The 142610-nt window shown below is 49.6% G+C and overlaps 3 protein-coding genes across 3 annotated transcripts; 1 reads left to right on the top strand and 2 right to left on the bottom strand.

The window, feature by feature from the left end:
* Nucleotides 1-17455: 17455 nt before the first annotated feature.
* Nucleotides 17456-74694, bottom strand: LOC117867826 (ATPase family AAA domain-containing protein 3-like). Its single transcript, XM_034753150.1, has 16 exons — nucleotides 74426-74694; nucleotides 73132-73208; nucleotides 72252-72353; nucleotides 71093-71152; nucleotides 70555-70624; nucleotides 67893-68058; nucleotides 67001-67070; nucleotides 53758-53913; nucleotides 53548-53604; nucleotides 52407-52532; nucleotides 47445-47569; nucleotides 44571-44622; nucleotides 43470-43540; nucleotides 39556-39723; nucleotides 37548-37656; nucleotides 17456-17878 (listed from the first exon to the last, which is right to left on the bottom strand). Exons 1-16 carry the CDS (start codon nucleotides 74637-74639, stop codon nucleotides 17699-17701), a joined length of 1803 nt encoding a protein of 600 aa, XP_034609041.1. The 5' UTR covers nucleotides 74640-74694; the 3' UTR covers nucleotides 17456-17698.
* A 244-nt stretch (nucleotides 74695-74938) lies between these two features.
* LOC117867827 lies at nucleotides 74939-82931 on the top strand. The gene is made up of 5 exons (XM_034753151.1): nucleotides 74939-75110; nucleotides 77113-77246; nucleotides 78330-79203; nucleotides 81372-81545; nucleotides 82747-82931. The coding sequence occupies exons 1-5, from the start codon at nucleotides 75064-75066 to the stop codon at nucleotides 82910-82912; spliced, it is 1395 nt and encodes a 464-aa protein (XP_034609042.1). The 5' UTR covers nucleotides 74939-75063; the 3' UTR covers nucleotides 82913-82931.
* A 5866-nt stretch (nucleotides 82932-88797) lies between these two features.
* Nucleotides 88798-115690, bottom strand: VWA1 (von Willebrand factor A domain containing 1). Its single transcript, XM_034753207.1, has 6 exons — nucleotides 115218-115690; nucleotides 104206-104769; nucleotides 95401-95679; nucleotides 94123-94395; nucleotides 92746-93015; nucleotides 88798-91095 (listed from the first exon to the last, which is right to left on the bottom strand). The coding sequence occupies exons 1-6, from the start codon at nucleotides 115288-115290 to the stop codon at nucleotides 91055-91057; spliced, it is 1500 nt and encodes a 499-aa protein (XP_034609098.1). The 5' UTR covers nucleotides 115291-115690; the 3' UTR covers nucleotides 88798-91054.
* Nucleotides 115691-142610: the final 26920 nt, after the last annotated feature.

The following is a 142610-nucleotide window of genomic DNA, read 5'->3' on the forward strand; positions in this document are numbered from 1 at the left end:
CTTTTCTTACTTCTTTCTTTAGGCTTAAGAGGAGACCCAAAGGCAGGTCTTTGTTCCTGACAAGCCAATCGGCTCCTTTTGTTTAGTTCCCCCTCCGACCGCATCATCACCCTCCCGTCAGGTTTGGTGTCTGCTGAGCGTGGAGGCTTACAGGTTAGGAAGAAGTGGCAGGCAATGGGTTTAATGGTATGGAGGTCAATGGAGCCGCACCAGGGCGATAGGGTGGCTCACTGGTTAGAGCACTCAGGAGAGCAGGGTTTTATTTTCAGCTCTACCGCAGTCCTGCTGGGTGACCTCGGGCAAATCACGTCACTGCCCCGTGCCTCAGTTTCCCCATCTGTGAAATGGGGGTGATGATACTGACCTTTATAAAGTGCTTTGAGCTCTACTGCGGCACAGCACTAGGGGAATTAGATATAATATTAGGGAGGGTTTTGACACCTTAGTTCTACGCACAAGTCTTCACTACAGAAGGAAAAGAAATGCCTGAAGTATCTGCTAAGAAACCAAAACGGGGATTTGGGTCTGGGCTGAGCACCAGCACAAGACCCGTAGCTCATGGGCATCACCGTTTTCCCAGTCACACTGGCCCACGGGGGGGGTGGGGGGGGGAAGGGTGTGATCTCATTCCCTTACAGTAGAATAGCAGGGGCCCAGTCCAGCTGAGATCAAAGCCCCATTGTGTCAGGTGCTGTACAAACACTTAGTAAGCAACGGTTCTCCCCCCAATGGGCTCATAGCCCAAATGGTGGCAAAAGAGGCAGAGGGAAGTGACTTGCCCCAGCAGCTCAAGGGCAGAGCTGGGATATTGAGCCCAGTTGAGTACTCTATCCACTAGGCAACGCTGCCTCTGCATTAGCTGATTTTTTTTGGGGGGGGGGGGGATGTTGGGGAGGCTTTCAGGATGGGAGCTTGACGATGGTGGGAGTCAGGAGCATTCTGTAACAGCTGCTTTAAAACCTTTTGTACACTGGGGAAATTATGCAACTATTTCATAGACATGTAGGGCTGGAAGCGCCCGAGAGCAGACATCCAGTCCAGCCTCCCACGCTCAGGCAGCTCAACTAAACCTAGAGCCTCCCTGACATGTTTGTCTAATGACAACGCTGGGGCCTCCACACCCGCCTTTGCAGAGCTTCATTGCCGTTAGCGTTAGAAAGCTTTTCCTGCTATCTGACCTCAATCCCACTTGCTGCAGATTCCGTCCATTATATCTTGTCCTACGTTTAGTGGACATGAGCTCAAAGGTGCATAGTCCTCCTTATGACAGCCCTTAACTTATTTGAAGACCATTATCAGGTCCCTCCTCAGTCCTCTTTTCCCGGACAAAGCATGCCCCAGTTGTTTAACCTTTCCTCCTAAGTCAGGTTTTCTAACCCCTTTGTCCACCTCTTTCTTAAAGCATGGCACCCAAAACTAGACCGTCTGAAACCAGCGGAGGCCTCAGCAGTACCCCCCTAGATCTGCCGTGTCTTACACACAACCCTCCTGTTCATTCATGCTAGTGCCAGTGGACGCCGGAGGCTATGTCTACACTGCAAAAACAAAGTTGTGTTCTAACTTAGGTTAAAGTTACAGTGAAGACACAGCCACTGGGGTGAGCAGCTTGAGTTACACTGGAGGTGGCAAACCAGCGTTAAAAGCCAACGTGCCGTGTCTTCACTGCTATTTTAACCCCGAGTTAAGAGCACACTTTTTTGCAGTGTAGACATCCCCTCAGTGCAGCTGGGTAAGCTCTCAGCTAACCCTGCTTACAGTGGCTCTCATTAACCTGGGATGTCAAAGGCCAGTGGCCGCCTGTCACAGCTTAAGTCTCGCTGAAAGTCAATGGGACTTAGGCACTTTTGAAAATTGTGCACATTCAGGACAGGTCTTGATGCTGCAGATGCTGCTGTTCTGAGGCAGGGCTCTGAAATGTAGGCAAGCTATTGGAAAACGCTGGGGCTGCAAAGCATGCATGCATGTGGTGGCGTTTTTGTGTTTCAATACCTAGTGCAGGAGCAGGGAGTGCAAAAAAGGTCGGGCCGTTGGACTTTTAATAGGTGATTCTGAGCTGTCAGTTCACTGCGGTCTGGAGGAGTTTCATGGTAAGATTCCAGTCGTGTTGATGTGTCTGTCTGTGGGTAAAAGCGTGTGTTAATCTCTGCCTGGGCTGGTGTATGAATATGCATTCCCATTTGTATCCCATGCTATTTTTTCCATACTACCCTCTAGTCTATGGCCATCTTTATTTTTAACTGTGGTCGCTCATTTTGTTCCCTTCTTCAAGCAGAGCACTGTGATTTTATGCTAAGGAATGATGCAGGCACCGTGAGTGATTAGTGTCACCCCAAAGGCCTCAATCCTGTGAGGTGCTGAGTACCCTTCGTTCACAATGACTGAGGCAGCAAAGTCTCTTCCAGCATCAAGGCGGTTGTAATAATGCTCCACTATGGGGACACTGTAGCAAAACTTGAAGTAATACTTCCCCCAATTTTTAGTCCCTCTCTACCTGTTTTCTACACTCAAAAACAATTTTGCACACATCAAATAGAGAAGTAGGCTCAGCATAGGTTGGTATTTCCCGAGAGACAGAGAGAGATTACACTCTTACGGATTTAATCCTGGAATAATCTCTCTTGCGATCTGAAAAGCAATAATGCCTAATTTTCTTTTTAATGCGCTTGCATAAATGAATGTCATCTGCATTTTGTATTCTCCTGGAAGTTGGGCTCGGAGCTGCGCTGTTTCTGCGCTAAGTGAAGGGGCGGGTGAGCAGCTCCTACTGAAAGTTTCAGCAAGCTTTATGGGGCAGGGCGGGGGGAGCACACTGTGATTTTTTTTGGGGGGGTGGGGTGGGGGGGGGAAGTCAACGAGTGAATGTATTTCAGCCAAGCCTTCCCTTTCGATAATGTTTGTATCATAGGTGATCGATTTAGCCGCCTGAAACCAAGCCCGTCCTTTGCTGTTTGTCAGTAAAATAGTTTTTTGCATGTTTTGCATCTGACTGGTTCTTTCCAAACTTTTGCAGAACAGGAATCTTTTTAAAAGGAAGCAGCTTATTCCAAACACAGGGAGGCGGCTTCTTGTCAATATCACTCCCTTGCCCACAGGGGTGGATAGGGGATATTGACAAGGTGGCGCTGAGCTATCACGGTGGTGGTGGGCATCAGTACAAAACCCCTCAGTGTCTCTGTTATGTCTTTCTCCAGCATTATCTGTCGAGGGGTAGAGACCAAACCTCTTCCATTGTTCAATATGCTAACAGCATCCTCTGCTAATACTCATACCCTGGCCTTAGAGTGAGTGTCTAATTATATACATATATTACCACACACCCACAAAGCAACGGCGTCCTCCTTGCTGACAGAGGATTTATAATGGTTTCCATAAAACCATTCCATTTCACACACTCAGATATGAGCGGTCAGCCCCATCCCAGTGATCAGGGTCAGTTAGAAATGAACACTAGCTAGATTCACCATTGTTATAGATCTCCAGAGAACACTCTACAGACCAGCTCTCTTTGAGGGCCGGAGGTTTAAGCACAGGACTAAGAAATAGGATGTTATAAGGTCTAGTCTACCTCTGCGGGGGGCACTCCTTGATGGAGCTGCTGGGCCTAAGATTTTGAAAGGAAGTTTGGAGTGCAAGTGGCACTGAAAATTTCAGCCTCTCTGCCTCCGCTTCCTCCTCTGACAAATAGATCTGATTCTCCTCTCACTTATTCCAATGTAAATTGATTAGTGTTACTCTTGAGTTACCGGTGTGTGAGCAGAACCAGGCCCTCATTTGGATTAGGCTTACCATATTTCAACAATCAAAAAAGAGGATGGGAGAAGCCCTGCCATAGCCCCGCCCTTGCCCCTTCCACTCCCTCCCCGCCCCCCTCAGAACTCCCAACCCCCCCCCCTTGTCCCCTGACTGCCCCCTCCTGGGACCCCTGCCCCTAACTACCCCCCAGGACTCCACCCCCTACCTAAGCCTCCCTGCTCCTTGTCCCCTGATTGCCCCCTCCTGAGACCCTCCCCCCATCCTAACTTACCCCCTAGGACCTTACACCCTACCTGTCCCCTGACTGCCCCAACCCTTATCCACACACCACCCCCCCCAGACCCCAGGGAGTCCCACGCCCCATCCACCCACTCCCCACCCCCTGACAGCTCCTCCCCCCAAGAACTCCCGACCCATCTAAACCCCTCTGTCCCCTGACTGCCCCCTCCTGAGACCCCCCCACCCTAACTGCCGCCCTAGGACTCTACCCCATACCTGTACCCTGACTGCCCAAAACCTTACACCCCCAGCCCCCCCCCGAACTCCCGAACCAGCCAACCCTGCTCCCTGTCTCTTGACTGCCCCCTCCAGAACCTCCCTGCCCCGTCTCCGACCCCCTGGCCCCCTTACCGTGCCGCTCAGAACAGAGTGCTGCAGAGCGGCACGCTGGGCAGCGGGGGAGGGGGCAGCGGGGGCAGGGGCAGGAGCTCCAGTCTGCCGGAGGCCTGATGCGAACGGCCGGCAGGCGATCTGAGAATGCAGGGGGGGGGAGGGAGGGAGAGAGAGTAGGGGAGTGATCTCAAGCTGCAGGGGAGAGGAAGGGCTCTGGCTGCCAGAGCCCCGTGCGAGTGGCACGATCCGGCCGGCTGCCCTGTCAGCCGTGCGTGCTCTGCATGGGGGGGGGGGGGGGGGAAATCCAGACATTTACAAATTCCCCCGGCCGCTATTTTTAACTCAAAAAAGCCGGACATGTCCGGCAGAATCCGGACGAATGGTAACCCTAATTTGGATTCATTAACCCATGCTTATTAAGTGCTTTGACCATGAGACGGACTAGGTGTTACTCGCCTCCTGCCTTGGAGATTTTCTCCTGTACCTGGCTTTGCTTGGAACAACTTGGAGCATGCAAGTCACATTGAACAATTCTTCCGGGTCTTTTCCCCCAGGGAGGAGATGTTGGGGCATGATTTGTTATACATGCTTCGGCAGGCACCTCGGGGGCACAGACTCCTCTGCCTCAGATGAGACCAAATGTGAAATCAAAGAGTGGGGAAAAAAACCCAACCCGTGCAGCGAAGAAATTCAGAGCCTCCAGGTCTAGCAGAGAAACATGGGGGGAAAACCACACACAAGCAGCAGAATGAAGGCTGGTTTTGCTGGCACTGAAATTGACTAATAGCAGCTGGCACCTTCCGTAAAGGTCACATTGGAGGTTAGGAAGAATATGGGAAGATTTTTCCAGCTAGTTCTTCATGGAGGAGAGGTGCATTGAAAGAGGAACAAGGGATAAGTCTGAGCTAAGTGGGCGTTGGCACCCATTGCAGCATGTAAAATTAGCCTGTAAGTCTCCCCTCTCCCCCCCATGATGGAAGGGGACCGTTTCGCTTCATAGCGACACTGCATCCTCTGAGCCCATCACCAGCTCCTTAGGAGACAATGCTTCTGGTTATTGGCATGCAGCATTAAAGACCAGGGAGTTATGGGGAAGGAGGGAGAAAATGAGCACTCGTCCCTTTGCCCCTGCAAAGGCCCATGGTTGCGGGCAGATGGCCATATGTATGCACAGCAGTGTGCAAAAATCACGCTTCAGGCCCTTCCACCCAGCACAGCTGCCCCTGAGCTCCGAGCAACATGCTGAGCTGAGGAAAGTTTGGGCCGTTCCTCCCGCAAACGCCCTTTGCCCGTGGGGTTGGCAGGCCTGGAAGTGCAAGACCCTGTGCAGCCTTATGTTGGGCACATGCACCTTTGGGGTAGACAGGTACAGGGGGGTTGCACTCGTTGATGCTGCTTTTGGGCTGCACTGAAAACAAATAAAGACATGCCAGGGCTAACCCCCTAGCAGCACTGCTCAGAGCCCTGGGATTCTGCAGCGGCACTATTGCAGGGCTCCAACTGCAAGAGGAATGTCAATCTACCACCTGGCCGATAGTAGCAAGCAGAATGCACATTCTGCAAGGAATCAGTGTTTAACCCGGGCTGTTTCACTGCTCTGAAGCACGGGGATAGTTCACTCTCTCTGTATGCTGTACAGAGCCCTTGTACCTCCGCTGTTGGCTCTGATCTCTTGGACTCCCTTATTAGCAAGCTGCCATGGAGCAAGACATGCTGCAAGTAGCAGAGATGCCCATTTCCGTATGGATCCGGGCTATGCCACGAACGATCACAGAGGTTAATTGGACATTTATATGGACAACAAGCATATCCAATGACGAGAAATAAGGATTAAGACTAGAGCTTTGGAAGGTTTATACACTCTACAGCATGAGCTGACCTCCAACAGATGGGGATGGGGAGAAATTTTTCCCTAGGGGATGGTTATTCCATGACAGCCTTCTGCAGTGTTTCTTACACCTCTTTCAGAAACAGCTGGGCCTAAGTATTGTCATGGACAGGACATTTCCCCCCCCCCTCCCCCGCTGCTGTTAACGAGCAGGAAGTGAATTGTTATTCGTATGGCGCTGTTGGGGTTACTAGGCTAGGGTTACCATATTTTGTGCCTCCAAATGGAGGACACTCCACAGGGTCCCGGCCCCGCCCACGCCCCCCACCCCAACTCCGCCCCTTCCCCAAAGTCTCCGCCCCCTCCCCTGCTTCCCACGAACATTTGATTCGCAGGAAGCCTGAAGCAAGTAAGGGGGGTGTGGGGGGAGGAGGCGCGGCCCAGGCTGGCCCCCCCGGCGGCTCCAGCCTGGGTCGGCTCGTACCCTGGGGTGCCAGCCCCGGCCGACCACCCCCGGCCTGCCCAGCACTGCCGGGTCCCCGGCCGAGCACCCCCGGCCCGCCCAGCACCGCCGGCCCCGCGCACCCCCCGGCCGCCCGGCACCGCCGGCCCCGGGCCAGCCCCCGGCCCCCAGCGGCGCCAGATTTTCCCGGACATGTTCGGCTTTTTGGGCTTTCCCCCCAGGACGGGGATTTGAGTCCCAAAAAGCCGGACCCTATACTAGGCCTGCCTGAGCCAGAGTTCTTCCATGTTTAAACTCTGTCCTTCCATGTTTAACTCTGATCGACCTCAACAACCAAGGACAGGAATTGGAATGTGTAAATAGCTAGTTAGCAATTACGACCTTGTTCATACCAGGTACCAAACAAGAATGATGAGGTTTGCATGTTTCTAGCTGGGGAAGGGGTAATAAACTAAGGGTAAAAAGAACCAAACAACAGTTTAGGGAGAAGTTACTAACAAGCTAGATTTATAGCCCTAGAATGATTTAATTCTTTAATGTATAAACATGCCTTCGGTAGAGAGGGGAGGGGGTGTAGAGGGGAGGTGGTAGGAAGGGGGAGAGAGGGGGGGCTTAGTTGTAAAATGTATAAAGAAGAGAGAAACTGTTTTTGCTGGTGTGCTTGATTTGAGACTTGCCTGTCTCCTTGCACCATTTTGAGATCTCAAATAAACTTTGATTGTTTCTCCACCCCGGTATGTTTATTGGCGCGAAGCACTCCGGGCAATGAACCCCACTGTTGCTGTCCTCAGGCCACTGTGCCGGCAACAGCGCTAGCACCTATGAGTCCCAGGCCCCGTTGTGCTAGGAGCTGTACAACTGGGCTGATTTCTAATACCTAGGCACAGCAACGTGAAAGTCAAGACCAAGGCTGGTTGATGCTTTGCAGACAGGTATCCCGAGAGAGGAGGGAACCCTGCCTCCAGCTAACAAGCGGCAGACCTACATGCCTAATGAAATCAAGGCAAGAGGCGTGCAGAGAGCTGCCCAATCAATAAACAAGCCCTTGGACATGGTTTTGCTATGAGACGGCCAAGACAGCCCCATGAGGAATGTCTAATGCATGAGCAGCCCCTCCTCGCCGTCCAGCTGCAAAGGATGGAACGGAGCAGAGATGCTGCAGTGGAAGGTGCTGTATGCGCCCTGGCCTAAGGGCCTGGAAGAGACGTGGTCTTTGGCCTCACAAGCCCAGGCTGGCTCCGCGCTAGGGGTCACAGCCACATGCCTCGCCTGCTTTGCTGCTCCCTTTCACTGGGAAGTTAGGCTGCGGTTCAACTGCAAATACCTTCTTAAAATAGGACCCCCCATGCTGGTCCCCTAGCTGTTATCCCCCGGGCGGTCCCTCCGCACAGTTAGCTGGGGAGGATTTAACAACATTGAATAAACCCAGATGGGTTCCCAGGCAATGCTGGGTCCCCACCCTGCAGCACTGCCCAGTTGCTTCTGGGGCTCACGCCCCAAACCCACAACAGCCCCGACTCCGGGGAAATCCAAACCCAGCCCCCTGAGGCGCAGAGCCTGGAGCCAGAAGGCTGCTACTTAGCCACAGAACAGGGCCAGCCCAGGCCGTAGCAGAGCAAGCCGCCCAGGAGGCCACGGCTCAGGTCCCAGCATTAGAAGAGAACCACAGAAGTGTAGGGACCTCGCTAGTCCCGCCCCAGTGCAGCTGACTTAGGTATTATCTAGCCCACCCTGACAGGTGTTTGTCCAGCCTGTTTTGAAAAACCTTAACCTTAAATACCTTTAAACAATGATGGAAATTCCACAACCCCCCTCAGTCATTTGTTCCAGTGCTTAACTCCCTCCTGTTAGACGTGTTTCCTAATGTCTAACCGAACCGCCCATGCTGGATAGAGAAGTGGATGGTTCAGTCGCTTTAGCCCCATGCAGTTCCTGGCGCCTCTGCTGATTGGTTCATTTCAATGACAGTTGGACAGATAATTCGTCCACAAAGGCACGAAAAATCTCTTGGCACAACTCATCCTTATGTGGACTTAACACCCCCGCCCCCTTAGCGAGGGTGCTGTTCCCTGGTTTATATTAGAATGGGGCAAACAAACATTTTTTTTGGTGGGAAAGGAATTTTTCCAAAAAACTGGAAAATTTTCACAAAAAAGTCCACTTCAGGGTTCTCATAGAAAACCCCCCAACCTGAAAATGTTCAGGTATTTGAAACTTTTTTTTTTTTTTTTTTAAAGTGTCAAAAACCTGAACAATTTCTACCACAAATGTTGATACAAACAAAAACATTTTTGTTTGCTTTGAACTCGTTTCTGTGAGGGGAGAGATGTCATATTTCCTGACCAGCTCAAGTTCATACCTCTTGGAGGTGTCTCTGTCCCTAAAAAAGCTTATGATTGGGGGCGGGCTGATGTTAGAACCAGGCCACATGGCTCCCGATTCTGCACCCGGAGTGATGGATCTTTTATCCCGGTGCATTATATTCAAAAGCAAAACGCTAGACCGGCTGGCGGAAGGGAATAGATAGATGACCAAATTATAAATCTGTCTCGCAGATCTGATGCTATTATGCATGGGAGACGGTTCAGACAGCAGCAGCAATGGCAGCGAGTGATTGATCGCTCACGGATCCATCTGGCCCCAGATTCGCTCTCTGATAGAAAATATCGTTTTAACAAAGCACCATTAGCTCATAACTCATGCTATTTCATGGATGGGAGATAACCTTAGCTAGGAAATGCCATCCCATCCCTGCCCAGAGCATTACAAATTGCCAGGCAGGTGTCACCTCTCCAGGGGGCATCGCTTATTCACCGAATTGACAGCTAACTAAACTTAATTACAAGGCAGTTTAAGGCTGGGGAAGTTGTCAAAGACTCTGCATTTAAATCTTTGATGAGCTCAGCGGCTGAAAGCAGGCCGGCACCCCCTTTTTCCCTTTGCAGGCTGGACTGATTAACAACTGTGTGGTGGCAACTGGCAGGGCTATTCAGCAAGCAGCAGGGCGTGAAATCACATCTCCTGGAGGCAGGGAGCCGAGCGCATGGTTAAAAGAGGAGGAATGTCTTCTAAAGGCCGTTAGCAACACGTTCAGGTTTTAATCTACTTTCCTGGAGAGGCCAGCTTCAGCATTTTGCTGGCTGGTGAAATCTGATGTGATGCTCTGTGAAAGAGGAAGGGGGGAGAGAGGAGAGTCACACCCCCCACGGGGAGCTCAAACCCATGACCCTGAGATTAACTGCATGCTGGACCAACTGCACTAGCAAGGCACTAAGGGGAAAAAAGAACCCTTCATCTTTGCATTAACCCCAAGAAGAGGGGCAATTTCTGAGATGTGCTGGGTTCTGATGGCATAACAACCGAAATCCCCAGACAGGATTTCCACCACTTCAATAACCACCACCCACAAAACTCTCTAGAGCATGCCCACACCTGCATCATCTTCCTAGACACCACAATCAGCTTCACCAATGGAACTGTACAGCCACACATCACCGCCCCCGATCCAGTAACCACCCAACACACCAAAAATTCTGCTATCTGAGTGCCTGGCTGTAGCTATCACAGAATATGTCCCAGGGGAAAGTCCAGGATACACACACACTTAAAACTGCCTTCACCAAACAAGGACACTCCGCTCAAGAAGTAGATTGCATCATGGAACGGGCCACCCAGATACCCAGAAAGAACCTGCTTCAACAGGGAAAAAACCCACTGACCACACACCCCCTCGTTGTCACCTGCCACCCCACACTGGAATCCCTATGAGGTATCAAACAATTAAAACCCATACTTGATGGGGACCATAACCCCCAATCCTTGCCATGCTGATCGTCAGAAGCAAACTCCTCACAGACCAGGACAACTCAAAGCACCAGCAGACCATGCCAGGACAACAGATGCAAAACCTGCAGACATATCTTCACAGCTATGATGATCAATACCCCCTAAAACGCATCTTTCAAGATCCAGAGGTCCTACACGTGCCTATCACAATGTGGCGTACCTCATCCAGTTCATCAAGTGCCCCAACAAGAACTAGGTGGGTGAAACCAGACAATCGCTGCGCTCTTGAATGAGCTCGCATAGAAAAATGATAAAAGACAAAGGCACCCTGTCATTGGGTGGTGAACACTTTTCACAAAACGATCACTCCACAGCTGACCTCTCAGCCCTCATCCTCAGTGGAAACCTGCACAGCACCTTCAAAAGACGAGCCTGGAAGCTTAAATTCATAACTTTGCTAGATGTCTACACATCCAGCACAGCTGCAGTGTGTCTGGTAGATGCTCTAAAACCACCTCTGCGAGCGGCAGTAGTTGTGTCGATAGGAGAAGCTCTCCAGCGCTTATGTCAGTGTGATCTGTGTTGCTCAGGGGGTTCTTTATTCACCCACCTCCCTGAATGACAAAGTGTGCCGATGTAGTCGTAGCCTAACAGTCATGGACTCAGTGGAGACACTGGCTTAAGTCTCATTACAACAATCTGTAATCCACTAACCTTTCTTTGTCCTATGACAACAGGGGTGTTAATTGCCCATTTATAGTGTCTTGCAACATGCATTAACTCCTTGTGCTTAACAATCTGTTCCACCTTGTATTTAGCTGTGCTGCTCAGAGTACCTTTCCCACACCTGATGAAGAGCTGAGAAAACTTGCCTCTCTCACCAACAGAAGTTGGGCCAATAACAGATATTGTTATCACACACACCTTGTGTGTCTCATATCCTGGGACCAACATGGCTACCCAGCGTGACCAGATGTCCCAATTTTATAGGGACAGTCCCGATTTTTGGGTCTTTTTCTTATATAGGCTATTACCTCCCACCCCTGGTCCCGATTTTTCAAATTTGCTGTCTGGTCATCAGATGGCTACAGCAACATTGCAAACCACTTTCTTTAAAGTCAGGATTTCTCTTTAATTGGGTGAGGCTGAAAAGTCACCAAGCCACTAGCTAATTCAGACTATTTGATGCTGTATTTGCTCTCCACATAACGAGGGCTGGGAGGGATGGAAGTGGACAAGAGAGACCAAGTGCGATGCTCCAGAGATTTCAGACGTCAGGAGCAGCTGGCTAATAAGGCGTGAAAAGCACAGATGTGCACAGCTACAACGAAGCCAACAGCTGCTTGGCGAGATTTCGCCGGTAAGGTTCTGGAGCTAGGAATTTTGCAGGAGGGTAAGAGATGTGCAGGGTACAAGCCCGCCCCTCGATTGTACTGATTTCCAGTTCTTCAGCGTAAGCCATTGATGTGAACACCTAGAACACAAATGTATGGTTAGAGCAGGGGTCAGGACTGGAGAGTTCTAGTCCCAGTCTGGGAGTGGCAGTGCTTCCTAATCCTTTAAGCAAGGGACCGTGGCTACGTGTTCACTGCAGTGTTTTTACATCACCATCACTAACTCCAGCTATCTGTCTCGATGTAAAATCCTGGTGGAGATGAACCCCTGTCTTTTTCACCCCATCTAGCTAGTCAAGGGCAACTCTAGGTGGGTGGTATAAAGTTGACCTCAAATAGCTACATGGAGATAAAAACCACCTGTGCCTTGTCTCCATTGGGCCTCTACATCCAGATAGCTGGTTCCATGCAAAACACACACCTTCAGCGTAGTGAAAACACAGTCCCCCAGGACTCCTGGGTTCTATTCAGGGTTCATGGCCTGACCGGAAGTCACCCAGCTTTACTGTTTGCAAAGTGATTTCAGACAGAGGTGAAAAATCCCTTCATTAGTGAAGGGCAAATAACAGTAATTCCCCCCCCCCCATCACCATCAAAGGAAATAGAGGGCTACTATCACCATCCTCTCTTCGGTTTAACTTGAAAAGCTTGACCCCTGCGCGCCCTCACCCTTCACACACACAAAGCCAGGCGCAGTGTCGTGCAGAAGGCAGAGAGCCACCAACAACGTAGTCAAATTTCACATTGTTTTATTAAAACAAAAACCAATGGTTATAACTTGCTAAAAGTTCCGCCCCCCCTTCCCCCTTTTCTTGGAAGTTCAATTTCCAGTTAAATTATTTGGGCAATTACAAAAGTAATGATCATAAGACCTAAAAGTTAGACACAGAGCCTGGACAGTCACACTTAACTCACCGGAACACATGCAGAGAAGCCATCAGATCAGTGGCACCGTATCGTGTGTGAGTACATACAGTGATTGCACCAATAGAGACCACTGCTTACCACCCAGAGACCCTGTCGTGATTCAGGAAGCAACAGGTTACTCTCCAGGGCATGGAACCTTCCTCATTCATGTGGAAATTCTGTGCAGCAGAACTCCAAGGGAAAGCTAAGGGCACCTCCAATTAATAGCTATCATTTAAAGGCAGTTTCTAAATCCACTGATTTGGCATCAAAGGAAAAAAAAAAAAAAAAAGAGTGCAAAGCCTAACCCAAACTGGCTGTCAGCACCATCCATCAGGTGGGCTAGGAATGCCACGAACCCTCCAATTCCCCACCACACCATCATACTGCCTTTAACTGGCCTCCACCCCCAGCCCTGCAAGGGGGGAAAATGGAACGGGGGGATGACCAGCAAGGAGGGAAAATGGAACGGTCACCAGAGCTGAAGGCGGCCAGTGGGAGGCGTCGTAGGACGCACGGACCCAGCGGTTGCGGTGCTGGTTCACATGGTTTAAGTGGTGTTCTCTCTCTATTTACTGGGGTCAGCAGAAGACAGGAAAGGAAGGATAGAAAGGGATGAACAGACGGATGGAGAACACAGGAGGAAATGGAACATTTCTTTCTGTCTAGTAACTGTGGGCTCCATAAAAAGAAGAACAGGAGTACTTGTGGCACCTTAGAGACTAACAAATTTATTAGAGCATAAGCTTTACAGCCCACTTCTTCGGATGTGCATCCAAAGAAGTGGGCTGTAGTCCACGAAAGCTTATGCTCTAATAAATTTGTTAGTCTCTAAGGTGCCACAAGTACTCCTGTTCTTTTTGCGGATACAGACTAACACGGCTGTTACTCTGAAACCTGTGGGCTCCATGTACATCATACCAGGACAAACCAGAGAAATACCCAGCGGTGTTCTTGCTCTTCTTTCTTACAGCTCGTAGAAGAAAAATGTGATTGGGGAGTGATGACCCATGTTCATTTCCAGGGATTGCAAAGCAAGTGGGCTCAGTTTACAAGTGAACAGGATGATCCCCCAACGCCGTCCAAGCTGCCAGTGCTGTGACACCAGCTGGGATCAGCGAGCCAAGCAGTGGTTGTTTACGTCAGTTATCAATAACCAAGCGTCGAACGTTAAGACAATTCCATTGACGCATGAGGCAGAGTGGGGTCCAGACTGTTGGGCGCTGCCAGGCTGACAGAGCTAAGAAGAGCAAAGACTGGGTGTGGCATCAGGGGAGACAGGTAAATACTTGGTGCTTTTCCAGCAGATCTCAAAGCCCATTCTGAGATGGGGGTGAGGACCATTCCCCTCCCTCCGCTCCTTTCACCAACAGGGAGACCAGAGACGTGCTCAGCACCCAGGATGAAAGGGCACATGAACCTTGCCCAAGATCACTAAGCAAGTCAGAACCCAGGTCATTCCCCACCAGCCTCATGCTCAATCCAATGGTCCCTACCACTTGGACTCATGGGGGGCAGATATATCGCGTAAGAAGGTGCCACAATTAGCACCCCCTTTCTGACCTCAGGCATCATCTCTATTCCTTGGGCAGCTCAGCTCGCCACCCTGATGTTCTTTGCCCGCCCTACACCAGGAGCTGGGCCCTGCAGTTCACCTGGGGACCACCACTGCCAGCCCTCAACTGCAGGGCACGCAATAAAACTGGCCCCATGCAGAGGCAACAGCGGCTGCCCCCTTTGTGGGTAAATACACCGTTCTCAGGGCTAGCACTGCACGAAGAAGAGATCTTCAGCTTCCCTGGATGCCCAACGCTGACAAAAGCCACGCACCCACCGGTCTTTGACACCAAGATCTAATCACGGGGACCCCGCCTGAGATGCAGGTGAGGACACCTGTAAGTGTGCACACAGCACAATACAGTAAAAACAACAAGGAGTCCGGTGGCACCTTAAAGACTAACAGATTTATTTGGGCATAAGCTTTCATGGAGACTCCATGCATCTGCAGAAATGGGTTTTTTACCCACGAAAGCTTATGCCCAAATAAATCTGTTAGTCTTTAAGGTGCCACCGAACTCCTTGTTTTTGTGGATACAGACTAACACGGCTACCCCGATACACAATACAGTAAGGCATCGACTCCTCCCTTCCCCCCACCCCAGCTGAAGTGTCACCTCCCTTCCAAAGGCAGCGATGAGAATGGATGGCTGGCCAGCACTGACACACCCAGATGCCCTACACACCCTAATGTCCCTCCCTTCCAGCCAGCTCTCAGGGCACAGCAGCACCTGCCCCACAAGCCCATTGTGCTGGGAGTTGGACAGCAGCCTTGCAACAGGTGGTTTTCAGCCCGGAGGCCTTGCTGCCCGGGGGAGATCCAGGGAAGCAGCCTGCAGACGCTGCTGAAAAGCATGTCAGTGCTTAGCAATACATCCCGGGAAAAATGCTGCAAAGCCAGCTGGATAACTGCCCTGCCCTTAGCAAGAGGAGCCATGCACTGCTTTGCAGTACCCTGCAGCTGGACACCAGCCACTGAGAGAAGCTGCACCAACCTCACACCAGCACATTTCTGAAGCTGGATTTTTCCCAGGCAGCCAGATTCTCTCTCGCCCAACCCAGTATCCACAGACGCTGGTGGGGCTTCCAGCAGCTGTAGCGAGAGAGGACGATGGCACGACCGGCGGATTTGCAGCCACGAGGGCTGGTGCCTTCGTGGTGCCCCGCGAAGCTGCTTGTTTCAAGTCACCGGGAGGCTAGTCCCGCCAGTCTCTGCACAGTCACTACGACTGCTCCCAGCCCTTGTCAGCACGCATTTCTCAAAGCTGCAAGCCAGCTCCCAGCGAAGGGGACAAAGACGAGCACGCTGTCAGTTCCTGTCAGGGGACAGCGCCTCAGCAAGGTACTCAGGGCACAGGATTAGCTCAGGCACATGCATCTGTGGGGTGCAGGCACAGAGGGGATCTTGGAAAGCGAAGCTGCACGGGAACCCGGAGTTCAAACCCAGTTCAGCTCAAAACCAGAGGCTGTTTCTGACCTGCCTGCAGACTCACAAGCAGCTTCAATGTCACCAATCCAGGGAGGCTGGGCTCCAGGCTCCTGCCACAGACATGCCTGTCAAGCGCTCAGCAGGCCAGGAGTGGTTCAATGGCATCTCCCATTGCTCCCACCCATGATAAAACAGCATCTGAGCTGCCACGCCGTTTACCCACTGACAGGTGCTAGCCGGCCGGCTCTGGAGACTGATATCCCCACGGCACGGAGAGCGGCCAGGCCAGTTAACCCCGATGGAGAGCAAGCCTGCCCCAAGGAGGCCTGCCGTAGGGCACGAGGAGTTCTGTTGAGGGCCAGGTCAATCCTTTGCCAGTGGGGCTGGTGCTTTTTCTGCCGTGGCCACCTGTTTACTAGGACCCACCTGCTCGGAGACTCAATGGAGGGCAGAATTACATGGAAACAAAATCCACGTCAAAGCCTTCACTGCTCCCTAACCGAACAGGGCAGCAAGAGGCTGAATGGACACAGCATCTCCCAGGAACGTGCGCTCCGGCAGCAGGGAACCAGTCAGTCCCTTAGCACTGGCTGTCACCTGCGAGAGGCACTATCATTTTAGCACAGGGTCACCGTACTGTGTCCCCCCATAGGCCACATCGGCCACTTGCTCTGAGTCCAAGGGCTGCCTCTAAGATCGCTGCTATGGGGAATGCAGGTGCCAGCTGATCTACTCGATCCAAGCAGCCATGTGAACTCCAAGGCAAGGCCCAGGCAGGTTTATTCTATGGTGCCCTGTGTGAAGGGAGGAATTTTGTTCTACACAGCTCTCTGCTACTGGGGGATTGTGTGGGGTTTGCCCCGGCTGATCTCACACCAGGTGAGACACTCCCTGCGCAGGGACGCTGCACCCATGCCATAAGTGTTAAAACTCAGCCACACGATGGGTCCTGCCCGGGGAGAGCACAATGTCCTGCTGCCCTCCGGGCGGCTCGGGGCAAGCCTGGCGCTGTCGCAGCAGCGTTTGGTGTGCAGAAGGGACACACTGTGGGGAGATTCGGCCATGGCAGAAGCACGTAGCTGCTGTGCCGTGCTGCTGCCAGCAATGCTCTGGGACAGGCAGCAGCCCCGCAGCTGTTTCCAGCCACCAGGCGGGCCAGCCGGCGAGACACTTGGAGAGGTGCCCATGTGGAACGGGAGGAGGGAAGCCGCCAGCACCAGTGATTTCCTCGGTTATTCGTGCTTAGTGTGAGGGAGGGAGGCCCCAGCTTTCCACCAGGGAAGGGAGAATCACTCAACAAGGGATTTGTTTTACCTGCAAACACCATAACCCCGGCATAGGCCCGTCCGTCACCCCAGCACCCAGCAGGGCATGCAGCCAAACCGCAGCATTCACAGGAGCTTTCCTCCCGGAGACACGGCCTAGCCACCAATGGGAGCCTGCACTGACCCCTCCCAGCTCCACCCACAGCCCAGGCAGCGGGATGGGGAGCCTGGGGTGCCTTTGCACCAGGGGATGCCAGGGGCAAGACGTGAATGAGCCGGAGCTGAGGGATCCACACTGCCGGGGAACAGCCAGCAGGGTGTGCCTCAGCCAGAGGGCACGGCGATTCCCGGGTGCCCACACGGCCTGGCTGCTGGCTTTCACAAGGGGTCCAATGGCAGACAGAGGGGGTTGACTTCGGTGCTCTCAGGAGAAAGGCCACAGACTAGCAGCAAGGCAATGGCTTTGTGGCAAGGGGGCTCCTTTAATGTGGCGGCTTCTTCAGCCTGCTTTAAAAGACACATTTATTTCTGGTGTTCCCTAAAAGTATAAAATTGAGAGGGCAGGGCCTGGGCAGTTCCCATCTCTGCATGGCTGGCACCACTGGGTGCCCATCTCCAGCACATGATTCCACCAACACGGCCGGCCAACCGACCCTCCGACGTCATTCCCCACTGCCCTCCCCCCGCACACCAGTCTGCAGCTTCTCAAACAGCCGGCTCCACGGGGAGAGGCAGCCGTTGGCTCTTGCCAGCCTCCTTGCTCGGGTCTGTGCCCTCCGCTTTCAGCCACTCCATCTTCTGCTTGTGCTGCTGCACCGCGTCGGCCACGCGGGCGTCGATCATGGCCTCGGTCAGGACGCCGCCCTCGGACGCATAGGCTGCAGCCTGCAGTGGGGAAGAGAAAGCCAGGTGGTTAGAAACGGGAGGCCCTGGCCTCCTCCCTCCTGACAATACTCAGCACTTTGGTTCCTGAGCACCCTGGTACTGGGCCTCGTCTATCCTACTAGCCACCTGCGCAACTGCCCCAGGGCAAACCGGCAAAGCTGCTATGGGCACGGCTTCCTGAAACCAGGGTAAGATTCACTGGGGCTAAAAGCAGTTTTGTCTGCCTGACGTAGAGGTTTGCACTGGGATAGCTGGACTTGGGGGGCAGAAAACAGGGCAAATCCCCATCCTGCACAAGGCTGTGGCTAATTTCAGTTTTTTCACCTTCGAACGATCAGAGGCAGCAAGTCTGGTCTCGCCTGGATTTGCAAGAGGGTCAGCGAGCTGCCCTGGAGCTCTCAGCCCTCACTTGAAGGGCTGGCATCACGTGCAGAGAGATCTTCCTTCCCGTTCGACAGGCGTTTGAATTAAATCGGGGTTAACATCAGACATACCTTCCCCCTCTTTGCCTCCACCATTGGAGCAGCCTCACTAAAAATCCCTTTCATTGCTCGGGTTTCCCTTGCTTCATCCTGTAACCCTAATAGTTCTCCAGTTATCCACAGGGCAGACAAGCCCATCACTTCTCATGTAGTGAACAGTAACAGCAACACATTGTAGCTTTTTGGTGGTAAAAGAGAAAAAACAACTCTTCCAGGGCTGCTCTCCACGTCATAAAGCAGCAGAGAAAAAAAGACAGACAATATTTCACTCGCAAATGCCACCTTTTATTTTTAAAAAGTGTATCCACTGCAAATCATTGCAAAGGGAAAAAAAATATTAAAGCACTCCTCTTTTGGGGGAGGGGACGCTAACTACACACACAGCCTCTTACAAAATGCTACAGATGCAAAAAAACTGAGACACATAAAAGACTAGCACAAAATGTAAGCCTGGTTATAAACCCATATTGATCTCCCCACTCCAGTGAGGAACAGAGGTCTCCATTCAGCTTGTGCCTCAGAACTGAGAGAGAAATTATCACATGGCAACAGCCAGGCTTGTCTATTGCTAATGAAAGGTGCTAGACTGACTGCCCGAGAGACTGAAAACTTGTTTGCCCACGATAAGGTGCGGCATGACCACGCAAGGCCCCCACCCTGGGTTCCCTTAGCAGCTCTACCGTGTGAACTAGGCCAATGGCCACCACTCTGTGCCTCAGCGTCTCCATCTGTAAAATGGGACAAGTCCATGTGCCCCATGGCAGTGTTGGGGGGGGGAGAGGGGGAAATCAATGCTTTGAAGCGCTTTAAGCCCCTCAGCTGGGGGTGTTCCAGCAGTGCTAAGAATTATGGCAGCATTTCAGAAGAGCCAACAGAGGTGTCAGCCTGTCCTGGCCTCATTCCACTGGACAGCTCACCTCAAACGGAAGAACCCCCCTTTTCTACACCCCCCCCCACTAGACTGAACTCCTCCCCTGAGCGTTTTCACCCACGAGCCCGCTTCCTCTGTGGACTCAAGCCGCACACGCTAATTCCTGCCTCCGATTCGTAAAAGCGCGACACGTCATGGCAACGTCCGTCCCGAATACAAATCAGATTGAACAGTTCTGGGCAAGAAGGGCTGGCAGGAGCTTAACTCGCTTCCTAACAGTTAGCAACTTCAAAAGCTACCAGCAGCAGACCGGCCATTTGCCTTGTGTTCTGGCACAACGTCTTGTGTCACTTAGCCACCCCCACCAGGAGTGCTGGGTGGTAAGGACAGACACATGGAGCAGGGAGGACGGCCACACTCTTTCCGCTATGCTACTCAAACTTGAGCGCCTCACCTTTCTGCTAATTGCAATTGTGCCCCAACCTCCACTGCCCCTCTCGTTTGCTCCCTACGCTCCCCTCTCCTGGACCTTGACCCTGCCAAATCCTGACAGTACCCTCCCCTCCCCGTGTGCCAATGGCAGCGACGGTGCTTGGCACGATGCAGGATGGATCCCCTAGCTCATCTCCTCCCTCACGCTGGGAACAGTCCCAGACTCCTTGCCACCTGCCCGCGTCTCCTGCCCCACTTTGTGCAAAGCCAGCCAGCCCTGCGCGCCACCTGCCAGCACTGGTCCCCCGGCAGTCTGGCAGTGGGGCTTCCCCACGGATCCCAGGTGTCTGGCTGAATTACAGGAGAAGCTCTTCAAGGCAGAGGCCGCGTCTTGCATCTATAAAGCACCGGGCACAAGCACCTGGCTCCATAAATCATTAATGAGAGTCTGACACGGAGGCTGCCAGGCAACAAGGTTTGCAGCATTTAAGATCCAGCAGCCTATGAAATGGAACGCAATGGCTTCTAGCTCCCCCCGCTTGTTCTACAGGCAGACAGTAAACGAATCCAAGAGGGAGATGCTGCACAGCACCGTATCAGCAGAGGAAGGGGATGGCTTCACCTGTTCGTGTGATTCACGCCTCCCCATTACAGCAGGATCGGAAACAGTTCTCTCCTAATCACAAGGCACAAGGTTCCCAACTTGGTCCTTGCCCCTCTCTCACCCACCCTCTGCCCCTCTTCTTCCTCAGACAGCTGGCCAGCGAGCAAGTGGAGGAAGGCTTATCTGGCCACAGCAGGGCACTCCACTGGACATGCAGACCGTGTCGGATTCCCAAAGGCTGCATCACCCTTTCGTGTCTCCACCCCGGGAGACACTGGGGTGTAGCCTTGCAAGTTTCTGCACTTGCCCTGGGCAAAGATTTTGTGGCAAGCAAGGTAACAATTGGTCGCCATCACCTTTGCAAAGGTGGGCACGCAGAGTTGAGGCCGGAGCCGGGAAGTCTGCACGACAGCTTCGCTCGGCTGCTGCAGGTCACGCCCGGGGGAAGCCAAGACCCACAGGGGAAGGCAAACCTTGCCAGCGCAAAGAGCAGGCAGTCACAGGGCAGGAGTGTATTGCTTTTTGACGGCAATGGGCATCTGAGCACAGGCTTCTCCTCGCAAAGCCAAGGGGACGTCCCACTCTCATCCCTCCCTAAAGGCACAGACCTGGAAAGGGAAGTGGATTTAAGTGAGGTCAGGACACCCTTCCCTCCCTTCCTCCCTCTGGAGGAGCTGCTTGATCCCTCAGCAGGTGCTGCTTTGCAGCCCAGCTCTCAAGCCCAAGCTGTAACTACTTAAAGCCTCCTTGAGAGCGATTGGTTGGGGCAGGCAAGAGGGCTGACTGCTCACAGGAGGGTGAGGCCTGAGCAGGCCCATGGCAGAGCAGTTCAGCTCGCTCGCTAGTCACCTCTTCAGTCATGTTTTAGTAAGTCCAGAAGGAAGATTCCTGCCCCCCGGGGAGGTGCTGGGGGCTGCCGATCGGAGCAGAGGGCTGGAAATGAGGACTGCTCCATTCTATGGCCGCCGAGTCACTGATGCACCTGAGATAAGCCTGTCCAACCTCTCTGCCTCCCATTTCCCCACCTTGGAGCAGGGGTAAATTCCCAGCTCCCGGAGGTGTTTGTGCACCCTAAGTTAGCGAACAGCATCAAGGCACGTGGTTGAGAAACGCCGCAGGAGGGGAGGAAAGGACAACGTGCCGGGGCTGCCACACGCTTGTCCTCCACATTCAATCCCTTAAACCAGGCAGGGAGGCTTCATGCTGCACAGTGACATTGCAGGTCCCATTCTGCAGCACGCTGGCAAGGCAGCCCTGGCATCGCTTACTGACCAGCCCGTCCCCATGAATGCTCGTTATAAAGTGACGGGAGCCTGGGCGGCCCCTTCTCGCCCAGCACCTGCTGCGGTGAAAAGGCTGGTTTGAACATCCCTTCTTCATGGCTGTGTAGCCCTTCTCGGGATGCTCCCAAAACTGCCTGTTTTCCCCCAGGGCAGCCTGCAGTCGGGAAGATCCGGCATTTTAAAATGGGGTAAGCGCTTCCCTGGGATGTGTGTATGCACCTGTGGTGAATAGACAGGAGGCGTTCGCTTCTTCCCCATCACTGCAGAGCCCATCAATTCCATTGTGAAAGCTTCAGCAATGCTGTGCAGTTCACGCTCTGTTGATTTTCTCAATGACTTTCTATAAATAGAAAGCCCAGGGCCCTAGCTCTCAAGAAAGCAAATGGGGAAGCGGCTATCCCTTCTGGGAGTAGCTTACACTCTAAAAGCAGCCTCATGCTTCATTTATATTCATACTTTGCTCTTCCAGGCGGACATATTTTAACCCATTTTCTCGAAGGCAACTTTGCAAGCTTGAGAACGTGGACCCAGACACGGACCCATTCTGAGGCAAAATTAAATAATTTTGGAGCTTGGTGAGGGAGCACAGCATAAATCCCTTCAGAATTATCTCACCGATTCTCCCAAAGCCCCTCTTCAAGGAGGAGAGAGACTGTCACACTCAGCTGACAAGCTTTGATCTGTACGTCCCGGGTTGTGTTTACCAGAGATGGTGCAGCATAGGACAGCCTGCCCTGTAACAATCTCACCTTGAACACCCTTCAGCTCAAAGCACTTCACAAACATTCATTCTCTGTAAGGCAGGTATTCTGCAGATGAGACGCAGACGGGGTAAGGTCACACAAGTCCATGGCAGAGAAGGGAACAGAATTCAGGAATACTGATGACAGCTCCCCTATTTCTAACTCTTGGGCAACTCTGCCAATGGGACAAAACCAGGATTCCTGGGATTCTCGTACAGCGAGGTTCTGAGAATCTTCCCTAGGTTAGCAGATGGGGGCTGTACCAATGAAAACTCACTTCAGAGCAACAAGAGCAGCCACATATCAATGAGTTTCAATTCAAGATGTACAAGTTGGGAGCTTGGATAGCACTGGAAACATCTTGGAAGAAAAGACGATCAATACTGGAAGTAAATTTAATCTTTTGCCGTATCAGTAAGGGTCAGCTATGGAGAAGGGAAAGCCACCGGGACAAAGGGGAAGTCAGACAGACGATTGTCTGTAAAAGAGGGCCTAAGTCTTAATATGGATTTCTAGCATGCAGACTGTTAGCTGCACATTGAACAGAGGTGTAGTTTTCTAGTGCTAGAGAGTAGACATGCTGACTTTCTGCACCTTAATGTTTATGCATGAAACATAGAACTGGAAGGGACCTTGAGAGGTCATCTAGGCCAGGCCCCTGCACTCATGGCAGGACTAAGTATTATCTAGACCATCCCTGACAGGTGTTTGTCTAACCTGCTCTTAAAAATCTCCAATGTTGGAGATTCCACAACCCCCCCTAGGCAATTTATTCCAGTGCTCAACCACCCTGACAGTTAGGAAGTTTTTCCTAATGTCCAACCTAAACCTCCCTTGCTGCAATTTAAGGCCATTATGTCTTGTCCTATCCTCAGAGATTAAGAACAATTTTTCTCCTTCCTCCTTGTAACAACCTTTTATGTACTTGAAAACTTACGTCCCCTCTCAGTCTTCTCTTCTCCAGACTAAACAAACCCAATTTTTTCAATCTTCCCTCATAGGTCATGTTTTCTAGTCCGTTAATCATTTTTGTGGCTCTTCTCTGGATTTTCTCTAGTTTGTCCACATCTACCCTGAAATGTGGTGTCTGGAACTGGACACAATACTCCAGTTGAGGCCTAATCAGCATCTTAAAACAAATCTTGGCAAACTAAGCCAAACTAAAAATAATTGACCATGACCCACAAGTTGGTTTACATTAGAGGATCAATTTTAAATCCAATTTACAATGGGATTAAAACTGCATTAGCTGTAACATCTATCCCGATCCCAATCCTTATTTAGGCAGGAGGTTAGAATCAGGGGCAATGCTGTTTACACAGTATACGAATACATATTAATGTGAGGTACTGGAGGCTAAGTGACACAGTGGGTTTGTGCACCAGCCTTTCACTTCTGCAAACCCTCATTCACCTTCCTATTGGTACAGGAGCAAACAAAAGTTTGATAATTTTTTATCCTAGTCCCTGGCTGGACGTTCATCCACATCACAGAACCACCACCAGAGTTTGGTATGACTGGTAACCCCCAGACTAGAGGATCATTACTGCAGAGCCTAAGAACCCTAGTGATGGACCACGACGCCAGCAAAGCGGGGGGCAGGGTAGTGGTGGTGTGGTTGCAGGCTGAGATCAAGGTACATCAGCAGAGCTGAGGGGTCCCCGGACCCTGTGGCACTGGACAAAGCAGGAGTCTCGGCAGCTCATGAAGGGATGAGTGCGTGTAGGGATGAAGGAGCGCACACGTATGGAGGAAGAGCGTGGCTTGGTGCAATTTATGGTGCAGTAACACAAACCCTGCATAGCACCCGCCTGCTGTAAGGCAGTAGCTCAAACCCTTCGCTTGTGATCATCTGTTTCACCCAAAGTCAAACGCCTTTTTGACAGCGTTTTAATAGATGTGTTCTCTGCCTGCCTTTCTCCCCGGGATGCTGCTGACTTGGAGGGGTGGGGGAAATCAGAGGGCTGACAGTGCTGTGTCTGGTGTTTCATGGGTGATTTGATCATGTTCAACTGGGTGGAAATCAGAATGGAAATCAGATGCAGCATGGCCCAGGCCCGCTTTGAGGAGGCAGAGGACAGATCTCCTGGAACGCAGCAGCAAGCCTGCCATTTCGCTCCTGCAGCATTCGGTGCTCCTGCCAGACACGACGAGTGGTTTTGTTTGGTTTGAGACACATGTAAGGAGGTTTAATGATTACAGACAGCAAGACTGCAAACGACTGCTGGAGAAAAAGCTAATTAAGAAAATAGATACATGAATCTGAGACAAATTAAGTGACAGGCATGTTGCAATTACGCCTGCTCTTTGGGGATTAGCTTAGAGTCACGTCGAGGGCATAATACAAAATAGGCCAAAACAAAAGACAGATGAAATGATCCCATTGAGCATTTTGCTCCGGCATTCATAACTGACAATTTTTACTGGGGCTTTGTGCTATAATCTTCATTGGAATAGGTCAATTTCACTCCTTTTTTTTTTTAAATTTAATAGTCTTTAGGCATATTAGATTTTGGGATCTGTTGTGATGAGCCCATCTTGAGAAGACTTGGAAGCTTAAATACCTCAAGCCGTAATTGCTTTAAGGCTGCTTCGAGGACTTTTAAGGAGCACCTGGCTCACTGCATCTGCTGTTTACCAGCTTTAAGGCGTAGCTAGGAGTAGAAAACCAGGACTGTAATGATGACACCATCACATTTGCTTTGTTCACAAATTTCCCCTAAGTGTTAGCAGTTAGCACTGTGAACGCAACATTTTTTAGGGGGGGGGGGGGGGGGTGGGGGAACTGAGCCATCAATCGCAACCTCTAAAGAGTCTGGACCCCCACCATAGTGATCGTGGGGATGCATGAAGCCGCTGGCTGCATTCTAGGTATTACACTGTTGCAGTACCAAGGTGCCTCAGACTGGGGGTTAATGTAAGATTATGTTACACGAGTTTCTGGAGTAAAGCTAATCACAGATGACTAAAATAAAGACTTACTGGCGTTCAAAAAGATGCTGATCTTTGGGAGTTATTTTCTGACCATAGCCACATATTTTTTGTTGTTGGTTTTTTTTTTTTTTTTAAAGGTACAGTAGGTTCCGCATCTCCCCCCTTAACCTTGCATATGCAGCACATTTTGTAACAAAGAATTCAGCAATGAAGGGATTAGTATGAGCAACTGTGCAAGGGTATTATGGGCTGCAATGTCACCTAATACTAGAGACCTCTCTAAATGGTCTGGCTTAGCGGTGTTTAATTTCTACCACCTTAGGTTGAACCACAAGGGAAAGGGAAATGCAGTCAAGGAACAGACTGTCCACAAAGGGCAGGCAAGAGACCATTTGGGAGCTGACTTATCTAGATGCAGTGGTTTGGGTTAATTTTATCTGCATGATGGAAACTTGATTACTGTGTCTCAATACAGTACACAAAGCTAAATCCTTCACTTGTGGGAAAGGGCATTATCCCAGCCTCAACTGGCAGTCCACCATAGACTCCTCCTTCAAGGCAGATACAGATCTACTATATTTATACCATCCCAAAACATCAGTTAGGTTTAGAAGACCTTCTTTTAGTTAAAAACCCGCTTAGGGTACAATAAAATAAATAATAAATAATAATAATAATAATAGGTATCGATATAGTGGTTTTCATCCATGGATCTCAAGTGTTTTATCCAAAGACAGGTTAAGCAAAAACAGAAAAAGCTTAAGTAACTTTCCAATGTACATCAATGGCGGAGCCTGAAATAAACACTTTCGTAAGGCACAACCCTCTGCTATGATAAATTGTGGCATGAAAGCCTTTTACACACACACACACACACACACACACACACACACACACACACAGTGAGTTGAAAGCTCCTGAAATCGATGCTCATGGGGAAAACAAACAAACAAAAAAAACGAGCTAGGAATCAAGGAGAGAAAGTTCAGTACAAGAATCCCAGTCCTTGACACAGCTCTGCCAATGCACCATACCCAGACCGCTCTTCTCAAGAGACTTATGTCTGGTCAACTGGGTGGAGATTTCGCGATGTGCACTGGGATGTAACTGAATTAGTGACCCTATCCTTGCCGTGATCGGCATCTTCACCAGAAAGCCTGGGGCTTTAACTCATGCCACCATTTATCCAGAGGACTGTTTGGATCACATTTCTCTAAATGCCATGCAGCGTTTGTACCCGAATAGTTTATATCCTGCTTATTTCTCCTCCCCTTGAATCTCAGCAACCCTCCGATTTTCCAAATGCCTTGTATACTGTGAAATCTGCAGATACGAATTTAAGTGCTGTCATTTTGCATGACTGCTTGTTTTGTTTCAATAGAGCTATTGCTGGGATGTACATTTTACAGAAGTAATTAGGATAATGGCACTAAGGAAATCAAGGTACTGTACCTTCCCTCCCTTGGTATGCTAGTTCAAGATCACTTAAAGAATAAATGATGGACGCAGAGGTCATTCCTGGGAATTAATGAAGGCTGGGAGAGTTGATGGCTTCATGAAAAGCTGAGGGCCATTAACTGCAACCATTCATTACAGAAAATGCCTGGTACCAAGCCGCTTCACCTGCGTTAATAAGGTGGATTTTTTTTTAAAAATCAAGTAAATTAAGAAACCTGTTGCAATGAAAGGTTTGCTGTGTCTCTCCATAACACTATGACTCTCTCCAAGACAGCTCAAAACAAGGGCTCTAAGTCTAGACTTGGGATTTCACTGTAGGTGGGCAGCAGCCCATGTAGCTCCCCTGAGAAAACCAAGTGTGAACAAGGAAACCATTTACTGGGTGAGCGTGCCCTACTTTCAAGCAGAGAGAATGTGGTCTAGTAGATAGAGCACAGGTCTGGGACCCAGAAAACATAGGCTCTATCCCCAGCTCTACCACTGCTGTGACCGTCTCTTCCCATCCTTTGTCTCTTTAGATTGTAAATTCCTCAGGAACTGTCTATGTACAGCACCTAGCGCCATGGGGCTCCAATCTCAGCTAGGCACCACTGTAATATACATAAAAACTCACTGGTTGCTGTCCACCAGTTGCCAAATCCCATGTACAGACAAGACTTCGGGACTGACCTTATTAAGCCTCCTGATCAGGAAAGTAACAGCCATAATCCAAACCACTTAAGATTGCTGGATAGGTATCTGCCCTTTCAAATAATAAGCCAACCACTTCTTGTCATCATAGCCAAGGTCTCAGCTTTCACTGTATTCTGTAACTATGTGAGAGTTGGCACACAACAGGAATGACAAATTTACCCCAGCAAATTGATTTATTGAATCCCAAACAGACAGACAAAAATGAAGTAAGAAGACTGTCAACAGCACTCATGTGCAGTTGCCTCTGAGCCCAAATAATGTGTACAGCAATTCAAGTGGATCAGAAGGTAGCAATGCTATCTGCTGGTTGAAAGGCAGCAGGAACAAGTGGCTCTCAGCAGGGATGAATTGCACATGAACTTTGTAAGTGTCTGTGCAGTTGCTAAAAGGTGGATTCTAAAAGCAATGTGTTGCAGCAGCGTAGAGAAAGTTGACTTTAGACGGTTGCAGCCAGCTTATAGGATTTGGAGTATTAGGATGAATTTTGTATTACCACAGGGCCTAGAAGTCCTAGTCACGGAGCAGGACCCCAATGTGCTAGGTGCTGTACAAATTGTTGTGAACTTGACACTACTGGCTTTCTTCTTTAAAAAGTTATATAACAAAAAACAGTAAAAGTGCTCTCACCAATTACACAGGCAAGACAGGGTAACTATAGCTCTGAACAATGACTACCAGCATAGTGATTGTGTTTATTTTTCCTCGTGTGTGGAAGTAAAGAGGTTTCCTTTCTTTAGATTTGGAGATTAGTGGAGGAATGACTTTTAGTGCTCATGAAGAGGCTGAAATACCTGTCGAGACATCAGTATAACATGAGGCTGTGGAAGTGCCCCCCCCTCCCTTCCAACCAGATGCAATGTTCCAGATACTGCACTGGTGGGTCTCCTAAGCCAGAATGGACACTCGTGCTGAATGATGCCAATTCTGTGTAAGGATTTCTGAAACACGACAGTTCTCCACTATGATAAGACTAGCTGCTTCCTGGCTCATTTGAGTTACATCTCCCAGGTCCAGTGTGGATCTGGTACTGTTCTGCATATGAACAGCTCGCTTTCGCCTTCTTCCTCTACCTGCACAAACCATGCTTCCAGCAGCTGTTCATAGAAGGAACGCTTATTTTGGGTTTACCAGTAGAATCATAGAATATCAGGGTTGGAAGGGACTTTAGGAGGTCATCTAGTCCAACCCCGTGCTCAGGGCAGGACCAATCCCCAATCAGATTTTTGCCCCAGATCCCTAAATGGCCCCCTCAAGGATTGAACTCACAACCCTGGATTTAGCAGGCCAATGCTCAAACCACTGAGCTATCCCTTCCCCCCAAGTAGAAGAGCAAACAGATTTGTCATCTCTTCCCCTAGCACAAACTATTACGGAACGCCCCCCCCACCCCCAATTCCAGTTCAAGCCCTCTCCCTTTTCACTGAACACGCAGTTGGCTTATAAAAGTCTTAATAGCCCAGTGCTGCAGCAGCTTTGCAAAACTGAACTCCCAGGGCAAGAAAGTGTTTGCTAGGTGAATAAAATACCATTCACTTCATTATGCGAAGGGCAGGGAAGCACACTGCGTGCCAGAGTTGCTAGGTTCACGAGACGCTTGCAAGACCGTGGTTCAAGTACATCTGAGTTGAGCGCAGGCAGCCCATCTAAAACAATGACCTTGAATTCACTTGGCTGACAGTGGAGAAGAGAGTGTGAAATTCAACTCGAGGAGCTGATTTACTGCCAAGGGGGCAAGGGAAAAGGAGAAGACTATCTGTGGCTGCTATATTTCAGCCTTTAATCTTGTAAAGGAAGCCTGGCTGAGGCATTGCATAAGGCTTCCTAAGAGCACACTACACAGGACTTCATAAAAAGGCCCTGCAACCCTTTTTAACTGAATGACCAACGATAGTACTGATCACTCATTTTTCGGGGGGAGGGGGGGGAGGGAAAAATTCTTGAGTGATTTAGAAGTTGCTAGGTATGAAGAAAGCTGCTTGGCAGCTAATGAAGTAATCTCAACACCTGGCTTCCACTATCCGATTTATTACTTAGCGCTGTGACTGATCGGAGTTGAAACCAGTCGCCGAGAGCGGGCAGTTGTGGTGATGTGGAAGAAAGTGACGGCGTTCTCAATTACGCCTTTCCCGACATGGCTGGCTGAAGATGATCTGAGGCAATATGCAATAAAGAATGCAAGCCGTGCCGCTCTCCAGCCAACAGTGTTACGTCTGCAAAGCATTTTCAGTCTCTCCACCGCTGACTGGTCCATAACCAGGGCTCTATAAACTCTGCAGCGTGAGGGCCCTGGAACTGGCTGCTCAAATCGACCCCTTGCTGCAGAACTGTGCTTCACAATCTCTGCTTTAGTTTAAAAAAAGCATTTCAAGTCCTTGTGGTTTAGGAAGCCAGCCCTAAAAACCAGCGCAAAACTCTAGATATCTTGAAACAACAGTTTGGGGAGGTGTGAACGGCCCTCTTCATATCAATGGGGCTTTCCTTTTGAAGTCTAATGACGACTTACCATTGCAGAATTATCCAGCTGATGTGCTGGTCCCACAAACCTGGATCAACTCGCATGCCTTTCTGGGTGCCAAAAATCCCAACCTATCTCCTGCTCAGTTGCCAAACCACTTCTAGCTTACTCTCTGCATTGTCAGTACAAAAGTCTCCAGGAAGATCAAAGACTGCAAGTGCAGGGACAGCAAAAAATAAATTGATTTACTATCACAACAGACATGGGATACTGCACTGATAGTATTTATCTTCATACTTAAGGCCTTCAAAATCTCAATACTTCATTCAAACGTAGCTGACACAGGTGCAGCCTGCTGCAGAGTGCTGCAAAACTCAGCGTTCTTGCTACAAAACTTGGGCCTAGTTTGTCATGAAGTACATGAACTGGGCCCTTATCCAAAACTGCCAGCAATCAAGACAAGAGTCAAACTCTTTGGCAGAATAAACCATGTAATTCCACTAACCCTGTCTCTCAAGTAGACCTATTCTGCTAAGCAAGGCAACAAACCAGATTTGATCTGGTTTTGTAATACTCCTCTGATTTTTAAAACCTTCACTGAGTTGTAACATCATTTAGAACCTCACCTCCTCTTTATGGAGAAGAGAGAGCAGGTGACCCAACTGTCAGAAGATAATCTTTTAAAACTCAAAGCTGCACTTTCCAGTGCTAGACAGGGATGTCCAGAAGAGTTGTGTATATGTCAGAAAACTAACTGTACCCAAGTATGATATGGCTCAATTTTTAACCAATGGTTTCTTGTGACAGAACAATTGATCACCAAAGGGAGTTTCTTTGATTTCATTTGGTCTGCTAACAATGTCTGAGTATTCTGAGGAAAACACACACACACTCTCCATGGCTTAAACTCAATCAAAGAAACCACCTTTTGAAGAACATGCCACAAAAGCCAAGAGCTCTTGCCTTGCAATAAGTTCAGTTTAGGTATACAACATTTTGGAGTCTAACAAAGTACACAGACTTTTGATGGAAAGTGTTAAGACACATTTTTAAGTTGACATCACTAACAGTTTAAAATGCATTGGTTTGACCTGTGAATTTCTCGCTAGTCCAATTCATTAATCCGGAAAGAAGCTGTTGCAGGTACAGCCTGAAATTCTTTTTCTAACACCTTGTGAAATTATTGCTGAGGCATGTCAGAAAGTAAAGGCAAAAACCCTGCTGACTTGTCTTTTTGTTCAGGATGTAGAATCAGCCATAAGCTTCCACTGACCTGCCCAGCTATCCCACGTATATGCGTGCTGAGATTGATTTTCAAAACTGGGTGCACAAGTGCCAGCTACAATTACTGCATTTGCCTTCACAAATTGGGTATCTGGGCATGAAGATGGACAGCAGCTGTGCATGTGAATATGCAATTTATACGTACAATTGTAGGAACTGTGAGCGCCGCTCTAAACATGCAATTATGTTCACTTCTGAAAAATCAGGCTCCCCATGTCCACCACTGAGCTCATTAACATGAAGCCATAACACACAGAGTTACACATTCCAGCTAATTTCTACGGAACATGCTGCTGAAAGGAAAGTTAATTCGATGTTTGACTTTTGAGTTGAACTACCAGATGTTTCCTGGTAGCAGCCATAACATACAACAATATCATGGGGAACATGTCTTCTGGAAGCTTCCCACAGTGGAATTGCAGAAGAGCTCTGCTATGGAGAAGATGCTTCATTTGATATTTTAAAAGATTAAGGAGTGGAACAGAGTAAGTAGCATCCCGGACAGAGAGCAGAGTATGTAATTGCTCTGATCGCCACAGAACAAAAGGTAGGGCTTGGGAACATGTAGATTTCTGCAACTGTAGGACCCAGGAGATTGGGAAGGTGATATGGGGACAGAGAGATGAGACACATAAGGCTAACACCATTAAGATTAGTTATGTTTGCATGGATTAATTAGGAGCCAAGCTTTACCACATTTCAAGGAGAAAAAGGGAAACTTTGTACACACTTTATTTCTTCATGGCAATGTGAAATTGTAACAGCAGCCAACTATTGACAAATTAACCTAGTACACCACTGGTTTTCAGCTCCCAAAGTGATCCAATCAGCCAGCTTTGGGAACTCCCTTTTATGGGGGATTTCCAAAGAGAATGGAAAATGACATAGGACCAGTGAAGCTAGAGCTAATAGCTTGTAACAGTCAGCTATGTGCCCAAATCCAGGCGCTGGGGGCAGGTTTGGGAGACAAAATAGCTTAAATTCGAATGGCAGCATCAGGTCGATCAGCAGGCTCCACACTCCAATCTTATTAAGTAAATTGCCAGTTTACTGCAAATTGTTATTCACTCAGTAGAAATGATCACGCAGCCATTTCTGTACAAAGTCATTTTTGGTAATTTGCGATGGAGTGAGTCGATGCTAATGGACTCCCATGTTTACAGGGAGAAGGGTGTTATCCCTTTCAAGTGCAACAACAGCCCCATCTTGCAGCTTTGCTGGTCTCCCCAGCAGCAGGAAGGGGGCAGGTGTGGGATTCTGCAGCACATGGTGCGAGTGTGAGAGGGCTCACCTCTGTGCGAGCAGTACAGGGGACAGGGCAGCGCAGCAGAGATCAAAATGCGAAAACGTAAACCGCTGCCATTGGGAAGGAGAATGCTCCAAGTTATGTCACCCACTAGCTATTCTATAAAAAGAAGAACAGGAGTACTTGTGGCTCTAATAAATTTGTTAGTCTCTAAGGTGCCACAAGTACTCCTGTTCTTTTTGCGGATACAGACTAACACGGCTGCTACTCTGAAACCTAGCTATTCTATAGGTTCTCTTGCGGCCTCCCAAACTCCTGGGCATCTGATCATACCTGAAACCTTTATGTTTGACCCAATGCTCTGTGGTACCCTTTTGTTCACATACAGTACACTCCTCTGAATTTCCATCATTAACACCACAATATAACTTGGGTAGGGGAGTCTAGCAACCCTGTGTAATCCCTACACTCAGTTCTGCTCCTGAGAGCTGTCTGTACGAATTATTTCCAAAGGCGCGAGGCTGAAGAGCTGCATTGAGGGTTAAATAAAAGTCAGCTGGACTGACTGGTGTAACTCCATTGAAGCGATGTAGATTTACATCGGACTGGCTCATTCCGCATCTAGCTTATTTCCTTTTAAAATAAAACCCATAAGACGAAGTTGTGAAGAGGGAAGGAGGTGTTAATTTCAGCTGCTGTTTTGCCAAGCTATTAGAAAAGTAATTTTGAGACATGCGCTTTTGCAGGCAGACTGCCTTAGCTGTGAATTTCAGCAATTCTGAGGTTAGACTATATTCTGAGCCGCGGTTAATATATTGGGAAGAATAAGCTCCTGATATACTACCAGCTTGTGGAGGCAGAGAATTCAGGGAAGATTTCCCAGGAGATGGTCAAAAGTCCATCAGGCTGAGCACAGGTTTGATCTCTGCCTCCAAGCTACAGAGAAGCAGGAAAAGTCAGTATGAGGATTGCTGGATACAGACGAGTAAAAGGACGGAATGAAGGGTTAAGTGAGAGAAGGGATTTATTCCCTGACTCCCAAGATTAGGTTTTATACCCGATTCCTCAAGTAGAATAGTAAATACTTACATCTTATACAGCGTTTTTCCATCAGTAGGTCTCAAAGGACTTCACAATGGAGGTTGGGATCATTATCTCCACTTCACAGATGGCAAAACAGACAGAGAAGTGAAGTGACTTGCCGCAGGGCACCCAGCAGGCCAGTTGCAGAGCGGGGAACAGAACCCAAGTCTTCTGAGCCCCAGTCCTGTGCTCTGGCCACTAGGCCACAAATCCTAAACCTCTAGTGGAACAGTTTAGCCAACAGGACTGCACTGTGCATGAAAGTTAGAGAGGAAGAACCTGGGAGTTACAAGACCTGGGCAGATCACTGTCTCTGTGCCTCAGTCCCCACCCCCATGATGAGCACAATACTTGTCTCATTTGCGCATGCTATTACTCAATTTGTGGCTGCAAATACAGCAATTGTGTACAGATTAGACATGCAATGATACACTCGAAGGCTAAAAATTTGGACTGGAAAGTATAAAAAACCTAAACCTCTCCTTGTAGGTGTTGTTATAAAATTGGGTTGGCCCTATTACAAGAGTGAGCACAGGCTCACAACACCTTTATTGGAAACAGTGACCCTTTGACTAATTTCTCTAACCGAAATTAGAGGATCTCCCCTTGCCGTACAATTAAAATGGTTTTCAAGTCCACCACATTTTATTCCTAAAGAGCTGTCAGCAAACAACTGCTCTTTCAGGTTAATTTCAACGTAAATGCCCTTCAAACTGACAGGAAGATAGATCAGGCGATCGTGAGCTTATCTCAGTATACAACTCAATCAACACACCTCTAGATTCTTCTTACATGGAAAGGAATGCAAATGCCCCACTAGAAAATAAAAATTAACTTTTACTTGTATTCCAGCACTAAAAGAAATAAGGCAATTTTATAACAGCTCAGCGCTTTCATTTTCATCTGTGTCCTGAGACACATGGATAATAAAATGATTTATAGTCTGCTCTAACATCTTTTAAGAATAATTTTGTACCAAGATTTCCCATTAATTTGAAATACCGTTAGAAATTAAATCCCACGTGTTTCATGAAAAACAGACAAATAGTCTATTTGGAAACAATTCAGCTTAAATATTTATTACATTTCCTTTCCTTCTGTTTTAAATATGCAGGAAGGACAGGAATACGTAGGTGTAACTTGTTTTTATTTTCCCTGATGCTTATTCTCAATCCAAAATCATAATCTTTCATTGATTTCCCAATTTGCACACTATGCAATACCAGAAGATTAGGACTTCAGCACAAGAAGATATTCTTACATGAAAGCAGAATCTTTGCTCTTAAGGATGTCTTTAGCAACAGAAAAAAAAATACAGAACATAAAAGCTATATAAATGGCATTATTTCTGGTATATATTAATTTCCACCAGGCCATAAGTGTGCATTTGCTTTAAAGATGCATAAAATGTACCCATAACCCCAGGACCTTACAATCTAAGTGAACAACTATTCACGTGGCATTAGCAGGCAAGAACAGAACATAAGAATGGCCACAGTGGGTCAGATCAAAGGTCCATCTAGCCCAGTATCCTGTCTTCTGACAGCGGACAATGCCAGGTGCCCCAGAGAGAATGAACAGAACAGGGAATCATCAAGTGATCCATCCTCGGTCTCCCATTCCCAGCTTCTGGCAAACAGAGGCTAGGGAAGCCATCTCTGCCCATTGTGGCTAATAGCCACTGATGGACCCTATCCTGCATGAACTTATCTAGTTCTTTTTTGAACTACGTGTAACTTTCAGAGAAGTTGTATAACTCTTCTTTAGTAACTTTAAATCTGTACATGGCATATTGACTATGAAAAGGCCAAACTCTGCTCTCAGGCATAACATTGTAAATCCTGAGTTCTCCACCGAGGTGTAAATCCATCATAACTTCAGTTACTGTGCAGAATTTAGCTAGAGGAGTCTGTTCAATCTTCTACACTTCAGTGTATCTAACCAATCCGGAGGCGTCACAGGCTTCTTATCAACAGTAACAGCCACAGCAATACAGATCGTCAGCAAGAGACCAATGCTACAGAGGAAAATACCCAGTTCCAATCTCTATTCCAGCAGCTCAGTAACATGTATTTACGCAGAAATCAGCAGGTGTGTATTTTGCGTTCTGCTTTGGGGCACCTGCTGTAAAAAAGCAACAGACGGTCTGCTCTGACTTCTTTAATTTACACCCAACAGAAGGTCAGGGGAGCTGCTTATGTGCAACAAGCTCTATGCCACCACCCCGGCATATGCCACTGTGGCTGCTGAAGAATTAAGTTTTAATGAGAAAAGCAATTCTGCAAGGCCTCCTTTCATGACTGCAAAGCGAGAAGAGGGAATCGAGCTGAAGCCAAATCACTGTGGGGTTGTTCTTTTCATCAGCCACAGATGTAATCCATGTCATAGCTCTGATGGAGGGAAAGGGGAGCAGGTAATGTGGCTGGCGTGTGGGCTTTGTGTGGGTCTGTATTCTAAGTGTGTCTCAGGACCAGTTCTGGTTCCAGGCTAAAAAGTGCTCTGAAGAAGGTAAGAGGAGGAGTTTTATTCCAGACTAAATGAACAGGCCACCATAATACAAAGAGGTCTCACCAGAGTACCAAGCAATCTAGCACTAACACATGACATAGTACTTGGGTCTCAAATACCCCTCCTTCCGGAAACACTGATCAAGACTCGACCTTCCAGCCCACATCCACAGGGAGCACCGATGAAAAATGCATCCGCAGTGCCTCACCACAAGACCAAGCGCTCCTACGCATCCTATGGGATGCCATGTCAGGCTCCCAACGTTCCCGCTTGACTGAAGCGGAGAGAAATGTTAGATAACCCTCAGCTGTAAGCTTGGCGCGTGGGAGAGCATAGCCACATCATACGAGACCACTTCAGAGTGCACCATCTTTCTGTCATTACTTTGGGTGGATCCCCAGACCCCATAAGCGGAGCTGACCAGGAAAGCAGTGCTCTGTTGGATGCCAGAAAGCACCCCTGGGGTCTGAGGGAGGGGCCACAATCCACAAAGCACTTCGCTGCCTTTGTGAGCTACAGAAAACAGACAGCAAAGCTACTTTTCACATGTCAAAAATCCAGACACACGCCCAGCCCCTACTACCTGGACCCTCCCACTCCGAGGCCAGAATGTCAGAACAAGCCACCATCACTTGCCCGATAGCTGCTTATGAACTAGGTATTCTCAAATTTTTAACAATGACTTAGAAATCCACTAGCAGAGACCAAAGCTGTCTCCCCAGCACCTGTCTTTCCAATCTGTTCAATATGCTTCTTGTACGACACCCCAGATCCTGGATAACCATCAGCCCTCTGTACAGCATCTCAACGATCTCGTACGTGGGCTCTCAGCTGCCTGGATACCGCAGTATTTGCTTTGCTTTCGGAACAGCTACCAAACATTAGGCGGATAGTTTTCTGACTCTGCCTGCTCTGTCTTGGGTACCTGTTTCCTGACTGCTGTAAGGGGTGTAATTCCAGTGAAGTCTCTGCATCTGCTTCCACCAGGTCTGAATCTGGCCCCTCAATATTTGGCCCATTGGTCATCCCTGACAAACTTCTTCACCCATCTCTATTGAGACCAGTGTCTGGCCAGACCTGCATCTTCGGGCCCTGACTCTGCTCTGTATGGAGGGCCGCCAGGAGATCTGCCCTTTTTTTCCTTGCTTTTGCAAGTGTGAACAAGACTGGGCACTGCTCCTCTCAGCTCATGCATCATTTATCATCATGCTCTGGTAGGCTTCCTTACTGAGCAAGTTTTCTCCAAGTCAGGTATTGATAAACCAATTGCAGGACACCCAGAACACAGCAAGAGGGGTTAAAATGTCACAGGGAAATGCAAAAGCTGACAGGCTGTTGAGGTGGGAATGGCTTATTGTAAGTGTCCCTTCTGCTACTGCTGTGCAGTGTGCTGGGTACTGGCTGACTGATGCCATCCACCCCAGAGCTGGCTGCATTTCAGCCATGCTGTCTGAGTGTAGTTTGTGACGTTCTATGTGAAAGGCAGGATTTGAGATTTCACTAGCGCAAATGTAAAGCTGCCATCAGCTGATTGCTCGAGCATGGACTTGGGTTGAGCCACCCAAGAATGCCAGTCTTCAACTTCTAGCTTACCTGCCACGCCACGGCGAGTTGGGAGATCTCTCGGCCAGACATGCCCTCTGTCAACTTGGCAATCTCAGAACACTTTTTCCCGTAGTCAAACTCGGCCAGCTTTAGACGCCTAAAGGTCAGAAGCACAAGGATTAGTTTCCATGCAGTAACATCAGGAGAAAAATAAAAATAAAAATGGAGGATGGGATTTTGAAAAGTGCTCTTGCGTCCATTTAAGTCAATGGAAACAGAGACAGGCCAGTGCATGAATGCATGCCTGTTGGTGATTGTGTCCCCAAAAAGGGGAGACACTCACTGTCACCGGGATCAGGAATAGCACATGGACTAACATTAGCCACAGCCCTCTGTGGTGGGCTCCCAAAGGCAATGTGAGACTTCTGGCCTGATTTAGACTCCTGCCGAGAATGTTAATTAGGCCACGGGCATCCTGAACTGAGGGAGTGGAGTCCGGCAAAGGGGCCAGGAACTGGCTGAAAATAACGGAGAGGTGGCTGCTGCACTGGTCAACAATCAATACTCGAGCAATTTTATCTCCCAGCAGCAGCTCTATTTTGGAAATTAGGAAACAAAGGCTCAAACTGGCCCCCCCAGTGAACTCTTGATTGTCACAGCTGGTCATCAGCTCTTCTCTCATTAATTAGCGTTTCCCCTCTTGCTGGCAAAATTTCCACTTCTCTTCATGAGGTCTAAGCCAAATGTTCCAGCATTTCATAAGCAATAAGAAAAAAGGGGGATTTGCCGTGAGGCTGAATCTCTAGCCCATTTGTGGGCTGGGCGCCGGAAGGACAAAAGACAGCTCAATACAAAGTGCGCAGAGGACTGGGAATCAAGAGACCTGGGTTCTACCCCCAGCTCTGCCACTGGCATCCTGTGTGATTGACTGTCTCCAAGCCCCAGTTTACCCCAGTCCGTAGCATGCTGACTCCCACCCCCATGACTGGCGTAAGAAGGGCGAAGAGGGGAGATTCTCAGAGGAGCCGCTAGGAATAAGACATTGTGTAACTATGAATCAGACGCTGAACGAGAAGTGTTCTGGAAGCAAGTTATATTCTAGGAGCAATGCGTGCAAACTGCAATATGGGTATTTCACAAGAGGGAGTCTGCGGCTCACTATTCCCCCTGCAACTCTCAGAAGTGGATAAAGACACAAACCCCACAGTTTAATGAATTATAAATGTTTGGCTAGCGAACGAAGACTGGAATCAACTTCTTAAGATAGCAGAGGGCACACTCGAAATAAGTCAATGCCTAGGAAATATTTCTTCTGCCTTCACTTTGCCCCATTTCCCCCTTCTCTAATTATCTCCTGATTGTAGTCACTAACAAGAGATGCTTATTCTGGGAGGAAAATAGGGAGAAGAACTCTGACAGACTGGGATATGCCCCAAGCCCACCAAAACTTGAAGTTACATCTTCTCGGCCTGATTTTAACATGCATTGCACTGTGTGTCACTAAAAGCAAGTGATACTGCCTTAAAATGAACCCAACAGGAGTGAGACTTGGGATGCCAAAGACAAAGTATCAGTTATTATCATAGCACTTATATGTCCTAGTCATGGACCTCATTGTGCAAGGTGCTGTATAAACAAAACAAAACGATGGTCCCTGTCCCAAGGACCTTACAACCTAAGTTTAAGACAAGACACAACAGATGGCTACAGACAGACAGACAGTGGAGTACAAGGAAATGAGGCAATACTGGTCAGCATTTTCCCCAGTGGTGTCTGCACACCAGCAGCCTAATCACGGTCACCAGGGTATGTTACCTGTCGCTTACCCCAATTCTGTTGAAGAGCAGGGGACACTCTCGAATGAGGCAAAGGAAGCCTACTGGTCATTATGCAGCACAAACACTACTGAAGCCCAGAGGAATCCACCTTCAGACCAATAGGCACAATTGGCTGGGAAGAGCGCTTTGGTCTCCAGTGATGATTATCAAGGAAGAGCTTTTCTATGACAAGGACAAAACCTTCAATGACCCCACTGCTCTGAGGATAGGATACTTACTGTTTTCCCTCTGTGGCAGGCTTCAAGACGTGCTTATCAAAATACATCCTCACCAGACGCTCCCGCTCTTGTAACTGCGGTAGGTCAAAGTTCACCATTTCATCGATTCGGTCGTTGATGGCCCAGTCAAACTGCTCGGGCTGGTTGCTTGCTAAAACAAGCATAAACCTGGACGTGAGGAGGGGGAGAGGGGGGAGTAAGGAAGAGACAGGGGGTGAGATCAGTGAGAAAGACACCCATGGATGCAGATCCAATACGATGACTCATGACTGCTATGGCCCAGAGATCTACACACCATACAGAGCCTACGTGCGGTAATCTTTCTTCCTCAAGCTCCCCAAGCCCATCTTCTCCCACTATCTAATGTTCCAGGGAAGGTCTACTTGCAATGCGGAAAGTGGTATTGGCATTGCTACCACAGTGACGGACGCGGGCTGGAAAGAGGCTTGTCGCATCAGTGCAGAAGCAGCTGGCTGGAGCATGAGCCCCCCCCCCCCCCCCGAAAAGACCACCACCAATATCTCCTGTACGAGCCAAAGCAAGAGACAGGCCTAGGTCTGGCAAGGGGACAGATTTCATCACACCTGAAAGCTCTTACCCTCTAGCAGCAGTCTGGTGGCTTAAATGAAAAGCTGGGGGGGCAGCCTCAGTCCAGTTCCTAGTGCGCACATGTCCACCCCACAAAAAGCCCTTGCTGGCCCTTTCAGTGGAAGCCCCAAGGACTGAACAGAGCCATCTTGGCAGTAGGTGCGCCCCCTTGCACGAGGGGAGTGACACTGGGAATGGCACACAAGGGAGGCTTGCATTGCTGGGGCTGCACGCGTTTTGTGGCAGGAGGATTTGGGTCTCTAGGGCTCAGAAGCCAGCAGTTTGCAGGCACACTAATTCCTTTTAAAAGATGGAAACATTTAACAGCAGGGAGACTGCAAGTGGCAGGGAAATTGCTTTTGATTTAAAGCTGGGTAATGCTAGACAGTGTTTCCTTCATTGCGAACATCCTGTGAGAGCCCAGCCTTTCCAGCGCACCTAAGGGAAGCAGGTGTCCAAGAATGGGCAGGCTGACCTGACCTGACCCTCCTCTTGCCCCAGCACACTGGACGCTGCTCCAGCAACCTACCCCGCTCTTGCCCTCTCCCTCCCTTTCAGGTCGCTTCCCAATTTGCATTTTGAAAACGGAGCGGCTGCTTTTTCGCTTTGTGATGATGCGCTCTCCCCATGCCAATTTCGCTTTAGTGCATTAATTGATGCTACTGGCTTAATGGTGCAGCATAATTTGAAATGGGCTTTTTACAGCAGCTATTGGAATATTGACCCTCTTGCCGCTTGTTGAAATCCAGGCCTGCCGGGGGCCATGTTCTTCACATTTATTTGCAAAGATAACGTCTCTGGCCCAAAAGTCGCATTGGCATTCCCCTGAGCCATGGTGGAAGCACAGCTGGGCCTTCCTAGACAAAGGTCTTTCCTTGGCGAGGGGGAAGATTATGTGAGACAGCTCGAGAGAAGGGAGTGGAGGAAGTCGCTTGGAGATGTTAGTAACAGGTACCCAACATTGAGATTTCCCAATACATCCTTTGGGGAAGCTAAGATCGGCTACATAAAACCTAGCACTCATTGAAGGCAGTTCCTGCTAAGTAACAGAACCCCTCAGGGTCCCACTGACACTGGTGTATTTACATGGGCTACTAGAGTTACCTAACAAAATCCCCATATATCGCTGGCAGGGAGGACTTCTCTAAAAAAGCTGCAGTGAGAATCTCTGAAAATTAAGCAGTGCACAAAATCAACAGGAGACGTTTGCTTTCCTAGAATGGTTCACTGCAGGAGTCATGGGCGAATTAAGTACTCATCAAAATGAGGAGCTGGCCATTTGGATTGGAGCATGGGACCAACAAGCACTGGAAGAAGCTTCTCCAGATCTGCCTAATGCACCTCAAAAAGGGAGCTAGAGCAAGGGGTTGGTATGAACCATTCCCCGCCTGCCGCTGGATCGCAGTGTGATTGTGACTCTGACGCCAGGCTTCAGTTTACCCTTGGAATCGTGCAAATAAGGTTTGCAAAGCGCTTCACTCCTTGGGAGGAAAGATAGGAAATAACTTCGATAAATCTTGAGCTGCAACACACTCTATTAATCCTGAGTCCCGGGGCTTCTTCTGGCAGAGCTCCCTTGCTGAGCTCAATTGCTTTGGCAGGGCATAGGGTAAAAGACAGTTCTGTTAAGTGACCTGATAGCTAGATTTTATCAGTTGTCACCCTTTAAATCTTTGCAGGTTTGCTTTAAAACAACATTACACCCACTCAGTATGTGCAGTGTTCATTCTACTGCCATACCTCTGGGAAATCCTGAGGTAGCCCTGGTTAATTCTTATGACTAGTTGTGCTTAAATTCTTTGCGTTGCTAGAGCTTTTCAAAGTGCTTCAGAAAAAGAGGACAAGAATCATTATCCCCATTTACAGCTGGGGAAACCGAGGCACAGGAATTGTCCAAGACCAAAGAGAGCCAGGAACAGAACCCAGCTTTCATGTCTTGTGCTTCAGTGCCCTATGCAGTGGGCCACATTCCCACCCTTCTAAGGCAACTGAAAAGTTTAAGGGTGACCAACGTACATAAACAATAAACTTGGCAGATGATAGCTCCCATCATTGCGAATGAGAGTCCTGGGGGTGCCCCTGGGAGAAAAACTCCAGCTAGTGTCCTGAACCAATCACAGTGTTACCATAACAATGTGCACTTTGTTATCTATGTCCTTCATTACGTTTTAATCACTGGGCATCTGACCTCCCCGCACTCAGAAAGGAGATGGCGATTTTTGACTTGGCTCCTTTATAAAAGGAGAAATTTAATCATCAAGCAGACTTGGCAAAGAACCAAGTAAAAAATTACTTTAAAGGGGGAAAAAAATCATCTTCATGTGACCATGATGATCGCAGGGAAATGATTCCCATTAAGCTAAGCGGTGCTCTCCGGGCAGGAAATGCTGACTACACAGAAACTGGGCACAAGATGAATGACAGCCAAGACAATTCATATGCACATGTATTTGACAAGAACACCAAACAATAATCTGCGTTTGTGGACGTACCTGACAGCCTCTTAGAGAACAGCTCTGGGTTTCCTAAGTGTATTTACAGTGGAGAGTACAAATATACTGAATCCACTAGACAGCTTGCTCAGAAGTGAGAACGGGGCCAGCTTTAGGCACACGAGAGAGATGCTCACCCCTCGGGCACATGGTCAGAGGGGGCACTAGAACAGTGCAAGAGCTGCAGGTCAAACAGGCACCAGGGAGTCCTGTTAAAGGGGTTCAAACACACACCTGAATGCAAGCCTACCACCTTCGTTAGTGACCCGGACGTCCATGAATCCAGATTGGACTGGTTTAGCAGAAATGCTAACTGCCCAAGAAGGGGAAAGTCTGTGCTTCTGCTTCCTTCAAGGCGATCTACAGACCCATATACTGCCCTTACCCATTTCAGTGAAGGCTGCGCAGTGCACCTCAAGTGCTAAAACAGAACCCTAGGTAGTATCTGCATGGATAAGGACTGCTCAGTCTCTTGTACCGTATATTACAACGAGGTCTGTACAGGCTCCCTTCAATCACTTCCTGGGGCAGTCAAAGAGCCTCCAAGTTTGAAAAACTGGAGTCTCCACTGGTGCACTACATTTACAAGCTTCTTTTCTGTCTCCAAGGAAAGAGAAGCAGGTGACCAAATTTTTACGTTATTTTTAAGATGCAGTAAGTCACTCAGTTTGCTCAGCATAGATTTTTGTATCTCTTCATGGAGGAGATCAAAGGTCTAACTTCCAATGACCATCTCAACTTGTATACACTGGCGCCAGGCAATAATGCTAGAGAGCGACTTCTGCCTGCTTTTACTGAACATGAGTTATTGCACTACGGAGACTGGGTTCTTACTTGTTGCTGTGCTGTCCCGTCCTGTGCAGAAATGCATTCAATGTCGCTCTTAGGTCTTCACTGATTTTCTCCTGCAAAGATACATTTCAGAGGAGGGTCACTCACCTGGTGGTCAAGGATGGGCCGCAACCTTTGCAAATATGAATGGTGATTTTTCTGTTATGGTAGTGCTTAGAGGCCCTGCAAGAAATCAGGGCCCCTTATGCTAGGCACTGTACACATACAGTGAGTGCCTGCCCTGAAGAGCTTACAGTCTACCTATTCAAGACAGAGTGGGAAGGGAAAAACACAGATGTGAAGTGACTTGCTCAAGGTTACCAAGCAGACCAGGAATAGAACCCAAGTCTCCTGGCTCCCAATACAGTGCTCTATCCACTGGACCATGCTGCCTTTGGCTGAATAATATGTCAAAGGGAAGCTTTCACTTTCTATCTAGGTACTTGAAAGGAAGGAAATAAAAAGCTGCAATGAGAAAAGGATTCCCTTGCATATGTATTAATATGATTTCTCCAGGGCTGGATGTGAAAACTCTTTAAACAGATCACTTGGATTCTGAGTGCTGGGCCTAGGGGCAAGATGAGATTTGCCTTCAACGCACAGCACGGGGAATTGTTCTTAAACAGGCAAAAAGGAATTTGTGGCTTTTTTTGGCGCAGCTTTGTTAGTGCTATGGAAAACAACTCGGCTCTGACAACAGTCCAAGTCAGCCACTTGCTAGGGTAAAACACACCCGCAGGGGCACAGCAGTGAAATGTGGGACCATGTTTCCGCTGCCTCCTGTCATTTTAATTCCTCATTTTCTCACCTACCACCCAGCCACCTGCAAGCTGTCCAACACACAGCTCACGCTACCCACCTCCCACTGCTCGATGGAGGAAGGAACAAATTCCCAAGTCAATCTTGAGCAATGTTTGCCCCACACAGCTGCAAGAGGGTAATTTCTCCTCTCCAAGTCTCTTAATGATGTAAGCAGTAGGGCACCTGCCAGTTTTAATCATTTTTGCCTGTCGAGGCTAACTAGTCGGGTTAATCGAGAAAGCTGCTGGCTGAGTGACCGACCCCTGCCACACACAGATGGGGATTGCAGGGAAAAGCACTTACTGTTGCCCTCTTCCGTAGGAATGCATCTGCTTCATCTACAAACAGCAAGAGACTGTGAAGGGAAAAAAACAAAACAAGTAGAGACACAGGGAGACAGATACAGCAAGGGAAGAAGGCAAATGATCTAGAGCACCCTAACTGGCTTAGGGCTCCTCTTTCCCCAGACCTAATCATCAGAGGTGTCTAAGCTGAAGCTCCACCAGTGTATATGGGGAGGGGCTGTTGGCAGGGTCCCCTAGCTTTAGAATTTGTCCCCCATTGCTCAGAAATAGTCTGAATTGGAGAACTTTCAGGGCACATTGCAAAGCTTATCTTTTTCTCTCCAGATGTTTGAAAACAGGAGGGTGTGGGGAACAGCTGGTGGGGGTTCGAATCGCATGGTTTAGTGGGAGTGGATAATCCTAAATTGTAAAGCTGCACTTGAGTGATGTTCAAGTAATTAAGTAGGGTAGGTACTCTTTTAGCATCTGTACACTAAGTGAATGCACAGCTCAGGGCACTAGGCAGAAACCCAAGAACACAGCAGGCCCCGGTGACAGTATATTCCATATAAAAATTCCATGGCTACGGCTGCTATTTTACCAATGTGACTTTCGGGTCACAGCCACGGAATAAAAATTTCCCCCACTAACTAGTGGTATTTTCCCCATCCCCCTTCTTTATTAATTTTTTTGAACATACAGCTGGAAATAATGGTTTTATTATTTATTCATTCCTCCAGGTAAAGCCAATGAATAATTCAGAAAAATAAATGCCTTGGTAACCCAAGATTTCTGGTCCCCACAGGAGACGCAGGATAAAGAGAGGAGGCCAATGTATTATGTTCTCATCTATCCAACACAACCGATATTGCTTCCTTTCAAGTGATCCAAGTGCCTTTTTGGAAAAAAACAAAACAAAACCTTTTACCCAACTCCAGCTTCCCCGGAAATCGTCTCAGCTGCTCTTTCCCACCAGAACAGTTTCTTAAGAGTTGCCTCTGCCCCTGTCTCCAAATACTGGCAGCTTAGCGGAGGCAACAGCTAAACTACAACTCTGAAAGGCAACGCATGTCACCTGATGGAAGCTGTTTAAAAGCTTGTGAGAGCTGCTCCAAGAACATGCATGGATACATCTCCGGAACCTTTCCATTTACTATTTCTGGGGTGCAGCCTTGAGGTAGATCAAGTGTGCAAGTTCAAATTCCAGACCAACTAGTGCTATGAAATGTGGTGTTCTGACAGGGAGTCTAGAGGTGGAAACCTCATCTCTCCTCTCCCCTTGACACCCCCGCCCCCTTTCCAGAACAGTAGCTGCCTACTGACAATAGGAAAAATGATCCAAACCTACAGAAAGCAGCCTGAGGTTCCTCCAGCCCTCTCTCAGATGGCCAGTTTTCCAGCACACTGTATGCAGTGGAATAACTTGACATCTATGCCAGTCTATTTTCTTAAAAACTGTCTGCCTTCTGCCTTCCAGCTCCTCAAAATGGAGGCTGCAAACTCTTCCAAAGGAAGTTTATTTTGCAAGCTTTAAATAGCAACTTTTAGGGGCAAATTAAAACATTTTGGTGATGAACGCACCAGAGTATCAATATGGACACTGCAAGAGAATGTCTGTCTGAACCAATAACAGGGCACATAAATCACCCATTAGCCCTCTCCATACATCCTGCAAAGTAGCATAGGAGCAAAACGAGATGGCTCCCAGCCCTCTATTAGATTTTAATATGCCTGGGAGGGGACAAGGGTGCACATAGAAGAGTGGTATCAGCTTCATGCCGTCCTGCAGCTCGCATGAAGCAATTCACATCACCACAAATAGCTTAGCTAGGTGCTCTCTCAAGACTCAAGAGGGGGGATTTAATCTGAATGAAAGAACCACTCCAGAGTGTTTGTTTTAAAGGGGTCTTGAAAAGGCAGAGTGTGTTTGTGCTTTGCTTCTTGATGAATGTCAATGTGTTTGAATGGATTGTTACAAACATCAAGAATAGAATACCCTGGTTTTGCTGGAAGCTCATTGGAGAACTAACCAGACAAGCAGGAGGATCATGACACCACAACAGCCTGAAACCTGAGCAACAGGAAAGGGGGGTTGGGGAGGGGCATTATTAGACAGGCTCTTTAAAACCTGGTCATGTCTCAATTTTTATTAACATTTATTTAAATTCCAACCACTGACGCACTTAGGAGAAAAGCTCTCCGGGCTTTACCACTCCCACCTCTTCAACTGGGAAATGAGAGAGCTGCCATTCCAGTTCTCCGTTCCTCTATGAAAACACCCAGATAGGACCAGGGGAGGCAAGTGCTGACAACCCTGAGAAGTCTCAGGTAAAGAGCAAGCAGAACATTCTTTTTCCATGAGTGGGGGGCCAGGAGGGGAAGAACTTTTTCAGCCCTTTATACATCATTAAGCAGCCGAAGAGGGCACCCCATTGCAGGTCAGTATTAAAAGGTATGATATGGGATGGCTAACGCAATACCTGTTCCATTACAGTTTCTGCCCGGAAGCATCTGTGGGTACATCTCCAGGGCAATCACAGGGTGTGACTGCAGCTCAAGTAGACGTATCTGAGCTAGCTTTAATCTAAACAGCTCAGGTCCTGGAGCAGCACAGGCTAGCCCCATGAGGAATTACCCACGGTCCTGGGCAGGCTTGTACAGTGCTCACTGAAGCTCCTGCTGCCTCAGCTTTACTGGCCTAGGATCCAAGCTAGCTAGATTAAAGCTTGCTCGGGTTTGTCCATTCAAGTTGCAATCACACCTTGTGACTGAAGTACAGACATACCCTATGATTCACAAATGCCTCGTCATTACGTGCTCCCATTCCACTAGGTCCCCCATGCAAGGTAAAGGATCTATGCAAAGCTCAGATGCCAGAGGACCTCCTACTTACCCTCTCTTACTTGTGTTAGCCCAGTCAAAGACTTTGTGCATGGCAGTAACTCCTTCCCGCCCCATGGGGGCAACATCGCCACCTGTCATGATGGCATAATCCATGCCTGAATGCATGGCTAATTTCTGGAAAATAAAGAGGGAAGAGAAAAGAGAGTGTGAGTGGTGATTAAGATGTTCTCATTCACTATTCAAGAGCACAGAGCATGAGGTGGCAAGAGGGTGTTAAATTACTGACATTCTATGGCTTGGGATATGTCAGAGCCTCTCCACCTCATTTGCCCATCTGTAAAATCCTCAGAATACCGCCCCCTCACCTGGTTGAGAGTATTAATGTTGCGAATTACTGTGCTGATGAAAAATGAAAGTACAAGTTGTATTAAACCACGCTCTCAACTCACAGAGGGGCACATTAGCGTATTTTAAGGGGAAGGAAGACTGGATAACCTTGCAGGCAGACTCAGGACATCCAGATTCACAAATTTTAAGGCACAGAAGGGACCACTATAATCCTATGGTCTGACCTCCTTCACAGCACAGGCCAGAGAATTTCACCCAATGATTTCTGCATCAAGTCCATAATTTTTGCTTGAGCTGGAGCACATATCTTAGAAAGACATCTCGTCTTGAGTTAAAGACCGAGTGATGTGGGCTGTTCCAATGGTTACTACCCCTGCCTGTTAAAAATTTACACTTTAATTGTAGCCTGAATGTATCTAGCTTCAGATTCCAAACCGGGGATCATGTTATGCCTTTGTCTGCTAGATTAGAGACATAAAAAATTCTTCTCATTTAAGTATTTACACATCTTGATCAAGTCATTTCTCTCTCTTGGAGAAACTACATAGATTGAGAAACAGAAGAAGCTCAGTTGTAAAGCAGATTTTCCAGAATTCAAATAATTCTCGTAGCTCTTCTGAACCCTTTCCAATTTGACATCCACGTTTTTTAAAAACAGGACACCAGACTCCCTCCCCTTGGGCAAGTCATTTAACCTTTCTGAGCCTCAGTTTCCCACCTTCTGATTACACTCTGTATCCCTTTCTCTCCATTGTTTGTTTCGACTGTAAACTCTGCAGGGCACGGACTGTTTCTTGCCTGTCTGTGCAACAAGATGGGGCCCTAATCTCAACTAGGTCTTTTAGGGATTAGAGTGATACAAACAAGAAGGGACGAAGCTCTGCATTTCTCTATTTGCTGATGGAGTTAAAAACCTGGATTGTTATTGATTATTTAACTTCTCTAGCATTCAGCCTAAATTATGGAACTTTTCCTTCCCTTTTGGAGGCTGTTTTTAAAGCCTGACTCAAGTCCTTGATCTGGTGACTGCCAAGTGAAGGGTTTCATAAAGAAGCCTTTGGAGTGGGCCGGGAATTTCTCCCATAAACCTGAAAGTAAGAAAATCAGCTGTGCTTGTGCAGAATGCCAGCTGATCCTTCAGGTGGGTTTGACAGGACGCAGAGACAATGTTTATGGAGCATGGCTTCATGCCAACTGGAGTTGCTCAGGACGCTGCGTCGTCGCAGGGTGGAATTATAGCACCAGAAGAACCTCCCTTCGTCCCCCCAGCTTTGGAGCATAGACTTTAAAGCCAGAAGGGACCATCCTGATCATCTAAGTCTGACCTCCTGCACATTACAGGCCACAGAACCTCACCCACCCACTCCTGACATAGACCCCTAACCTCTGGCTGTGTTCCCGAAGTCCTCAACTCATGATTTAAAGACAATGACATTAACTCCCAATTTAAACATCCCCCTCCACCTGACTACAGGATGCCAGTGGGGACTTAGCCTGCAACTGTCCGTGTCAGAGCCGTAGAGGGCTTGGTCGAGGGTTCCATCTGCCCCAACACACAGGAACTTTGTCACAATAAACATTTTGCAGGAGGCGTAAGCATGAGTGACCGTCTGTTCCACACACACCTCTGGCCTCAGGTGAGTGTAGGAAAGAAGTAGACAGTAGAGAGCCTCTTCCTCCCCCGCGCCCCGCATCAGGAGGTGGTAGCCAGGAGCAGCTTGATGGAGCCCTGCCGCGGCCAGCAGGTTGGACTGAGAAAAGAACTCACATCGCCAGCGCAGTCCTTGCCACCCAGTTCTGCCGAATCAGCTAAAGGGAAGTTGTCTGAAGGTCAAAGTGAACAAGCCAGTTTGTGCAGCCACAGCTACATACGCCATTAACATCTTCCCATCTCCAGTGAAACATGCTTAGCTGAACAGGACCAATTAATTGCTGGGCGGCAGGAGGCAGGGGAAAAAAAGCTTTGCTTTGTCCATTAAAATCACCCAGCTCCTGCTGCTAAATGTTAAAAGTGTTCTGAATCAGGCTGACAGTGCTGGGAGCTCAGAGCCACATCCCCGGTGTTCACATCCTGCCATCCGGCACAGCTACTTAACAGACTGTTGACCCATAGAGCCCTACACTGCAGGAGGCAGAAAACCCTGTCACGTTGCTCCATGCTGCCATCTTTTAGTGTTCACTGAAGAGCAAGTCCATGTAGCTGCTTTGTTTTCTGTTAAAGCCTATCTGAATGCTAATGCTGCGGGACAAGTCGGTGGTTTTCAGCCTCTATCCTGGTGGATCAGTAGCCACATCACAAAAGCCATCCATGCCACCACAACTGGCCAGTGATGAAATGGGCTATGGAAACAGAAATCCAGTGGCCACTAGAGGCCAAGATTGAAGGAGATCAATGAGGCAGTGTGGGCAAACAGCCACTGCTGCTGATTGGGCTGTATCTGTCCTGTGCAGAGTGGACTTCTGTGTCCAGGGCTAATTAGCTCGCACTTTTCAAGGACAGCCATCTTAACTGACCAGTGCCTTCCACTCTTGTTGGGGAGAATAAGGTGACCAAAATTACAGGACACTGAAACTAGAAGACTCATTTAATACCTTAAGAATTGTATCCTAACAGGGAAAAAACACACACATTTCAGTATTTTAAAAATCACAAAATCTAGATATGATTCCACACGGACACCAGACCTGGTTTGGAGAGCACATTTCTAGAAGGAAAGGAGCAGCCCTGAGAGTTCAGTAGCCTGCAGAATCCTCTGACTGACTTTATTTGGCCACCAGTTTTTTAAGTACTGGAAAGTCCAAGGGGGCACTGAATTCCCAGGGATGGTGTCCCCGAGTACAAGCGGGGCCCGACAGCACACATTGCCATACACACGTGCTCAAAGAAAATATGCAGGAGGGCGTAATGGGGATGTGACCATCAAGATGGGGTGCAGACTTCTCTCCCCACCTCCCATTCACGGGAGCACAGACGCTTGGGATGGCAAGAGACCAACAAGAGCAGGACATATTTCCTTAGAGTAAATCACAAGAAACTGATGCTTTCCTCCCATCAAATTGTTAAATAATGATGCCGGTAGTCTATGTCCCTTTACACTAGAGTCATGTTTGATCTACACTTGTTCTCAGAGGTCAAGTCAGCTGATCCATAATTAGACTTTACACCAATGATGTTCAGATGAGCAGATGAATTCTAATAGTAGCTAGTTTCCTATGGTACTGGCAGCATCTCATTTTGCTATTTAGGAAGGTTTACAAAGCCTGTGCTGCAGCTCCCCCACTCAGTAGCTATCCACCCGTATTTTAGTTGTAGCACGCCTGTGTAAGACCCGAGCGTCAGCTGTGCTCCACACCACCGCCTAGAGACCAAAGAATGAGTAAGTGCATGGGCTCTCTGCACCCAGGGGCTGGTGAATTCTGGCTGGCAGCAGGGTGTAGATTCAGTGCCATACAACATATAGTGTGCCACCACCACTGTTATTCAAGAGAGACAGATGATCCCAACAGGAGTAATGGACTATCTGGTGGTGTAACAGGCTAACGAAAGCACAGCTCCAGCTGCGATAATGCTGCCTCTCCCTGCAACTAAATGTAATGCTTGTGAAAGGTGTTATCTCAGGAATCCTTGAAAGCTTTTGTTTCTACAAACAGCCGTTCAGCAAGGGTGGAGACAGTGCAAGCCATAACGTCTCCTCTTTTCCATCGATATGTCAACTGCAAACCTGAGGGCTAGCCTCGAGAGGCAAGATGCTAATTCAGTCTCCATGACCCATACAATGCTTTTCACAACATGGATGCTCTTAACACAGGAAGAAGTCAATGAAAAAAGGTGGCAAATTCACGACTGAAAAGGAATGACTTTTCCACACCACGACTGGCCTGTGGAACTCATTGCCACAAGAGATCACTGCGCCCAAGAGTACAGCAGGATTCAGGAAGGACTGAATGTTTATATGGATAAGAATATCCTGAATTAGAATACATTAAAAAAAAAAAAGTTTGGAAGGTATCTAAACTTTCCTGCATTGGGTCATAAGCCAACAGCTATCAGGGTTGGGCGAAAGTTTTTTCTGGGGCTTCAGGAGCAAAAGTGAAATCCATTATTTAAGTTAATCGAGGCCTTTCCACCTCTCAGAACTTCTGCGTGAAAGTTGTGTGCTGTTTGTCAGAGTCAAATCCACACTAAATCAGAGGGAAGCACACAGAACAATTCCTACTTATCCAGCCCTCCTGCTCCCTCCCCCTATGAGTTAATAAGCAACAGGATAGCCCCTGCTTATGAGTCAAATATGATTAACAGAGGCGGAAATCAGATACCAGGGCTGGCGTTGGCATTTCACAAGTCATGTCTGCCAAGTGGCACACACAGGCTGTTTCATGCCATCAGCCAATCCAGAGGGAACAGTTTCTCTCTCTAGGCTGAACACTAGAATTCAGGCCACTGGACTGGCTAGCCTGGAGCACAGAGCACAGCGCTATCAGGTAGATGCCCCTTCTTCCTCCCTCAGCGCCCCGGAACCCACTACTCACACACAAACAAACGTCAGGGCTCAGCAAAGCTACAGCAGTTGCTTGCAGCCCAGAGAGGTCTAGTTATAACACTGTAGGGTATTCCTTGAAAATCCACAACAGCTGGGCCGTCAGGATCTTGGCAGGGCCTTACCTTGGCAAAGAGAGTCTTCCCAGTACCAGGCGGGCCGTACATAAGGATATTCCTGTACAAACTTTTGTTGTTTCTTGTATTTCGTGTTGCTATGGCAATGTCTCTCACCCGCTCCTCCAGCTTGGGCTGCAAGAGGAGAAAAGTAAAGTTTGGGAAACAGACAACATATCCGATACCCAGAGCTGGTCTCTGCGTCACACAGTGGTATAGGCAGATGGCTGTCAGTACTGTCTGCAGAGAGCAGGGTTGGAGTCTCAGGTCTGATGAGTTCTTAGCCTGAATTGCTGCAGCTTATTGGCTTGGACTTGAGTAGTTCCTCCTCCTGCTTCAGGATTTATTGTATTTCAAGTTATAATTCCTTCAAATTCAAGCCACAATGAGCAAAGCTTTAGCTAAGAAGAATAATTTTTGGGACCGATAATGGATATGAACATTTCAGAATCTACCCTACTACGGATGCTCTAGGAGCTTATTTTCCATGAATTACCTACAAGAAAGGACGCGAGGGGGAAGGTATGTAACAAGCCAAGTTAGAAGCAAAACTATTGGTAGTAATAAATCTTCCATGTAAGTGGGAGTGAATGAATTTCTTATACATATTCTTACATTCTGAGAAATACAGAGGCAGATATTCCTACAGACACTTTTGTTTTGTGGTAACAGTCTCGAAAAAAAGCCCTTTAATTCACCTGATATTAAAAAATTAAATTCAGAAACAAATGTGCAAAATCAGTCCTGATGAGTGGATTGATAGCCATTCAGATGGTGTTCAAAGTCAAAGGCATATGTTCCTTGGTTCTCTGGCCTAACTGTGGATGTCAGAGCAGTAACAGTTCACAGATTAGAGACGACATGTAGAATTTGGATAGACTATATTGCCCCATTAACATGCTGACTAAGGAGAAAAATCATGCCGACCTATGACTTCCAACTGCTCTGTACAGAGGGATCAAAGTTTAGCAGGGTGTTTAATGTGTTCCATGCTGAACATGGAAGCTTATTACACTCTGGGTGCCCCAAGAGTGCTACATTTCCATATTACTGAACTGTAACAGAATTTAAAATGAAAGCAAGGAGAGAACCTTTGATATTTAGACACCAAGATCCTGGCCGGTTTGAGATAGCAAAAGCCGGTACTCACGCTGAGAACAACTCCTTCAAGAGCATCTTGAGCCTTGCTGGTAAGACGCTTGCCAATCTGAGAAGGAGAAATTCATTAAAAACCAAACACATTATGCAAATATGAGCACTAAGTGTGGGGTTCTCGACATCACACTGCCAGTCCCCTAGAGCAGGACTAGCACAAGCTGTGTCCCAGCTAACAGCGAGCCAAAGGAAAGAAGGCATTTACCTTGATGGGATGCTTGAGTGCCTCCAGCACAGTAATGCGCGAGGTCTCTCTCACCAGGGAGGGCTTGCCCAGACGAGCTTCTATGTACCGCCCTGCAACCCCAGTAGCGTTCTTGGCCGTGTAAATCCCCACTGCCAGCAGGGTCAGACCTGCCACCTGGAGAAGAGGGGAAGATTCTGATCAACTTCCTTTGCAAGGCAATGCTAGAATGACAAACTGGAGTCTCTCCTATTGGCTGGGGACACTCAAGGCTGTATGGAGGGCTTGTCCACCTGCATCCTGGTGGAAGGGTGTTAAAGCACAGATCTATGCATCTCACACTGTAAACGGAACGGTGTTATAATGGAGGTAGATGCAAAATAATCTGTTTTGTTTCCGACTTGGTTAATCAAAATTTTGACAAATGAAACGGAAAATTAAATGCATCCTCAAGCTGCATTAGTTGCTAATTCTGTTTATCTTTGTGTATTCTATGAATGGTAGAGTAATGATCGGATTCATATTTACGTGCTAGTGTACAGAAAGTAAAGTGCACCTCTAATAACTACCAGTATGTGATTGCTCTGTATTAAGAAGGGATTTTTCAGTGGTCCCTCCTTTGAATTAATGGACAGGGCATCCTTGACCATCACAAAATCACCAATTAATAATCTATGTCAAATCTGGCCCCATATGTAGGTTTAACTGAAAAACAAGCAGCCACAAAACCTGAAGACCAACAGAACTGTTTCCATAAAAATGTGCGTGGATGTTCTCTTAGCTCACCGGTAAGGTTTGCACGTACAACAACAGTGTTAGAAACTCACTGTAAACAGAAAAGAAACAGACCTGTCTCTCTCCATTGCCCAACCTAAGAGTGCACTGGGCTGCAAGCTCTTCAGCTAGGGTAAGGGTGCCCCTCATTCGTTCCATGAAGCACCTAACACATTTTGAAAATGTTACAGCCCCAGTTTCAATAATTTAGAATGTTACTTGCAACACAAGAGAATTTTAAATCTAAGCAAGTTCCTTTAAATACTTTAGAAGGATTTCCATAGATGAGAAACTCTGAGCACAGCTGTGAAATCAGAGTAAATCCAAGAATGACCGAGGCTCCAACTGGCAGTAACCTCCCTTGACCAAAGGGGCAGTCGAGACCAGCTTCAAAGCTTGGCTCTTTCACAGAGTGCTTCCTACCGATGGTGGAAAATGTGGTTAAAGGAAACAAAACGAGGTTAAAGATGAGTGAATCTTTGCTAGTGGCAGGAGGGCAGCTTGGTCAGCTGGAAAAAAAATCCTTGATTTGTGTTATTCCTAACAGAGCTCTCAGGAAAGGAAGGGGCTTTCATATTGCAGCACCGTATCCTACGGAGGCCATGGCCCATCGGCGCACCGTACTCTGCTGTCGGTCTTTGATTGGCACTGCTTTGGAGGCAGTTGGAGAGCTGTATGATAGAGGACAGCTCCCAGAAGCTCAGACTGAGCTTCCCAAAAGGCACATTAGAGATCAGGCTCCCCGTTTTCAAGTTAAGAAAAATCCAATGTAAGGAAACCAAAGAGGAAAAGCCCAAGTGCCCCATACCTCCTCGGCTATTTAGCAGCCCCTCAGCTACGCATGGGTCAACACCAGGCTGTTCCCTCATGTGGGCAGGATTACCCAGAGCGGTTGACAGGAGAAAAACCCTGTCAGTGAAGGGAGCGGATATGGCTTGAAATCGCACCAGAAGCAGGTAAGCATGGAACTGCCAAATTCAATGTCACTTTACCACAGCCACAAGTCTGAATCATTGCATGCTGAACTAAGTGAAGGTACAGCTGCAGACTAGGGTTGCCGGGTTAGATCGTGCACCTCTCCCTCATGGCCCCTGTAAAATAATTTTGGGATGGTCACAAAAATCCTTCCCCTTCTTCCATTCCCTTCCTTTCAAAGGTTGAGGGGTTGGGGCATCTTCTTTATCCTTAGATGCAGAGGTACTCTGCTTCTGCATTCAAGCTGCCAGAGTCAAGAGCTGATTATTGGCCTGCTCTGAGTTTGCTATACAAATCTTTAACTCCAGTCTTTACAACGACCAGCAAACTACTGTGCCAAAGCCACACAGCCCTGAGTGATAGAACCCCAAAGGCTCTGCATTTTACCTTTAATCCCAATCCCCTTGGCAACAGTCCAGGGAGGCATGAGGGGGCAAACAGGATGGAGAAGTGGTGCCTGCTTCACCCTCCCCATCTCTGCCAACCAATCCCTCTTCCAACCAACTTGGCTTTATTTGCTCTAAATGAAACCAGCTTTAATTAGGATGAACTGCCCCCACCAGGAAAGCTGCCAGGAAGAAAGCTTCACTCAGTAAGGTGTGTTACCCATAGGCCGTTTAAACACCATCAGCAGCTGCTTTGACAAGCAGCCTGAAAATAAACTTCCTTCAACAGCCATTTTAGTGTCCAACTGAACTCTTAAAACCAATAATTACCACATGAATTGAGTGCAGAGAAAACCCCACTAGTTACTGTGCAGCAAAATGCTTTGAACATGAAAAACGACAAATTCCAAACGCCACAGGCGCCAATGTGGCACAAAGGGGGAGAGAGAGGGGGTCAGGGTTGTGCTGCAGAAAGCTAGTCCTATTTCTAGATTTTAAAGGCTCCTTAAATTACTCACTTATGGACCAGTCTGGGGAAAGTGTCACAGCCCCATGGTGTTCCTGGAGCATTACTGCATGAGGGAACAATGATCTTCCAGCCAACAGAATCCTTAGCTGTTTTAACGAACTATGGTTCTGAGTGTCCTGTATGAGTCTCCTTAAAATGGCCTGACTTTCAGGAAACGCTGAGCATACAGGTTGAAAATCTGGCCCCTTTCAAGTGCGTCAAGTTGGGCACCCAAAATTAAAGCCACTTTTGAAAATCTTGACCCATATACACAAATCACTTCACCCACCACTGAAATGCAGTAACCCTGGGGTGGAACCATATATCAGCGCATAGCAACATGAAACAAAAGTCTAGGAGGGGAGTAGTGTATCCAACCAACACTGCACAGGAATTTCGGGAAGGCAGAAATATCCACCACCATATAACCACAAGACTAATAATTCATCTGTGCTCCTATAATTTCAGGGCTGAACCTTTTCAAACCAAACCTGGTTAAACGAGTATTTCCCTTAGGGGAAGCTTGGCTCCCAGCACTCTAGAGTATGGCAGCATTACTATACCGTGGGGTGAGTTATTTTTAAGTCTCCTCTGGACTAGAATGCAACTGTGTGCTGTGCTGGTGCCCCCCCAGAAACTACTTCTTGGGATGAAGAGGCTATGACAAATGTCTGAATTCTGCTTGCTACTGAGGGCTAAGGGCAGCTGTTTTCAGATGAACATACACAAGCAATTCATCACCCATCAAAATGAGGTCAGAGATAGCACATAAAATATGACGGGAGATACCAACAATTCAGGAAAAAGGGGTGCAAGGAAAAAAGGCAAAAAAAAAGACTGCTCTTTTCAAGCTTCCTTGTCAGCAGGACCAGACTCCTCATCTCTATAGTGCATATAAATCTGGTAGGTGCTAAAGTTCCTAGCTCACGCCAGCTAGAACTTTTACACTAACTGGACTGTAAATGCCACGTAAGTAAAGAGCAACTTGAGGGTTTACAAGCAATGGTGGCTCAGAACCCTTTTGGTATCACTTACTAATCAGACGATTAATGGCCTCTGGACAGACAGGCCAATACAGAGGCGTTATAAAAACAAAGGGACAGAGTTAATCAGAGAGACGGTAAAAATGATGTCCTGACGTGGACAGGTGTGTTGTGTGCAGCATCTTTTTGGAGAAAACCATAAAATTTTGTTTGGAGACTGCCGAGGTAGATAAAGTGAGTGCCACTGAGGAGGAAACTCATCTTGCCCTGTTGTTCTTGTTTTGGCCCAATGACCAGAGAACTTTTTAAGCCCAAAACATAAGCATTGTGATCAGGGCTTGGGATCTGTGCTCCGGCTCCGCTCCAGCTCCAGGCAAAAACCTGCAGCTCCACTGCTCCAGAGCTGCTCCGCACTCCAGCTCTGGGCTCCACTCCAAAGCCCTGATTGTGATTACCTGATTATATTGATTCATTCAATGACAGCTCTTTAGATTTTCACCCGCTTTCATGGCGCTAGACCTTAAATTTGCAGACGACGCAAAATTACTCAAGACAGTGAAGTCCAAAGCTGACGACGAAGAGTTACAAAACGACCTCACAAAACTGGGTGACAGGGCAACAAATAGCAGATGAAATTCAGGGCTGATAAGTGCCAAGTAATGCATATTGGAAAACAATCAAAACAAAAATGGTTTAGGGCTATGGAGCAGCTTCTGTATGAGAAGCGATTACAAAGACTTGGATTGTTTAGCTTAGAAAAGAGATGACTAAGGGGGCGGGGGATAGGATAGTGACCTATAAAATCATGAATGATGTGGAGAAAGTGAATAAGGAAGTGTTATTTACCCCTTCACATAACACACAAACCAGGAGTCACACAATAAAACAAACATAAGGAAGTACTTCTTCACACAATGCACAATCAACCATGGAACTTGTTGCCAGGGGATGTTGTGAAGGCCAAAAGTATAACTGGGTTCAAAAAAGAATTAAATACATTCATGTAGGATAGGTCCATCGATGGCTGTCAGGCACAATGGTTAGGGATGCAACTCTATGCTCTGGGTGTCCCATAACCTCTGACTGCCAGAAGCTGGGATTGGATGACAGGGGATGGATCACTCAATAAATTTCTCTGTTCATTCCCTCTGAACCATCTGGCACTGGCCACTACTGGAAAACTAGATACTGGGCTAGATGGAACATTGGTCTGACCCAGTATGGCCATTCTGATGTTCTTAAAAGGTTACTGCTTTGGAGTTTGGAAAGAAAGATGTTTGGAGAATAGGCAGGAGGAAAAGGCCAGCTCTGCAAAACACACCAGAAAAAACTTAAGCTCTGTGCTCCAGAACCCAACAGCACAATTAGTTTACGGAATAATTAGCTTAATGTTTAACTTACAGCCAGATGCTGGTGATTCAAACCAAAGCAGCTCCAGCTAGAGAGGGGAAAAAAGCAGGATGCAGCAATTGCTTTTAGAGCCAGCAAACACACTACTTTTCTCAAAGTGAATGACAAGGTCAAACCAAGGGCTCAAGGGCAAATAGAATATGAACACCATTTAATTTTACTCACTTTAAGTGTGCGTAACAGGCCTGGAGGGCTCAAAATAACCTCAGATTCATAACATAGCGGGAGGACCTCAGCATTCAATTTATCTCAATTTACAGATGTGTTGGAAGGAATCCACAACGGAAGGCGAGAAACCCGTTGGCTTTTTCCAGCAACCCCTCTGTAAAGAGGCTCTACCCACAACCAATATCTAGACCATTACACGTGACCTCAGGCACAGATCTTCTGCTTTGACACATGGCAATTATTATTAGTGCATCACAGAACTCGGTTAAGTCACTATTATAGGCTGCAAAAATGAAAATAAGACTTGCCAGAGAGATATCAGACTTGAATTTCACTATTGCACACCTGCAATATAAGATATGCACCACCAGAGCTTTGGGATGGACAGATAAAATAAAAAACCCAAACCCAGAGAATTCTCAAACCATTATTCCAGGCTCCCACATTCCCACTCAATAAATCCAACCCCTCCAATTCTATTCAGGTTCTTATAATGTCACTATCATCATGGTATCCAAATGCCTCACAAAGGCCTGAGTAAGTGACAACCCAAAAACAAACAAACAGTCTTGCTCTCTTGGACCTGCAGGGAAAGTGAATTCCCGAACAGAGATCCCTGACAATATCCTGCATCAATCAGCTGAGTAGAACCATTGGGATTGCACATAAGGAGGGGCAGGTAGCCAGTAGGCCTCAGAACACAGGGCTAGGTCAGGGAAACCCTGAGATACAAGATAGGCTGATTCTCTCTCCCAACCCACCCTGACTCCCCAAATCCTGCTACCATAGATTTCCAAGTGGCAGAAAATACAGGTGTGAGTGCTTGAGAGGAAATAAACAGTTTAGCTTAAAACTCCAAGTTCACAACGCAAGAGCTTGTTATTTTGCACAAAGGCTGCAATAAAGCAGAGGTTTCTGGATCAGGAATTTGTAAGCTGAAAGCACCAGACAGCAAGTTTTAAAATGATCTGAAGGCTCCAGATGCTCCAGGTGCAGCCTACATTCTACAAAGGGATTCACTCAAAGCATGTCTTGCTTTCACTGGGGTGGCCGTACAATGTGTCCTTTGTACCAGCCCACGCAGGAGCCTCTGTGTATAAAACGGGAGGGAGGAACAGACGGTGGAAATGGCTTTCAAGCAAGGTGTCCATTTTATCAAGCTGGGCTACTAAAAATATCTTCTCAAAATTACAAATCAGGACATGTTGCTCAGTTTGTAACATTCTGAAGAGGAAACTTCATGGCAACAGGAACAGGCTGCCCTGCATTCATGCTGTGTAAGTGGCACTGTGCAGTTTTAAGCCACAATTTACTCCAGCAAATGCACTGGGACTTCAAGCGCTTGACAGGCTTGCGGCTCTGTGATGGAAAGGAAAATATGGCCTCAAAAAAGCTTCTGTAAAAATTCATTCAAGAGGTTGTAACAAATTTTAAGTAGGAATTTCTTCAACAGGTGACTCCACCGATTTTGTTTCAAGGTCAACTTTAGCCTGAGCAAAATCCTTAACATGAATAAACATACACAGGACTATATAGGAGCTTGGGGGGAAGGGGGGGGGAGGGACTGAGGGGGCTCTGAACAGAAGAGTCTCGGGGCTTGAGTCCTTCCAGACTCCTCCACCAGTTCCCACATAAATAGAAAGTGTCCCCTATACATATAACCCAATGGCTTTGTGCTAAAGACATGCTATTAATGCTACTGTATGGTGCCGCCAGGACTTCCAGGGAGAAAGTAAAAATGGTTGAGCATCATTCTGCATAACTGTACAGGACAAAAAGCAGGGCTTCCTGACCCAGCCTTGACACTGCATTTATTAAAGGGACAGCAACACAGCAGTAAGATGGGAAGCTTACAGATGCCGTTATTATAACGGAAACAAGAAAATCTTCAGAGATGGTTAAGCCTTGGCTCGCTTCCAGGCTTCAGGACTGAGCACATCCCCCTGGGGTCCTCTACAGCAACCTCTCTGGACAGTTTAAGAGTGGCACCAATGAGAGCCCCACCCAGTCGTCTTCAGCTGGAGGAATGGTGGCAGACACACGAGATCTTGACAGCCAGCAGGGGGAATAAGGAGTGTAAGGGAAGCAGGACATCAGAGCTCAGGGGGAGAATGAAGAATGGCTTGCAGCGGCCTTAAAAAGCTGTAGCATAAAATAGCAAATTAAAATCAGCTTTCGTGCTGCATCTCCTGTTATTCCCAGAAATGCTGAGAGTCCCTAGAGGGCAGCGCTTACTCCCTCAGAAAGAAACTAGAAGGGAGGCAGTGTCTTCATCAAGCCTCCTACCTGCTCCGGAGCTAGGCAGGAAAGTGGGTTACCAATGTCTTTTCAGTTCATTATGGAAGTAGGTCAGTGACTCGACTCACTCCATGTGGCCACTGGGTACTTTGAGAATTCACTAACCCAGCAAACTTGCACTTTGGAGCAGGGGGAAGGAATGTAGAGCCCTTGAGTCTGGAACTCAGTGTTCCAGAGGCAGAGTTCAATGACCATTAGGGTATGTCAGAGAGCACATAGAGATCATGGAAAATACCACACTACTGCTCCACCATGACCTAAAACAGGGGGTCTCGACCTTTTTCTTTCTGAGCCCCCTCCAACACTCCTGTGCCACAATAACTGGTTTTCTGCATATAAAAGCCAGGACCAGTTAGGGGTTAGCAAGCAGGGCAACTGCCTGGGGCCCCATGCCACAGGGTCCCCCACAAAGCTACATTGCTCAGGCTTTGGCTTCAGCCCCGGGTGGTGGGGCTCAGGGTCCCAGACTTCAGCTCCATGCGGTGGGGCTTCAGCCTTCTTCCCTGGGCCCCAGGGAGTCTAATGCTGGCCCTGTTTGGCAGCCCCCCTGAACCCTGCTCGCAGACCTCTGGGGACCCTAGTTGAGCACCACTAATCTAAAACACTCCCCTCACCACTGACTAAAATCAAGAAAACCCTTCTGGTCTCACACCACAGCCCTCCTTGCAGAAGATAAGGATATTCGCAGAAGATGGCCTGAAACCTGGGCAGCTGCCGAGATACCAAACAAAAATCTCATTGACAACCCAACTATGCAAGTGTCGGGCTTCTCCTCCCCACGGCGCGTATGGACAGCTCTAAACCGTATCTGCACCCAACGTGGAAGATGCACATACTTACTCCATAGATGGAAAGTGAGGAAATCGCCGAACTGTGACTGTGGCGTGGTGCCAGCTGTCAGACACATCACGGATGACTGTCCCATCCATGCTCACCCTGGAGGTGTCATGGCCATTCACATGGCTACCTACTCTGCTCTGGGCTGGAGAAGAGACCTTAAGATGCAGCTGCGGTCATGCCGTTGCTTTCACGGTTCCACTCTTGCCATAGGAAAGAAGGAGGGTATGTCTACACTGTACTTGAAGGTGTGACCATAGCACAGACAGGCATACCCAGGCTAACTTCCATCTAGCTAGCACTGGTAACGATAGCAGTGTAGCCATGGCAGCATGGGCTTCAACACGGGTCAGCAACCCAAGTACGTACCCAGGATCCCAGCTGACTTGGGAAGCGGGGAATGAGCGACAGGGGACGGATCACTTGATTACCTGTTCTGTTCATTCCCTCTGGGGCACCTGGCACTGTTGGAAGACAGGATACTGGGGTAGATGGACCTTTGGTCTGATCCAGTAGGGCCATTCTTGTGTTGTACACTGGTTGCCCATACCGCCCCATCTACACTGCTATTGTTACCTGTACTAGCTAGATAAAGAGGGGCAAAGTAGATGAGAGTGGAGGCATGATAGGCTGGGTAAGGAAGAATGTTTGATGGACAGCAGTCCTATCTAACTGGTGAGTTAACATAAAACCGGGCCTGTGCCTAAAGCAGAACACCGGTATAGTTTATAAATCAGTATCTCTTACAAATATGTCTCACATTTTGAAAAAACAAAACAAAAAACAGGTAGGTAAACATACAACAGCAAGTTTCCAGCCAAACCTAATTCGGCCTCAGTAGCTGGACCTCAGATACGGCATCTTGCTGGTGCTGGTATCTTGCATATCTTAGCAATTACAAAGCAATATGCATTAGACAAGATGTTGGGTAAGGCAAAAGCTGCAAGTGTCCAATGTGAGCTTTTCACAATGCATTAACACACACAAATCAGGTTTAAAGCAGCGTTTGGGTAAGTTAGAGCCCAAATCCTAAGAGTAAAGGGTTTTGTTATTGTCCTTTAATATTAAACTGTTCCCACCATTTTTAAAGATTTCAGTGAAAAACTATTTCTGGATTTAACCACTCCCCTGGATGGTGTTGTAACCCCACGTGTGACAACTTGGTGCTAGTGCAGGACACCCAGAGAGACACTGACCGCTCTCATCTTGCAGTGCAAGCTGAGTAAAATGCGAAGAGTAAAACAGAACGAATGGCTGATGATTAATTCAGCTTCCAAAATTATTTCTGCTTGGATAAAATAACCACAGCAAAGGACATCTTACAAGATTGTTAGTCTGAAAGGGTCCTTTTAATGCTAATGCCAACAAACTCGGAAAAGGAACTCTGCTAAATGCTTCAGGACTGATCCAAACCCCACTGAAGTAAATAGGAATCTTTCCATCAATTTCAAGGGTCTTTGGACCAGCTCCTAGCAGCTTTTGTTTTGAAGTTGCAGAAGCTGCAAGCTCATTTAGTGAAGTTACTATCTGTATTAGGCATGCTGCAATATCTAGGCATAACAGAAAAAGTAAGGAACATTACCATTAACTTGGGATTTATTTTATGTGTAAATTACTTCTGCATGGGAGGCATACGGGTAATATTCATAGGAAAACAGCTCCACCTAGTCATTTATTTGAGCAGACACACTGAGGACTTAGTCTCTGTGTCCTTGGGAACTTTAGCATGCAGATTCCTTACACAATAAGCTGCACAATGCAGCTTTCATGCATGCAACACCAAAGGCTCAATCCTGCTTTCTGGTGCACTGTGTACATCAGCGCTGATCTTGAAAGTTCAGCTACTCTGTAAATCGCAGATGACTTTCCGAGATAAGCAGCAGCAATGTGTGTCATACAACAAGGCAGGAATGAACCCAATCTGCTTCGTAAAATTCCTTTGCAGAAACATACAGCTTCTTAAACATTTCTCTGCAGATTTTCAGCCCAGGGTCTAAGGAGGGTGTCTGCGGTGCCAGGCAGAGTTAGACAGAAATACACCAATACAAAGAAAACTGCTGAGATGACCAGAGCATCATGCAAGTCCTTATTCAACACGACTCGAGTGCTAGATCAACCAAAGCCTCAAGTGTTCCTTTGATTTTTAAAATTAAATGTTTAAAGTGAAAGTCATTTGATTTAAAGCACAAACCTCTGAAACGGTTAAATCCAAGGGCAAAGATTTAAAGAAAAAAGTTCGCCCCCTGGCTGAGAGTTCATTAACAATTTTAAACCTAGTGCTTTTTTCCTTCCAACAGCCAAATAATGAAGTCTCTGCAATTAGACTGCACTATAATGGAAGCCGTGACACTTCAGCATTGTTCTACCAACAGCACTGCTGTCATAAAGCTACTTCTGAGTAAACATTACTGCATTTCGGTGGTTCTCGACCATTGTCAGTAATGCCACCTAGTGGTACAAATACATAACTAAGCCTATGTACGGTAGGAACTGAAGTAACACGTTCAATAGCCACTCTGCTGCCAGCAGACTCGAGCGGGAAAATAAAAAACAAATGTCTCTTTTGTTAAGTTTTTCTGATTCGCCTTTTGCAAATCAAAGCGGGTATTTGCAGCCTAACATCAGAACTTTCTTCTGCCCCAGTGACCTGTTCAAGATGAGAGCAACATGTTCACATACAATCAAGGCGCTGTAACCACGAAACGCTGATTATCCAAATCTGTTCAGAAAGCCACCAAAACCTGGCTGCACACTTCACCGTCTAAATTCTATCCTCAAGCTCTTGCTCAGAGCCTGGATTGCTAGATACGAAATGTACACATAAGGTACAGGAATGCAAACAGGTGGAAGCCCTAGTAGTCTCACTAATCTCTAAGAGAGCGGAGTTTTTACTGATTTCCTTTGGTGCCTGCATGGTGCATGTACTGCGTGATAGTTCCGAGTCTTGCTAGATATACAGCTTGGTTTAATAGAAGAGTTTGTTTTTCAGAACCAAAAAATACATTGTGATGGAAAAGCCAAAAAAACCCTCAATTGTAAAAGCCAAGGCTTCCCATAGTATTCTCCAGTGAGTGTTAGACTTGTACCCAACTGCGTCTGTGGGTCCTGATCCAAAGACTAACATACGTTTTTGGATTAGACCACTATTCAGTTTCCCACTGCACCTGGTTTTATAAAACCAACAGGCAGAGGTGAGAAGAAGGCAGTAGGGCAGTGCAAAAATTAGTATGTATTTTTTCGTAAGAGGAGGTTGGTAGCAAAAATAATGGAGCCACGATAAGGAGGAGAAGAGAGGAAGATTAGCCGTTAGCAGGTGTTTAACAGCATAATTTGTATTTGTACTGTACAATGCACAGAAAAGAAATCCTTCCTAAGAAACTGCTTAATTGCCCGGAAAGCTTCTCATGACTCTCATCCACAGCTCAAATGGCAAGACCCAGTGCGCCTCTAGTGATCAATGCTTGGCATATATATGCTGACTACCCCTCCAAAGTGCTGTATGAACCTCAATGAAGGGGAAGAAAATGAAGGAAAAGTTTAGGGTGAATCGGAATGATTCTGAACACAGATCTTGTTGGAAGAGGAGCAGTTTCCCAAGGGAAGAGGAGGAAGCCCAGTAGTTCAAGTCACTGACAATCAGAAAAGGGCAGTTTTTCCCTCTGTCATCTTAGTTTTCCAGGCTAGACCCCGGCCTATATTTTGAACATTAAAAAACAAGCCAAAAAACCCTTTGGGATCTTTCTTGTCCAGCCTAGAGTAAAGAGGGCATAAGCTTAACTTGTTCCCCCTATTTGCAGCTACACCTTAATGCATTCAAGATACTCTTTCCATCCCACCTTGAAGAGTCACTTCCAATTTTATTACAGGGCCACTGACAAGACACTAAGACAGGCTGTTCTCTTTCCCAAAGATGAGAACAGAACAGGAAGAATGCACTGGAGTTCTTAATCAACACTATTAAATGAACTGCAATGTTCTACCAAACAAAAGGGGAGTAAAATAAGTAGAGATATCTGTGATTCCATTGCAAGAGAATAAAGTGAGGGTTGCGTTTTTACTGAAAGATGGAACTGTCAGTGTCTAGTACTGATGAAAAAGCTAACAAAAAAGGTGTCAAGTATCAGGGGGTAGCCGTGTTAGTCTGTATCTACAAAAACAACAAGGAATCTGGTGGCACCTTAAAGACTAACAGTCCTCTCCTGGAATTGACAGCTCCTCATCCATTATTGGGAGTGGACTACATCCACCCTGATTGAATTGGCCCTGTCAACACTGGTTCTCCACTTGCGAAGTAACTCCCTGCTCTCCATGTGTCAGTATATAATGCCTGCATCTGTAACTTTCACTCTATGCATCCGAAGAAGTGAGGTTTTTACCCACGAAAGCTTATGCCCAAATAAATCTGTTAGTCTTTAAGGTGCCACCAGACTCCTTGTTGTTTTTCTAACAAAAAAGGTCACTTTGTAATCTAGTCAATTTCAGAAAGTGAGTTAGTAATATCAGATGCTCTACTTGTTCTTGTGACTCTGTCAGCTTCTTGGTTTAAAGACAATAGTCTCATTTTTAAAATAATTTCTCCTCTCTGCTGTTGCTGGATGAAAGACCCACTAAACCAACAGGCAGGGGAAATTGAATACTGGAGAAAAGTGAAAATGACAGTACATCAAGTGCTGTAACATGTACAAAGTAAATGGGAAAAGTTTTCATTTTTGTCTACTCTTGTAATAATTATAACCTTGCATGTTAATTGGAGGCCGACTTGCAGACAGAAATATGGTTTTAAGTTGATGGCGTCTATCTCGGAAAGTCAGCTCTTAGTTTCTAACCCAGAATTTTTAACATTACCAGGGACAAGGAGAAAAAATACAAAGTCAGGTTTGTAAATAACTGTTGTCTATTTTCCAAAAGATACGTCCACAGCTTACCGTGGCTGTAACTTTATCCCAGTCTGTTACAAAGGCACGAAATCCTTCTCCAAACAATGTACCCGCTGTCCTGCAGAAAGAGAGCAGCAATGTAAGGAGAGTCATTGGAGTATATGACAGGAAAGGGGGAAGAATTTTAAGTTTTAAGGACAGAATTGCAAGCAGCTTACAAGATTATTCCAGTTTCCTTGATGACTTTCTTCAGAACCAGTCAAAACTAACAGAGTTCACACAGGAGACCGAACATACAGGGCAAATATATTTGTAATCGTCTGGTGTATCTGGGGTTAAATCCAGAAGAGCTTCTGGACCAAAGCTAATATGTTTATTTTTTACTCACTTCATTCATTCATTCAAAGCACTTCATAAAAATCAATGCATTAAAGCAGACAACACCCTTGTGAGGTAGGTAAATTTTACGTTTGTTTTGTAGGTGGGGAAATGGTCTCAGAGATTAAGGGTGAAACCTCTTTTCACTGGAGCCAATGAGAGTGTTGCCAAAGATTTTCATAGAACCAGGATTTCACCCCAAAATGATCAGGTTATGGTCATGCAGTCTGTTAGAGAACTCAGACTAGAATGCAAGCATCCTGGCACCCAATACTTGGCTCTAACCACTACACAGTAGTTCCCCTTTCCACTACACTATCCACCCTAATCACACCTGGAGATAAGGAAACACCTCTTTTTAAATACGCTACTCTGGGGCAGGGAATACAGGAACACCAGCAATAACTCTTTTCCTTCAAACTTGTGCAACCCCCCCCCCCCCCAAAAAAAAAAAACCAAACAAAAAATCCCCCAACAACAAGGTTTTCTACACAGCCCGTTTGATGGGGTAGTTTGAGGCAGTAGCAAGGTGACCAACTCCCCTCAGCTGGTTTGCACATACCTGAGGGAATCTAACACTGTTTGGCGATGCTCAGCAGCTTTCAGACGGATCTGCTCCCGAATGAGGTCTGCGTTCTCACGCTCAGCCTTTGCGCGGGCTCGCACCTCTGCTTCGATACGCAGCATCTCATTCTTGTGCCGCAACTCCATCTCCCGCTCCACAGTGGCTTTAAAAGAAACAAGGGGGTGGGATTTTACTCTGGGCTTTATCCCAAAACCCAGCTTTTGGGAGAGGGTTAAATACTATCAGCTTTGCTACATGTCAGATGTGTGTGACCTGACAACAGTTTTCAGTGGTGATCAGCCTGCACGACAAAAGGAAGCAAATCAATGCAACAGCATGAAAGCTAAGTCTAGGAGTCTTCCCTCTAAGAACGAGGAGGTGGTCATCTCTAAAATATTTAAACAGGACTGCACCAAGAATCATCATTCCGTTCTGGGAACATGTTACCAAGAGAATACACTGAATACATTTGTTCAGAGAAGAGCAACAAAAATAATCAGGGTGAGTGTGACATCAGAGAAAAGAATAAGAAAACGGAATAGAGACTGGTCGAGATTGGCTGTGCAATGCCAAGGGGGACTTGTTAACATTTCACAAACCTAAGAATGAACACGCCGAGGATGAGCAACTCGGGCAATGGGATGAAAGTGAAAGGTCAACGTAGGCGGAGTATAAAACATTCCCCCAAGAGGGAAATCTACGAGACTATGGACAAGGTTGGCAGAACTCCATTTTTATTTTTAATAATAAATTTATAACTATTTTTATTTTTCCAGCTGCCGGAAATTAAGGGGGGGTAAGGTTGAGGGGTTTTTAGGGCCGTGCTGACAGCGAGGCTGCAGAGGCTCCACGCACAGTAGAGGAGCCCAAGACACCCAGGCGCAAGGTGGAGGAAGGCTGTGGTACTGGGAGGGTGGAGCAGAGACCCCAGTCAGGACTCTGAGGACAACAAGCCCTGGCCATGGGGGAGGCCGCCATGGTGCTGAATGGCTCTGTCCCCAGCTGGGAGCCCTCTGCTGTCATGGGAGTGAGGACTCAGCCAGCACCAGCGGTGCTGCAGAGGGATCTCTGACCTGCTGCAGGGCCACTGATCTCCAATCCCTGCAGGCGCCAGGGGGAGACAGCACTCCCAACAACTGTCACCAACTGATATTTTTTTGTCGATTTCAGAGTGTCAGCTGAAATGTATATGCCAACAGTTATCAATTTAAATCAAATCCTGCCAAGCCGAACTATTGAACAATCTCCCAACAAAGTGCAGCATTTGAGATATTTAAAATTAGAGACAAACGCTAGAGGATGCATTAGAGGGGACAGTGCTGTGCTGGACTGCAGCAGAGGGAACTGGATGACTTTACAGATCTTTTCCACTTCGAATTTCTACATGCCTATAGAAAAAGCCAGGTCACAAACAGGACAGGCTAACAAGATACTTAAAATCAACACTGGATTTCACATGTTAATGCTCTAGAGAAGTCCTAGCCAAACACCAGATTGATTCCAATGGTTCCTGATTAAATCCGGAGGGCAGGAATGTAGGAGTGCTGCATTACCTATTTTTACTAGACCACGAAGTGTTGGTGTATTGCAGTGTTCAGCCACTGGAGGCCACACTTGAGCGCTTTTATTTAAACAAAGGCTCAGAAGTTTAGCCTTTCCCAGAAATGAACTACAGGCACCAGCAACTCCAAGAGGTCTACAAGAGTACACAGTTCTCAGTAAGCTGGGGTTTAAATCTACCCTGCACTGCCAACATGCCTTAACAGTTCCACAGTGCACTTTGATCTACTCGGCTTTGAAACAGGAGCAGATCAAAGTGTACTAGGGAACTGTTAACGTGTGTCAGCAGGGTCCACAAGGACAGTTCATTCGCAGCAGGCTAGTGAGGGTAGATTCACATCCCGGCTTGCCGTGAACTAAACGTTCATGTAGACCAGGGGTGGACAAACTACAGCCTGGGGGCTGCATCTGGCCCTACAGACGTTTTAATCCGGCCCTCAAGCTCCTGCCAGGGAGCGGGTCCAGGGCTTGCCCCACTCCACACAGCTCCTGGAAGCAGCTGCATGTCCTCTCTCCAGCTCCTACGCATAAAGGCAGTCAGGGGGTTCCGCACACTGCCCCCGCAGCTCCCATTGGCCGGGAACCGCAGCCAGTGGGAGCTGCAGGGGCGGTGCCTGGGACAGGGCAGCGTGCAGAGCCACCTGGCTGTGTCTCTAAGTAGGAGCCGGAGGAGGGACATGCTGCTGCTTCTGGGAGCTGCTTTAGGTAAGCGTCGCCCGGAGCCTGCACCCCTGACCCCATCCCCAACCCCCTGCTCCAGCCCTGATCCCTCTTCTGCCCTTCGAACCTGTCGGTCCCAGCCTGCAGCACCCTCCCACACTCTGAACTCCTCATTTCTGGCCCCACACCCTAACCCCTAATTTTGTGAGCATTCATAGCCTGCCATACAATTTCCATACCCAGATGTGGCCCTCGGGCCAAAAAGTTTGCCCACCCCTGGTGTAGACGAACCCTAAAACCAGCTGTGATTTAGCTGCTGCTTGCAGATCCTGCATGATGAGCCAGCCGGTATGTACTAGCTCTCCAAATACAGTTCAGAGGTTGCTCTGAATAGCCACTTAATCCCCAACCAAAAGGGGAAACGGAACGACTACCTTACCTCGCTTCATCGCTTCCTGCTTCTGCACGGATTCCTCCTGCTTCCTCAAGTTCTCTTCATTAAGGAGTTGCTAAGAAGAAGAGATCACATCAGAAGATGAATTCATTTGGGAGAAAAGGCAAAACAGGAAGATGGAAAACTGTTTGGTGATCTTAAAACAGCTAGTGTGGGTGAAAACTGCAATCACATGCAGACCTCAACATTGCAAATGCTCTGAAAAAAAACAATACTTAAGAATTAAGTAGGTTCTTCTTCCAAAAACCCAAAGACTCAAATTCAGGATCTCATGTTCTCCCAAGCTACTTCTTGTTCCTTTGTTCTATTTGCGGTCAGTTGCTTTTGCATCACACACAGACCTGCTAAGCTTGGAATGCAGAAACCCTGAGGCTGTGCAAAAATCTAAGCCCTCCCATCACCGCGGTGCATAGCATCAGTCACTGGGGCATGAGGGTGGAGCATAATTTAGCATCATTGCTCCTAGTGAAGTTAACACAGATTGGCTAGGCTCTCAGCTGTTTTAGAAGATGGAACATCTTACCTGCTGCCGCAGCTGCGCTTCATAGCGCTGCCTTGCCAGGTTGTCCTGATACTGGGCCCTCTTCAAAAAGAAAAGAGGAAATGCATGAACATTAAGTACACAAGAAAAACCCTGCTCTAATCAGCAACAAGACTGGAGTATATGGAGCAAAAGAGATCAGGCTTTGAAACAACACTGTCAACGTGTTAGACCAGGGGTTCTCAAACTTTTGTATTGGTGACCCAGCAACCCCGAGTGTGACCCCCCCTTATACATTTAAAACACTTTTTTATATATTTAACACCATTATAAATGCTGGAGGAAAAGCGGAGTTTGGGTGGAGGCTGACAGCTCACGACCCCCCACCCATGTAATAACCTCACAACCCCCTGAGGGGTCCTGACCCCCAGTTTGAGAACCCCTGTGTTAGACAATCAGTCCTAGAAGAGCTCTGTTGGCTGAAGATGTAGGGCAGAGGGGGCTGATACATGGAAAAATTAGGGCTAATGACAAATGGCAAGGATGTTGAACCTTAAACATCAGTTTGTCAGCAATCAGAATGAAAACTGAACTGCATTTCCCCAGTTTTAGCATCACCGTCCCAAGAGCTGTTAGAATCCATTGGTACACCCCATCAAAAAGCTGCTCAAAAGCCAGCCCATAAGAAGAAAAATCAGTTTGTCAAATTCTGGGTTAAGACAGTAATTTCCTGAGATCTCTTTCCAAAGGGTTAGATTCCAGAAGCCTTAAGAGAAACAGGGAAAATTAGAGGCAACCTGAGATTGCACTCCAAGTAATTTGGGGTGCATTTCATTGTCCAGCCAACAGACATGCCGTGTACGCCGGTAGTTTTCAATTCTTTTCAAACCATGCCTTATACCTGCAAGCAAGGATGCACCCCAGAATGTTTTACACCAATTCCCTGCAGCACTTAAAGACAATTCAAAGGCAGAGCCAAGGAACTGGTCCAATTTACTGGATTCTTTAGGGTGTCTGAGGGTCTGTTACAAGCAGCTATGAAAACCAGCGTCAACGGAACGCCAGAGCTGGGGAATGAGGCGGATTCAACGGGGGGATGTCCTCTCCTTAGGGATAGCAACCCCCAGGTGGAGAATAGCTGGCGTAACTGAATAAGCCTATCATGGTGCGTTTCCCATTCCAGCCAGCGATCGTGTCTTACCGCTTGATGCTGTCTGGTTTCTTCACTTAGTGTCTTTCTTTTCTCATCTCCTTGTACCCGCACGTGTTCGTTCTTCAGCTGTTCAATGGCTGCTTCATACTCCTATGAGAAATGGGTCAGCATCCATCAGCTTAACACAAAAGCCTCCAGAGGGCTACACATGACAATCATAGTCTTCAAAATGGTTTTCTAATAGGTTTCGGTTCCTCAGTGGGATAATGACGTTCTTAAGACCAGGGATCATATCTGATTTTGTGCTTTGCAAAGTGCCACGTACACATACCATGCTATATTAGAGCCTCAGATACCACAAATGAGGTACTGGGAAAATAAACAAATGTATTGCCATTCTGACTAAAATGATATTCTGGGAGCTACAAGACCAATAGGTTTCAGAGTAACAGCCGTGTTAGTCTGTATCCGCAAAAAGAAGAACAGGAGTACTTGTGGCACCTTAGAGACTAACAAATTTATTGGAGCATAAGCTTTCGTGGACTACATCCGAAGAAGTGGGCTGTAGTCCACGAAAGCTTATGCTCTAATAAATTTGTTAGTCTCTAAGGTGCCACAAGTACTCCTGTTCTTCTTTTGACAATACCAATACTAACCACAAAATACCGTAAGTTCTTAGCACGGACATAAACCCTGTAAAAGAGCAGAAGTTAGTCCAGCTGCAATGCGGCTTTCCAGACTCTCTTTTTTATAAATGATATGAAGTAATGAAAATGCAGGGAAAGGCAGTGAACTAAAAGTGAACTCCTCTGTGCAAGAAGAAATCAAAATATCCTAGGCAGATTGCTAGACAATGAGGGCCGAAATCTATCCAATGAAGGCAGCAGAGATGCAGTAGGCATGAATTTGATCCTGAGGTTTAACATACCTTAATTTTGGACTGCTGCTCCATTTGCAATGTCTGTTCCTGCAGCTGAGCAAGATGAAGAGCATCTTTTGCATGGCCTGAAATTAATAAGGTTGTTTAAGAACTTGTTTCTGTAGTATTAGATCCTATTTTTCTAAGCAAACTTGGTGCTGGTGAAAGAGGTCACACTCACAGCTCTAGAAACGGAAGCCTTCTATCCATAAAATGTTCAGTGTCTAGGCATTTTAAACACATTAATCATACTATGACCACAAGTCAAAAGGGCACTGAGCAATTGATTGCCTGATGTAACCATGCGCAAGAGCTGTCTGAAAGCAGCTGCCAACTCCAACTATTTCCCCTATGTTTAAAGAAACTACCCAGTGTTGAAGGCATTAGAGAAAGGTGTTTTGTGCGTTATGTTCCAAAAATTTGTTGAGCCCCCGCACTTCTGGCCAGGAACCTTCATCACCCTCAAATGCTCCCAATTCTTACAGTAAGGAAGATCAAAAATATTTCAGGGCTATTTTATTCCTCAAAAAGGAATATTTCAGGGCTCAAAAGTGTGTGCATTATAATTTGTTAATTTACACTTTATCATAATGAGGTGCTGAACCAAATACATGAATGAAAACGGGGGCCTGCTCACAGGATATAGAGTCTGTCACTTCTAGGTCATAGATCTGAACCTGATGCAGGTCAGAGGTCGCACAAGGTTATTAGTAGCTAATGGCAGCTGGTTAGCCTGTGTGAATTTATTTGGTGGGGGGCTCAGCCCAGCTTTTAATAAAACAGCTTCCATCAACAGAACGATCATTAACCGCACCAGTCTCTGCAGGAGCATGAAGCATTGACAGTCACGGAGACAAAACTCCTTTCGCTTCACAGAAGAAGTCTCTCCAAAATAAGGAAGAGGCACATTAAGGGAGCAACCTCACAAAGCTGCCTGTGCAGTACCTGTTCTGGAGCCGGACTCAGGCTCTCCGGAGCTGCGATTTTAGGCTGTGTCCGCCAGCACAACCCGGTAGTGAGTGATGGGTGTCGTGCCATCGGGACAGATTTTAATGCAGGACTAACCTGGGCACTGGGGTGTGGGCAAAGGCGCTTAGAGTAAATTCAGCTCCACGCTGCACCTGTCACCAGCAACCCCCGCCCCAGCTGTCCGGGATCCCCCAGCCTCGTCCCCTCCCCCACGGGCCCAGTCATCAGCCCCCAGCCATGGCGCCGCCGGCCTTGCTTTGTGGCACTTGCCCAAGCAACGGCTCAGCCCCCGCCCCCGCGGCTCCCTCAATCCCGAGCAGACCCCCCCACTCACGGGAGGCCTCCAGCTCCCGGGCCGCCTTGGCCGCCCGCTCCAGCCCGGTGGGGTCAAAGTTGCTCCATTTGTCCTTGGGCGTGTGCTGGTCCCCGGCTCCGTCCCCCGCTGCGGGGCCGCCGGCGGAGGGCGGCAGAGCCATGCCCGCCCCGCCCGTGCCCCCGTCCCCCGCCACGGGGGGAGACCGCGAGTTCAGGCCGAACAACCACGACATGGAACCCGCACCGCCGCCGGGAGCCAGCCACACGCGGACTAGCCGCCGCTTCCACCGCGCAGGCGCGGCACCGCCCTTTTGGCGCCCATTGGAGCAGACCAGCGGGGCGTCACCAGCACGTGAAACTTCTCGGGAGTTCTGATTGGTGACGCTGGGAATGACTTCAACACGGCCCTCAGAGAGGCATGCCCTCGGGCACGTGATCTCTTTCCCTACTTCCGATTGGTTCGATTCTGGAGTGTGACGCTCGGAGCCAGCTTGGAAGAGTACTTCGATTGGTTATCGAGACCGCTGAGGGGGCGGGACTTCGAGGTCAGGATGGGAGGTGAGAAGGGACAGACGGAAAGGAAACAGGGCGTCGCTTCCGCCTAGCAACGAGAGTGTTGCGGGCGTCGCTAAGGAGGGGAAGCCGCCGGTTCCGGACATGGCGGAGCAAGCGCTGGGGGTGCGGGGCCAAGGAGCCCGGATCAGGTACGGGCCCGGGGGCGAGAGGGCAGGAAGGGCGGAGTGACTCCCCCATGGGGGAAGGGTGATAAGAACCCCCCAAGGGGTGATCCCCTGGGGGAGGAACCCCAGGGATGTGAACCCTGCGAGGGCAGGGCCAGAAGGAACCCGGGGGGAAGTGTAACCCACCCCGCAGGAGCAGGTAGGAACCCCCAAGGGGTGATCCCCTGGGGGTTGGGGGAGGAACCCCAGGGGAGTGCCCCTGCTTAAGTGTTACCCACCCCCGAGGGGGTAATATGGACCTCCCCAAGGAAGGGGGCATGAACTCCAGGGGAGCACTTCCAGGAGGCAAGGGGGTAGTGGCCCCAATGGAATGACCCCCAGAGGGTTGGGGATATGAACCCCCACTTGAAATGTGCATGGTGGGAGGCCCAGGGCATGCCTACTTTATTATAATACTTTGCCTTTCTCTAGCTCCTTTCAACCAAGGTGCTCGGCCCACAGTAATGAGTTCACACCCATCACCACGAGGTAGGAAAGTACAAGTCCTAGGTACAGATGATGACGCTAGTGCAGAGAGGAAAAGTGATTTGGCCAAGATCACACAGCAGCTCGGTGGCATGGCAGGCATTGACTCTAGCAGTCTGGGTTTCCCACCCTCGCTTTTGAGGCTTACACACATTATACTGTAGAAATGGGAGGCTTAACTTTACCATATTCACACTTTTGAGGAATTAATGAAAATGGACTGGCAGTGATCGTTTCCAGCAACAGGTAAGCAGCATCGCTTCCCAGCAAGAGACAGGGGAGAACGTAAAATTAATTCACTGTGAAATAGAGACAACCTCTTGTAAAAAGAAATAAATAGTTCTGCAGAATTTCTGTTCATTTATGACAACAAAAATAAGGTAAAGAGAAAGATAGTTTAATAACGATCAGGGTTCCTTCTAGTGTTTGCAATCCAGCCCGATAGACCAATGATGTGTTAACACCCAAGTCCCAGTTCCTGCAGCACTGGAAAAGACAGTTGATATCTAGTGACCAAAGGGAACGTTTCAGAGAAATGAAAAAATCCATAACAAAGCACCTGCTGATCAGCTCATACCTGTAAGCTTGAAAGTCTTCATAATATTTATTTTAGCTTGTATCCCTAGAGGTGCTATTCCTGTTTATGTGCACTGTAACAACACTTTTTAAAAGGTATCCTGGATAAAACAGCAAAAATGATAATTGAATGGCACAGATCAACACCAGCAGCCTTTGGAATGAGTGAAAGTATTTACTTTATTATACTATAGAGTATAGACACTAAGACAATGAAGGAAAACAAACATTCTATGTTCAGAGTGATCTGGAGTCTGCTCTCAGATAACCAGCTTTTCACAATTCCAACTCCATTGACTTAAATGAAGTTCCAAGTAATTTACATTGGTATAAGTGAGAGGAAGCAATTCAAGTCTGTTTTTGTCTTTTGATTTCCACAATAACCACCTACTTCAGAGCGGAGATACCACCGGATGCTGCCATTGCCAGCAGAGCTGGCTCCAAGGTTTTGGCCGCCCCAAGCAACCAAAAAAAAAAAAAAAAAAGCCACGATCGTGATCTGCGGCGGCAATTCGGCGGGAGGTCCTTCACTCCGAGCTGGAGTGAGGGACTGTCCGCTGAATTGCCGCCAAACAGCTGGACCTGCTGCCCCTCTCCGGAGTGGCCGCCCCAAGCACCTGCTTGACAAGCTGGTGCCTGGAGCCGGCCCTGATTGCCAGAGCCTGTGTTAAAAATAGTTCACATCTGAATATAGACTACTATGCATATTTATCAGAGGGGTAGCCGTGTTAGTCTGGATCTGTAAAAAGAAACAGAGTCCTGTGGCATCTTAAAGACTAACAGGTGTATTGCATATGTAATGCATATTTAGACTACAGTGGACACTTCCCACCAGTTTCAAAAGTAACACAAACACACACACACAACCTGTTATTAAATTTAATAAAAACACTCAACACTAAAATGTTTTGTTTTTTCTTTAAAGAGAGAAGCCAAACAAATTCCTTAGCAGCACCCAGAAAACTACTACTACTCACCATCTGAGCCTCAAAGGACCGGAAAAGAGCCAGACACTGCACAGCAACTGGGAAGGAACTTCATTATTTAAAAAACAAACTGGTAGGATATAATATAATCTTGATAAAGTCACCGCTTTGACAGTGGATGCTCTCTTTTTACGTAGTAGAGCTTATCATTTGGAAAAGACTCTGGGCCCTAGTCCGGTTTCAAGTTAGTGTAAATCAGGAATAAGTGCTTTGAAGCCAATGGAGCCAACCAGTGTGAATGAGAGCAGGATAAGGACCACTTTATTTAAGCTATAGAAGACTCATGTTCAAAGGATATTTATCATAAACATACAAAATATAGATCTTTTTAATCCAAAATGAGAACAAATATATTTTACCAAAGGATTTAAAAATTGCATTAAGTGTTAAGTCACTTAGTGTCGTCTGTATTTTGCATGTAGGAGAATGATGGTGGTTTTTTTTATAGGAAGGAGGGGTGTGGATAGTGCTCTAAATGTCAGAACTGACAAACCTAGATTCTCTAGGGCAGACTCAAACTTGACCACATTTCATCGGTGCTGTATGTGTATAGGACCTGATCCTGCAAATGCTTACTACTGGACCTAGTGCTTGCTACTATAAGTACTCCCATGGAGATCATGGCCCCACTCACAGGAGTAAACGCTATAGTCAGTAGTTAGTGTTTGCAAGATTTGTCCCATAGCATATGAAGTGCTTTGAGATCCTTTGGAATGCAGATCCCTAAGAGATGTAAAATTATTGGGCCATATTCTCTGCTACTATTATTATGATAGAGATTGTGCTTTAAAATGAGAATAATCCCAAACTACCAATAGTTATCCTCAAAATGACTACATCTCATCCAGATTTTTCTATGGTCAGTTCTCATATGTCCAATACTTATCCCTGTCTGGCTTATTTATAACACATTGTATAACATCCACCCCTTAAGGGTAGAGCTGTGTGCCACAATACTTATAACATACAGAATAATTCTTCTATCCCTGTGGGGCTGTGAAGCTTAGTTTGTAAAGTGCAGTGAGATCCTTTGACAGAAGTACCTATATGAACAGTTATTTCTGCACTGTGCTAACAATAGATACTGATAATGTAGAGCAGTCTACAAGAATAATTAATAACATTTCCTAAATAAATGCATTTTTTTCCCACCTAGAAACTAGCTTGTCTCCATATATAGAGGAGAGTCCCAGCATTGATGACTTAGAAGAAAGTTTGCGGAAACTTAAAGTTCAGGTGGACAGCTTGGCCTCAAGTCTGAGTTTTGACCCTCATCAAGATTATGCCACAGATTCTAGCACTACAATCAACTCGAGCACCTTTAATTCTACGTGGCCAAGAGTTCATAATGGGACCTATGCAGAGGCAGACATTGGAGATTCACCAAAGCAATCTGCAGAGTCAGAGTGGTTTCTGAACCCAAGACATTTGGTCAAACCACTGGGAGAATATCCAGCATTAACAAGCTTAGGCCTTCCAACATTCTCCACATCACCCATCAACCGTGTGCCAGGGCTCCTGGGGAGTGAGATTGCAAGTCGGAACTATGTGCCGTCACTGGATCTTGCACATACAGAGTGTTTCCCAGTGAAGCTTGGTGCTCCTCATGTGATTGGAGTCAGGTCATTGTTGCCCCCTAAAATCCCAGTGCAGGATCGCTCTCCTGAAAGGTCCCTCTCCCTTGATCGTTCTGGGACCAACCGATCCCGTTCATTCTCTCCGGCTCCCAAAAGAACCCGGTGGCTAAGATCTCGCTCACAGTCACCTAGACCCATCTGGAGACCAAATTCTGCTAAGGCAAATGCCTGTGCCCAGCCTCCACCGCACTTTGGCAGGTCTAGGTACAGCAGAAAGAAAACCGCTTCAACCAGACAATCACGATCCAGAATATACAAACCAGGAGCCCTGGCTGCCAGGTCCTGTACTCCAGCCAGGATGAATACAAGGGGAACACTGAGCTATTCTTGGAGCCCTTACAGTCTGCCCTCCACTGCTGTATCCTCCCCAACCGCTCAGGAGATTAATGAACGGTAAGAAAAGGCTTGTGCGGAGATTCACGCGTTCCACGAGTTCTTCTGTCAGTGTGAGTCCAGAACATGTTACTAGATAACTATCAGATGTAACTTTGGACCACGTTACACACTGGTTTGTCCAAATAGTGTAACACACACAAGAAAGTACATTATATTCCCAGGCTATATTGTAATTTGGTTTTTAATTCGTTACCTTAGGGCTTGATCCAAAACCACTGGGAGTCTTTCCATTTGATTTAAAATGGATTTTGGATCAGTCCGAGGAGCGTGTAGTTTAAAACAAACCAACCAACCTGAAGTCAGAATTTTACAGTAGCTTTTAATGTAACATCACCTCTGTAGCCTGTAGAGAGGTTGGGGTAAAGTATTTGTGTCTGATAGAATGCATGCGTTCTGAGTGCCTTAATTATGTTTAGGGCTAGTTTTGACTCCATTAGGCGTTTTGTTACTCCTGAAGTGATGAAATCAGTGATACTTATAAACATCAGGGCAGGTCTATTCTACCCACAGGACTGGTGGATAATGATTGATCTTTCAGGTATCAATTTACCATGTGGGGGGAGGGATAGCTCAGTGGTTTGAGCATTGGCCTGCTAAACCCAGGGGTGTGAGTTCATTCCTCCAGGGAGCCATTTAGGGATCTGGGGCAAAAAGCTGTCTGGGGCTTGGTCCTGCTTTGAGCAGGGGGGTGGACTAGATGACCTCCTGAGGTCCCTTCCAACCCTGATATTCTATGATTTAAAGTGAATTTAGTAACATTGTATTACACCACTGTGGGTTCAGCTCTGGTGGCTACAATTTCAAGCTCAAAAGAGCAAAAGTCACCTCTGCTACTTGCTTCAGATTTAGAGCCTCTAGGTACACATAAAGACCCAGGATAGGGACCACACAGGCATTCACAAGTACAAGGGCTAGTCTGTTTTACAAGTTTTATTAAAGTGACAGTTATGATTACCCATGAATATAAACATTCTAGAAAGACCTATGCACAAGTTAGAAATATAGTCATACTCACATCCTTAATGATATTCTTAGGGTCTGATGGATGTCTTGCCAATTGATCATCAGTAGAGGGATGATTCCTGATGCAATTTTCCTGTAGGGAACTCATTTTACCCAGTCTGGGAGCCCTCTGATTCTGACTACACCTACGCTCTGTGCATGTGGATGAAGGTGTCCACCCTCTTTTTCCTTATTTGTATTGTGTCCCCCAAGAATATTGGGGTCTCCCATTTTTCATAGGTTGTTTGTAGTTCCTTTTATTCCCATTAGCAGTGATGCACATAGTGCACCCTGTAGTTAGGGCTCGTGTTAAAACAATGTGACTACTGGGTATCTGGTAGTCAAAAATTACTCTTAAGGTTAATTTTTCACAATACCACCCATTGGTACATCTTTTCCCATAATCTTGTGGCATAGGGTCATTCTTTGGTCACTTACCTATGTCAAGCATTTTTTAAGCTTGTGGCCTAGTATGGCTAAGCTGACATCTTCCAGACATCAGCCTGTGGGCCTTGCGTGTCAGCCCTACTGTCCCCAATGTCATTGGAGGTGCTAATTATTGTTTTAAGAGAAGCGGTTAGTGGATGATTACCTACGTTATATGGCAGTCATTCTCTCGTGATGTCTTGTACTTTAGAGCTTTATTAGTACATAAAAATCCTACAGTGTGTGTGAGTCAAGCTTGCTTTATACACAACAGACTTACACAAAACCCTGAAAATGAAAAGTTAAAGCTTCTAACATTTTTTACTTCTTCACTCAGACACACACCTCCCTGGTAGAACAAACAGCATGGAACACAACACACCTTTAAGTCCGTCCCAGTAGGGATGTCAGTCTTCCAGCACTCCCTTCCTCAAACTCCCCTTCACCAGAAACAGCCGACTGTCCCCTACCCCTTTATCTGGAAGATCACACGTGTTTGGGAGTAGGGGCAGCTGGAATGGTCCAGTGATTTTTGGATGCCCAGCTTGAGCCACCTTAAAGGGGCCAGATTTTCAGAAAATATCGAGCACCTGCCCTTTGAAAATCCATTTGGGCATTCAAAAATTGTAGCAACTAAACTCACTAGTCACTTTGGGCCACAGTTTGTAAGATGCTTTGAATTCCCCAGCTAAGAGATGTTATAGAAATGCAAGAGCTTGTTCTTGTTGATCGATCAGGTTTTTGCAGACTCTTGCAGAAGGTGCTGTTGGGAGGTCCCTGATAGAAATGTCCCCGTATCAGAAGGAGCTGGCTCGTCTCAGGCTGGAGCGCCTGCGTGTGGAGGAGGAATGGTTATTAGAACTAAAGAGGCAGCAAGAATTGGAGCGAACTCGGGGTCCAAAACCAAAGTGGTAAGTGAAAATCCTCAACCTTGTAGGTAGCCCGAGTGGCCAGGCTGCATGCTGGGTTTCTCCAAATGAGAAAGGGTGCTTGGACCCAGGTCAGCTTAAAACTCCTTGGCTGCTACTACATATACAGTCTGGTGGAGAAATAACTTCGCAATTCACTATAGTGCTTCCAAAATACTTCACTCTGTCATCTAAAATCAAGCCAATCGCCTCAGGACTAAAGTTTTAAATCTCTGCAGGGCCCAGTACTGTGAGCCAAAATTGATCTGTGCATGCACACAGATTTTGTGGGTGCAGATTGGTCCTGGGTTCTGAAAATATAGGAGCAGCTATTCAACCAGCAGAGGGAGCACAAGCTAACAAACCTGTGATTCTGAAGCATTGATGATGCTAACAGTCATGGAAGTAGCCATCTCCTTCTATGGTCTGTGAGAAATAGTGGGGGGTGGAGGGGCTCATAGGAGGAGGAAATCAGTGTGCCAAAGAGTAACGTCCAGGCTTGGTGTCTGTAAAGCAAGAGAGAGGGTATTGTTGTTTTTAATGTAAGGGGAAATACTCCAGGATCTCAGCTATGAGGGCCTTATCAGTACCTGGATAGATAGTGGGAGGTATTTTATTATTGAGCCTCTTAAAGAGTTTCTCAGAGTGAGGGTCACTTGGTCCTGCATGTCAGTTAGTGACTTGTGTCCTGTCTCCCATGAGGGTTCTATAACATCCTTCTAAATTGGGCCCCACCCCAGGCAGGGTTGTAGCACATTGAGGCTACCTGTAGACTTAATGAACTTCCTTTAACCCACTGTCATGTACGGCTCTGTCTGATCACCAGCTGGGATGATGCCACAGAGTACCCTATGCATCACACCAGGAAGTCTTAGGGCATCCAGGAGAGAAAGGTAGGGGGTTGGAGAGGCAAGATTCTCTGCACACAGATATTTGGGGTTGCGGTTAGATCTTTTTTCGGTCCAGGCATCAGATAGGTTTGTGTGTTGGGCGGAGAGTCACAAATACAAAGGTAATGCTACTTTTTCGTGACTGCCACACTGGCTTAGCTGAGATCAGAGCTTGGAAGATTTGGGATAGAAGGAAGAGTCCAGAGGACAAGGCATGTTTGGGAAAGAACCATTTTTGTGGTGCCTGCCCCCTGTGGCTTTTATTATTATTCCCTTCTCAGAGCCTGTCCAGTACTGCTCCTTCTCTTTTCTAGGTATGAGATGAAAAACTCCCAGTTTCATTATGAAGCCCACAAGAATAATGAGTTGCTGAGGAACAGCCAGGACTTGCAGTCTGTGTATAACTATAGGCAGGAACTGGCATCAATGTCCAAGGAATTCCAACAGCATTTGAAACCTGCTCACCTGCACTCTCTCTAGTAATAACAAAAATGCACGGGAAGAGCTCTAACTAACCTGTGCTGGTAGGAGATGTGATCAGAGACTCCAACCTGTGAATTTTGGGAGGCCCCTGTGCTATGCTTAATGAAGAGGAAACAAGATGGTGGAGAGGGGAATTCTTTAGACCCAATAGCCTATGGGCTAGTTCCACTCCAGTGCATCTTCAGTGCTGAAGTTGGCTTATTATCGTAAATAATAACTGACTAAATCACTAATGCTATTATTGACCTCTGTGCTAAGAGCCAGCAGAAAATCTACATGCTGGCCTTCCGCACAGGGGGAATTTTACCCTATGAGGAACTATCCCTAATCAACTTACTTGCAGTATAAAAGAGCCTTTTACTGAAGTGGAGGGGAAAGGATTGAGGCAAGGGAAAAGTTAAGGGAACAAATCTTTGGAAAGATTATAATGAGGCCCTCAGAAACAGCCCTAAAGCCCTATTTGTCAAATCCTGCAGCTGGAGATGATGAAAAACTCAGAATACGGCATTGATTGGCTCGGACACATTGCTAAATAGCATAATGGCATTTGTTCAGCCTTTCCACTTACGGTGTCTTTTCTTTTCAACACCTGCTTCCATCAACGTGCAGTTTTAGAGTGACGCCTTGCTCTTTTTTTTACAGTTTCCTTCATTTTTTCTTTAATCCCTTCTGTAATTAGCTGCTGGCGAGTAGAGCATTCTACAGGCAGCAAGCTGCCCCGGTTCAGCTGCAAACAAAAGGCGCGCGGGTTCCCACAGCTACTTACAGATGTTCTGTCCTGCATGATCCCAAGGTGCAATGCAGACAGTTCTGGAAGCCCAAACAATGGCAGGTTGGTTTGTTTTGAAGATTTTTAGCCTGCAGTGTCCATTATTTCCACAGTTTACAAGCAAACAGCCCAGGGACAATCCATCTCTGTTCCCTAAACAATATAATTAATTCTGCTTTAATAAATTGCTAATTAGCATTTTTAATTTTCCAACAGAGGCCTTAGAATATATTGATTGTTTTAATAAAACAATGTTACCAGTGATCATTGCTAGCAATCACAGGGGGGCTTTAGTAGGCTTTGGTTTGGAGCACTTCAGCTATGCAGCACAGATAATCTATTTGCTACACTGAAGGCAAAATATTTTGAACTGTTATGGAGGGGAGCTGGGAATAGGGACTAATTTCACAAGCACAGAAGGACCCGAACAAAGAAAATAAAGAATGTCATCACTCTCTCTCTCCTAGCTCATTTTGGTCTGACAAACAAATTGGCTAATCCTCTACTGGAGATATCAATAATTGCTATTATTGTTTACCTCTCCTGGGGAAGCTACTGTTTTAACCTGCCAGTTGAACACTGGGAAAGTGACAGAACTATTGAGAATATTGTTACTTTGTTAAAATCCATTCCTGTTCATTTACAATTGCATGATCTGCCCTGGACAGTACAGAAAGATACCCTGTTAGGGGACTGATCGCATCCCTTTTCCCAATAGTAGCCCTAGATAAACTGAAATGTTTCAAATTAAATTTACTTTTCACTGTTTATCCTGGTTTAGTTTGGGATTTCTGTGGGGGCATGAAGCTATCCCTGTCAGTTTCACTTTCTGCTTCTCATGCATTAGCACAATGGTGCTGTGCTTGTTTGGTAAATATCACTGGGAGGTTGGAGTTTAAAAAATAAAACTTTAACTGAACTAAAACTCCAAACAATTGTATTAGGTTTCATTAACCTCTCCCCCTCCTCCACTAAATCCTCCCTCCCCTCAAAACACAAAACCTAAACTCTGGGCCACGCTTCCTGACCCCCATAGCCTCACAGAGCCAGTAACAGCCACACTAGAAAGTGAACATCTTTACCTGGTAGGCTGCATAGTCCCATGGCTAGAACGCAGGACTAGGCATCAAGAGAGTTTGTTTCTTTTCCCAGGTCTGCCACCGACTGGCTGTATGAGCAGCGGTGTGTCATTGTGCCTGTCTGAACCTCAGTTTCATTATTTGTCAAATGTTGGTAATGATACTTACCCTCCTTTGTAAAGTGCTTTGAAATCTGTGGATAAAGAGGACTATATAGGGCCTAGGTATTATTGCCACTTGGTTGGGTGATGGATTTGTCGCTTAGAATTTAAGCTGTAGGGATTCATACTGTACATATGTAAGATTTTCTGACTTAAAGATGGGTGAAATCTTGGCCCTAATGAAGTGAGTGGCAAAACTCCCATGACTTCAGTGAAGCCAGGATCTTACCCTATGTGTTTTGGTAGCACGAGAAAATGATCATTGTTAGCGTATTCTCCATAGTACACATGGGCCAACTTTTTCTAACCCATCTAGATGCCTAAATAGGGATTTCGGAGCTTAATTTTAAGCATCTGTGTTTGAAAATGTGGCTCGTTACATCTTTGGGGGTGGTTCTCTCTCATCTCACTAGCTCATAAGCTTGTTCTTCCCTTTCAAGTGATCATTGTTTCCTCTTGGGATGACTGTTTTGTAGAAATTCTGTATAAATGAGAAACGTGGATGATTAATAAAATATTGCAGATTCTACCTCATGAATAGCCAATATTCCAAGGGTCTGGATTTTGCTGATTCTTGAAAGATGAATGAAATGAGGCAGCAAACAGCCCAAGTGACAACTACTGGGATTTTTAAAAGATTGTATGGGACTAAGATATTCTATTCCCGTTGAATTTCCATGGAATATGGGTGCTTAAGTCCTTTTGACACCTTGCAATCCCAGTCAACATACCATTCTTTGGAAAAGAGAACAATATATGCAACATTTATGTATTGCACTAAACCACCTAACGTGCAATTATGGCCACAAATGACCAGCAATAGTGACCCATTGTCTGCACTGGCTTTACACCTGTGCATCTCCAGCAGCTGCATTCACTCAACACAAAATTTTGTCCTGTCTGTTCCAAATCCAAGCCAGAACTCAAAGCCAGAATTTTCTTCCTACCAACACTGGAAACTGAATGCATGACCTGAAAAAAAAGATAAGTCAAGTGGTGTCCTGTCTGCTTTGTACACAAAACCTGTGACATCAGAAAAGGAATGGGTGGGCCTTTTTCAGGCAAGTGGTTGTGGATTATAAACTTACATGCAGAGTCAAACAGCGTACCATATTTACTACTAGAGAAAATGCTGTTGCAACGTGCGTTGAAATAAAGAAGATTCTCTTCTCACATCTTCGGCTGAACCTGAGGCTCTCCTCCCTGGCTTTAGGAGATGACCTGTTATAGATTTTCTCTTCTAGTTTTCCTAAGCAGATGCTGTATTTGCATTGGATTGGCCCTCGGAGGAAATGTCCGTTTGAAGGCAGTGCTCCCCCCAATCATGCAGTTTGGGGGTGATGAAGGAGAGAAAGCTCCCCACAGGCAGAGGCCAGTACGTTAGGCAGGGCTCTCATTTTTAGGGCATCTGCAAATGTTTGTTAGCTGTCAGTCCGGTTTTAAAGGCTGGGATTTAATAACGTCCTTCATGGCAGAGTGCTGGAAGGAAGCCATCCATCCCCCTTTGGCTGTAGCATAGCCAGCCACTCCCCCATCAGAGCATGCAGAAGCATTGGCTTCAGCAGCTGCTTATGGTAGGGACTCACAGTGCTGCAGGAGAAAGTACAAAGGGGAAAAGAGGAGCCCTGAACAAACACCATTGCTCTTGGGAGCCTTTCATCCCACACATTGTTGTCAGAGCATTTTCCGGGCAGGCTGAATGCTTCCCCCTGTCTGGTGGGAACTGGACCAGCTTTTATACCCCACAGAACTATTTTCTTCTCCTGACCAATGCCAACAAACACTCCTCCCGCAGCCCCTTACCCCACCCCTTCTTCCAATGAAGGGGGAAGGCAGTGTAGCTCCACTGAAGTCAATAGAGCAAGGCTGATTGATGCTAGCTGAGTACCTGCTTCAGTAGCCCTCTGAGCGCAGGTAGCTCTGAGCAAACAGGATCTTCCTGCTGTTTGGAGACAATCACTCAAGCACGTAAGCCAGAGCGCAGCTTCCCTTTGAAGTATGCTTGAGCCTGGGATGTTGCAAGGAAAAGCTGCAAGAAGAATTCATCCCAGAGCAGCAGGGTTTCTTATGAGTTAAGAAAACAAAAACACCAGAGTTAAACTCTGGAGCTGGGGCCAAATACGCTAGCTTTTCCTGCAGAGAACTACTAAGGGCATATCCCTGGGTAGACTGGGACATCAGCTTGGAAAAGAGACAACTAAGGTGGGGGTGGGGGAGAATATGATAGAGATCTATAAAATCATGACTGTTGTAGCGAAAGTATATAAGGAAGTGTTATTTACTCCTTCTCATAACACAAGAACTAAGGGGCACCCAATGAAATTAATAGGCAGGTTTAAAACAAACAAAAGGAAGTATTTCTTCACACAACACATAATCAACCCGTGGAACTCCTTGCCAGAGGATGTTGTGAAGGCCAAGACTATACAGGGTTCAAAAAAGAACTAGATACATTCATGGAGGATAGGCTAATCAGTGGTTATTAGCCAGGATGGGCCGGAATGGTGTCCCTAGCCTCTGTTTGCCAGAAGCTGGGAATGAGCGACAGGGAATGAATCACTTGATGATTAGCTGTTCTGTTCATTCCCTCTGGGGCTCCTGAATTGGCCACTGTCGGAAGACAGGATACTGGGCTAGATGGACCTTTGGTCTGACCCAGTATGGCCGTTCTTATGTTCTGATAACAAGTGAACTAAACTGGAAGGTTTCACTCCCTTTCCAGGTGGAGCAACACTTGACCGGCAATGTTCCAAAGACCCAGGAGGCCTCAACAAGAGGAGGCCGGGGAAGCCTGCTGTGCACAAGAATGTAGGCGTTCCTGTAGCAGATCCTACCAGTTGTCCCAGCTGGTGCAGTCTGCCACACTGGCCAGTACCAGGTGCTTCACAGAAAGATGGAAGAACCCCAAAGTGGGCAATTATGGACTAACCTGCTTGTAGCAGAAGCTCTTCTCTAACCTCCTCATAAGCTTGGCTCATTCCCTAAACCACAAGGATTCAGTTCCCAAGCATTTGAGTTTCAACCACTGCTTTCAACCCAGCGTGGCTGAATGTTTGGGGTTAATGGGCACCGCAGTCACAACCCTATATGCTCAAGCCCATTTTTTATGATCAAAAGGACATTTACTTTCCTGCTCCTTTTAAAACCGTTTTCATTTCTGTTTAGATCTGAGGCATCATTCCAACCAATGAAACACTGACTCATTCCCCTTTGCCCTTTTCTTTGAAATCTACATGTGAACTGTATACAGGGTGCAGCACAGAAGTTAAAATACATCCAAAGACATTACACAGGACAATGGGGGAAAAAAAATACGAGTAAGTTGCTTTATCTCCCACCCTTGTGACATTGGCAGAAATAGTCAACATTACTGTAAATCTTATCTAGGTATTTCTAACACGCCCAGCTTTATGGTATGTGTGTACCATGCCAAAAATCCTGTTAATGAAATGTTCAGCTTGGGAATATAAAACACACATAAATCAGACAATCGCAAAATTAAGGAGCCAGATTCTCAGTTGGCGTAAATCAGTGTAACTCCAGCTGAGGATTCAGAATGAGGATTCTACAGCAACATTAGCTTGGTTACATTGCATATCTGACCGACGTATTTTAATATTACGTTTTATTCAGTTCAATACATACCTTAATCAATATATAGAAAGAGGGTCTCCCTAGAACCATGAATTTTGAGTATTTCCTTCATAAGTTCTTGCCACAGCTACCTACCATGAAGGTGTATGCAAACAATTATATCGAGGCACTTATTATTAAAATGAATGCCAGGTTTTCCGCACACACCCCTCCTTGGAGCAAAAGTTACCTTTATTCTATTTGCCATCTTGTAAGCCAGCAGGAAAGAATCAGTCCAACTCAATAGATCTTGTATTTTTAATTTACTGTCTTCAAAAGAATGCATTACAATCGAGGGAAGGCAATGTTAATGCATAGTACGTTACACAGGGGAGTTGCGCAAAATTAAACGATCTCCATCTTACAGCAAGAACAAACAAGATGCTTTTACATTTTACTGCATGAAAGATTCAGGAAGCTGTATCTTCCCCTTGATGCAAGTGTAACCTTAATGTTAGTCAATTACACATGCACCTCCCAAAGGAGAACCCAGGCCCTGTAAGCTCTCCTGCTGGAGTCAATGGGTGACAGTCATCTCTGTGCAAAGGGCCCACCCAAGGTCTCTGCCCCAGGTAAGCCACCCAATTGGAGTTCAACATATCGGGTCCAATCAAGTCAATGGCAAAACTCCCAGAATCAGGCCCCTGAAGGGCTTGCAGGATCTAGCACATGGCTTCCCAGACATACAGGACAGCTATTAAAATGCTTCACGTGCAGATTAAATAAGCAATGAACACCAAACAGAGTAAGCGTTTCTAGGAGAATACATGCACGTTGGTGCTGCGCCCTCGGGCACAGAGAAGTATTTACATCTCCTTCACACCCTACGCCCTGGCGGGTGGAACTGCACATCCAAAATGGCATTTTCACTAGGTACTAAAATGATCAGCGGCCTCATTTCCCCCTACACACCTTCCCATCCCGAAAAGGCAGCAAACCTGGCGGGCGAGAAAACGGGTAAGCGGTGTTCCTCCCACAGCGATCTCCTTTTACATGCAGTGCCGGATTTCAGGCAGGGCACCAGCTATTTGAAAAAGTTTTTGATGCGACTATAGTGGTGGGGAAAGGTTCCTGGAGACTGCGAACAGGTAGCGGCGCCAGCAGCGCGAGCTTCCCCTCTATGGCCCTGCCGATGGGACTCAAACTCATTCAACCGGGACACGTCTAGGGGCATGAGAGTAAATTAATCTCCCTGATCCAGGTTGCCCTGGATCTTCCACCTGCTGGGCCAAACTAGCACCAACTATGTTGCTGGCTGCTTGTGGTGTGTGTGTGTGAGAGAGAGAAAGAAGAATGGCCACCTCAGCTGGCCTTTCTGTGCCTATGACATGCTGCTTCTGATCCCAGTGGAAGGCAGAAAAGGGTATAATCTGGTATCTGTTCTGCCTTCCACTGGGATCAGGAGCAGCATGCAGGGGGGAAGCAGGATTTCCTGAAATCCCTTCATTTCTGAGCAGATTATTTTGGGGGTGGTGGTTTAGTATCCACGGAAGTGAGAGACTGAAGCCGTGTTGACGAGGCAAGCCCTGTATGAGCTTCCTTCACACAGTTCTGCCAATGCATGTCAACCTTGACCTGGAACAACCCTGCTGCTCCATTCCTGGGAGTTAATCACGCGAAGACTGCCAGTCTTCGGAGAGAGACATAAATCAAGGTCTGGACTGGTTGTGGTTATTAAATACCCCGGGGCGCTTTATAAGAGTCAGGGAGTTAACCACTGTGTCCTGGCCAAACTCCAGCTGGGTTTTTGCATCTCCTCTTCTCTCCTGTCCCCAAATGATCCTTCTAGCTGGATCGTCCCTGCATATTCTAAGCACCTTTAAAGGCTCTGTCCTTCCACATCAGAGGTGGCTTCACTTCAGGGATGGATGATGGGAGCCCCGTTGCGATGCTCGTTGAACATCTGGGATGTTTGGATGGAAGGTGCTATTCATTAGGTGAATCTGTTCTTTGCAGTCCTACCGTATTCCCTGTCACAATACCTAGATCTGCCTCCCAAACTCATTGATCTCACTGGGCACAATTCACCCCTGGTCTAACTCCAACAGCTTCTATGGAGTTATACACCAGGGATCAATGTGGCTCCCTGCCACTTGTGATCAGTGCAAGGCCACTTATACGCTGCAAAAACCAAAACAAGACAGAAAATGAATAAAAAACAGGAAGCAAACAACGGTTAAGATTTCCCACTTTGTCTTTCCGTCGCTAATTTTTCAGGCGTAGGAACATACGAAAGGCTAGCACAATTTTTAACCCGCACCCATTGCATGGCTGGGATCCATCAGCCCGTCCGCTTGCTCCAGCCAGCCAAGCCGTTTGATAAGCTGGGGGTCGCACTTTACAGTTTCAGGAGTCTAATGGGCTTGACAACAGCTAGGGGGAACCACACACCTCAAGGGGTAATGCAGAATGGGAGCTGATTGGTGAGGTCCCCCTATTCATCCTTGTCCAATCCTTTCCCCTTGCGCTGTAGGGGAACAGCTCAGGCCAGTGTCCCTCACGCGCTCCGTCTGTGCTTGTATCCTTGTGCTGCTGTGGCTGGAAAGAGGCCAAAGGACAAACCGTCAGCTCTGCCCATCTGACCCTCCGGGGAAACCTCAGCGAGCTCGCCCCCCAAGACATAGCTCCACCATCGCTCAGGGGGTGGAAGGGGAATATCTCGACTCCACCCTCCCCCTGGCCTTGCCTAGCCAGGCAGTCTCCAAGCTCTGACCTTTCCTCTGTCCACACAGGAAAACTCCTCTCCCTCCCCTCTCTCGACTACCACAACCTCTTCCCCAACATGCCCCCCGCTTCCCCCCGGGTCCATTCATACTCAGATCATCTTCCTTTACCATCACTCTGATGGTACCGCCCCCTCTTTGAATCCCTCTGCTGCCTCCTCCCTCCCCCATTTCACCATGTCAAGTTCCAATCTTCTAGTTTTCACCTTCCAAGCCCTTCTCAGCTCAACCCCTCCTTGCAATTCTGCTCTGGTGCCTTAGCTCACCTCCCCCCTGGCACCAGCCATGCCAGCACACCCACCTGCTCCTCCCATAAAGAGGTCCCTGCACTTTTTCCTGCCCTGTCCCCGATGCCTGGGACACCCCTCCCTGAACTTCTCTTCCTTCAAGACAGGGGACGATAGGCAGATGAGTGATGTCAAAGCAGCACTGGACACCACCAGTAAGATTTTCACACTGCAATTCCAACACCCAGGTGCCCTGCTCCTCTCCTGCTAACCCCAGGTACTTTTTTGCAGGTTGGCACATTTCCTCCTGCCTGCAAAGCTGCGATTCACACCCCTAGGCCGAACAACAGGGCCATGTAGACCAGCCACAGCCACTAGGGGGAGCACTCTTATTAGAAATGTGCAAACAGTTGGCTGCATCACACCCTGGGGATGCCTCGAAGATTGTGGGTGATCTATCGGCATACCAGCCCCCGAGCACAAGAGCAGCGTCATGGCAATTAGAGCCTGATCCAATGCTCACTGAAGTGGGTGGAAAGCTCCCCTTGATTTCAAAGGGCTCTGGATCGGGCCCTCTAAGAACTGAAAGAGAATTTCAGTGTCAAAGCGTCAGCAGCCTTTGGTTTGGGTACCTCCATTTTTATGTGACCAACTCCAGACCCCTCAAAGAAACCCGATTTCCACAGCGCTGAGCACTCGCCTTGGGAAAACCAGGCTAAGCTACAGTCCCTCGTTACTTGTGAAACTCTCCGCCGCCGTCTCAGCACTCCGAGAACCCCAGTGCGCCGGTAAAACAGGGCTCCTCAGCCAAGGAACCAGAGCAAATCAACCTCCCAGACAACAGCGAGTCTCGGACAGGGTCAGGTTAAAACACAAAGGATTTAAAAGAAATCTCTCCAGGTCCCTCTACTGCACGTTACGAACCGGAATCCTGCCAACCCAGCCCCCCGGGTCTGATTTTCACAGGTGCAGAGTATCTACAGTGCTCACTGATGTCAAGGGGGGTGCAGGTGCTGAGCACCTCTGTAAATCAGGCCACTTCTGTCCTGCCCAGAGCCCATGGCTGTACCAAGTATACACTGTTGTGTAAGAGCAGCCAGTGCCACTGGGCGTGGGTGGGCACCAATGGCTACTGGGCCAAAGAAACTGGCACTACCACATCCCCTCACAAAGGCCCCCCCCGGCACGAAGGCGCTAGTGCATTGCCCTCTCCAGGAGAGCTCCTGTCCCCGACTCACCATGCTGCATGTGAACCATGCGGCACAGCCCCTTCCCTGGCTGGTTCCTGTACACGGGCTTCACGCACACTTTGTTGGCAGTGCCCGAGGCCAGGTCCGTCAGGAGCACGCTGTGGATCTGCGGCGAGACGCTGAGGAGCGACGAGGGGCCCGTCTGCCGCCGGCACCTCACCCGGTAACCGAGGACTGGCCCGTCGGCCGAGTCCCAGGAGGCCTTCAGGGTGTTGGGGCCCATGTCCTCGAAGCGCAGGTGCCTCACCTTGGAGCTCTCTAGTAGGGGGACGGGGAGAAGAGGAGGTTATGGGGGCCCAGTCATTTGGCGTCATCCCTCCTTCTGGGGTCGATCTCCCCCCTATTAGTGATTGGCGCTGAGAAGAGGGCGGGGTGGACAGCTCTGCAGGCCACAGGCCCCTGTTTATCCTCAGAACAGGGACAGCTTGGGCAGTCACCGGACTCCCTCTGCATGGCTCCCCGTGCCCTGGAGGGGCCTGCTCTAGGCAGGAGGGGACAGTTCCATCTCCAGGGCTCGTGGAGCCCTCAGCCTCTCTGCTGACACGGACACCAGCCCATGGGAACTGGCCTGTGATACCCCCATGCCCCAACTCACCTCCCATCTCCGCCATTGCTCACTCCGGAATCCTTCTGATTAAATCAAGCCGGATTTCACCTGCTCTGACAAGCTAAGCTCCAGAGACTTCACTTCCTGGGAGCCGCCGACCCATGACACCCCCGTTACTGAGCTTCCACCCCAGTTACACCACCCACACTGGCGTGGGAGTTTTGGCACGTGCCCGAGGGGAGTTCATGACCTCCATCCCTCCAAGGCTCCAAGAGACAGGCCATGAGGAAGGAGAGGACAACAGAAACGACCTTCCGTCCCTGGGGACTCCAGCATCCTCCCAGCCAGCTCTGCTTGTGCTGCTCCAGGTGGCTTAGGAGGACAGACTCCATTGGAGACTTGTTGCACACCTACTGCTGAATTTTCATCCGTCCTGTGCTCTGTCACTCTGCCACATTTCTAGGATACGCATGCTCTGTTCCCTGAAAGCTGTATCGTCCCCCTGGCCGCATTCTACCCCCGGCCCTGCTAGCTGGCTTGGCTGACCCACTCAATTGCTGGAGTCCTTTCCCTGAGGCGCAGCGCTCCCTTGCTGTGGGCTTTGGCTTTGCTTGCAAAGGCAGGGGGTGGGAGACACAAAACAGAGGGAGAAGGGCTTTCACCTCAGTGCCTGGTCTGGCCAAAGAAGTGGCCACATTCTGCAGGAAACCGTTTGACCGCAGGTAACAAGACCAGTCCCTGTTCAGTTCAAGCCCATGCGGTGTTATCTCACAGCTGGGATGGTGGTGTCCTGTCAGCAGAGGGCCCCGCTCACTCACCTTCCTGTGTGCAAGCTTTGGCCGACAGGGCTTTCTCCTTCCCCGATTTATAGATGGCCGCCACCGTCACCAAGTAGGTGGTGTTGGGGGCCAGGTTCTCCACTACTGTGCTGTTGTGCGCCCCATCCACTTCCAGCAGCTTAGCTGAATTGCCAGGCAGCGGCCCATACAGCACCTGGTAGCTCCTCACACTGTCCGGCGTGGGAGCCCAGCTGACGCGGAAGCTGTGCGGCTTGGACTCCGAGATGAGAACCCGAGTTGGGCTGATTTCCTCTGTGGGGAGGAGGGAAAGGAAGACGTGTGTTGGGGTGATTCACGGCAGCAGAGCAGTCGCCAGCCACAGCAGTGTAAATAATCTGGGAGCCTATTGGCCATCATGGAGGCGGAAGCAACTCAACCTCAGTCAGACACGTCAGCACAGCCCAATCCTGCTCTAAATCAAAAGGCTCTCCCAGGGGACTAGTTTTCTACACTTCTCCCTCAAACGGGTCCAGCTTCTGCTCACAATGTCACCCTCTAGTGGCCACCGACTCCACGTCACCTGCTAGTGGTCACCAGTAGAGGATGGGAAGCTTGCTACCGGCGTCTCAGCTCAGACACCCGGATCTTTCAGCTCAGGCGGGAGCGGCTCATGGTTCTAGATCCAGCGGTCCCAGGTTCCTTCCCAGCTGATGACCACCACCCATTCGGGCCGTGTTATACATGCCTGGGTTGTCACACGGTGATAGCGAGACGGGGAGTGCAGGTTTACGGAGCTCTTTCCACCTGCTTGTGCTTTGCTTCCCTTTACCCTGATGGGATCCACCGATCGGCACTGGGTAAGCCAGGGGAGTGCCGAGACTTCCAATTTCTAACTAAATTCTGCTGGTTTTTTCTCTTGATTCATAAGAATGGTCATACTGGGTCAGACCAATGGTCCATCTAACCTCCTGTCTCCCACAGCGAGGAGTGAACAGAACCAGGCGTTTGGGGTGACCCACGCCTGTCTTCCCCTTAGAATCTGCAGAGATTTTAAGGCCAGATGGACTCTCACTGTGTGGCCATCTATCTGACCTCCTGTGTAATCCAGGCCAGAGAATTCCACCGAGTGATTCCTGCATCACGCCCACACCTTGTGGCCGAGCTAGAGGGTCTCTCTGAAACCCAGACTCACTCTCCTCATGCCTCAGCTAGAAGGTCTGGGCCAGGGACTATTTGCGCTACGTGTCTGTATGGCACTGAGCACCATGGGGCCCTGACCCTTGATTGGTGCTACTGTAACATACATCATTGTCTTACCTTCCAGCGTGGTGACCCTGGTGGTTTGCGGAGGGATATAGTGCTCGTTGGACTCTGGAACGAGCACGACCTCGTAGGTGGTTTCTGGCGAGAGATCACTCAGGACATCTGTGGTGTGATCCCCAGACACCTGCTTCACCAGCTTCCTCCTCGGGTCGTCCGCAGGGGCATACTCCAGCACGTAGTAGCCGGTGTCGCTGGAGAGGAGCCTAGGCCACATCAGACGGAAGCTGCTGGAGGTGATCTCCACGGCGCGGAGCCGCTTGGCTCGGATAACATCTGGGAGAGAAACAGCAATAAGAAGTCACTGAAGGATCAGAGAAGTCCCACTGATTCCCTGTGCAAACAACTCCCTCCCATCGCATCTGCAGCAGTAGCTTCGTTAGGCATAGAAAATGCAGGTGAGCATTTCGCATTGCCCAGGTAGCTGGGGTTCACCTCTCATGCTAGGAGCTCTAAACACATTAGAAATAACTCTATACACTGCTCAAGATCACACTTAGTTGCAATGCAGCCACTTCTGGGGTGGAACGAGGCAGCTGTTTAGCAGCTCATTGCTACACTGCACAGCAGGTTGGAGCTAGGCTGCTATGAACCAGTCCCTTTTTTTATTTTTAAGATTCTGGAGCACAAATGTGCCTCTAGCCTTTTCCTCAAAGCCATGAAGTGAGTGTAAACAGAAGCAGGGGAATCTGGTTCATTTTAGTTACTTCCAAGTCTAAATAACACCCCATTGTATCCGTTATCATCCATAGGGTACCAGGGCGGCGCTTGTAAAGCAAGTGCATCTCTCTGCTACGACCACCAGATGGCAGTGGAAACCACACCCCAAAAAGCTGGCACAGGGCTCAGAACTGCACAGCTGTGTCTGTCTGTGGTGGGTGGCAGCTCTACCCCAGATGCCCACTACATAGTACCTGGCCTTCAGCTCCAAAGAGCCCTCGTTCAGCAGCATGCGTTGCTCTTGGGCCCTTCAGAGCGAGCGGGGGGACTGATGCTGAACAGAACAGCTACAGCTGGGACAGGACAGGGCAACTCTGCCACTGCCCGCCCTGCCACCGGGCCCCAGGCTGCTCTGAAAAGGCCCCTCCACATCATGTGTGTGCGTGTGTGTGTGTGTCACCCAACCCCGCTGCAAGGACTGCACGGAGGGGTGGAGACACCTGCCTCACTGGGGCTGTGCTAAGACCCACCCCCATTCCCACCCCACGCTCCTCTCACACTGGCGCCCGACAGTCCCGGGCTGGTATCACTGCCAGGCAGGGCTGGGCTGGAACCTCCGATCCTAAGGCCGGGGTGGCGTTGCTGTGCTTGGCCCGTTGGGTGAGATCCAGCCCAGTCCAGCCCAGTCCAGCCCTGCAGTCACTGGCACGCAATAGTCATCGCTGTACTGCTAATGCCTCGGGCTGGCACTTACCCGGCCTGCTGTGGCAACCCCGGCCCTGCCTGAGGCGCTGTGCTGGGATGTTCACGCCCCACGTGGGCACAGCCTGCTGCAAGCAGGGGCAACTGCTTCCCTTGGGGGAAACTCTCCTTAGCTCACGCCGGGGCCGGGAGGGACACTCCACCTGAGAGGCAGGCAGTGCCACTGTCCCCAATTCACCAGTGTGGTAAACTGAGGCCTAGAGAGGGGAATGGTCTGGTTATCAGGCGCCCCCTGCCCTCTGCTCCCACTGACTTCTGGCCATGAAAGCCTTGCCCGAGCTCACACAGAGTCAGCGACAGAGCTGGGAACAGAACTCCCGAGCTCTGACTCTTAGTCCCACGTGGGTCACCCTCCAGAGGTCAGTCCCCTGCCTGCCAAGGAGCCGAGTCAAAGCACCTGCTCCTCCGGTGCACGGGAAGAGCCCAGCGTGGAAGAAGAGGCAGTTCTCCCCAGGAGACTCCGTGCCCCAGCCCTGCTGCTGTGGAAGGGGGGCAGGGGAGAGTTAGGGGGGTTGTTTGGTATTTGCTGAGCCCCCTGCATTCATCCCGGCTGAGGTCACCCATCCCAGTGCTCCACAGATGCCCCATTGTGTTGTGGCACTCAGTGCCGCAGTGTTCCCCGCCCCTGGCACTGCCCACTGCTTTCCCCCATTCTGTCCCAGAGGCGGCTCTCTCCAGGGCTGGCAAAACAGCAGAGCCCCCATTGCCCCCTGCCCTGACCCGTGCGGTCACTGATCACCTCTGGCCACATCCTTTGCCACTTCCTGTGGTACCATTGCAAAGCCCTTCTCTGCAGGGCTGAGTTGGTGCAAGGGCCTTCTCCTCTGCAGCTCCCACCATTCCCAGGGCCTCCGCCCCCCCCCGCCTTCGAAATGCCCCCCAAAAGCCTTTTCTCCCTTGCCTGAGCCTCTCCCATGTTTCCATCCCTGCAGAGCCATCTGGGTGCGGAAGCTGGAGAGGCTGGAACCAGACTGTGGCTTTTCCGTTGCTCCTGCAAGGGGGGAGCAGGACATTGCCTGGCCCTGGGACTGGCAGGGTTCCCAGCCTGCATTCCCAAGGCCTTGAGGCTTGTTCGAGGAGCAAACCTACCTCTCACCGTATTGGCCTGTGGGCCTGCCCAGTGCCCCGCTGACAGGCTGCTGACAGTGCAGATTACTGGAAGCAGCAGGCCGCTGTCTGATAAGAGCCTCCCCTTTGCTTTTCGGGCTCCAAACCACACAGCTTCCTGCCTGAGTGGGAAAGGGAGGAGCTGGGAAAACTCAGCTCAGCCATGTGCCCATGATGCCAGCCACTGACAGAGGTGAAGCTTTTGCATGGGGCTTTGACCAATGGGCCGTCCTACTGCATCCCCCCACTTCCATCTCGAGCTCAAAACACTTTACACATATCACTGTCCAACACGGACAGCTGGGGAAACCGAGGCACTGAGCGCAGCCCTGACGTCCTGAAGAGCACACAGCAAATCCACAACAGAGCTGGGACCACCACCCAGATCTCAGGCATGCCCAAGAACCAGAAGCCCAGCCTTCCTCCTTTAAACTGCTGGAGTTCCAGGCCAGCTCTGTGGTACACCGGAAAACAGCCTCAGTTTTTCCTTTGAGCTGTTTATGGGCTCGCCCAGCTGGGAAGGAACATTCCACATCTGCCATGCCCTCGCTTTCTCCCTTCACACCAACAGCCAGCCAGCAGCATTCAACGCCCCCTCCTCCCTGGTTCCCACCGTGCTTTGTAAGAACTCCTTTGTAAGCCCCCGATCCTGCCCCCCCTGCTGCTCCATGCTGTGCGATTCTTAAGGGCACAAAGGACCAGCTCATTTCAAAACTCAGAGACAGAGATTGAGGTGCTGGAAAGAACATTTATCCTGCCGAAAGCCAAATGCACTTGGGCTGGAAATGAATCATCTCCAAGACAGAGCCAGGTGGTGCAAACTAACATTGCTCCATCCATGGAACTACCCTGTTTTACATCAGCTGGGGGTCTGGCCTGTAGCTTGCGAACAGCATCAAGCTCTGTGCCCTGCTGCATAGCTGGAGCTGCCTTGACCATAAAGCAAAGCCAATAGCCACAGAGAGCAGGGGCACGTGGCTTGATTGATTCAGCACCTTATGAATTTCTGATCTAAAACGAATGTTAGGCTAGCAAGATGTTATTCCCTAGGCATCCATCCCGGCTGAAGCTTTCCAATCACCAATGATTCCTGCACCCCAGACCGTTTCTACAGACACAGGCACCGATCAGACGTGAGCAGGGAGAGACCCACACGTCACCCCACAGGAATTCTTTGATTGCATCTCAGGTCTGTCCCTTGGAGAATAAAGCCAGACTCTCTCCCCCAACGACAGTACTTTGAGAATAGGTGCGTGTTTCTCACCATTTTAAGGGGACACTAGCAGCTTAATCATGGGCCGCTCTTCTCACCTGCGCTGGTGTACGTAGAGAGTAACCCACTGGAAGTCAGGAAGGAGCCATTGTAGAACCAGGCACTGCCATATTAGATTGGACTCTGCTCCATCTGCTCCAGTGTATTTCAACACCACTGTCTCTAAGAAGCAGCCTCATCGCCTGCGCTAAGTTGCTCAGCCGTTTCCCCAAGATCCGATTTGTTTTCCCTGCGTCTATCTGTCGCAGGTATTTCCCTGGTGCCCGTTGCAGGCTGTGAGGATTTGGCCTGGCGAAAGGAGCAGGATCGACCCTTTATATCTTTGCTGTGGAGGAGCAGCACGGACAGCATCCTACACACTTGCTGTCTGCTAGCCAGAGGAGAGCGGCGCATTGACTAGGGGGTGACAGATTTAGGTTCCATCAATTCAAGCAGGAAAGCAAATGCAAGCGATTGTCTGCGGATGTAAAGCAATGGCGGACAGTTCAGCAGGGGTGCCCAACAGCCCCCCTAGACTGGAGAAGGCCAGGGAGGTGGGGGTGGAATGAAGTAACTACGGGGGAGACAGTTGCCCTGGTCAGTCTCCTAGCATAGCCTGAATCTCCTCTCGCTTACAAGAGTTTTACACTGTCACAGCTCCACTGACTTCAACAGGGCTACTCCCGATTGACACCAGAGCAAGCCAGATCAGAACCAGGCCCACAGTCTGTCGAGCCATTTACATTCACCGACCTTCCCAGCACCCCTCGCCGCAGGTCAGTTGATATTATCATATCCATTGTATGCGGAGGGAAACTGAGGCAGAGAGCTGATGTCACTTTTCCACAGAGGCAGGATTAGAAACCAGCAGGGGGGAGCCCCCATACGTCCCAAACATGAGTCTATTCCCCTTCTCTCACTCACTCTCAGCACTGCCTTTCTTGTTGGCTTGGATCTAAAACTCTAGCATGACTCCCAGACCAAACAGCTTTGGTTTATTGCCTGCTTAGATCTCTGAGCAAATCTTTAAAAGCAAAGGAGATGCTTCCAAAGGGAGCAAAGAGGAGATAAAGGCTAATGCAGCTCAGAGAAGAGGCACGGCCCCTCTGATTTACTCCCTTTGTGGGTTGTTCCCATGCTCATGTTCACACCTGAGGCAACTGCTGCATGGGAGCCAGGTCCATCCTGTGGGCATATAGCAATGAGCAGGAATGAAACCCAGCCCCTTCCTGGACAGGGGTGGAGGGAGGAAACTGGCCAATTTCATTACAAAGCTCATTTGTGCACCTACAAAAGGCCTTTTAATGCTCTATCTTGTTTCAAGCGATGAGGACAGGATAATGATGATAATAATGCCAGCTCCAGGCCTTTTCCCATGCTGCCCGCTCGCTTGGAACGGCCTCCCTGCACTGCATGCCAACTGCCCTCCCTTCCTTCCCATGGCATATGCGCTTTGTGCACACACAGCGCGGCACCCGCAGCCCTCGGGAAGGGAAGGTGAAGGGCTCTGCCCGCTCTTGGCAACTCTCAATTTTATCAAGGTAGTTGGTATTTGTCTTAAAGCCCCAGCTCCTGGAGTCATGGGCATAGGGGAGAATCCTGGATTCATTTAAAAAAAAATAATTCTCGACCTCACTGATGCAGAGCAAAGCTTGGCGTGAGTGCAAGCCAGACGCTTACAAACCAGAAGGCAAAGGAACACAGCACGTATCATTGCTGACAATCTCGTGATCTTCACGCCAGATCCTGGAGGGGCCTGACTTCTGATTGGTGTGTGCTAGGAGCTGGCGATGACTCCCCCCCCGGCTTCTGGGCTGCTGCGGCCCATTTGCCAGCTGGGGTTTGTCCAGCACCTTGCACATTCCAGCCATGGCTCCGATATACATAGTACGTGCTCCCTGATCCCCCAACTGGAGGGGAGGGGGAAGCCCCGGCTACTCTGCGGATGTGGTTAGTTTTCTTTTCTTTTTTATAGTTATAATGTATGATTTTTTCATCCTTGGTTTTCCAAATGTGGGCTTTTCTTTAGTGACAAAATTGCTGGGTCAATAGGAGACCATGGAAAGGGTTAATTGGCTCCTCCACACCGAGCTCTAACCAATCTCCCCTCAGCAGGGGCCGCGCAGGGAAGGAAAACCTCCTTTCCAATAGAGTCCGTCTCCAGCAAGCGACTGGAACACCTCGTAGGGCCAGAGAAACTGGCTCAGCTTCCCAAAGAAATCCTAGAATACTAGGAGGCTTGAGCCAGGCAACACCCGGAGGAATGGCAGTGAAGAGCCGCGTGGAGGACGAGAGTTGTAGGTAAGGACGTGCAAACGAGCACACGGCGTTCCGCTTTGCTTCGGCAAGGCTGGCTCCAGCACTGCGCACGTGACTTTTGGCTGCCTGGGTCTCTCTCCCGGCCACTTTTTGCAAAGGCTGACCATGAAAATCTAACCCACCTTTGGCCTTCCACTCTTACCAATCCCTCCAGTTCCACAGCCACGCTCGCAGCAAACCGGCTCGCTGCCAACGTGCTAACCTTGACTAGTCTGGCCAGGATTTTCTTCCGAGGACTGCGCTAGCCAAAATTGTGCTATAGATCCTTCCCCTTGGCTATCTCCTATAGCATGTTACAACACGGCCTGTGAGATGCAAAACTCTGGGTCACAATTTCCATTGCTGGAATCCCGCTAGGAACCACGTTTAATGATTATTAAGAGAGCACCATGCCAGGTGGCCCCAGGGCAGGACTTTGATCCTTCGGTGAATGCCAGCCTCCGCGGAGACACGCAGCCACGTTAGGTTAGCTCTGTTCCACAGGGTAAGCGCTAAGTGAGTCGACCCTGCCAACAGTTCTATCAGCACTGGGTTTATTCTGTGCGTGCAGCGGGTGCTCGTGATTATTCTCCTTTGTTTTAATGGGACAGCTTCGAGCCGCTTGACGTCTTTGAAATGTTGGTTTAAAATTTTTGGAAAATTGTCACCGTCCATTTAGAATGAACCCACGGTAATTTACAGCCCTATTGTTGAGTTCTACAGAGTCACTTCATGCTTTATGGCTTCCGGCCGCTTTATGGACATTAACTAAGTAATCTTCTAAGGCAAGCTGGTGTTATCCCTGTCTTACAGAGGGAGAAACTAACTCAGGGAAGTTAAGTGACTTACCCAGTGTCACATCTGAGGTAAGTCACTTAACTTAGGGACTCAGTGGGAGTCAGTGGCGGAGCTGGGATACAACTTGGAAAATCTTAGTTCGCACTAACACATGCCACTCAAGAGCCCACACCACTGCCTAGATGTAGCCTGGACTGGTGTGCTTACATACTAAAGAACAAATTGTTACACCAGGCTTACTGGGCAGCCAGGTAATCTTTTTGGCTGGAATTTACTAGCGTGCCTCAGAGAAATAGGCACCAATATTCCCTTATGTTTCAAAGGGATTTGGGCACCTAACTCTTGAAAATCCTAACCTTTATTTTCTACAGCTAAACCTCCAGCTCTGCTCCGAGGTCCCTGGGTAACCATTGACCCGTGGAGACAGAAGGACAGTTCTTGGGTTTGGTGCGTTTTCCTGCCTGGCTTGACTTGCAAGGGAAGCCAATGACCTGCACCTGTGATGATTTATTTCCAAATCTGGGGGGTTTCAAAGGAATCCAAACAACTCATGTCTGAGCTCCCCTCTCCTCTCCCCCACCCAGCAAATCATTGTGACGCGAACACAGCCTGCAGAAGGGAACAGGCCCTGGCTTGTTTCCGTTGTAGCAGGGAGATGTTACAGCTGCAAGACCTTGTGGGATCTTCCCCAAAGGGAAGACAAGAATTTGTCCCCACTCTACCCCCAACCTCCTCAAGGCCTGGGGTCACTCCTGGAGAAGCAAGATCAATGCCGCAGCTGTCCTGGGTCAATAGGAGGTCTCCCCACCAACACACACTATGGACCTGACCTCTGTTAGCAAAGGATGGGGAAGCCAATCTACCCCACACAGAGTGTCTAGGGGGATTCGTACCCCGCCAGCTCCTGAGAGCAGGGGCCTTCTTATCTTCAAAGCACGGAGCACTAGGGCCAGATTTTCAAAGGTATTTAGGCACCTAACGATGCAGAGCTGCACCTGGCGGGATTTCTACGAGTACAGAAGCAGGTTAAGCTCCTAACTCCCCCTCAGCCCCTAGCTGAACAGTCAGGCACCTAAATACCTTTGAGAATCTGGCCTTTGTCACGGCAACCCACTCGGTGTGGCGCTAGAGGGGGCTGGACCTCATGTCGAGGTTGAGGAGCCTGTTACAGTCTCGACAAGCAGAGCTGGTTCTTTTACCTCAGGCAGCAGAGGCTCCTGCTTTATGCCACGGCCCCCCAGATTCAATCCCTTCTGCGGCTGCTGAGCCCACCCGGGGTGCAGCGCGCCGTCACCCCTCAGCAAACATCTGCGTAGGGTACCCAGGTGGCAGTGCCAGCGAGCGAGGGTGAGATACCAGCTGACCCTGACTTTCACCCCTCCCCAGAACTGAGCGTTCCCAGAGGCGCCGCAAGGGCTGACCACCTGCTGCTATTCAGTAAAATAGGCTTAGCCCATGGCGGGGGCGCAGAGGAACATTTGGCGGGAAGGGAGCGGCACCCAGCTGCGCCCCCAGCTTTGCCACAGCCCCAGCTCTTGGCCCCAGACCTGCCCCCCGGTGTAGCCCCAGCCTTGGCCCTCTTACCCCTGTCCATGTCCCCTCCCCTTCCCAGGAGCCGCAGCCCCACTCCCGGCTCCCGGGGTGGGATGTGGACAGGAACAAGGGGGAGTGTGATTGTGAAAAGTTTGGGGACCACTGGTTTAGCCCCTCCGTGTTCTTTGTGGGACTGGAGGAGTCGTTCTCTCAGGAGATTCCCAGCCCTGGCTTTGCAGGCTAGAGACCTCCACAGAAGGTTCACAGAAGTACCTGAACTCTAGGGCGCTTCCCCAAACTGAGGAACTGGGTGGCGTTCACCCCCACACACACACCCCAAAGGGGCATCGCTAACTGGAACAGCTCTCCCCAGGCCGGCCAGTGCATGATACCTATGATGGCGTCCCTCAGCTCCTTGGTGATGATGGGCATGTCATCCACGTCCACAAAGTACAAGTGCTTCTCAGGAGGCTGGCTGGCAGCTGCCGAAAGCTCCAGGTAGTTCCCCCGCCCAGTGCTGATGATGAAGACCGTGACCCCCATGTCCTTCAGCAGCTGCATGGGCTGGGAGATGTCATCAGTAGAGAAGCCATCCGTCACCCACACCAGCACCTTGGGCACATCCGCCCGGGCGCCAGCTTCGTCCGTGAAGAACTTCTCCTTGGCGAAGGAGAGGGCTTTGCCCGTGTTGGTGTCCCCCATCAGCTGCTGCGTGTCCCGGATGGCCTGTTGCACTGCCCCACTGGACAAGTACCGGTCGAAGGGAAACTCTATGGTGGGCACTGTGCTGATGTGGATGATGCTGGTCTGGACGTCACTGGGGCCAAAGGTGAAGGGTCGCAGGAGGCCCCTGATGAACTCCTTGATCCTAGAGAACTCGTAGTAGGAGACACTGCCAGAGCTGTCCAGCAGGAAAAGGAGGTCCCCTTCTGAGTCTGGGATGAAGGGCTGGAGACCTGGCAGAGAGACAGAGAGGAGGTTATTGAGATGGTGTGACCCAATCCAACCCTTGCCATAGGAGTCTGGTAGCAGTGAATTTGCTTATCTTCAACCAGATCCTGAGGTCCATATGCAAGCACTCCATTGGGAATTTGCCTGAATAAGGACCTCAGGACTGGCCCCTTGTTTATATGTTTTCTGACATGGCATAAAGACTCCTGGGTTCTACTCCAGGCCCTGCCACTGACTCTCAGTGCCAGCCTGGGCAAGTCACGTCACCTCTCTGCACCTCCCTTTCCCTGCCTGCACAGCCGCATGCGTTGTACTTCTCTGCCTCACCCGCTGGGTGTGGAGCTTAATTTCTGCAGAGCAATTTGAGAGTCTGAGATGCGGAGTGCGAAGCAGGGAGACACAGACATAGACAAAGGCTTGTTCCTTTCAATATGGCCACAGACTCCATGTAGTGACAACTGAAGAACAGAATTTGGTTCTCTAAACACCTTTCTAATGGAGACATTTGGAAGCACTTAACCCAGAAATGGGAGTGCATGGAAAGGTCTAATCCAAAGCCTGTTGAAGTCAACAGCTTTGGCTGTTTGGACTCCGTGTGTGATGAAGGCTGGGGCGAGAGGCGTTTGCAGGATCACAAATGGGAGGGGAAGTGTTCATGAGACAATCCCTCCCGTACAACCTGGCTCACACCAGAGACACGTCTGAGGGCCCCGGTGCTACACGCACAGCCCCCCGGGCTGCAGCACAAGAGGTGACGTTTGGCCCATCACTGCAAGCGGAGGTGCGGCTCCATACCATGCGAAGAGCCGTGCTACAGCACTGCTCCTGGGACCCGCGCCTTCCGCAGAAGGGTTAAAATCAAGCAGGCAGCTGCTGTAAACAGGGTCCTGGGTCACCCAAACAGCCAGCGAATCCCAGCACTGCCGAGCGCCTCACACCCTCCCGCTCTTGGCAAAGGCCCGTGTGGCACTGAGTCAGGCCTGGGCTCTGCGAGCACCGTCCTTCTACGGGCATGTTCTGCACGCCTCCAGGGCGGTTATCAGCCAGCGGCGGCAAGACTCAGGATGCAGAGCACAGCTCTGGTGGCTGACCAGCCAGGCAGTGGCTCGTGCTGCGGCTCTGCTCTCAGAGGCTCCTCGCCAAGTTCCTTTTAAAGTCACATTTTGCAAAGAAACACACACAAGGAGGGCGGGAGGGCAGAGAAATGATTATTACACCGGCACCTGGGAGCCCCATTGAACTAGGCACTGTGCAGACATGTGGGGAGAAATGGCCGCCTGAGCCAAGGAGTGGGGGAAGCGGAGGAAGCCAGAGACTATGATGGAGAGTCTGCTGTGATAGCGGCATTTCTGTCTGGCTTATTTGTTCATGGCTGCGGGGCTGGGCTCAGAACTCAATACATTCTTCAGACCCTTATTACAAAAAATGCTGTCTGTGCTGCATGAATTCTTAGGGGGTTGAAATGCCAAGCAGTGGAAGATGAACTGAAAATGCTTCAGCGGGGCAGTGTGGAACTACCGTGTGCTAGTCTTGCTTCTCTGAACACCTGGGCCCTCAGCTGACTGCCGGTCAGAAGAGAAATGAGGCTAGTAACCAGAGTCCATTCCCTAGCAGTGTTGTCAGCCCCAAGAGTTCAAACAGCCATAAGATTGGCTTAGTGAGCTGGAAATGTTTTTAAAGTAAGAAGGTTTCAGTTCTTTTTATTGTCTTTCTGGGTTTTGAGAGTGTGTGTGTATGTGTGTGTGAGTGTGTGAGAGAGTGAGAGAGAGATTGTCCAGCTCTTCCTCCCCCCTTTTCCACAAATGAAAGCTGAGATTCTCTGGTAATCACAGAACTCCAGGAGCTGGAGCTTTAACCCCCCCCCCCAATATCACAAGGTTTGTGAAGAAATCACAACAGCTGACAACGCTGAATAGGGTATTGTTCGACAAGACTGGCAGCCTGCCTGTTACAGAGACCAATGCCTGGGATCGCGGGGGTGCTGCACAGCAAGGATGAGGGGCATTGGAAGAACAGCTCTAGAAGAGCAGGGCAGAGCAAGGCAGGGCGCATTGCCAGATCTGCGTGGGGAACCCAGGGCATGCTGCGGGGCAGGGTTGAGAGGCATTGGCAGAGCAGCGTGTGTGGGTCCGGGACTGGAGTGGGAGCAGGTGCTGGGGGACAGGAGTGAGGGGCATGGGGCCAGGAATAGAAAAGCAGGAAGGCCCAGAACTTTGAGGTGGGAGTGGGGGAAGGGAACGGGCTCAGGCCAGCCCCCCTAGGGCCTTTCCCTCTCCTTTGACAGCCCGGAAAAGAGGCCACGCCGGAGGAGAACGGGAAGGGAAAGCGGCACAGAGGGGAATCCATTCCCACTAGGCGGGCGAGGGGGCTAGCAGCGCTTTGCTCCAACCATGCAGCTCAAATGCCGTCTGAGCCAAGGAGCGTGGAAGCTCCTGGTGCAGCCCGGAGTGGTGAGCGCTCTGCCCTCAAACGGTCTGCACAGGGGAGCCAAAACCACAAGGCAGGAGACAGTCGAATGGGAACTTTCCCAAGAAAGAACCGCTCAAAGGAGGCACATACACCTCCCACCCTGAGCCCGCTGGAGAGAAAGAAAGAGAGAGAGAGAGAGAGAGAGAGCGCGCATGCATCAGGGGCAGGCATCAGGGGAAACCAAGCAGCGAAGGGACTAGGTGAAAGGGAAGACAGGATGAGCAATGGCAGAGGGCTGCCAGGGGGACGCACGCAGGTCTCTGAGAGGTGCAATCACCCAGCTGGCTGGGGAATGGCTCAGGGGAGCCCAGGGGATGCAGATCGGAGGAACAGGATGGGAGGAAGGACAATTTAAAACTTCCTGTGCGTGAAACCTCTCGGTCTCTCTAGGGCAGGGCTGGAAGCCACATGGCTTGAGAAATTTAAAGTTGGACTAGACAATGTTGTGATGAGTTTGTGTGTGTGGGTGTGTGTGTTGGGGGGAGGGGGGGTTGGGTGTATCCATGTCTCTATCCTCCCTGCATGGAACCAGAACTACTCAACTGCGTGTCATAGACCCCTACGCTGCTGACAGCTAATGGGGATTCTCCTTTAGCCCAGTGGCAGGGGGTGCTTTGGAAACAGGAGGGTCTATATTCTACCCCATCAAGTTCCAAGTGGCCACGCTGCCCGCGAGGTGGAAATGCTAGTATATTGTCACAAATGTAAGTGCACCACTGGGAGAAAACCTGTGGGGAGCCGGCCACATGCCCTTATTGACCTTTCCTATCTTGAACATCTAGGATGTTTTTAAAGCTCTTTGGAGAGTTCAGTCTCTAGCCCATGGATGCTGGTTTAGCATCTCGGGGATACAAACTCATCCCTGTGCACCCCTTTGCTCCGAGGCCAGTTGGCTCAGGTCCAGGACCCGTCTGGATATAGGGTTCTCCTGCGAGGTGCCTTCACTTTACTGTTGATCCTCGGCGTAGGTTAGATCTGGGCCGATCCTGTGGTGGCAGGGGGGTCTCAGAGTGCGTGTGTGTTTCAGGGTGTGTGTAGGAGGGGTGCAGAGTGTGTCAAGGGTGTTGGGGGCAGCCGCGCATGTCGGGTGTGTGCGTTGGAGCCGGTATTTGGCAGGGGGCCCATGCATGTCGGGCGTGTACATTGGGGCCAATATTTGGCAGGAGGTCCGTGTGTTTCAGGTGTGTACATTGGGGCCAGTATTTAGCAGGGGGCCCGTGTGTGTTGGGCATGTACACTGGGGCCAGTATTTGGCAGGGGGCCCGTGTGTGTCAGGCGTGTGTATTGGGGCCGGTATTTGGCAGGGGGCCCACGCGTGTCGGGCGTGTACATTGGGGCCGGTATTTGGCAGGGGGCCCATGCGTGTAGGGTTTGTGCATTGGGGCCGGTATTTGGCAGGGGGCCCGTGCGTGTTGAGGCGAGCGTTTCGGGAACATCAGAACACATGAGCACGGGGACCAGAGCACTGCATTGCTCTGGGTGCGTGTGCAGGATGGTGGGAAGTGTGTGCGTGATGGTGTTTGTTAGGCTCTTCAATCTAGACACCTGCAGCTGAAAATCCCAAAGGCAACACGCCCTGGAGTCACCAGAGCCCCATAATGACCCTCCCCGCCCGCTGTTTGCAGGTCTTCCCTGGAAGCAGCACTCGGTTCCTGAGGCCAGCGGCTGACTAGCCCATGAACCTGTCTCGGGTCTGATGTGCCGGCTGACGAGATGACGTAGCCGTTCCAGCACACCATGACCTGGCAGCAGAAGTCACATGAATCCCCCTCATTACACTCCCACCCGACAAGGGACAGCATTGAAGTCAGAGGGTGGCGACTACGTGGGAGATGCCCAGAAGAGGCACTCACGGAGCTTACGTTCATCACAGCCGCCTCGGCCTGACCCAGCCTGGTGCAGAAACACACCCACCAGCACCGCAGCATTACAGACCCGTTCGCAGAACAAACCACAACACAGAATCCGTTTCAGTGACATTTGAACCCATCTTTAATGTCAAGAGTTGGGGGCAGCCCTGCAGCAGGGCAATAATTCATTGTAAAACTTAGCTCTGATACAGCACTTCCCATCCAGAGAGCTCAAAGCGCTCCACAGCATTATCGTCTCCATTTTACCGATGGGCAAACTGAGGCAGGGACTTTCCTGAGGTCACTCATCAAGTCAAGGGATAGAACCCAGGTCTCTCAAGGCCGAGGGTTGAGCCTTCAGCTCACTGGGCCACACCGCCGGACAGCCACATGAGTGCTATAGTAGGTACGGGACCAACAAACCGCACAGAGGGATCTGCTATTTATTCACAAAACTGGCACAGCCTGGGCAGCGGCAGCACGAGCGTCAACCCTGACCTCAGCTCGGGGGGGAATCTACTCTCCATGGCCCATTGAGTCCTTGGCCTCTCCGCTGAATCTGCCAGCAAGGCTGCAGCCAATGGGGGTTCTGGAGAAAGAGACACCTCAACCCACCTGAGAGGAGACTTTCAGACAATACTAGCCCGAGCCAGATTCAAACCAGTGATGTACAGGGCGATACATACACCCTGGCCGCTAGCTTCAGTCCATTCGGTCAGAGGGTTCCACATTGGCTGGTTGACGTGTTTGGATTCCTGCAGCAAGTCACTCCGCTCATGCTGCCACTGCTCCGTGCTTCCGCCTGCTGGGTCACACACACTGCTGTACACCCAGGTCAGATGGCAGGGCCAGCTGCTTGGCTGGCAGGCCAGGGCGAGAGTGCTTGGCAGCACAGTTGCCATCTCCTGGCGTGATGTCACCTGTTTCCTTGTCTCTTCTCCTACCCCCATCCGCCAGAGGGGGATCACCTAATTTTCCGAACGTTGCAACAAGAAGCTGCAATGGCTCCTGGCCCTGGCAGGGTCTGGATGGCCTGGAACTGGAGGTGGCCCAAGGAGTCTGCTCGTCAGTGGTAAAGAAGATCATGTGCACTTAAACTCCCTGGGCAAAGCAAGGCGTGCCCCACGAGGGAGAAGGCTCCAGTAAAAACCCAGCCCTGCCAGCGTTACTGAGTCACTTAGCAGTCAAGAAAGGCACTGACCAATAAAACCCACAGCGCAGCCACTCCCAAGAGGAAACTATCAAAGGAGGGATGTGAACCAGCATCCTGCCAAACCTCAGATGATACCACCACCCACTGAAAGGCTAGATAGAGCCATCATGCCGTGCTGGAAATGGACGTGTTGATTGGCTGGCACTCCAGGAAGTACCACATCTTCGAAACAGAACTTCCTGGAAGGTGGCTAGATTTTATTGTTTGGAGAACCTGTGCAAGGAGGCAGGTGTATATTTTGCAGCTATTTATGGGTATCACAGAATGGCTGATTCCCTCCCCTCTAGGGCTGAGATATCCAGGTTTGCTCCTTTATAAAACAACACCAACAACAAATCAGGCTCAGCTTCCCCTGACACTTAACCCCAATAAAATATCAATAAATTGCTCCCTCCCACCCCCCGGCCTCTCTCTGTTCACAGTTGTCACTAGACTAGAGCTGTATCGCAAAGCATGGGACAGGAGCACAACACGGTATAAGGCGCTAGGCTCTTCCCTTTGCATTTTCTTTTTTTAATGTCCTTGTAATTGTATCAGTTCTTTCCTCCCCTTCATCCGCCACATTTCATCAGAGATGGAAGGGGACCCCCTGGGGTTCAAACTGCTGGTTAATCCTGTGGTGCTTTGCAATCAGCCCCTGCTCCAAGCAACACGGAAATGTAATTAATCCTCGAAGCTGAGATTTCTCACCTCCAGCGGGATCTTTAAGACAAGGAACCCACCTCAGCATCATCGACCCAGCCCAGGCCAGTGACAACCATACACAGACCTCGCTAGGGCGGTTGGGTTTGGGTTGCTTTATTAAACCCATCTCTGTTCTCTTGGCAACTGGTAAAGAGACTTCCTTAAAACATGCTTCATGGAACTAGCTCCAGCCTTGGGACAGGAGACCCTGTCCCACTGCTGGGCTCAGAGCTCTGCAGCACTGTCTGCTCTACCCCTGCAGCAGCTCTGCCGATGCACCTCGTGCCCCTTATTCTAAGACACAAAATCGCCTCACCTGGGGACTAACTGTGGGAGACTCATGTCACTGGTGACCCCAGGCTGTCCTGGAACCCAGGTCTTTGGGAACAAAGGGCAGAGCCGCACAGCCCCGCTCTCCCACTCGCTGACCTTTTTGTATTGCAGCGTGCATGCCAGCCAAGCGAGGTATGGGCTCCGCGACTGGAAGCGATCAGTGTGGAGATCACAACGCTGTCACGGGACCATCGAGTTGCTTGGCTTTAGCTGGGAGAAAGTAGCTGGCCAAAGCTTTCCTCCTGCCTGAATTGAGATATCAAAAGATGATGCTGGCCAAAACTCCCCTCCCTTTCAGCGGTGTCACCCCATGCACGGTGTGCTGCTTGATTTATATGGGACTCAGAACTGGTAGGAAGAATGGAGCGAACTCAAGAGCCAAGAGACATCAGTCACCAGTCTCTTAATTGTGCCTTAAAACCTCCAGCCCTGCCACTCTCTCCACCCCCACTGTTTTGCCCTAAGGGGAAAAAACCCAGCACCCTCAGAAACAGAGCTGGAGTTTGGTTGCTGAAGAAAGCAGGCTCTGTTCTCAGTGCTGCCCCAGTCCGAACAGATGGGAGGAGAAGGACTTGCCCTAGGACAAAGGCATCAAATCTCCCAAGAGGGGATCTTTACCATCGACCCAACCCTGGGGGTGTTGCTCTGGAGTGCCAGGCAGATTAGAGAGAGGAGAGGCTGTACTACAAGCGAAAGAGACCACCCTGTTTGGGAGATGGAGGGTGTAGGGGATAAAACACAGATCGCTCCAAATGAGGGATGCTCACACAACCAAAAGACCAAAGCTGTTCTGCGGGGTAAGCCAGGGGCAGTCAGCGTGCACCAAATATAAGCCACAGATTGAGAAATAGCTCTTCAGCCAAGCTACTTTTAAGGCTACAGCAGTGTTGCCACATCTCATGGTTGTCTTGTGATACTTGGTGCTTTGCATAAAGCCCCGGCTCCTGGAGTCCTGTGATTAGAAGAGAATCTCAGCTTCCAATAAGACGTTTCTAGCCCTCGTGGAAGTGGAGAAGAGCTGGAAAATATGACCCACGTGCCCCCTGCCTGACTGGGGTTTCTCTGCACTGCGCAGCTCCTTGCTGGGGCTGAACGAGCAGGTGGGACCCTGTCCAAAGGGTGCATGGAAGGACAGCGGCTGCTGCATAGGTTGGGTTGGTGACCTCCATTCCCCTTCTCATCCCCTGCGTAGTGCCCAGCACTCAGGCTTTGGGGGTTAAACGTCATCCAGTATACACCAATACCGCCCTCGCATGCCCCCAGAGCTAGCTGTGTAAGATGGCCAGGTCTCTTTCCACTTCACTGTGTCTAGGCAATAATCTTACACACTCCCACCACGACACAGAGGGCGAAGCGAGCAGGGCTAGCGGCAGCAGCAGCTCTCAACCTCACGGCTTTCAATCAGCTACTCTCCTCCAGGAGTTTGTGCCAAAATTGCCGCTAAACCCCAGGTTCAGCCTGCCTTCAGCTGCCGTTTCCTGCCTTCACACTCACCAGCGGATCTGTATTTTCAGGGCAGCATAACTGCCTGGAGAAAGACAGCAATCCGTCCATCCCAAAGGCCCAGCTCAGTGCTGCTCTCTGCCATACACCGTGCTGGTGCGACTCACACAATGCAGCTGCAAAATGCAACCACTGCTGCTGCACAAGGGTTTTGCATGGGAGTCAATGATGGCACAGGGTATAGGGCAGTGATGAATTGGGCTCTAAATGTTCTCCTTTCTCTAGGCTGGATTTTGAGTTCCACTGGTGTAAATCTAGAATGACCAGCTAATGCTGATCTCAGTTACACCCATGTAAACCCAGAGTAATGAGGGGTGGAACTCTAGATTGGCGCCGGGGGGCTGAGATAAGAATCTGGCCCTAAGCATGCTGCAGGTCATGCACCCCACTGTCTTAGCAGCAGCTCTCTGATAATGATGGCTATTGAATTAATGCACTGACCGGTCATTCCTGAGAGCTCAGAAATGCCACTGGCCACCCAATATTGTTTGCTGCAATTAACAGCGAAGCCACAAGAGTGTTAAGTGTGAGCACCAGGAAGAACCAGACGTGGGGACTGACTTTTTGTCTTCCACTTAGTCCCTCATGCTTGCCAATCCACCCCACCACACATCATGCTGGTAAATCAAACTAAGCCGTGCACGACAGCCCATCCCACACATAACCAGATGGTTTTCTCCAGAGCACTTTATGCAAAACTTTAGAGGCACCTCTGCTGGGAGCCATAAAACACCGAAGAGTGAAGCAGTCGGATTTTGGAAAATAATCTCAGACCAGCTGAGCAGCCATTGCGTTTTGTTGCAGAGTTGTAAAACTAAAGCAAAGACACCGAGATTGCAACTTGTCTAACTTGGCGTCTCGTGTCAGCCACATCCGTTTGATAAAGCTAGAGGCTTGCTCCTTTTTAACGTCCTCTTCAAAGCAAGGTCTCTCTCTTAGGCCAGGCTCGAGAAGTGCCATGTACATTACCAGGGCTGGTTACATGAATAAGAATAATCATTTCTGCTTGTGTAGGCATCAGAAAATCCTGGCACAGCACCAGGAGCAGTAATGCCTGCCTGGGCACAGGAATCTAGCTTGGTAAATTATGTCCCTGGGGCCAGATTCCCGCACTCTTACACTGAGCAGTGCTTTACTCTGCAACGAGTCCCGCTGAAGTCAAAGCAAGAATCTGCTCATCTTGAGTAAAGGTGGCAGAATCTGCCCCTGAAGGCTTCTGACTAGAGCTGGTCAGGAATTTTTAGACATCACTTTTTTTTTGGTCACAAGCTGCCAATTCCTCAAAATTGGAACACGTTGGTGGGCAAGGGTCGGGCCCGTCAAATCTCTCGTTTTCAAAAACATGTCGAAAGACGTTTCAACACTAACATTTTTCATTTAAAAAAAAATCTCCCTTGTGTGGGTTCAAAATGCCTTTTTGTTTTGTGAAATAAGCTAATTCCAGTAATATCTATCTATTAAACAAACACATACATACACACATAAGTCATCACAAGAAAACATTTCACAGCCATCAACCTGAACTGTGTGGATGGAGCCAAACTGTTTATTTTCCAGATTGTCGGTTTGCGAAGATGTTCACGAGTTTGATCTTTTGTTCTGATCTGGGAGAGGAACGTTTTTGGAATCATCAAACTTTTCCCCAGGACGGGAAAACTGTTGCCCACCCAGCCCTCCTTCAAGCCCTCAACTGCTCCCCCAGCAGGAAAGGCTGAGAATCTGGTCTCCAGACCTGACTGAAAGTTCACATCTCCTCTCACCCAGCCTTCTATGCCACAGGTGTGGATGCTATCCTATTAGCCCCTGAAATCCACCTGCAGCTACTGTTATTAGAACATTCAAAGCCTAGACTTTTTTCTACCTATAAACAAATGAAGAATTAACCAGACGCTGCTGATTTAACCCTCACCCTGTTGTCTGAAAACTTTTTTTATTCATTACTCTCTCAAGTGACAAGTTACTCTAGAGATCCCACCCACCCCCTGATTTTCCACTTTGTTTACCTGGTGTCGGTTTCACTGCCAGTTCCCCTGTTGTTTGCAATGGGTCTTTCACACAACACATGGGCAGAGGGGAAATATTTTAAAGGGGAGAGAGGAGGGTATCTAGTTGTTAAAGCTCAATAATTAGCAGGAACACCTGGAGTACCTGTAGTTATTTTTTAAATTAAGATTTCTGCACTAAAGGACCAGGCAGCCCTTTCCCTCGGACCGGCCTGAGAGCTGCAAGGTCCCGAGGCAATTGCATGTTATTTGTTGCAATAAATAACAACACAGACAAGTTTGCTCCCTGCTGGGGCAGTTTCAGGGAGTTCACTCCCTCTTTCCCCCGCGACTGCCTGCATCCCGGTGACATTGCCAGGGTCAGAGCCAGGCTAAGCCCGGGTTTTCCAAGCACTCACCTCTCTTAGGTAGACTCTGCCCCAGCGCAACTTGCAGCCACAGAGCGAGCTGAAGCGCCGTCCTGGCAAACATGGCAAAACTACCTGCGATCCCAAAGCCTAGCGCGCTGAAGGCGGATGAGCGGCTGGAGATCAGGCATATTCCGGGGCAGGGTCCCGCAGCCTGGCCGCTGGCGCCGGGAGATCGGAGCCCCCGCTCCCGAGAGTTTTTGCTGCGCTCTTGCGGATCCGGCTCGGGAAGACGCGTCCCCTCCCTTCCCAAGTCATGAATCCTCCCCCCCGACGGGAGTGGCTGGAGGAGCAGCCCATGCAACACCCCAGCTGCGGCGTTCAACTTGCCTCCGGAGCGCGGAGCTGCTCGCGGGCGGAGTTTGCCTGTGGTTGGGCTGATTTCACAAACGGGGGCTCCCGCCCAGCTGCAGTAAAGAAAAGCCAAGACTGGGCGCCTCTCTCCCCTGAGCTGGACCGGAGGGAGAAGGGGAAATGGGTCCCCCCAGGGCATAATCGCACCGGTGATACTGGCTAGCAGGACAAGGATTCCACCAGGTCTTAGTGCTACTCTGGTCTGACCGCCTGGCCCCTAAACTGACCAGGATCCCAAGGCCCAGCACTCGCAGACAAACTTCCCGGTTGTACCCCAGGAACCACCACTGGACCTGGCATGCCAAAGTGCAGTGGAAAAGCAGCCACCTCTGGGGTGGAGGGTGGCAGCCAGGTGGGCGCTGCCCATTGTGGCTGGTCCAGGTGACAGCTGCTACATAGCCACCTCTGAGCCGCCACCCAGCAATGCACGTGGGTACCTGTTTGAAGTTAAGCAGGAGTTTAAATACTTTGCTGGAGGGGGCATAAAAGAGTTTCTCCTTTAACTCATGTGGCAAGGGACATGTACCAAAGATCTCAGGTTTGATCCACAACAGTGACTGCAGAGCCTAATATATGCAGCCTCATTTTGTCCTACTGGAAGGAAGGAGGATTTTGGTCCACAACACTGGGGTAGGACTCAGGAGATCTGGGTTGAATTTCTGGCTCTTCCACAGATTTCCTTTGTGACCTTGGGCAAGTCACATCATCTATATGCCTTTGTATCCATCTTGTCTAGTTAGACTATAATCTCTTTGGGGGAGGGACTTTTTCTTATTACATCTATGTGCAGAACTGGGCATAATGGGGCCCTGATCTCATCTGCAGCTCCTCAGTGCCATTGGAACACAATAATAGTGAGAACCGCTCCATGCCTTTCCTGTGGTTTGTCCTTTTGCAATGGGATGACACATTTTTCAATGCAATCAAAATGTAAAGCCCGGGATGCAAAGAGATGGGAGTGCTCATTACAATAAAATTCCTCCGGCTCAGAGGGTGAAAAGCGCATGGCATCTGCTACTGCAGACCTGAGCCAAAAAAAGTTACTAATGGAGAAAAAGCAGAACATCACACTTGATTGCTAAAGAGCAGTCGATTGTCCTTCCATTTTATAAAGGGAGTAACTGGAATGAGAGAGGACAAAAAATAGCAGAAGAGGAAACTTTTGAAGCTGTGGGGGGGAGGGGGAGGATTTCTGAAAGTTGTGAGCAAAGTTTCTCCCAAACTGATTTTGTGTCTCCCCTCTGGGGAATCTCAGGAAAGTAACAACAGTTACAAGCTGTGCAGGGCGGAAAGAAATTTGGATGCAAATTCCCCAATGAAATGGAAAGGTAGGAGGGCCCCAGCAAATTAGGGCCAGCGTGGAGATATGTGGCATCAAGCAGCCGATTTTAACTTCTGGGCCTAGTGGGGCACATGTGACCCCACCCTAAGCACGCCATTGCAATGCTACGAAAGGACGAGCTTGGTATCAAACTGCAGAGTGGGAGAGTTTTGCATCCAGGTTGTCTGATACTCTGTTACTTGTTCGGGTAACACGATAGGAATGAGTCAGTCTCACGCCCTGATTGATTCACACGGGCAGGAATAATCGTTATCCCAGAGCCTGGTGAACGGGGACGGTCCAAAACAGCTGCTCTCGCTCCGACCATCTGGGATTTGTAAGGCCCTGCCCCTGGGGGTGGCAGCTGAACCCTGCTGGGGGGAATCCTGGCCAAACGTGGTTGCTGCTAGCTGGTTTCCCTGGCCGACATGGGCAGGGATGTTTGGATAAAGGCTGAAGGGCTGAGTCCCAGGTTAGAAATCGTGGACCTTATCCAATACCCAGTGAAGTCAGTGTCAGTCTTTCCATTGACTCCTGTGTGCTTTCGATCCATCAGCATGGTACAGAGCTGTACTAGAGATAACCCTGCAGGTGCCTATAACTCCCACGGAAGCCAATGGGAGCTGACGGTGCTCAGCACGTCTGACAAGGAGCCCATCAGTCTGTCGCACAGTTTGGGGCGGGGAAGCTTATCACTACAGGGGAGCTGGGGAAATCTGGGGGTGTTTATCACCCAGAGAAATCAATGGGGTTTGGTACCTAAGGTGATTGTTTAAGGTGGCCAGGGCAGAGTCTATGCAAGCCAGCAGGTGCTGGAAGCCGCTGAGCAGGTATGTGCTAGGACTGGCCCTGGGTTTATCAGTATGGCCACTTCATTCCCAGCACTCATCCATGCAGGATCAGAGCCAGCCCTGAGACCCACCTGCCTAGATCTGGCCAAGTTCAAGGAGGGGGATCATTTCCTTCCATCACTCACTCCCCCATCAAGACTGCCCATTCAGCCCTGCACCACCCCAGCCTACAAAGGTTTCAACCCGTCTGCTCCCAGGAGCCCTGCTCTAGGGAAGCAGGAAAAATCAGATTGGAAAATTATTAGATCTTACAGAATTGTGTTTTATTTTAAAGCCCTGCTGCAAGGGCCAGATTCTGATCTCACTAAAACTGGTGTAGATCCAGAGTAACTCCACTAGCATTTCAGGAATTAGGGCCACATTCTGCTCTGAGTTACTCTGGTGTAAATCCAGAGTGACTCCATTTTTAATTCCATCCGAACTGGATTGTAGGTCGTCTCTGAATATGGAACAAACGAGACCTGGAGGGTTAGTCTTTGAGAACATTGATAATCCTGTTTTATTCATGTCCCAGCTACTATCGGGTTTTAACTCAGGCTGTTAACTCTCTTATACTGAAATTACAAACCCATTCAGGAAGGCCTAGCAAGCTAGAAAATGACTCTTTTTAATGTAGTGGAACTGCATGCCGTTAAAAGCTGCTCCACCCCAGAGGCAGATGCATTCCAGTGCTGCATGAAGCAACTCCCATATCCATCAGGCCCAATCCTGCAGACACATACACGTGTATAATCTTGGGTACACGAGAAGTCCGATGGCAGGATTGAGACCGTACACTGCAAAGTTCTTTGCATTCATTTTTATTAGTAGTAGTAGTGGGGCCCTACCAAATTCATGGTCCATTCTGGTCAATTTCACGGTCACTGGATTTTAAAATAATAAATTGCATGATTTCAGCTATTTAAATCTGAAATTTCACAGTGGTGTGTTTGCAGGGGTCCTGACCCAAAAAGGCATTGTGGAGGGGTTGCAAGGTTATTGTAGGGGGGTTGTGGTACTGCTACCCTTGCTTCTGTGCTGCTGCTGGCGGTGGTGCTGCCTTCAGGGCTGGGCAGCTGGCAGAATGGCGGCTGCTGGCCGGGAGACAAGCTCTGAAGGCAGCGCCCTGCCAGCAGCAGCGCGGAAGTAAGGCTGACATGGTATGGTATTGCCACCCTTACTTCTGCGCTGCTGCTGGTGGGGCGCTGCCTTCAGGGCTGGGTGCCCAGTCACCAGCTGCCATTCTCTGGCCACCCAGCTCTGAAGACAGTAGCACAGAAGTAAGGGTAGCAATACTGCAACCCCCCTAAAATAACCTTGTGATCCCCCTGCAACTCCCTTTTGGGTCAGGACCCCCAATTTGAGGAATGCTGGTCTCCGCTGTGAAAACTCTATGTTATAGGGTAAAAGCACACCAAAGACCAGATATCACGGGGGGAGACCAGATTTCATGGTCTATGATGCGTTTTTTATGGCCGTGAATTTGGTAGGGCCCTGTGTATTGACAGTCGTTCCTATAAGCACTCTCTAGCTCAGGGGTCGGCAACCTTTCAGAAGTGCTGTGCCGAGTCTTCAGTTATTCACTCCAATTTAAGGTTTCATGTGCCAGTCATACATTTTAACGTTTTTAGAAGGTCTCTTTCTATAAGTCTATAATAGATAACTAAACTATTGTTGTATGTAAAGTAAATAAGGGTTTTAAAATGTTTAAGAAGCTTCATTTAAAATTAAATTAAAATGCAGAGCCCCCGGGACCGGTGGCCAGGACCCGAGCAGTGTGAGTGCCACTGAAAATCAGCTCGCGTGCCGCCTTCGGCACGCGTGCCATAGGTTGCCTACCCCTGCTCTAGCTGAAGGATGCCAAAACTCTTTGGGGCGCTATATGCCGGAAACCCACCACTTGGAGAGGAAATGCAGCAGCTCCTCTGCTCTCGCCACACTACACGACACTGTTTCTCTGACGTGAAGCCTGCCTTCCCCATTACACTGCAGGGGTGTTTAGTTCGGCACAAGGCAGTTACTCAGATAGCCAGGACCATGGCACCAGCTAGTCACCTGACTGATGACAAGAGCCAAGGGGTCTTTAAAGACCAGGAATGCTGGGGACATTGGACTGAAAGGCGACAGCTCATGCTGGGGCATGAATTCAACCCTGACTCAGAGGGAAGGCAGGCAGCCAGTGAGCCATCAACACTATATACTGCAGCATCTGGGTTCTCCTAGGAGAGCTCCCATCCAAGTACTAGCCAGGCCTGCTCCTGCCCACTGCTTGCTGAGCTGCCAATGCTGTCCTCTCCATAGGGTCACACCTAGTTAATTAAAGTGGGCTAGGTCCTTGCATGGTGGAAATCGGCAAAGCTCCATTGAGGTAAAAGGAGCTACACTGGATTTATGTCAGGTGAGTAGCCGGTCCTGTTTCTAGTCCTCAATTAACTGCTTGTCCTACTCATGCCACCGCTGGGCTCAAGTCAGCTCGTACTTTTATTTGGCATTAAAGACAACGTACAAAAATAGTGACCTTGGCTCCCTGCGGTTTTCCGAACGTGTCTGGCGATTGGTATGTATACACAGCAAAATAATATCTTACGTTTATAGGCTGTCTGTCAGCCTGAAGGCTCCCTACAAATTATATACAGGAATTGCTTCTCCCAGCATTGGAATGCAGCCACTTCTGGGGCGGAGTGCGGCAGCAATTCAACAGCACACTACGACAGTCCACAGAAGTTTAGGACACAAAGGGAAAAAATTGCAGGGACAATTTAGGGCAGGAGAATGCAATTACACACACTGGAAGAGGGCCAGGACCATGGGACAAATGTCCAGATGTCAACAATAAATGTCAAGGGACTGTCTGAAAAAAAGTGCCACCTAATGCCATCCTGGGGCACTGCTTCAGCAGGGACAGCGCCTCCTATTAACTCACCAATGCCACTCCCAGGGGCACAGCGGCCTGTTGGGATATGGCATCCTATTCTAGTTCCTCCTCTAACTGCAGCTCACATGGCGAGCTGCTGTGGAGATGAAAGGAGAGAGCTTCATCTAAGCTCACGCAGCTAGACATGGGGATGTCAGATGTATAATTCACTTTGAGTGGTGTGGGCCTATCTAAGCAGAGACATGCCCTGGTGACGGGCTTCTTCTCCCCCCCGTGGCGCCCAGCGGTGGGATAGCCCGCCATTCAGATCAGCCTGGAGCCCAGTCCTAGCCACTCCAGGCAGCCCCAGGGGAGCCGGCTGTCACCTCACGCAGACACTCAGGTTAAATCGCGCACACCAAAGTGACTGGTGGCTCTTGGGAGCCTGATGAGCCTGGAAAGAATGGAAACAATGGCCCCCTTTGTTCTCTGGGCTGGCAACAATGTGCCGGCCTGCAAGCGCGGAGCATTACAATGCCATTCCAGTGTCACTCCCACCCTGGGTGTGAGGACCGATACAGAAGCCTGCCAGCTGGGGGGAAGGGACCCCCCTGGGGCATCAGTGTGCGCTCAGACAGGGCTCTACAGAACGCAGCAGGAAAACACTCGAGGGCCAATTCTCCCTGGTGCGCAGGCCCCTATTCACCACCCTTGGGCAGAAACTGACCCTTCCTCTGTGAACATCCAGCTGCTGCAGCCCCCAGTGGAGTGGGTGGGTCAGTGAAGGGAGTGGGGGGAAGCAGGCGCGGCTATTCTCTGTTTCCCCCGGGCTATAGGGAGCCAGGGTATCACAGCAAAGGTTAGAGCTGTCTGCCAACAGGGGCCCTGCCAGGTGCTGGAGTGTGGGGACTGCCAAGGTGGCTGAAAGCCAATGTAACCCCCCTGCATCAGGGGCTGGCTGGACAAGCTGAGCGGCGGGGGTCTCGGTCCAACTTTTCTGTGTAAACTCCTGGGTGCCCAGCACCGTCTGGCTAGTGCCCCTGCCCAGCGTGGCGAGAGGCTGGGCTCAAAGGCTGTGCATGGTGCAGGGGCGGAAGGTAACCCAGCTAGTCCCTTCCCCTTTGCGTGGTCTGTCTGCATCCACAGTGCAATGAGTTAGTAAAGGGGGAGGAGGCTGGCCGCTCTGAGGGCCCCTCCCCCCAGAACTGGGACCACACACGCAGGTGCTGAGCAATCTACTCCCTTGGTGTCTTGCCAGGGAGCTTCAGCCCTGACCCTGAGGGATCCCCTCCAGCAGTGCAAAGGTTAAATGTCTATGGCCCACTCAGTCCTTGACTCTCTGCAGAGCCGGCCTAGAAGGATGCCCATTAGCGCCCGTTCCTGGTGCGGGATGGGGGATCTGGACTTCTGCCCACTGGGCCCTAGGCCGAGACCCCGGAGTCACCTCTGATTGGCCACCAAACAGCCACGGGTCCTTTTAGCTTCTGGTCCCCACCAGTAACCGCCACAGCCATGCAGCCCCCACTGCCCCATGACTCGGGGGTTGCTGCTGCCTGACTCACCTTGAGGGGAGAGCTGTAACAGCAGCTGTTCCAGGGTTAGCAGGAGGGGCCATGTCAGACGGGTGGGCTGAGGCACACAGAGAAGGGACGTGAATGGTGGGGCCAGATTTTGACCGAAAGATTCTCAGCTAGTATAAATCAGCATCGCTCACTGCGGCCGATGGGGCGAGGCCCATTGATACCAGCTGAGGATCTGGCCTCAACTCTTCCCATTCTCAGCCTGGCCTGAGTCAAATTTCACTGGCCCGCATCATTTTAAACACACATTTTGATCTGTTCTTTCAGCTGTTCGTATTCTAGCCAATTCTACCAGCTAACCAGCTCTTCCTAATGCCCTGTACCGTGCTTGAGCTAATCAGCTGCCGCTCACTTAGGGGGACCAGCCAGCAAGTGTGAAAATCAGGCAGGGAGTGGGGGGTAATAGGAGCCTATATAAGACAAAGCCCCAAATATCGGGACTGTCCCAATAAAATCGGGACACCCTATGCTCACTTATTGCCGCGTCCATCCAGAAGTGCCTGGCTTTGCTAGGAAGAAGAAAGATTTCAATCTGTGAACCTGCCCCTTCTAGTCCCTATAGAAAGAACCTCCCTCGGCCCCTGGATAAAGAGTGATCAGATTTTCCGAAGTCATTAGGATCCAAATAGCACCACAGAGAGAGCGATGGAAAATGTGTACATTGGTTCAAGCTATAAAGTTTCATTTCAGCAATGGAAGCTCTTGCTCAGTGCATTTGCCTTTATGCTAGCGTGGTTTCTTGCTTTCATTTTTTTAATGAGGTTAGATATTTGCAGCTAGAGCCAGAACACGTGAGCAAACTACTTCGGGCCAACGCAATGAAAGGAACCTCTGATTGCAACTGGCTTTACGGCGAGAGCAAATCATGGGGCTGATAACGAGACTAGCAAATTGTCAAGCGCAATAAATCACTTCTAAAAGGTACTGGAATGCTGGCGTGTGACTCATCTGCCTCACGCCTGCCCCTCGCACCTCCCCGGACATTCAGCTTAGCAGCCTCTCCTCAGGGTCCTCTGATCTCTGCCTCAGAAGATTTGGGGTTGCCAGTGTCAGAGCCAGGGAGAGCCAGGTTCCTACCTGGAAAAGGAGGGTACAGAGTAGGGCAGTAGTTCTCAAACTTTGTACTGGTGACCCCTTTCACACAGCAAGCCTCTGAGTGCGACCCCCCCCATAAATTAAAAACACTTTTTTATATATTTAAACACCATTATAAACGCTGGAGGCAAAGCAGGGTTTGGGGTGGAGGCTGACAGCTCATGACCCCCCATGTAATAACCTCGCGACTCCTTGAGGGGTCCCAACCCCCAGTTTGAGAACCCCTGCAGTAGGGTCTTCCTTTACCCAGACCCACCTCAGCGTTCACTGGGCTTTGGTTAATTTGAGCCATCAGAGAGAGCCAGGCAGAGTCAGGGCTGCATTTGGGTTTCCTAGCCCTCGCTGGCTGGGGAGCCGTCAATCAAAGGCGAGGGCGGTTTGGATCCTGCTCCCATCTCTATGACGCCCAGCAGTCTGGGGTGCACATGTGCAGACAAAGCACTCTGGGTTCAGCTGGTCTTTAATGCTGATGGGAGAGGTGCAGTAACAGGAACGTGCTGCCCTAGAAGTTCCCCCCTGAGCCTAGCTCCCATCACCACTCTTTGCCGGGCAGCCACTGCCAGGCGAAAGTGCAAGGTCCCAAGGCCCTGAAATAGTCGATCCCTTTGGCCTGACCCAGCATGTCCCCTCCCTGATGGTGACGTACCCCTGCCTTCTGCATCCCCATGCCACACAGCCCCTGGGCTCTGAGGTCCCTTTGCCTCCTGCAGGCTCATCCAATGGATGCCAGGGAACACTAGGGGGTGCTGTGCCTGGACTCATGCATCACTGCGCTGATCCCAACCGTAGCAACAATTTTCTGCCACACTCTGGCCCCGGGGGAGGTTCTAAAGTCCAAGTTCTTGCATCAGATATTGCTGACAATGCTCCTGTGATTCCCTGTGTAGTCACTGCACGGCCAGTTTCTCCCCCTCCCCTTTGCCCGGGGGCGCTCCATAAAGCCAGTTCCGAGTCTCTTTTATTGGCCATCAGCTGCTCTGAGCCCAAAGTAGGAGAAAATGATTTGTCACTGATAGACAAGCTTAATCCCGCAACACTTGCACTGAATCCTGACATGTCTGGGGGCTGCAGTGTGTGTCTGGGGCCGACATCAGCGCTGCCCTTCTCAGCAGATCGAGCCAGATGTGCTCAGCTGTCTGCAAGCCCTGCATTCCTGAGCAGCGGTCCTTCCTCGGTCAGGCAGGGCACAGAGTTCCCAGCACTGCATTCCAGGGAACGGGCGAGGGCGGAGGTCTCTGTCGAAACTGACCCAACCTTGTCTGGCTGTCATCGTGAAATCCCATTTTAAAAACGCAGGGCAGTGTTGGGGAGGGAGGGAAATGCACAAGTCCAATTGGCAGGCCGGCCGGGACATAAAGATAACCTGGCATTCACCCCAGCCACAATGCCCTGGGCCTCTGTCATCTCTACAACATCAACTGGGGAGTAAAAAAAACCTGGGATGTTACTGCCTCCTCCTATAAGGCATCACATTGCTTATTTCATCCTTTTGCAAACTCTCCCCCTGAAGGAGGCGAAGTCCTCCCAACACGGACAGTCCCCGCCGGCTCAGCAAAGCCCCTGGTTTCAAGTCACCTGTCTACACGCCAGCCCCAGGCACCAGCCAGGAAAATAGGCTCAGTCCTGGGAAAATCTGACCTACGTGCATAGACTGCTCCCAGGACGCAAAGCGCAGCCCTCGCTGTCCAGTGCAGACCATGCATCAGGACGGGTGACCGCAGACTGTATCACTGGGGGGGGGGGGGGGAGGGAGCTGCGTTTTAAAGCTATAATGTCTCCATTGTGCTCAAGCAGCCTGGCCCATTGCCACTGGTAGCTCCCGTTTTTCCTTTACATTTGCAAAAGGCATTTGCATGCCCCTAGCGAGCCCTTTGGCAAGGGCTGGACTGGAGCGGCCTAGGGTTATTTATGATCCCTTCCAGCCATACAATAGCTAATGTGGTTCCTATTTTCAAGAAAGGGAAAAAAAGTGATCCGGGTAACTACAGGCCTGTTAGTTTAACATCTGTAGTGTGCAAGGTGTTAGAGAAAATTCTGAAAGAGAAACTAGTTGAGGACCTGGAGGTTAGTGGCAATTGCGATAAATTACAACATGGTTTTACGAAGGGCAGATCGTGCCAAACGAATCTGATCTCCTTCTTTGAGAAAGTAACGGATTTATTAGATAAGGGAAATGCGGTGGACCTAATATACCTGGATTTCAGTAAAGCGTTTGATACTGTACCCCATGAGGAATTATTGGTTAAACTGACAAACATGGGGATCGATATGAAAATCCAGAGGTGGATAAGGAATTGGTTAATGGGGAGAATGCAGCGGGTCGTATTAAAGGGTGAACTGTCGGGTTGGAGGGAGGTTACTAGTGGAGTGCCTCAAGGTTCGGTTTTGGGACCCATTTTATTTAATCTATTTATAACTGACCTCGGAACCGATTGCAGGAGTGGGCTGATAAAGTTTGCGGATGATACGAAGGTGGGAGGCGTTGTAAATTCGGAGGAGGATAGGGATATCCTGCAGGGAGACTTGAACGAGCTTGTGAATTGGAGTATCAGGAATAGGATGAAATTTAATAGTAAAAAGTGTAAGGTGATGCATTTGGGGATGACTAATAAAAATTTTAGTTACAAGATGGGGACGCATTGGTTAGAAGTAACGGAAGAGGAGAAGGACCTAGGGGTCCTAGTAGACCACAGGATGACTATGAGTCGACAATGCGACGTGGCGGTGAAAAAAGCCAATGCTGTCTTGGGATGCATTAGGCGAGGTATATCTAGTAGGGATAAGGAGGTCCTGCTTCCGTTGTACAAGGCGCTGGTGAGACCTCATTTGGAGTACTGTGTGCAGTTCTGGTCTCCCATGTTTAAAAAAGATGAACTCAAACTGGAACGGGTGCAGAGAAGGGCCACTAGGATGATCAGAGGAATGGAAAACCTGTTGTATGAAAAGAGACTAGAGGAGCTTGGGTTGTTTAGTCTGACAAAGCGAAGGCTGAGGGGGGATATGATTGCTATCTTTAAATATATTAGAGGGATTAATACGAGGGAGGGAGAAGAATTATTCCAGCTTAGTACTAATGTGGATACGAGAACGAATGGATATAAACTGGCCGTGGGGAGGTTCAGGCTTGAAATTAGACGAAGGTTTCTGACCGTCAGAGGGGTGAAATATTGGAACGGCCTTCCGAGGGAAACGGTGGGGGCGACGGACCTGTCTGGTTTTAAGATTAAGTTAGATAAATTTATGGAGGGAATGGTTTAATGGTATAACATAGTAGTCAAGGAAAACCAAGAAATGGTAGGTAAATTGTATAATGGCTGACGGGGTCAGGCTGGAGACTCTTGCCTATATGCTCGGGGTCTTACTGATCGCCATATTTGGGGTCGGGAAGGAATTTTCCTCCAGGGCAGATTGGCTGAGCCTCTGGAGGTTTTTCGCCTTCCTCCGCAGCATAGGGCAGGGATCTCTAGCAGGAGGGTTTCTGCCGATTGAAGTCACCTAAAACAGGATTGGGGACTTCAACAGCAGAGTCCAGGGAAGGGGTAGGGACGGTTTTATGGCCTGCAGCATGCAGGGGGTCAGACCAGATGATCATAATGGTCCCTTCTGACCTTAAAGTCTATGAGTCTATGAGACATGCTTCCATTGGCTGTTGTTAAAGGCTAGTGACATATGATTTCACTACAGGCGTGAAGGGACGACAGGGCCTTTTGTAAGAAAAACAGATCTCTGAATTCCATGGCGCTTGGTGTCAGCCAACTTTAGCATGTGTCTGGGCAGCTAATCAGGCCCCTGACCTGCTGAACTGCAGCGGGGACGATGTATTTTTTAAACACACATGGACGCGTGGATTTCCCTTCCGCCTTGCCTGTGGGTTTCAAAGGAAAGCTCTTGGGGCCAGTAGAGGCATTCGCCGGGCTGGGCGGCTGGAAAGACAGCTGCACTCTGAACAGCAGCCAGCCACTGACGAAGAGATGGATTCAAGCCACGCAAGATGGCCCTGGAGACTGAACCCCCCAATGTCCGCGAGTGGTTTGTGGCTCATTATAAACACAGGGCCATTAACAAAATTGAGCTCAAAGTTCAGGGGGCTTCAGAGCTTGGGGCTTGGGGCCGGTGCGTCTCTACAGGTCGGTCGACACTGCAGTCCTGGGCCGTGGTTGCGGCATGTGTAGACATGACTGCTCCAGCTTGACTCGGTCTAGCTTGGATAGCAGAGCAGTGACAGCACGGGCTCCGGTGTGGGCTAGCTGCCCGAGTACGTACCAGGTGCCTGGGTGGGTTGTACAGCCCGCAGTGAAGCCCATGCTGGATGGAGCTAGCTCAGGTGTCCTCCCTGTGGTATTGCACTGCAGACCTCCCCTATGACAGCAGGCCAGGGGCTCCCCTTGTGTCTCCATTTACACCTGTGCAAAATGAGGGTCAAATGCTACCGTTGGTGTCCGCGAGCGGGGAATTCTGATTTGGTGGCGTTCTACAGCCATGTTGCTCAGGCATAAATAACTGCATATGCCGCAAAGCCGGGGAGAATGAGCCGCAGGAAAGGGGCTGATTCTCCACTTGCTTATCCTGGTCTTACTCAGGGGGTAACTTCATTGACTCCTGCACCGCCGCTCTCCACTTCCGCCCGTGAGCCCAGGCCCAAGAGGGCACGGTCTGGAACGCTATTAGGCCCCCACCATTTTTATAGATGTTGCTTTGCCGATCAGCTCGGGCTGGAGCTCTGGATCTGAAGACAACCCCTCTCCCTAGGCGTCAGAGCCCGAGCCGGCACGTCCACACTGCTAGTTTTAGCGTGCTAGCCTGGGCCCTGCTGGCGTGAATCTGTCAACCCAGCAGCTGTGTAGACGTACACTCCGTGGCCTAAGTCCTCCGGCCTTTCAGTGGGCATTGTGCTCCCAGTGTCCCTTGGGTGCTGGTTCTTAGTGCACAAGCAGGGACTGGCCTTTTGCTTTGGCCTCAGAACGTTCGCTCTTCACAGCCTCTGTGGTTCTGCTGCAGCTGCTGTGGGGTAGCGGCAGGGGACAGCCTGCTCCTAAGCGCCGGTGCTGGAGATGGGGCAAGCTAATGCAGCCGCATCTATTTACTCCAGCGGAGCATTTGCTGCACCAGGCACAGGGAGCCGCACTGGGGGGCTGTCTTGCCCCCTGTAGGTTGCACAGCGAGGCAGCACTGAAGCGGTTAACCAGCGGGACTAACACTAGGAGAAGTCATCGGGCATTCAAGGGGCGCCTGGCTTCTGCCTCTCCTCAGGTGGGTCAGGAATAGGCCCACCTCTCCCCGACAGCCGTCGCTTCCCATTACCTCCACTCCCGCCTCCCGGCATGCGGCAGGCTGAGTTCATAGCTGCTGCGTTGTCACAGCAGATATGAACTCTCCTACACCCCACAGGAGATGCTCGCAGTTGTCTGCACAGATCAGTTTATGCTTGAGTGCGTCAGCCCCGCTCTCCTGGCCCTGCTTACGCTGGTCCCGGAGGAAGAGGAAGTCATTTAAACCCCCTGCATCAATGGGCAGGACACAGGCAATGTGACCATGCCCTGGCGTTCGGAAAGCATGAGTCAGGCCCCCCAAAATCATGAGATGACAATAATAAATGGCGGGCGGGGTGTCTTCTTATTTGAATTCCGGGTATTGAGCCTCTAGGGGTCACGTTCTCCAGCTTTTTCTCTGCAGCCGCGAGGACTAGAAAGTTACTTTTTCATTTAACTGAGAGCGGAGCTCATCAGGGAACATAGACGCCGACTCCGTGGGTGCTCCAGGGCTGGAGCACCCATGGGGAAAAATCAGTGGGTGCTCTGCACCCACCGGCAGCCAAGCTCCCCCCTGCTCACCTCCTTCTCCCCCCCCAGCGTGCCGCGTCCCCACTTCTCACCCTCCCTCCCAGCACTTCCCGCCGCCCCGCCGCCTAACAGCTGTTTGGCAGCGCTTAGGACTTTCCGGGAGGGAGGGGGAAGGAGAAGAGGCAGGCCAGGGGCGGGGACTTGGGGAAAGGGGGTGGAATGGGGGCAAACCCAGGGCACAGGTAGGAAAGAATCCAGGACTCCTGACTCCCTGTCCCCTAGTCTAACCAACCAGACAACACATCTCACTTCTGTCCACCATCCTACTCATTATCTCAATTGCCTCATTCTCACGCACAACAACGAGGATATTTTAAGACTCTAACAGTTCATACATAACGCTCACAAAAAGATTTCGCCACATAGCTGAGAGGTTGGCCTGCAATACGCATTTCCTTTGGTCTACAGAAGATTGGCTCCCGCTCAATAGATCTAATCCGGTTTTAACGTCAATCCTACACCACAGCAGCAGCAGCCTTTTCGGGCACGTTGGGTACCACGGTTTCCGCGAGCAGCTCTGGAGAGGCGTCGTCCCAGTTTAAGGATTTGGAACCAGTCCCAGTGAAGAATTATTTTGGGCTGTTGAAGGGAAAAGGTCTCCGAACGAACACAGTGCACTACAGGTTGACCTTGAAATGTGCTCCTTTCAGCCCAGCAAAACAGCGCAGCAGCTCACCATTGCAAGTCATCATGCCGAATTTGGTTTTATTAGACTTAGAACTCCGCCTGTGCAAAGATCTGGACTGACTCTAGTTTCTCGTGGTTTGACGGCAGCATCACAGACAGCAGCACCAGGCCCATGTGGCGATGCAGCGTTTCCCACGTGAAATCATAGGTGCTGCCGCACCCCCTGGCTTGACGTGGTTTCCATCCTATCCAGGGTTTACAGTTTGGTTCAATGGCTCTCAGCCCCCCCACTATACAAATTGTTCCAGCCCCCTTGTGTGAAATCAAGCCTTACTAACATCAAGTGCCAGAAATGATCTCCTAGCCCTCATTTCCCGGGGTTTTACAGCATTACGTTTCTCCTGATTTAGGACCAGATTCTGGTCTCAGTTACACCCTTGTAAATCTGGAGTAGCTCCTCCAACGTTAACTGTGATCTGAGTCTGGCCCGCTCCTGGGGTCAAATGAGAGTTGAATCTGCTCTTTAGTATTTCCTGGGAGCTCTTTTTTGAAAATTTGGCTTTTCCTTGTCACCTTGCTTTGCTCTGTTGGGAGAGCACAGAGACGAAGCGCTTGGAAAGGCCAAATGAACATGAACCTCGTCAGGATTTGATTTCCTGAGCAAGTCACAGTCAGCAGAGAAACTGAAATTTCCCTCTGAACAATGAGGTCTCGCTCCGTTCAAGGTCATCCGCCTCCTGACATACTGAGAGGAAGCGTTATTGTAAACGATCTGGGTGCGTGAGATGAGCGATTGTTAGTGGGAGAGAGAGCCGTGTGCATGCATGGCAGTGTGTGTGTTTGTGTGAGATATGCCATTGTTCAGCTGGGAGGGAGAGACGTGTGTGTCTGTCTGTGCAGCTGTTACATGTGCAGACTGTGCACGGTGTGTGGTGGGGTGGTGGACAGATGTGGGTCTGTGACAGTCCCAATCAGCTCCAAACTTGCCCCCTTGTTAGCTGGATCAGAATTAGGGTGCTGAAAATAGCGCGTAGCTGTGACGGGAGGGCTAGTTGCTCCGAGTATTTACTAGCCAAACGCTAGGCAAGGGGCAGCTGTCTTTTGTAGCATGCTAGCATGGATAGCTCCTCAAGCTGCAACTTATACCTACAGCTCCAAGGGGAGGCGTATGGAGTTGCTTGCTCTGCGTGTGTGTAACTAGTTAATCGCTAAGGACAGACAGCGCCGAAACGTGGAGCAGCGTTTCTGGGGTTTGGAGAAGCAACCGAATGTGTTGCATCTTGCAGGGGGTTAGAGCAGCTGACCCTTGAGGTCCGTTCCAACCCCCTGGTTCTCTGACTCTACGGTCCCTCCAGGGGAAGGCAGCAGCCCACTGCCAGGGCTGGGCAGGGCTGGGGCCTGCGTGTAGTGTGGATAGCTGCAGAGCTGTTAATCTGCTCTATCCCGGCCTTAATCCAGCATAACCATGTAAACAAAATCCACCTTTGAAATCCCCCCCTGAAGATTTGGAACCTTCAGCCAAATTCAATATTTACCCTGAAGATGGGAAAGCGCCTCGCTGGGATGGGGCCAGAATTAGGGTGACCAGATGTCCCGATTTTATAGGGACAGTCCTGATTTTGGGGGCTTTTTCTTATATAGGCTCCTATTACCTCCCACCCCCGTCCCGATTTTTTACACTTGCTGTCTGGTCACCCTAGCCAGAATGCATAGGGTAGAACCTCCCGGCCACGGGGCCGTTCCATCAGCTTTTGATTTGTGCAAAAACAGCAAACAAGCCACCAAACAACCCCAGGCAACGATTTGCCCTCCCGCCCCCTCCCTCGGGGCTGGGAGTCAAATGCAGGACATTGCTGGCGACGTCTGCGCCAAGAGCTTCTCTTTGATCCCAGCCCCGATCCTTTGTGGTTTTTATTCTGCTTTCTTCTCCGCTGTGACGCGGCGTCCGGAGGGGCTCCAGTTTGGGCAACACCACAGGGTGACTCTGCTCTTCCAGCCACGCCGGCTCTTGGTGTTTATTGTTCCGCTCTTTGTTTTCTAGCAAGGTGGGGGCGGGGAAATGATGGGAGAGGGGCCAAGAGCCAGTCAAGCAGTGGAGGTGCCTGGAATGGAAACACAGGCAGCCCCTAGCCCAGGAAATGGCTTGCGGTTCACCGGGCATTTTCCACAAGGAGATGCAGGGCGTGATCCGGCCAGGTGGCTGCAAGGTGCAGCAAGGTGAGGTGCAGCAGCAGAGAGAGGGCATCCACCTCTCGTGTCTGACCCGCACCATCCGGCTTCCAGCCTGGGGAGTCTCAGTGCGGATCGGCGCCTTTCATACAGCCCCTGCTGCTGGTGCAAGAGCCTTCTCCTCCGCACTTCCCGCACTCGGGAAGTGCCTTGCAGGGCCTCTTGGCCTCATACCAGCTGTAGTCCCAATGTCCCGCTGGCATCCCCTCTCCTCTCCCTGGCCTGCACGTTGCTGCTTCTCGTTCCTGTGACTCGTGGCTAGTACAGATTGGGGGGCCCCCTTTTCATGCCTGGGCCCCCTCCATAGGGTAGGGCCAGTGGCTAGGACACAGGCTGGGGACTCAGCACACCTGAGCTCAGCCACATCCTCGCCCGTGCGACCTTGAGCAAGTCATTCCGTCTGCCCTGGGCTTCAGTCCCCCGGCGGGTAGCTGGAGACAACACTTCCCTGCCCCGGACTCTCGGTTTGTGCAGTGACAAGGCCAGCTAAACAGCCAGCCCTGTCCACCATGGACCCTGACTTGCCTCCAGGCCTTTTCCTACCAGTAAGGCGCCGAACTGGGCCTAGTTCAGCTCCTGGCCTAGTTCAGCTGCTGCATTTCGATCACAAAGAGGAACAGGCACAAGGAAGCTCCAGGCTGGGATTTGCATGCCAGTGAAATGGAATAGGCACCTAACTCCCTTAGGCTCCTTGGAAAAGCGCCGCTCTAAAAATACCTTCTAGTTCTTCACTCCCCAAACCTTTACATTCAGGCCTGGTGGCCACTGGAGTCATGTCTCATTCCGCTTAGGAAGCAGGAGGCGCTTCCCAGTGGGGGAAAGGTCCTGTTCATAAAGGAGCAGGCTGGAACGGCGCCAGCCTTGCCGACACTCATATAACTCCTGCCCTGCTCAGCTGGGCTCCCAACCCGCTGCGGGAGTGAGGAAACACTGACGAATACGCCACTGAGTCCTCGTTAAACATCCGTCAGGGGAAACAGGAAGGAGAAATGGCCCATTCAGCACGTGTGTTCCCACCGGGCGGAGGAGAACGGACAGCAGACGAGCTGCATTGGCTGAGCCCAGCTCCCCATTCGTGGCCTAGAAGAGGCAAGCGACGGCGGGGATGACTGTGCCCCTGCACTCTGCCTGCCGTCTCCCCCGTCCGGCCCAGGGGGTCAGGGAGGGTTTCACCCTCCCCAGTAGCACCGGAAAGGCAGCCCGGTGTGGGGGATGGGAACATGTCCTGCTAGAAATGGCTCAGCAAAGAGCCAGCGCCTGACAGTGTCTGAGAACCAGAGCAGGGACAGGCTCCGGGATCAGGCTTCCCACCTCTGAGGGACAAACCATCTGGGCTGGCCGTGAGCGCCCGAAGCTGGCAGTGTGCTCCGAGCACCCTGTCAGCTGTCCTGGGGCAGCTACCTCGCCAAAGGGACGATCCTGGGGAAACCTGGCCAGGCGGCCGCCCTCGTCCCTGGCCTCGTCTCGGCTTTCACCATTCTGGGGCCTCAGCCCTTTGAGCTTCCTCTGGAACGATGGGTGCGAATGGCCCCATAAGCTCAAACTGACCCCGGATCTGCTCCAAACACGACACCAAGCTCACGGGAAAGTCGGCCTCAGGCCCCCACTTGAAATTCAGCCCCTATCCCCCTGCAAGCTCAGTCCAGCTCTCAAACCTTGTGGCCAACCTGGCCCTGGAACGAGTTTCACCTGCTTTGGGGGTTCGGTCACATGCATGTGGCTCTGGCTGGGTGTCCCGCCCCCCTGAGGTCCCTTCACCTCACACTGTGCCCCTGGAGTGACGTGCTTGAGCGGGCACAAAGCCCGCAGACCAGGCACACAGCACTCATTCAATTTGAATCCCAGCGAGGCACGGCTTGCCGGGAGTGAGTGGGAGGGAGCAGGGGAGAGGTCTCCTCGCCCCGGCACCAGGCTCTGTATTACCCAGGAGCGGATTTACCATGAAACAAACCGTGCGGTGGCACAGGGCCCCCAACGACAGGGGGCCCCCCAAAATCCAGGACAAATCTCATCTGACAACCTGCCCCCGAGTCCCAGCCAGAAGTGCAGCAAGGCTCAGGCCCAGAGCCCGCACCCAGCACCCAAACTTCCTCCCAGATCCCATGCCCTGCACCCCTCTTGCACCCCAACCCCCTGCCCCAGCCCAGAGCCCACACCCAGCACCCAAACTTCCTCCCAGGTCCCACCCCCCTGCACCCCAACCCCCTGCCCCAATCAAGGTACCTCATTTTATTTTCATTTACTTCCCATATAGGAGGAGGATGAAGAAAAAAAGAATGAAAAAGGGAGGCGGGGGAGATAAAAGAGAATGTTCTTTTTCTTGGCTGGGGCCCGAGGGGCAGGGGGGTGAAAATGAAGCTGCTCACAGGGCCCGACTAACTCTAAATCTGCCACTGGTGTTATCCAGCCAAGGTCACTGTGGCCTCGGTCAAAGCATTGCTGTGGTTTATGATCTTTTTTCCCAGGCTGATTGGGGTCGGGATGGCTGCCTGCCTCCCCTGGCCTGGGGACTCATTGGTCCATGACTCCGAGTCCTCCACTCCTTATGCTGGGCCACATGCCACATTGATGCAGGGAGAAGCTGTGGCTTGCAGCCCACGACTCTTTCGGGGTCAGCTCCAGGCCTGTCAAAGCCCCAGAGAGGGGCGGAGTGGGGAGTGTGAGCACGGCACTAGAAGGAGGATGCAGCTTCTGGGTGTGGGCTGGGGGGGAACCTGGGCAAAATATGGGACAGGCTGCTGCTGCTGCTAAAGTGAAACGCGTCCCCGGGCTGATCAACAAGGCAGGGCTCCCCTACCACTCTCTGGGGACCCGAGCCCAGCTGCAACGCGCAGGCCAGTGGGGTGAGTGCAGACGGAAAAGAGAATCTATGGGGGAGGTTAGTGCTGGAAAAATAATTGGGGAATTCCCTTTAGAGCACCCTAGTCTCCTTTTCTGAATGCAGGGCCCGGACTGTCCGGTCAATGTTCTGTCTCAATCCCCCGCTGCAGCCGGCAACTGTGGGAACCTGACGTGCATCTGCCGTGGTATCTAAACCAATGACGTTGTCTTTCTTTATCCCGGCAGGCATGGTGCGCAGGCAGAACAGAATGCTAGAGCCAAACCCACCTCCCTCCCAGAACATTTGGATCTGGGTCTCGGTGGTTCAAACCCATCCCGGGTTGTGGCTTCTAAGTTCATCACACTTTGAGTGCATGGCTCCTGGCGCTGCTGGGAGCTCAGCCGAACTGGCACAGTGGGTGAAACTTTATAGCTAAGGAGACGGCCAAGCTTTCAGAGCTAGCCCCATGAGTCATGTTATCCTAGGCACACAGAATTAGCGCATAGTATTTCCCATCTAACAACGTGATGCTGTTGACTATGCGGAAGGAAGTGGGTTCCGGCTCAGGACTGGGCATTAGGAGATGTGAAGTTCATTTTCAGCTCCGTCGTGGGCTCAGTGACCTTGGGCAAGTCAGAGCATAGCTGCTAAAGTCTCTACCTGTAAAATGGGAGTAATCCATACTGCTTCCCCACCCGCCAGGAGACAGAGGAGAAATTAACTATTGTGCAATGCATTGTGATGTGGTAGTGTCGCCCTCTAGTGGTTGACCCCAGAGTTAACAAGAACCTGCTGTTTACTAACAGCTAAGGGAGGTATTCCGTTAGCCCAAGTGGTACTTGCCCTTTTGGTGCTGTAGGTCGCTGGTTTGATATCCCTCTATGGTGGTTGTATGGATCAGTCTGTTAAACTAGTTAGAGCTACAGAAAGAGCAAAGTGTTATTATTAAAGCATGGTTCTGTCTATAGATAAGAACAAGTTGCGCAACTCAGATCTGGATGTGGATCCAAAATCCTTAAAGGGGGGTGGGGGTGAAGTTATTCTTCCCAAGATGGGTAGAAATTAGGCTGGGAGGATGTTGCAGGGGAGGGGAGAAGTTAAGAATTTCAGGATCACGTCTAGGAAATCCTGTTTAAAAACCAAATTCCTGGAAGGCATGAGGGAGCCAGCAGGTTCTGCCAGGAAGCGTTATCGCGGATGGCTCTCATTCTCTCATCCCAGCTCCCGCCAGCTTCGTTCTCCCCCCACGCTGCGGTAGGGAAATAGTTGCAATTCCTCCGGTACAGAAAGTAAGACCAGGCTTGGTGCATAAGAAGAAAAGCAGAACAATTCCAGTCTCTTTGGGAAAGAAGGGACTTTTGTTCTGCAGCTCAGTGTTGTAATGTTTGGCCTTAAATGAAAAGAATGACAACACCAGCAACAAAGAACCCCCCCACACACACGCTCAAACAAGTATCGGGGGAGCCGTGTTAGTCTGTATCTACAAAAACAACAAGGAGTCTGGTGGCACCTTAAAGACTAACAGATTTATTTGGGCATAAGCTTTTGTGGGTGAAAACCTCACTTCTTCAGATGCAAGTAGGGAGAAAACGGCTGGCAGAACCCCCTGGTTCCTGTACTCCTTCAGCGGAGATCCAGCAAGCTAAAAGGGGTTTGCATCCCATAGTCAAACCAACACAGCGCAAAGCATCTTTGAGAATGCTCAGCCTGCCCCAGGAGGGGAGTGCAGTCAGGTCACCTACTTGTAGGCTGTTTATTTGCTGTAAATATTTATCAAACCCAAAGTCCATCAGCAAAGCTCCACGTTTTCCCAGAACTGGTTGGGACCGACATGCGTCACGGCTCAGCTACCGGGGAGGCAGCCATTCCTCCTGCCAGTGGGTCACGAGCCAGATCATAGTACGCAGGGGAATATTCGGCCCTGTGCAGGCACCAGTGAAAGGATGGAGGAGAGGCTCTTTATGCCTTAGTGAGGAGCTACCAGAGCTGACGTGTCCCCTGCTCAGGCTAAGGCAACCCTGAGCCCTGCCCTAATTTGTGACCCTGTTTCAGTGACTTCTGATGGGGCTCTACCTGGGTGCAGAACTGCTCAGAGCATAGGTCTGCCCTAGCCACGCCCCCTCAAACACCAGCTCTGACCTCTCCTTCCCTGCCAGCCTGCCCTGCGCTCCGCTCCGTGCCCCAGGCTGCTCCAGATGGCACCAATCCTAACCCTGCTGTAGGGGCTTCCACACCAGGGCCTTGTGGCTGCCCTCTGGGGCCAGCCAGAGCACAATGACGAACTGAGCCCACGGGCTGGGACTTTCCGAAGTGCTCAGCATCAGCCCAGTTCTCCTCCCAGAGGCATCAATGGGGTGGGTTTACGATTGATGTCAATGGGAGCAGATAGCGGTCAGCTTTGGAAAGCCCAGCTCCCGCTGACAGAGCTCTTTGTTAGCCCCTTCATAAAACTGGTCGGGACTTTTTCAACACATAGGGGTTGGGTTTTTTGGTCAACAGAGAGCTGATTTGTCAAAACCGAAACCTCACTTCCCAGTGGCCCCAGTTTTGCCCAATGGCCCAGTTCAAAAAAGCGCAGAGAAAAAAGAAAGTTTTGAAATTGTCGAGCGGTTTCATTTCCAAATTTCTCAACAATAAAAAAAAAGTCCTGGTTTTCCAGTTCCACGTGACTCTTCGTTTAGAAAGTTCTGCTAATTACAGTAAAAAATATCAAAGGGAAAAGGTCAAAATCAAGAGGGAATGGTTCGATGGACTGCAAATGACAATAAATAAATAACATAGTGGGTTGCCAGGTTGCAGAGAGATTCGAGGTGGGAAAAATGTCATGCTTGTACGTATTTACAAGACGAGACCTGCCTGCCCTTCACCCCTAGCACTGCTCAGTCACTCTCTCACCCTCTTGTGAGGTAGGTAAGTATTTACCCCTCTGGAGTCCATGGCCTACCCTCCCTCTGGAATGGGATGTAAGACACTCCCACAGCGTCTGCCTCATCTCACGCCAGGCCTGAATTCAGACCGCTGCGTATACAAACCAGTGTGCGGACCTGCGTATCAATACCGGAGTGACTGCTCTATACCAATCAGCGGGGAGCGGTCTGGAGAGAGGGGGTGTGGAGAGAGGGGAAAGCGTGACGCTCTCTCTGGCTCTGGCGGGGTGTGGGCAATGAAACGTACTCTGACAAGTTCCCCTCATAGCAAAGCAGAGAGGTCACGCTGGAAGCAACCAGGAGCTAATCATTCCCTCTTCAGACCCACTGGGGGTCACCAGGATTCATCAGCCTTTGCAGGGTCCCTGCGGTGGCCAGCTTGAGGGGGAATCTGTAGTTGTTTTTTTGCGTGCAGGCCCACCCAACAGGCCGGGTCAGGATCGGGGCTTCATTGCCCTGGGCACCGTGCAAACGTAGAGGGTGTCACCGTCCTGCCCCAGGGAATTTATCATCAGCAGCATCAACCCTGCAAACAGTTCCAGGCAGGCTGACCTTCGGGCACGGGAGGAGTCACGGTGAAGTCAATGGGAAAACTCACATGCTTATTCGTGCTTGTCTGACTTGTCTTCCAACCCACTGATCCTGCCCGTGCTCAAGCGTGTATGTAAGCGTTTGCAGGCCTAGGGAGTCGGAGCCAAGACAGACAGGCGCTAGTCAGACAGGAGCCCAGTCAAATCTCTGAGGCAATAGCAGATTCCTGGCTTGCCTTTTTTTAACCCCCAACCCTAACTCGAACGTGAGTTTATTTTTAAGCCGTGTCTGTTTGCCGTTAGTTTGTTCTAACTCTAGGGTGACCAGATATCCCGATTTTATAGGGACAGTCCCGATTTTGGGGTCTTTTTCTTATATAGGCTCCTATTACCCCCCACCCCCGTGCCGATTTTTCACACTTGCTGTCTGGTCATCCTATCTAACTCCTGCGCATTGAGCTTTCTTGCCTAGCTGCAAACACTGCCTCCTGGGCGGGGGGAGTGGCTGGAGGTGGTTTAGGGGTTTGTACGAACCCTTGTAAAACGAGACAGCTGAATTCCTCCTGGCTCCATCCCTCCCACCCTGAGATTCCCAGCAGCTCCTTGGTGCAGGGAGTGTCCAGCTGTTTGAAAATCATCTTAGGGGCAATCTTTAGTAGCATTTCAAAACACTCCCCGGTTTAGTGCAATGACTAGAGGGGGCTGAGCCTGCTAAGGACCAAGCAGGGACCCACGGGAGCAGACGGGCTCTGTCTCTCCTAAGGGCATGTTATCCCACCCCCTGCAGGACTCAGTCCAAGGACGTGAAAGAGCGTGAGAACGGGGCGCTCCACCGAGGTGCAGCCCCGTGGTCGGCAGCTGCACAGCTCAAGGCCACTGGCTGCCCTTTGCAAGACAGATTGGGAACAAAAGGGGCTGCTCAGCGTCCCTCGGGAGAGCCATAAAAAGACACATTCCTCTTTTACTGCATGTCAGCAAAAGGAGGGGATGGAGCAGACAAAGGTGCAGTGCCCTGGGAACTCTGTGCAGATGTTTCCCTCTGGAATGCTCTTGACATTGGGATTAGCGCCTAGCTCTGATGGGAAAGGCCTCCGGAAGCGGCTCATATACAGAGCAATTCTCTTCTCGCTTAGGCCCGCCCCCCAAGCCTGCGTTAATGGCAAAAGCAGCTGCAAATTTCCCGCCAGCATCACTGATCCAAGCACAGGGGGATGACTTGGTGGATGCTCATGGAGTTACACCGGTGTAACGGAGAGAAACTCCACTCCCTTCATCTGCAGAGCCAGCTCGGGAGCACAGAATGCAGCTCACTACACATGTGACATATCCGAAGTGAAGTCAGACCCGCCTCCCAGTGAAATGACTGTTTATTTCAGGATCTAGGCCAGGCAGAGACCTTTTTAACACACGCAGCAAAGACGAGATGAGTTGAGTTTATTGGCTCATCTCCAGGGTCCCTGTATCCAGGGGTGTACAGAGGTGGCTGCTTTGCACCTGGGGAAGAAGGTTTCTTGGCAATGAACAGTGCTGGTGATGGAGGCGTCCAGGCCTCCTGGGCTGAAGGGAACCTAGCATGGGCTCTGCCATGACCCAGCACTCCTCCCTGCCGCCCTGGGACCTACAGCATTAACTCTTTCAGTGCCTGCCAGCATGGGCTCCAAGCCTGTGTCTGGATTTCAAACAGCCCGACCTCTGTGGGGGGGGGGGGGGGGGGGGGTTGGTTCAGCACCTGATAAAGAGAGGGGGCCAATGGGGAAATTTGGAGCTGGCTCTGGGTTCCGCTTCCAAATACCCCACAATGTTGTGGGGTGGCTGGATTCGGGGGGGCTGAGGAGGGGCAATTTGGATCCTTCTCTAATGTAACCCCCAAACCTTCTTTCTTTCTTTCTTTCTTTCTTTCTTTCACAAAACACACTTCGTGCCTTGGACTGATGCCGGCCTGACTCACCCCGGGTTACTGCATGGGGGTCTGCTGCTGTAAAAGGCACTAATTAATACAGGGGTGGGGGAATCAGACTCTACCTTTGCTGCCAGGCCACGGGGTTTGTTCTTCCCCTCCTGGGGCTCAGAGCAACTGTCAGATCAGACGGGGATCCAGCGCATTCAGTGAGATAAGACCAGACCGCTTCGTTGGTGTCGATTTGATGACTTCTCTCTCACCCCCTGAAAAGCACAGAGAAGCCCTGACAAAATCTTCCCCATAATAACAGAGGGAGCTAATTGCTGTGAAACACCCACTGGCTGTTAATTACAGGGGCCTGCCCTGGCTAATTGCTCAGTAGTTCTGGGGAATATTAACCATATTCCATCAACGGTGATGGTGCAGCGTTAATAGTGACAGGTTGCACTTTTCAGCTTCAAGTCCCTGGCAGAAATGAGTTGACGAGCCCCTCAGCGTGTGTGAGCTGCGAAGCACAGTGCAGTAAGAGGGGAGGACGGCAACGCTGACATTTGGGGGTGTTAGCAAGACCCCGCAGCATTCGACCTGCATCCCCTGCTATCATCAGAACCGCTCGGTGTTGCAAGGGAGCACCCACAATGCACCTGGCTAGGTGTCTAGAAAAATTCCTTCCTGGAAGTGGTGCAGGAAGGTTCCAGCGTTGAGACACAGGCGTTATCTTACTGGGGGGCCGATAAAAGACCCACGGCACAGCCACGGCTGGCCCAGGTCAGATGTCTTGGGCTTGCAGGGCTTCGGCTGTGGGGCTATAAAATGGCTGTGTAGACTTTTGGGCTCAGGCTGGAGCCTGGGCTCTGGGACTCTCCCTCCTCGCTGGGTCTCACCGCCCAGGCACCAGCTCACGCCCAAACGCCTACACACCAAGTTTACAGCCCTGCGAGCCTAAGTCAGCTGACCCGAGCCAGCCTGGGGTCTCATTTGGCAGTGTAGACACACCGTTACCGGCCCCACACTTACTGCAGGAAGGGTGGTGCTGTGGGTAAGGCACTGGATGGAAGCTTCGTTTGTGAGCTGGGGCAAGTGATGGCATTGCGTCGTGCCTCAGTTTCCCTGTCTAAACTGGGGATGCAAACACTTTGTCTTGTGTAGTGCAGCTAAATTCTTTGGGGCAAGGGCGATCTCTCCCTCTATGCATGTGCAGCACTCAGGGGGACTTGATCTCAGGCAGACCTCTAGCTGGTGCTGCAAGACATACAATAATTACAACCACAGCTTACCCCTGTGAGCAAAGGCTGGAGAAGGGGGAGTCCCACCTATCTATTTCTAGGGGTAAAGGCTGGAGGCATGAGCTGCGATGAAATTGCCCGGGGGCGGGGATTGATAAATGGGGCCCCGGGAACTGCTTTTCGCAGAGTTATGGACTAAGAGGTTCTGCGACCAACATCCTGGATTCATGCCATGGTGAAATTGCACAGGATTAAGCGAATGTTGGCTGAAAGAGACGTAATGTAAACTTCAGGGGGGAGGCGCACAAGCGGTACGTGGCCCCGTGATGAGGAGAACTTGATAACGGCACAAAAAACACCTGCCAAAGAAAACTGGAGACATTTCTGGGCGGCTAACTCCCCCTCCCCACCACCAGCTGGCTCCCTCTTTAACCTCCAGTCCCAGCTGCACCCCGCTCTGTGCTGACACCGAGCGTTGCCCACACTCCATCAGAACGTGTGAGAGAAGCTCCTCCGTATACCGCCCCTGCCAGGCTTGTCTGTTCCTACAGCCCCCAAGGGGGGGACGTTTAGCCACTGGAAGTTCTCCAGGGAAGGGACCATTTTTTTGGGTTGTATTTATGCCAGGCCTGGCCCAATGGGGCCCGGCTGCGTGCCGGGGACGTCTAGGCACTCCAAGTCAAAAATAATGAGCTATCAGAGACGCAGGTGACGTTGGGCTGGTTTCCCCACTGCTTCGTGCCCTGTGCAGGGAGAGCCCGTGAGTGAGGGATTCTGAGTTGGCAGGTGCGAGCAGCGACACTAGGCGGCAGGTCGAGCCCACTGGCTCCAGCACTCCCAGACTTCAATTCCACGACCATCGTACTAATCCCCCAGTGTCTTCTCTTGCCATGTCTCAGGACTGTGACAAGCAGTGGGCTGCCGATGGACCTGAGGCTGTTATCCTTCGCTCCTGGCTTGGAAAATCCAGCCCTGTATCTTGCACTCATAGGACGCTGCTCTGGATTGCAATGACTAAGGAAATCTGATTAACAGCCCGAGCAAAGCAAAGGTCAAGGAGGGCTCAAAATTGAACCCAGATTGCCTGGGAGAGCATCAGCCACAAGACCATCCATCCTGTCAGGTGCGCCATGGTTGTCTCAAAACCATTTAAGTTGCCGTTAATGAAGAAATCAATCTCCATCAGAAGAGAAGAGCAAATGCCAAAGGCCATCAAGCCTGCTCCATATATCGCAGTGTGATTTGCAAAG

The sequence above is a fragment of the Trachemys scripta genome, chromosome 19 (assembly GCF_013100865.1).
Source record: "Trachemys scripta elegans isolate TJP31775 chromosome 19, CAS_Tse_1.0, whole genome shotgun sequence".
NCBI lineage: Eukaryota > Metazoa > Chordata > Testudines > Emydidae > Trachemys > Trachemys scripta.

What these genes read in the sequence shown, in the direction of transcription:
- LOC117867826 (XM_034753150.1), bottom strand. Translation starts at nt 74,639, where the DNA reads ATGTCGTGGTTGTTCGGCCTGAACTCGCGGTCTCCCCCCGTGGCGGGG. An exon ending in GCAGGAAGCGATGAAGCGAG is followed by an intron (nt 68,059 to 70,554) that starts GTAAGGTAGTCG and finishes TTTCTTTTAAAG; the next exon opens with CCACTGTGGAGCGGGAGATG. An exon ending in TCCTACGGAAGAGGGCAACA is followed by an intron (nt 43,541 to 44,570) that starts GTAAGTGCTTTT and finishes GTATCTTTGCAG; the next exon opens with GAGAAAATCAGTGAAGACCT.
- LOC117867827 (XM_034753151.1), top strand. Translation starts at nt 75,064, where the DNA reads ATGGCGGAGCAAGCGCTGGGGGTGCGGGGCCAAGGAGCCCGGATCAG. An exon ending in ATTATTTAAAAAACAAACTG is followed by an intron (nt 77,247 to 78,329) that starts GTAGGATATAAT and finishes TTTCCCACCTAG; the next exon opens with AAACTAGCTTGTCTCCATAT. An exon ending in GCTCAGGAGATTAATGAACG is followed by an intron (nt 79,204 to 81,371) that starts GTAAGAAAAGGC and finishes TTGATCGATCAG; the next exon opens with GTTTTTGCAGACTCTTGCAG.
- VWA1 (XM_034753207.1), bottom strand. Translation starts at nt 115,290, where the DNA reads ATGTTTGCCAGGACGGCGCTTCAGCTCGCTCTGTGGCTGCAAGTTGCG. An exon ending in GCAGAGTCTACCTAAGAGAG is followed by an intron (nt 104,770 to 115,217) that starts GTGAGTGCTTGG and finishes TCTCTCTGCCAG; the next exon opens with GTCTCCAGCCCTTCATCCCA. An exon ending in CATGGTTCACATGCAGCATG is followed by an intron (nt 91,096 to 92,745) that starts GTGAGTCGGGGA and finishes GCCTCTTTCCAG; the next exon opens with CCACAGCAGCACAAGGATAC.